General features: G+C 38.5%; 7 protein-coding genes and 1 pseudogene across 7 annotated transcripts; 7 read left to right on the forward strand and 1 right to left on the reverse strand.

Annotated features, from left to right (window-relative positions):
- Positions 1-33,634: 33,634 nt before the first annotated feature.
- On the forward strand, positions 33,635-34,258 carry LOC122663281 (jacalin-related lectin 3-like). Its single transcript, XM_043858964.1, has 2 exons — positions 33,635-33,832; positions 33,953-34,258. Exons 1-2 carry the CDS (start codon positions 33,635-33,637, stop codon positions 34,256-34,258), a joined length of 504 nt encoding a protein of 167 aa, XP_043714899.1.
- A 27,324-nt stretch (positions 34,259-61,582) lies between these two features.
- LOC122663282 (jacalin-related lectin 3-like) lies at positions 61,583-68,778 on the forward strand. The gene is made up of 5 exons (XM_043858965.1): positions 61,583-61,780; positions 61,983-62,126; positions 66,998-67,021; positions 68,148-68,387; positions 68,476-68,778. Exons 1-5 carry the CDS (start codon positions 61,583-61,585, stop codon positions 68,776-68,778), a joined length of 909 nt encoding a protein of 302 aa, XP_043714900.1.
- A 2,744-nt stretch (positions 68,779-71,522) lies between these two features.
- Positions 71,523-72,111, reverse strand: LOC122661632 (annotated as a pseudogene).
- A 5,843-nt stretch (positions 72,112-77,954) lies between these two features.
- LOC122663283 (protein FAR1-RELATED SEQUENCE 5-like) lies at positions 77,955-80,416 on the forward strand. Its single transcript, XM_043858966.1, has 4 exons — positions 77,955-78,437; positions 78,582-79,041; positions 79,156-79,352; positions 80,321-80,416. Exons 1-4 carry the CDS (start codon positions 77,955-77,957, stop codon positions 80,414-80,416), a joined length of 1,236 nt encoding a protein of 411 aa, XP_043714901.1.
- A 4,032-nt stretch (positions 80,417-84,448) lies between these two features.
- LOC122663285 (inactive protein RESTRICTED TEV MOVEMENT 1-like) lies at positions 84,449-104,175 on the forward strand. The gene is made up of 3 exons (XM_043858969.1): positions 84,449-84,539; positions 95,570-95,814; positions 103,876-104,175. Exons 2-3 carry the CDS (start codon positions 95,617-95,619, stop codon positions 104,173-104,175), a joined length of 498 nt encoding a protein of 165 aa, XP_043714904.1. The 5' UTR covers positions 84,449-84,539; positions 95,570-95,616.
- Positions 86,618-87,425, forward strand: LOC122663284 (inactive protein RESTRICTED TEV MOVEMENT 1-like). Its single transcript, XM_043858968.1, has 2 exons — positions 86,618-86,818; positions 87,120-87,425. Exons 1-2 carry the CDS (start codon positions 86,618-86,620, stop codon positions 87,423-87,425), a joined length of 507 nt encoding a protein of 168 aa, XP_043714903.1.
- A 10,788-nt stretch (positions 104,176-114,963) lies between the features above and the next one.
- Positions 114,964-116,260, forward strand: LOC122661792 (aquaporin PIP2-1-like). Its single transcript, XM_043857300.1, has 3 exons — positions 114,964-115,339; positions 115,442-115,737; positions 115,830-116,260. Exons 1-3 carry the CDS (start codon positions 115,033-115,035, stop codon positions 116,079-116,081), a joined length of 855 nt encoding a protein of 284 aa, XP_043713235.1. The 5' UTR covers positions 114,964-115,032; the 3' UTR covers positions 116,082-116,260.
- A 2,488-nt stretch (positions 116,261-118,748) lies between these two features.
- LOC122663286 (transcription termination factor MTERF15, mitochondrial-like) lies at positions 118,749-119,954 on the forward strand. Its single transcript, XM_043858970.1, has one exon. The coding sequence runs from the start codon at positions 118,749-118,751 to the stop codon at positions 119,952-119,954; it is 1,206 nt and encodes a 401-aa protein (XP_043714905.1).
- Positions 119,955-121,896: the final 1,942 nt, after the last annotated feature.

Here is a 121,896-nt window from a genome sequence, read left to right on the forward strand (position 1 = left end):
TTTCAATTGTTTCAATTTGATTAATTACTCTTTTTGATTCCAGGATTTAAGATATTGGTTATGGTTTAGTTGCAGGTTAAGATCGCTTTTCCCTCTTGAGTTTCTTGCCGGGATTATTTGATAAACTCTAGCTTTGTACAAACTATTGATGATGATGACGATGTGGGGAACCCAGATCTAGATCCTCTCCAATGAGGTGATTGCCCAATGAGTGCCCAATGAAGCATCCATTGTTTTGTTGCCATGCACACATTTCGATGCACACCCAATCAGCATGCCTAGCCATTGTATGCTCATTGGGTGCTCATTGGGTGAGATGTTCACTGGAGAGGATCCCGAGCGTGGTGAAATGTAGGCCCTTTTCTCTGCTCATAACTTGATTAGTTTGACCTTGCTTAGCCCTGAAATGACAAAAATGGGGGGCTGGCAGGGCAAATCAGCGCCAACATGCCCCACCCCAGCCTTGCTTAGCCTTGAAATGATAAGAATAGGGGCTGGCATGGTGTATCAGGGCCTACTCGTCCCGATCCACCCAATCAGGGTCAGTCAATGACGGTTGCGTTTGGTTGGGTTGAACCCAGCCTTAGAAAGCTTGGCCTGAGCTTGCAATATCCCGACCTGACCCAGGGTCTGTTTGGGCTTTCAGCTTTAGATTAGGAAAAGGGTCCTAGGATTGGGTTTCGGTTTGAAAAAAAACCACTGGCCCATTCCGCCCTAGTTGCAACCTTGGTTTTACCCCAATTAAAAATCGTGTATCATGCTGATTTGAGTTTCACTCTATTATGTTAATGGAATCAAGCTGGGATCCAGGGTTGAGGTAGTAGACCTTGAACAAGAAGCACCGATGGAAAACTTTGCAAAACTTTTTACTAACAATGGCATAAATTAACGAAACTCAGATGAACCCTTGGTTAAGGATTATTTTACTTTTGTATTAAAACATTATAATTAAATTTACAATACACTGCCTAAAGGGTAGTTAAGGAATTTAAATTTATTTAACGGGTTGACATTGTCACTTAATGGCATAAAACTAAGGTTAGGGACTAATTTGTCATATTGTTTCTAAACCAGAGGATGATTTGAGTTTTTTCAAAAACTAGGGGATGATCTGAGTTTCGTTTGAAAATTAAGGGATGACGTGTAATTTATCCTAACTAAAATTCAACATTATCTGACATGGCTTAACAATTAACTTAGTTCTCATTACCTAGGAGGAGTGCTGTCATCCTTTCAAATTACCTAGAAGGGATAACAAATTTGGAAGGTGATTTTTCGGCGGTGTCACCCTTCCAGATTACCTAGGATGAATGTTGTGCTTGAAGCTCAGTGGATTGAGACAAATTTTCATGGAGTTTCTATTGGAAGTACTAGCAAGTTAGCCTTTTGTACTACAATTTGCCCACATTTGGAAGGGAAGAAATTACAGCATCTAGAACTTGACATGCTCTAATCCGACTATTATCATAGATATTTGCAATGACGTTGAGAACCATTGTCGTGGTGTCTCACCTAAGGGGCCTATGTCTTCTAGGGACATGTTCTTCACCGATAATTGGGCTATCCATCCCACCTGGTCCATTCGGTAGCATAAGTTCTTCTCCTCTTCTTTGATGGCAGCTTTGTGGCCCTCGGGGTTTTTTTTTTTTTTTTTTGCTTGGGATCCATTAGTTCCCTTGGCTTGGTGGAGGTCTTCGTTTCTTCTCCTCAAGGATTTTCGCCTTTCTATGGAAGTGCAGTGTTCATTTTACATGGTCCTATACCTAAGCACAAGAGCCACGCACCACATACGACCAAGTAGCGTTCTTTTCCCCTTATAATATTTTGAAGGGATTAGTTTCAAACTTGAGATAAAAGCTAGAGAGACAATTTGGCCTCCCCCCCCCCCCCCCCCCCCCAAAAAAAAAAAAAAAAAAAATCACAGAGAATCTTCACTCTTGCAACCTACAACTCTACAAGTGGATTTTAATCTATAGAATATATATATATATTTTTTGGGAAAAAGTTCTCTATCCGGGAGTGTGGCCTACGCCAGCACTCCCATGAGTCTATCTCTCTCCTCCCATGTGAAAAGACACTTCTACCACCTTGTTTTGAGGAGAGAGATAGACTCATGGGAGTGCTAGCGTAGGCCACACTCCCGTACAGAAAATTGCTTCCCATATTTTTTTTAATGGAAAAATCTATAGATGTTTAGGTAGAGGTTGAGAAGAAGGAATTAAGGTGGAAAAGAAGGAATTAATGTAGTCAAAATGTTCTTGGAATAAGGACACTGCTAAGTGCTAACTGCATGCTAAGAGCTTTGGAAACTTAAGCTGCCCGTTTAGTTTTTCCATAGAAATAAATGAGTGAAATAAAACCTCATAGCTTAGGAAAATGTATCTGCTGACCCTTTAATTAATCTTTCCATACATCTACAAATAAATGAGTGAACCTCCTCTTCTATATATGCAATTTAGATTTACAAAGAATCTGGTAAGTAAAGTCTGTTTGGGTTTACTCTAAATTAAAGCTTCTCTTTCTCATTTTGTTATTTTGTTATTTGTTATTTAGTCTTGCAACTGTTTAACATTGATTCTCCATCTATCAGAAGAACATAATGGAAATGATCAAGTTGGGTCCTTACGGTGGGCAGGAACAGGGCACACCCTGTGATGAGAAAGGCCGAAACAATCTAGCTCAGATCTTCATATCCTCTGACAGTTCATGGATAAGGTCCATACAGACTTCATACATTATGGATGAGAGGTCTCAACTATCCAAAAAACATGGCCGAAATGGAGAAATATTCAGAACAGTTAGTCAACACACCCCAACACATAAATTTGTTTTTTTTATGCCCTTTTCTAACGATTCCAGAATAGATATTTATTGAAGATAACTTAAAGAACAATATTCTTTGTTTCTGTTTATGTTTTTTGCAGATTGACTTGGATTATCCCTCTCTGAGTTTATTAATGGTATTAGTGGTTATTGTAGAGAAATGAATTCTGTGATACTTTATTAATGAAGATAATGTCTTTATATACACACTAAGATGTTCTAGAACCTAGTGGAAACTAATATAAACATATATGTGTCACGTATCTAACGGATATCCACAACATCCCCCCCTCAAGCGTAACGGGGGAGAACCCACAGTAAGCTTGCCCCGAAGCCAAGTGAACCGGACTCGAGAAAGTCCTTTTGTAAGAACATCCGCATACTAATCCACAGTTGAAACATAGCGCACAACAAGGTGACCGGAGGCAACCATATCATGGACAAAATGATAGTCAATCTCAATGTGCATGAAACACAGGATTGGCAGAGAAAAAAGTAGCCCCGACATTGTCACACCACACGACAGGTTGTTGTGGAAGAAATAGTCCAAGTTCCTGAAGCAAGGAACGCAACCAAACTAACTCAGCGGCAGCAGAGGCCACAGCTCGATTTTCAGCCTTTGTACTCGAGTGAGAAACAGTCCGTTGCTTCTTGGACACCAATGAGACCAAAGTGGAGCCAAAGAAGATATTATAACCTGTGGTGGACTTCCTATCATCAGGACATCCTGCCCAATCTGCATCAATATAATCAATGCTTGAGTGCTGATGGAAACGCTTTGCCACTAACCGGGCTTTGTAATGCTCAAGTGAGCCATCAGACTTGCGTTTGATCCGGAAAACCCATTTACACCCTACAACATTTTGCTTGGGTGATGGAGGTACCAAAGACCACGTTCCATTTAAAAGAAGGCACCGAAACTGGTTATGCACTGAGATCTTTGACATTCGAAACCAACAAAAGAAACATTGGACCTTTTGGGGAAGAAGAAGGCGGCACGCTCGTCAGCATCCGTTTTGGAAACAAACAATGTTTTGGAGGATTCCATGGAAGTTCGGACTCATCCTATCTTTACTCAATTGGAGTTTATATGAAGCCTACCATTTATCTATCATTGGGAGATTATTGTGATCCGATTTCCTCTGAAGAAGATATATAATGATCTTTTTTCGCTAGAGCAATCTACATTGCACGGTTTCATGGAAGTTTTTCTATCTCATCCAATATTCTCTACTCAATTAAAAAAGCCTACCAGTCTCCTTAAGTATATGTATTAAAACTAATTTACCCTTTTATAAAATAGATATGCCATTTCTGAACTATTTTAAATCATCAGGGTTCAAGCTACAGCAACAAATTGCTCCATTAGTAGAGTAGAATATTCAAGATTGCTTAGATAATTTGAAATTTGAAGCTACGTTTGTTTGTTTGTTTGTTTCATCCTTCCAGATTTTTTTTTATTTTTAAAAACCTGTTTTATTTTTTTCTTTGCTTTATTTTAGCAATCAACTTGCTAAGTAAAATGCGTCATCGATGGAGCTTGCTCTGCGTTTTTTTGGAAGAAGAAGAGAAGAACAATGGAGCTTGCTCTGTGTTTTTTGGGAAGCAGAAGAGAAGAACGCTGGAGCCATTTGGGGATTTTCAAAAAGTTTTGAATTGTGCTGATTTCAACCGTTGGATATGAGTCAGGCCAGATGGCCCTCTAAGGAGGCATGGAAATACGATGGAGGTACAACCAAATGGAAATAGAGGATCCGGATCCTGGAAAGAAAATAGGTGAGGAGAGAAGGAAGCGAGAGACTGAGAGAGTTACAGGAAGCGAGAAAAAGAAGAAAAGAAAGAGGAGAGATATGTGTGTGTGAGAGAGAGAGACCGAGCACCCCCTACCTTGTGTGTAGGGCTGTAAATGGATAATCGAAAATTCGAATTCGATCTGCATCCGTATCTGTTTAGAGGCATCCGTATTTATTTACAGATATTCGGAAAAAAATCCGAATACTCCGATAGAAACCCATAATAAAGATTTAGACCCCAAACCATAGGATCTATGCTAGACCCCAAACAAAAGTCACATCAGCAGCCTATGTGGCTCCCAAACACTCATACACACAAGTAGGCCTGTAAATGGATTGGATTCGGATGAATCATGGTAAATCCTCAATAACCAATAAAAACATCTATTCTAATGGTGAATCCGCAAGAAAAAGGAATGACGAAAAGCATGCAAGCAAAACATGGATTAAACCAACGATGCATGGGACAATAGAATGAATAAAACCCATAGATTTAAAATGAGAATACGAAGGCAAACATGAACCCTAGACTATATGCATACATATTTTCAACAAAACATAAGACAATAAGATGTAGACACAATTTTTTTTATCCATATGACAAAATGTGCTTACCCTAGAATTTACTTAAAGCCTATTTCATTCTAGCTGATGAAACTACAAATTTCTATAGTGTTAGTTTCAAATGGTGTAGTAATAAAACCTTCTACAATAGGGTTTTGGGTTTAGCTAGATCTAGTTTCAACAGCAATTGTATTTCTCCATATCCCAGTGATGTACACATTTCTCTTTAATTAATATAAGATTTTATTTTCATCAAAAAAAAAGAAAGAAAAGATGTAGTGTCTGTATAATACATCATGTACCGTAGTCAAAGAAGAAGAAAAGTTGGTTTTGAACCTAAGTGATTATATTAGTATGTTTTACCCCAATTAAAAAGCATGCATCGTCCTGATTTGAGTTTCGACCTGCATTCCAAGATTTAACATGACCTAACAGTCAATTGTTCATTAATAGTTGGGGAATAGAACGCTACCCGATCGTGAACATGTTGGGGCACTTTAGAAAATCAACCTTTACATGGGAGCAAGGCGGTCATTTCCAAGAACCCCAAGGCAGCAGGACCGGGTAGTTATAGCTCAAAAAAAAAAAAAAATTTTTGAACCGGGTTTAGAAACCGGTTAAGTTCTATAAGAGTAGGGATGTAAATGGGTACCCGAAAATGTGAATTCGATTCGCATCTGCATTCGTTTAGGGGTATCCGTATACATCTAGAGGTATAAACGCTACCCGATTGTGAACATGTTGGGGCACCTTAGAAAATCAACCTTTACATGGGAGCAAGGCGGTCATTTCCAGGAACCCCAAGGCAGCAGGACCGGGTAGTTATAGCTCAAAAAAAAAAAAAAAAAATGAACCGGGTTTAGAAACAAGTTAAGCTCTTTAAGAGTAGGGATATAAACGGGTATCCAAAAATCTGAATTCGATTCGTAACTGTATTCGTTTAGGGGTATCTGTATACATCTAGAGGTATCTGAATTTTTATTCGAATAATCCTAAAAAAAAAATATCCGATCCGAATAGATATTCAACTAATGATATATAGGGTTTTTGAAGATTCAACAAGTTCTAAAGAATGAGGAAATGAGAATTATGAGATAAAAACATGGGTTGAGAGTGAATCATATTCGTTGGGGAGACGAAGGTCTGGGTTACACAAGTTAGAGATATAAACGGATGATCAAAAATTGAAATTCGATTTGCATCCATATTCGGACAGAGAATATCCGAATCCGATGCAAAAAATATTCAAATCCGATCACATCCAATGTGTATCCCATCTGTTTACATCCTTAATAAAAGGAAACAAATCCACTGTTGCTGAGGATGCAAAGCAGTCGGATTTGACTAGATCCAAATCCGAGTCCAACGAAGGAAAATAGTGTAGGTTTTTGATTCCCTCTCGCAATGAAGGCGTGGTGAGAAAATAATCCTCTCGGAGTCTGGGACTGCTGATGTGTCAAATCCAATGATGCCTCAGACTCTACAAAATGTTCTTGGAAGGAGAGCGTCTGACCTTGGGAAACTGAAGCCGCCCGTTTAATCTTTCCATACCAATAAATTACACAACAACTTTTGACAAGAAGCAAGCAAGTTTTTCTGTTTTTTTTTTTTTGGCAGTTGAGAAGAGATGAGATCGAATTTAAGATTTAGAAAGAAGGTAATATAGATTTGGCAATTCCAATGACTCCTCGACCCTACAAAATGTTGTTGGAAATTAATAGTCTCGATGAGTCATAGCCTAGGAAACTGATGAAGCTGCACTGTTTAATCTTTCCATACAAATAAATGAGTGTACGTACTTCCGCTATAAATTCCGTAACCCAGAAAATTTTCAATTCGATTCTGTACTATCCCCTTCCCCAACTCCCTTTTCCGCCCTACACACAAGCAAAACAGAATGTACAGTCTTACCCCTGCCGTATCTCCTTGCCCTAGTTGTGTTAAGGCAGTACTTCCCCCAGCGCTAGGGTAAGGCTGTCATTCTTTTGTTTGGCGCTTTATACAAACAAAAGAAAGTTTGGACCCTTTGGGCAAGAGAAAGGCACACGCTTATATATTCAGATGGATAATAAGGGGGATATAAGATGTGAACCAAGAGATTCAAAATAATCGGAAGGCAATTGATTATGGGTTAGTTTTGTAGTTTAACATCACTTATTCCTCTTTAGTTTCTTGCTGGGATTGGTGCGGATTCACTGGTTTTATGCAAAATATAAGTCATTGATCATTTGGGCATGCAAGAGGCAAGAGGCTCAGGATCAGCTTCCAAATGGGATTGAACGCTTAGGTCTAAATATGGTCTAGTGTTTTTTTATGTGTTAATGCATGTTTAGAATTCAACTACAGTCCATGGGTTCAAATCAATCAACATAATCTAGGTGTTGGAGGCCAGGTCTAACCCAAAACACCAAAGGCATTAGATGGAGACCAATAATTAACTTGAACACAAACCTAGGTAAGACTATAGCTCTATAACTCCCAACATCTCAACATTGTGGTCCAACCATAGATAAACTTTGTTAACTGCATCATAGGCAGCTGGCTGCAACATTCTAAGGTATAGGACAGAGTGCGCTAATGATCGATTTTATATATAAGGAGAGAGAGATAGGCACACCGGCCATATTGGGCAAGCTAGTGGATGGCACCAATAGGGACACTGGAAGAACATCATATAGGTGAGGAATGGGAGTCATGTCAAAGGAGAAAAGAGAGAGATAAACACAATAGACGCTAGCTTGAAGTTCACATCGTATATCCAGCCTTTTCCCTCACATGTATTAGCTCATTGGTTCCGAACTGATGTAGGAACCAACCTATCTAATTTTGGGGCCAATGGATGGCCAATATAACACCTGTTCATTAATTGGATTGGTTTCATAGTTGGGTTAGGCAGTCCAAGTGGAGAATGTATATATAATTCCCACACCCACTAGAAGTTGTTCCAATGTGTGATGCGATTGATACGAACTCCATTTCCTTCTGCTTTCTAGTTAGGTCTCCTCTAGCCAATTTAGGATAGGATAGGATGTTAAGGTTTGAAAAAAAAAAAAAAAAAAGGATGTTAAGGTGTTTAGATTTAATATCTACCACGTGGCAAATTAATTCGAATAATTGTTTTTTTTGGTAAAAATTCGAATAGTATTCTAATTACCTGTTAAAGTCGAACTCAAATCAGAGTTGGTCACCTGATAATATAATCTATTCACTGGTAATACTTATCAAATATTAATTATAACACCTCCTTGTTGGTAAAAGACTCCAATTTTAGTTCAAGCTCTTTGGAACGTTTTTTATTTTTAATTTTTTTCTTATAAAATCCCCTTTAAAAACCAACCTGATTCCCAGTATCCTTCGTGTATGAGACTCGACTCTGCAAGTGAGGCAGCTGCGAGCAACGGTCTATTTCTTCTGGAACCTACGTTCCCTTCGCCGGAAAAGGTCAGAATCTCTCTCTCTCTCTCTCGTTTGATCAATACAAGATTCTGGATTCCGGCCAGAATCAAAGATTATGACCGGATTAGCTTCCGCTGAACGGCATTAGCTTCTGTTACTGCCGAAGGAGTTGTTTTGATTTTTCCAGAATAACGATTTGTTTTATATGATTTAAATCCTCTCCAGTTCCCCATGGTGCAGTGCAGTTTGCAGTGGAGATGGTGACACTTGACAGGCACGACATCCAATTGTCCTAGCTCTGCAGTGTTGGATGTCGCCCATGCCATGTGTTGACATCTCCACCAGGAATTACACCGACCCTACACTTTTAGGGAATGAGAGAGGAATTTTCTGTTATATATAATGGGTAGTTTCTATTTTTAAGATTCTTTAATTGTTATTTAATTAAATTGTTACTAGGATTTTCCTTTATTTTATTTCTCGATGCTTTTAGTTATAATCGATTACTGTTTACATGAAGAACAAGGCTGAAAATAGCTCAGTTAAACTCTCTAATGGCTGAGAGATTCAGTTGAGGGGTGGGATACTTATGCCATGAGAGGGTGAGAGGATCAAAGGAGAGAGAGTGAGAGACTCAATTAATGCGGAAATTCTATTAGCTTGTAGTTGAAGTGCACATGGAAGTGAGGAATAAGTAGAAAGTGGCTGTTGTTGTCGGCTAGTACCTCTCCTTCCTTTCTTCCTTCCTTCCTTCTTGTTAGGAACAACTTTACTGTAACCTGATCTTTCCTTTGGAAAATGATCTTTGTTTTATGTTCTAATTGAGTCTTTAGGTGGTTTTATAAGTATTGATTGAAGTGCTGAAAAATTATAAATGCAAGAAAAATTGTAACTTTATCTTGGATTTGGCTCTTGTCCTGTAGTGGCGGGAGTTGGAGCGTCCAGCCCAGCAATACCCCCAAAAAAATAGGGGGTGGGGTGGTCATTTGATACGGTGGGTCCCAAGGTGGGTGGGACCCATCCTATGAAATGACCACCCTACCCCTATTTTTGCTATTGTTTTGCCGGGTTGGACGCTCCAGCTCCCGCTACTGTAGGACAGGAGCCTTTTCACTTTATCTTTGTAGTATGATGTAGTTGTTTTGAATTTTCCAATGCAGATATTTAGGTAATAATTCTTCTATTTGTGTGAGTAATTCGGTGTTTTTTTGTTTTTATTTATAAGATTATGTAATTCTTTGAAATGTTTGACTATGATTGTTGGGTTCTTAAATATAATTTATCCTCTCAGAAAAGAGGTCGACAACCTCCTAATAACCCTCGTGGCTTTATCTCTTCATCTTCTTTTGTTATGTAAGACAAAGTGCTACTATTGCTAATATTATTTCTCTATCGAGCCAAAAAAAACAGAAATGGAGATGATGGCCATGGTGGGACATCCTCATGGGGAAGAAAAGGGCAATCGATGGGATGAAAAAGGCCAAAGCAAGCTAACCCAGATCTTCATATCCTATGACACTACTTCATGTATAAGGTCCATACAAACTGCATACATTAATCTGAATGGGAAATTGCAACTATCCAATAAACATGGCGGAAATGGACATACTTTCACAACTGTGAGTAAACTCATCAAAACCCAAATCTTAATTTCCTGTTCGATCGATCTTCTGATTCCATATATAATAGATTCATTAATAGAAGTGAAAGGCCGCCCATCATTAATGATTCTAATTAATTTGTTGTTTTGGTTAATTTGCATTTGCAGGTTGAATTAGATTATCCCTCCGAGTTTCTTATTGGTATTAGTGGTTACTACAAATATTTATCCAAATTTCCCATTGGTTGTAATATATTGAGTTCTCTCACTTTTGAAACCAACCGAAGAAAGCTTGGACCGTTTGGGAAAGAGGAAGGCAAGCACTTCTGCATTGAGATGGGAACTAAGCGTTGCTGCTTTGGAGGATTTTATGGAAATTCAGATACTTCTTATCTCTACTCAATTGGAGTTTATGTGAAGCCTACCAATCCCCTTGATGATAAACATCTTATTATTCCTTCCATTGTTGTAAAAGGTAGGAAAGAGTCCCATGATCAGCCGTTGGATACAATAGATAGATTAGTTTCTCAACTCCTTCTGTCAAATCTCATATATTAATTCAAATCATTTATTTTTGTTTTGGTTTTCAGTAAGGAATTCAAATCATTTATTTACTCTTTTAAGTTTTATTGTTATTCTGTAATGCCTTCCTCGAGGCTTTGTCTGTAAAGTCAAAGTTTATCTAATTTTTTCTCGCTTTGTATTTTCTCTTTTCCCCACCACTTCTGTAGACACCATATTCTTTCTAAATAAATTTTCAGTAAACTGTCATGTTATGCCGAATGGTGAGACGAACTTGAAATGTGTTTGGTTTGCATTCTTGGAATGCATTTTGCATTAAGAACACATTCTCAAATATAAAAAGTGTTTTTTATTTTCCATTCCTGTTTTACACGGGTGTTTTGGTTAATTCCCCAACTCTAATGGTAAGCCAGCATCTAGCTTGAATTTGAACAATAGGAACTCATCAAATGAATGGGGTGAGCCGGTGAGGGACCAAATTGAGATCCCAATTAAACAACATGAATGGTCCTGATTTGAGTTTCAATCTATTGTGGTGACGGAATAGCACGGGGTTCCATTGTTGAGACCATAGATCCTGCTATAGAGAAACACTCATGGAGATCGATCTTGTTACTAGCAATGACAGAAATTAAGGATTTATACTTCTATTTGTTGAAGAATGTTTTTCTCCACTCTATGAGTAGGGTTCACCTACCCAAATGTATTTTCAATGTCCAAGTTGATACAATTAGCCAATTAGGGGGCCATAATTCTAAGAATCGGTATCGGACTAGCTGAATTAGTCGATCGTATTGCGTATTTTTATTATTTTTAAATCTATACCATGGATCTCTATTGGTATAGACAAACACCGATCCTAATCCAATAATGATTTTTTATCTTCTTTTTTTTTTTTTTATCTTATATGTCACATTTCACTACATTATTAGTTGTACCATCGATCCAGATCTGTATCGGTGAATATTGTTTTCATGCCCGATATCAATTCCCATAGGAGAAAGTTAATGTCAATTAGTTAACATGCCACGTGCCTATTTTTTTTTTTAATAAACGAACAAATTTTATAAGAAAAATGTTGTAAACAGCTCCAACTAACATTGGCGACTTTTAGCTCAAAACCCATTGCCACTAATATTATGGCAACCTCAAGATTGGGATAATAGCCGGGCAATTGTCTCCATTAGCAAATATCTACTGGAGAAGACACTGCACAAAGAAGTGAACCAATAGAATCCCACCACACATAACCAACACCACCCGATGTCGAATCCAACATCAAACTTGCATCACAATTACATTTGATGTAACCCACTTCTGGTGGCTGCCATTGTTGCTGGACTGCAGTATGAACAATGGAAGCATCACTTGCAATAGACTTTGTCGCCATAAATTCCTTGAAAGCCGAATGTGTTGCCAGGATCACTTCTTCAAGTTTCCACAATCGATGACCAAAAACACACTCATTGCAACTTCATGGCCAAAGTATCTCATGTTTAACCATTAGTACATTTGAGGTTTTTTTTTTTTTTTTTAACGAAGTAGTTTTCTGCATGGGAGTGTGGCTTAAGCCAGCACTCCCATTTGTCTGTCTCTCTCCTCTTCAAAACAAGGGGATAGAGGTGTCTTTTCAAACGAGGAGGAGAGAGATAGACTCATGGGAGTGCTGGTCTAGGCCACACTCCCGGACAAAGAACTTTCTCCCTTTTTTTTATAATCCCGACTTCACCTAGAGTAGTTTTTTCTTAATTTTGTTTCAAATTTAGATTTGAAATTTATTAATGGGTCTAGCAAACTAGTTCATGTGCGTTGTGCAATCACCATTTCCTGAGTTTAGTTGACTAGTCCCTTCCTTTGGATGTTCTTTTACTGGTAAATTACTGACCCCTCCTTTATACTCTGCCATAATTAAACATTCCTCTCTTTGATTTTGCCTAATTACACCAAGACCCCCATCCAGCTTACGGTTTTAGTATGCTGTTAGTTATTGGTGTGAAAGGACTATTTTACCCTTGTACTAAAACACTAGAATTAAATTTAGAATACTACCCTTTCCTTCATCTTCAACCTAAAATACCCCACCCCTTTTCCTGCAACTCCGCTGGTAGCACTGTCGCCGCCGCCGCCACCTCTGCTTTGCCCTAGCCTTGTGGTCTATTTGTATCATGCCAATGCTCTCTAGATCTCTCTTCGTCATCTTCTTCCTCGCAATCCAAACCTAGTCAACGACCCGATTGAGTTGGAGAAGACGATCTATGACCCTTCAAAACCTTGAAGTAGTGTTTCTCAAATTTGAAACACCTCAACCTGAGTGTTCCCACACTCGGCATCATCTCTGAAGGGAAATCAATACATTGCATGCTCTTCCATGTACATGCTAATTGAGAAAATCATCATTGAAGCATTCTCTATCAAATCCGTGATGCCTATGTATTTTTCTTCGTTTTCTCTTAACAGGGACGTTCCTCTTGTTTTTGTGAGCTCACAACACTTAGCGGCTCGCAATACGGAATTATAACAAGTGAGAGATATCCTAGTTTCAGTGAAACCCTGTGATCTAGGTGCAAAATTGTAATTTTAAGGGTAATTCGTGACAAAAAATGGAATCTTTCATGTTTCACGATGTTTACCTCTAATTTTGAGATTTTCATAGAAATAGAAAAATCTCAAAATGCTGTGAGCTAATGGACTACGTATCTGTTTGCCCACAAAAACATTCAGTAGCTACCTTAAACTCGTCCACACTCTCCCAATTTGCTCTGTTTCTACGCAGTCACACAGAAATATCCATAACTCCTCCATCTGGGATCATAAGGACGTGAAGCCAGGTGAGTTGGAACTATGACTCGACGAACTACAAATTTTATGCAGAGCACTTTTTTTGAATATTCCATTAAGTCTTCCAAAATTGGATCAGAACATGCTGCCACAGTGTGAACCTATGAAATAGACACTTTTATTGAATAGGGCCTTCACCTACTGTTTCCAACCACTGACAAAGCCTATGTAAGGCTAAAATACACTGCAAAATATCATCCACCATCTCCCGGATACCTTTGTAACCCTGCATAATTACCAAACTTCCCTTTCCACTACTGTTTGACTATTTGACTTCCTCAGAGCTACCAAATCACTATAAAATTACTACGTGCACTTGCTGCCAAATTGTTGCCAACAATGACAACACTTTCTTTAATGGCCCAACAATTTGGTTTTTGAAAATCGCACTCGGGTCAGTGTCACTTCTCATCATCGATGGGATCCTCCAGCTCCAACTTTCTTTCAAATTAATTGTGATGCCAGCTTATCTTCAATTTTGAGGACTATGGCCTTGGCTATGTTTGTTGTGATCATCAAGGAATGGCTCATTTTGCAATCTCGATTCCTAGCACCTTCAATACACCCATGCTGGGAGAGGCTATGGCAATTCGCTCCACTCTATTGGAAGCTTATTCTAAGGACTTCAATCGACTTCTAATTGAAACAAATAATAAGGATGTGGCTTCTTATCTACAACATGGCCTCAATGGTGCATTGCTTGTAGTCATGCCTCTTTAAGAAGACATTCTCCATAATTAGTCTTACTTTGAGTCCTGTAATTTTCTGTTTGTTCCAAGGGAGCTTCACAATATAGCTGACTCCCTCGTAAGGAAGACCTTGTCGATCGATAACGTGTAACACAATTTTACCTATATCTGATCCATGGATCCAAGAACACTATTTGGTTTCCATAAGCTGTACACGTTATTTTGCAATTAATATAAATAAAAAAAATAAAAAAAAAATAAAAAAAAGAAAGATGTCCACTACACCATAATAATGGGGTGCCGTATCTTGGTGGATGCATCTCCGAACTTTTATTGTATGCAGTTTCCTGACCAGTGCTGTGGGGGCAGAGTGTTTGGTCAGGTGCCCTGGGTAGGTCCCACCCCCTCTTGTGAGAGGCACTAGAGAACAGCACCAGTCAGAAACCATAGACGATAATGATTCATGCATCTCCTCTTGTTTCATCGGATCTAGACTCTGAATGTATTTCCTCTCCACTTCATGGGACCCAAACTAGACTGATGATGTGGGGCAAATTCAAAAATGTTTTCGACGCTACAAAATGTTTTTGGAAATAGCCTCTGGAGCTTAGGAAAATGAAACAGGCCCTTTAATTAATCTTCCCATACTTTTCCCATAAATTTAATGATGAAGTTGCGGTTCTCTCTCCTAAATTAAAATAATATATTGAAGGGACTACAAGTTGCAAACTTGAGATAAAAGCCACAGAGAGACTCTTCACTCTTGCAACCAACAAGTTGATCTTAATCAATAGATGTGGAGGTTGAGATTAAGAAGAAGAAGGAAACGTGGTCAAACTAGACTGCTGATGTACCCTTAAAATTTTACTTGGAAGAAGAAGCCTAAGAGCTTTGGAAACTGATGAACCTGCCCGTTTAATCTTTCCATGCAAATAAATGAATGAAATAAATGAGACAAAAGTTGTATCAACTATCAACAAAAAAATTGTTTTAATCTGCAGAGGAAGGGTTCCATATAAATAAACAAGTATACTTCCTCTTCTTTATTTATATGTAAACCATAGTTACTCAATCGGGTCAGACTTTTTTTGTTTTTGCTCTTTCTTTCTCTTTCTTTGTATAGACTCCAAATTAAAGCTTCTCTTTCTGATAATTTTCTTATTTAATCTTTGATTTGATTTGATTTGATTTGATTTGATTTGATTCTTTATCCAGCCCAAGAAGGGAATGGGAAAATATTGATCGGGATTGTAAGGATATGCCGTTTCTGAACTATTCTTGATATCAAATATCAGAGATTAATTAACTCATATCGTAGTTGTTCTTTCTATCAAAGTTCTTTACTCTTTCAGAATTAATTTTTGTTTTTTCAAATGGATCTACTTTTAAAATCTAATAATAATAATTTATGTTTAATAATAGTTACTTACTAACTATTGTCCTTACAAGCTCTTTACCCATTATTTCCCAACCCAATGTCCACCACTAGGCTCTCTTTGTTATCATTTATATTTTTGTTTATGATCAATTTATGAAAAAAAAATCATTGTTAGAAATAATTTTTAATCAAAAAATAAAAATTGTTTGGAACAAACTATACGATACAAGGAGGGAGTTCTCTCTATTGCATTGTGCGCAGATGCACCAGCATTATGTGTGTGTTCATTTCTACCTTTCATGATAGAGGGTACGTTTGTCATTTCCCTCCCCTCTTTCTCTCCATGCAGCTCTCTCACATAATTGTTTTACATAGTTATTTTTCCTTCCTTCTACCAAAAAAATAGTTATTTTTCCTTCCTCCACAATATGTTATAGAATGAGAAAGACGTTTGGTATAAGTGATGGGAGAAGAGATTCTCACTTCACCTACAAAAAATACTCTTATGGCTGAAACAATCCTATAAAATTCTAAAAAAATTCTTAAAAAACCTCCAAAATAAGAAGAAAAAAAAACATTTTGAAGTTGATTAGAGCAAATCCTATAATCAAAAGAACTTATCTCTCTCAATGGATACAATCCACCAAGGGTCAGCATGACAGACTTTTATCACCTGCGGTTCCCTTTCCCGGTACTGTTGTGCGGTTCATTTCATAGGGGGGTAGGGGGCCCTGAAATGACCATTCCACCCCCTGATCAAACACACTACCCGTATGGAATCTACCCCCCTTTTATTAGAGGCACTAAAGAACCGTACCTGGCAGGAGAACCAAACGTGATAAAAATTCTTGCATAACATGCGCACGATTAGAACTGATTTTTCTCAACGGATAGAATCCATCCACCACGGACCAGCATAACATACCCACTATGACAACCAATTCCCAAATCAAAGGAGGGGCTGATTTGCCTGGAGAGATTCCATCCACAAAACGGATCAGCAACACTTACCTTCAATTGAGAATGCCACCGTTGGAAAGAGAATAAGTGATGATAATCACATTTGCCTTGTTTCCTTGAGTTGAGGAACCTTCCCACTCAAACGATGTACACCGTCAATAAAATAAGGACTCCATTGACTGAATGAAAACAACTAAGAAAGCTTTGCCACACGGATGACTGAACTCAAATCTGGACCGGGTTCAGAGATGGGTTAGGCTTATTTAAGTGGAGAATTTAGAATTGCCACACTAATGACTGAACTCAAATTTGGATGTGGTCGATCTCTAGCCACTCTAGGTACTATAAAGTTTTGAATTTTTTGTTTTTTTTGAAAACTAATGTATGGCTAAAAATATAAAGAAAAAAAGATTAAGTTTTCCTCCATCCATAGAGGACGGTTCACCCGCCCATTCAAGGGTTCACAATCCCTTCCTAGGGTTTTTATATGTTCTAAAACGCCCTTTTGATACCCTTTTCTGCCCTCTTCCACCCCGCGGTGAATGGTCTCGACTCTGCAAAATGTTCTTGGAAGGAGCTTTATAGCTTAAGAAATTGAAGCTACCCGTTTAATCTTTCCACATACACAAATAAATGAGTGAAAAAACAAAAAAGACTCAACAACCCTAACAACAAAAAAGTTATTTTAATTTCTAGAGGTTTCTATTGAGAATTTAAAATGAGAAGAAGGAAATGTAGGAATTTGGCAAATCCAATAACTCCTCGACCCTAGAAAATATTCTTGGAGTTATGGGATTAAGGAGTCTCAACGTTTAACCCTAACAACAAACAAGTCTTTTAATTTTCTTTTTTGCTTGTATGACATTTTTTTGTTTTTTTTGATGAAACAAAGTGTAATCACACAAATCACACATCAATCCCAAAAGGTTAATCAACTTTTAGCACCGTGAAATGATAGATATACACAACACACACCACACTCACACACCCGATGTGAGACTAAACCCACATACCCCTTTTTTTTTAATGAAACAAATTTTCTTTTTACCTTGTATGACATAACCTCATAAATCTTTTCTTCTCAATCAGTGCATGGTCAAATAAAAGTGTGTAGTGTATTTAAGGTTAGATATTTTACTTTCCTTTTAAATGGCAGTGGATTGAGATGAGAAAAAATTGGTAAAAAAAAACCAACAGACGAGTTGATATCAGTATTTCCTATTATTTTTTTTTTTTCTTCTCATTTACCTTATGTGAGTAATTGACAAGAATTTTATGTTAGAAAAATAACGCCCAAAAATGGGATTTACAGAAGAAAACAAAATAAAAAGGAAAAAACAAACACACAACACAGGGATTTTACGTGGTTCGCCTCTAAGAAAGTAGGTTACATCCACGGTCAACGATAGAACTGATTTCCACTATTTCTTTGAAGCAAGTTACAAAACCCTCAAATCTCCCATCTACTCTCAACGAGATAAGAACACTTTGTAAAGAAACTTACAATCCGCAGTGACGTATGCACTTTTTAACCCATCCGAATGCGTTTCGAGATTGAAACAGTCCTCTGAAGATTTTCCACTGCACATTCTGGACTCTGAAGATTTCCTACTACACATTCTAGACTGAGATCAGGCTTCATTAGTAACATTTCTTTTTCTTTCTTTTTTCAAATAAATGTATCAAAAAAGAGACATCAACAAAACATTTTGTCTGCCAGATTAGGGTTTTTGTCAACTGCCCCCTGAAAATGCCCATTTGTCCAAATGCTCTCTTACAACTTTTCTAATTATAAACTCTACCTTATTTTAAATAAATTGTACCATTTTAGTTCTGTCCGTTAATTTGGGATGTTAGACGTTAGTTTTAGGGATTATAATGACCAAAATGCCCTTGGGATAAAAACCAACTAAAATTAAAAAGTAAAGTGACCAAATTGCCCTCATCTTTCCCAAATGGTTTATGGTTTGAAACTGAAAATTGAAAAAACCCTAGATCTATCCAAAAACCATCGTGTGCAATGAACCCTAAAATCAAATCTTCAAAATTGAAATTACAGTGAAGAAATTTGCAAATGGTTTAGGGTTTGAAAGGATCCTCACAGTGTAATCCGAAACTCGAAAATCGGTATTTTTTTTTCTTTTGGTTTTCGTTTTTTTGCCCCAAAGCTTTGTTTCACAATTGAGCGAGCTCTCTTCCATCCTATTCAATCTGCAGTTGAATGCCCTGAGGAATTTTCCTTTGTCTTCTCAAAAATTGAAATGGATGAGCGGTGGAGATTCAATAGGTTCAGGTTTCGCATGGTGGTGTTGGTGGTGATGTGTTTGTTGAATCATAACTAGTGTTTCTGCCTCTCTCTTAACACCGAGGGTATGTGAGCTTTGCTGCTCTGATGAAAATAGTTGCAGTCTTAGAGGTTTGCAATTGGAGGGTTGTGATTTATTGTGGATATTGATTGCATGCAGGGTTAGCATTGTTAAGAATTCGGGAGGGAGTGGTGACGGATCCTTTTGGTGCTCTATCGAATTGGAACGATGATGGACTCAATGATCCCTGTTCTTGGTTTGGAGTCGAGTGCTCCGATGGAAAAGTTGTGATTTCGTTAACGATTCTTGTCCTGAATCCAGGAAACTCTCTGTTTCACTATGTTTTCCCCAATTGTGATGCAAAATTTCAATTTTTTTGTGCTTGTGAATCGTTGTAGAATCACATGAATGAAAATTTCTTTAAATTTAATTTTAGGTGTTGGGTATTTGGAACATGAACTAGAATTTGGAAGCAATTTTCCTGTGTTTTTGGATGGATTGGTTCTGGATTGAGGTATCTGAGCTGCTATAGATTATTTGACGAGCATGAACAGAGACATTGAAAAGAAGTAATGGATTTACAAGAATCCAAATCTTGAATATTTCTCTTCCTGTTCATCTCGTCCGTTTTTTGTTGATTACTACTGGAACAGAATAGACTTTTCATGGTTTCTGCAGAATCTGTTTTGATTAGTTAATTAGTTCATGAAATCATTTTGATCCAGATTTAGATTAGGTTTCAATTGCTGGCTACAGAAAAAACCCATCTGGTATTTGATCTTTTTTGCTTTGCAAGAACTTCATTCAGTGCATCCTTCTCTCTTTTATGGATTAATTCCAACTTCATTCTCAAGGTCTGAAATGGATAAGGATCCCAGTTGTTCATCGACGAAACAAGCATGAGCAGATGGTTTTTTGGATAGATCTAGGGTTTTTTCAATTTTCAGTTTCAAATCCTAAACCATTTGGGGAAGATGAGGGCAATTTGGTCACTTTATTTTTTAATTTGGGTTGATTTTTGTCACAAAGGCATTTTGGTCATTACAGTCTCTAAAACTCTCCCAAATTAACCGACAGAACCAAAATGCTACAATTTATTTAAAATAAAAGAGAATTTACAATTAGAAAAGTTGTAAGGAGTCATTTGGAGAAATGGGCATTTTCAGGAGGGCATTTGACAAAAAACCGCCAGATTATCATTATTGTATCCCTAATCTTGAGAGACCGAGGATAATGTCATCGCTAAATCTTAAGGAACCGGGGAGATCTACGGCTCCAAGCTTGAGTTAAAAAGACTCAGTAGCTAACTTTAGACTTTTGTTTACTTTTCTTTTAAAGATTGAGCTCAGCTGCTTTCTTTCTGTCTACTTTTTATCAAAGTTTCTTTTTTTCTTTGTTTTTTCTACCTTTCCATCAAAGATGAGCAGTGGGTGAATGGATATGGAAAAAAATATAAAAAAGGTGAATGCTTCTCCGAGAAGGAAAACTTTCCCCTTCTCTAACATATAAAAGCCCCCAAGTGGCCTTCGTCTATGAGACTCGCAACTCTGCAAGTCAGGCGACGAGCGACGGTCGACCTCTCCTGGAGCCTACATTTCCTACAGAAGAAGGTCAGAATCTCTCTCTTCTCTCTCGTTGTTCAAATTTGGGTTGTGACCACTGACCATATGAATTCCTTTTCCTTTGCTTTCTTAGTCTCTAGTCCGTCTAGGATAAGATGTTACGTGGTTGGATCTAATATCTGTTATGTGCAGATTTGTTTGGATCCAAATCTTTTTTTTGGAATTGGGAGCTATATATATATATATATATATATATATATATATATATATATATATATATATATGGGGAGGGGGAGATTGAACCGAAGAGGGGGTAAGGTACCAGCCAGGAGACTCGAACTCGAGACCTCCTGGTGAGCATGGGCATGAAACGCACCACGGTTCACCAACTGAGCTAGGCAATTGTATACATGTGGGTGTTCTTTTAACTACTGTCCATTTGAACTTAATGAGAGTTGTGGCACTATATAGTTTTGAAGATTTATTAGTTTTTAAAAAATAAATGAAGGGCTAAAAATCATAATTGGAAAAAATCAGGTTTGACTCGCACGAATCATATGAGTCACGTCAAATTTTTGGAAAACCTGGTCCAGAGTCATGTAGACTCGACCAGGGTAGAAAAGTTCAGACTTGGTGATGACTCGTCTGAGTCACATAAGACTCGATCCTTTTACCGAAGTCATTATAGCAAGTTATTTTATAAGATTTGTAAAATGTGTCATTTAATCACACGTGCTTATATTATTGTACATTTTTACAATGGTATAAGTTTAAAATTGGATAGATCAATGATATGTTATTCCCTCATTTTTTTCTTTCTATTTTGTTCATATTTGTATGTATTTTTTATTTCTTATTAATTAGTACATATTTATTAATTGTACTACAAAAACAAAACGTGACTCAACTTGATTAGATTTTACCAGGCCGAGTCACCAGGTTTTCTAAAAGGTGAGTCGAGTTAGAAAACCTAGTTTTCCAACTATATGCTGAAAATACAAGGGAAATATGGTTTTTCAGAAGGGTGGGTCAAGTCAGAATGCCTAGTTTTCCAACTATGTTGAAAATACAAGAGAAATATGGTTTTCTGAAAGGTGAGTCGAGTAAGAAAACCTAGTTTTCCAACTTTATGCTGAAAATACAAGGAACTATGTTAATACGTAGGGTGGTGAAATTTGACATTCAATTGTATGATTTGCCCAATCATCCTTCCAAGTGACAAATTAGATGGTCAGACTTTGATGGGTAGACCACACTAACTACAAGAATTTTTTACTTGTAGTTGTAATATTTGAAGAAATAAGTTAATTACAACTGGAGATACAAGCCAGAGACTTAAAACAAACAAGTGGATCGAGTAGTAGTTTGAGCTGAGCTTAGGAAACTGAAGCTGCACGTTTAATCTTTCCAATAAAATAAATTAGTGAACTTCCTTTTCTACATGTAAATCACAGTCAGTACTGAAGTCTGAAAATGCCATAGAATAATAATAATCTGGTAATTGTTGTGGTTTTGCTCTTTTGCTTGCACCATAGATGCGCTCCAAAATCTTCTCTTTCTGATTTTGTTGTTTAATGTTTGTCTCAGAGGCCTACAGCTATCTGTTAATATTAGTTCTCTATGGATCCCAAAGAGGGAATGGAGATGATGATCAAGCTTGGTCCTCATGGGAGCTCGACACTTGAGAGGATGAGATTCCAACACAGTAACACATAAAAGCTATCCCGTTCTTCCCATTCCAGAGTAGATACAAGAAATTAGGTGAAAGGCCAATGATTCTTTGGTTTTTTTTTTTTTTCCCCTGTTAATTTTGCAGATTGACATAAATTATCCCTCTGAGTTTTTTACCGGGATTAGTGGTTACTACATCATAAACAAGCATGTCCACGAAATAAAGTCTTTTGACATTTGAAACGAACCGGAGAAAGTTTGGGCCGTTTGGGCAAGAGAAAGGGGAACACTGGGAACACTTCAGCATTCAGTTGGGGAGTAAGAGAATCTTTGGAGGATTTCATGGAAGTTCGTGCTCATATCGTCTCTACTCACTTGGAGATTACTTAAAGCTTATCGATCCTTCGGAGGATTTCGAATTACAAAATTCAACCTCTCCTACCGTTGTTAGTAAATATGAAAAATGATATTTGGTTCCTGAGCAGCAGAGGATCTTAATTAATTAGTATGAAATTATTGTATCTGCTTTCTTTCATGTAGTGTATATGCTATACGGTGGTTTTATTCACAAGATTAATGAAAATTTCATTATTCCACACAATCAAAGCCGATTTGGGTCATCTATAGAACGACAGGGTATGTAGCGCACCATCCGATGACTCGCAATGCTTGGGTTCACAGTCCAACACACAGGTGGGGTGTTAGATTGCATGTCCAAATACTGTGGGCCGTTGAATGTGAGACAATTACAAACTTAATTACAAGGGGAAGGATGGGAAATGTGGGCCCCACATATTAGTGTAAGTGTTCTCTCTCCTATATATTGATGAGTCGTCTCCGGTTATCTCCATTGATTGACTCCCCAAACAGCAAGAAGCTTAGAGTGGCCGGGTTAGATGGAAAACCCATTACCCGGCCATTAGATTCCATCCAATCAAATCCATCAGTCAGCAACTATTAATTCGGTAGTTAATCCATGCTGATACAATGACTGAATACTAGCCCATACAAAACAATACATGCACACCATCAACTTTGGTCTTAATTTGTACTAAGAACATGAGTTGTTTTTTTTTTTTTGATGAAATACTAAGAACATGAGTTGTGTGCAACAAAAGTTCTTGGAATGGGGGATCAACTACTTGTTAAAGTTGGACCCACCCTTGTATGGATTTGGGTCTATTTTATGGGCAGGATTTAGCAATTATGGCTATTTCAGCACATGGCGGTATCTCTATTAACTCAAAGTAGTTGTTTCCCTTCTGTTATTGAAGTCCATCTGATCATGAGGTAATTAAGGTTCTAATACAACCATATCAATTGCATAAGCTCCTACGTAACTAACCCCTAAGACCGGCCTCAATAATCGAACCTCCATAGTTACATTTTCAAATTAAAATGCCGCATGCCCATCCAGCTTGGGTGGTGCGGTATGTAAGGATCCTTGAATCAAACCATGTCTTCTTTATTTGGTCCAAGGCCATTGAATGTAACCTTTTGCTCCTGGAGAGCTTCTCTCCTAAGACTTCCTTGTTTCTCTCTCTCTCTCTCATTGTTTTTGCCTGTTTGGAATTATACCCGGCTGGTGTCAGGAACTTAGTAAGTTTGGGAACGGAAATTGAACGGGAACTGATACGTATGGCAATCAAACGGACTAGACGGTAATAATACTTTTCAAAAATCCGGCTTAATAAAATGCATACGGTAATAATACGATACTCGTTTAATACGGCATAGACGACAATAATATTTTAAAAAAAAGGGGCATATATTCATTATGTAACATGCATTCACCACCTAATAAACAAAATAATATCATGATTTTATGAACTAAAACAAACATAATAATATAATATCCTATATTACATCTCTAAGATTATCATTTAACATACCAAAATATCAGTAAAATAGTCTCTAAACCATAAAATATCAATAAAATAGTCTATTACATCTCATCAAACATAAAAAAAGTAAGACATAATCTATACTCTTCACACTTGATTTAGTGAAATATATTTCAACATTTTCATATATACAAACAAATAGAGCATATATTAGCCATTGGGTAAAGAAAAACTGCAATAAAGGGCCATTACCCAGTGCTGATCCCACAAGATTCGAACAGCAGAAGAAGAGTGTTTTGGTGTCAAACTGAAACCAAACTATATAGCAAAAGAACAGCAGCTTTACTAGCTTCTGTTACTTGGAACTAATGATCATTCGCTGTGCTTGCACCTTTGTAAGGTTCTCTCTCTAAGGTTTGAACAAAAAATTAAAAAGGAGATGAGGTCTTCAAGATTGAGAAGTATTTCAGTATTTTGCTTGTCTCTGGTCTCTACATCTCCTCCTTGCCTACATTGAATTTCTTCTTCACAATCTAAGAGAAGAGAACCGTGAGGTCCGTGAGGCCTTCAAGATTGAGAAGCGTCGCCATCGAGGCTTTGACGATTGTCGGTGGCTGTTGAACGGAGATGATGAGGATGGTTGGAGATTGGGGGAGGCAGCGGCTAGGGTTGGACGCAAATCGCAGAATGGAGAAAGGGAAAGTGAAATATTGTTTCTCTTTGGGTTTTTTTTTTTTTTTTTTTTAAACATTAGGGTTAAAAACTATAATATCGTATGATACTCGAACTATACGAGTATAATACTTGGTCGTTTAAAAAATGCGTTTTTTTGCAAAAATACAAAAAAGTGCGGAGACGAAAGTATTTTTCATCTAAATGTTTAGATACACGTATAATACACGTATTATACGTGTACTTACTAACTAAGGTCAGGAAACACCCGAATCATTGGAGCAATGCAAGAAACACCTTTATGCAACTCTTGCATTCGTCAGGAATGTGCACTAACACTCTCTCTTAGGCCTATCTGTTTGCATGAAAAAAATGAGTGGGATAGTTAAAAAGGTGGGTCCCATCTCTAATGGGATGAGGGAACAAAAAAAAAATAAAATGAAATGGAAGGGAAGGGAAGGGGATTTGGCTCCTCTCCTACGCGACAGAGTGTACAATGCACATCGTGCGGCTTGGAAAACCTCGATCCACATGCCAGCATGTCGGGATGTGCACTGGCGTGTGGATCGGAGCTCCCTAGCCACACGATGTGAGCTGCACACCACACAAGTGCGCTAGAGAGGCGTTGGGCTCCTCTGTAGCGCGACAGGGAGTGTAACGCACATCCAACGGCCCGCAGTGCTTGGGCACGCAACCCAACACTTCACCTGTGTGTTGGGCTGCATGCTCAAGCACTACTGGCCGTCGGATGGTGTGCTACAAACCTTGTTGCTTTACTGAGGACCCAAATCCGTTGGAGAGGAGCCGGATCCAAGGGAAGGATGGGAATTGTGAGCCCCACATATTAAAATAATCAATTTCTTTTTTTCCCTTCAAAGTTCTATCAGAATGGAACCTAGAATGGAACCTGAGAGGAGTTAAGTCCATCAAAATGATTGGACTTTGGAGAGGGGAAGGGTAGGATGGGAGACATGGGTTGCCACCTAGGCAGACAACCTCGCTTAGATTAAGGATTCTTGTCCCTTCAATTTGCCCACCCCTGATCCAAACAACAACTTTTGGAGTTATACAACAACAACAACAACAACAACAACAACCATAACTTTATCCCAACTAAATGGGGTCGGCTACATGGATCCAATAGATGCTAAGCCAATAAAGGATGCAAGAGAGATAAAAAGTAAAAAAGGAAAATAAGTAAAGGTAAGAGTCGAAGCAATAGTCAAAATAGCATCCTAGGAACATCCTCCTACAAAGGGTTGGCTATACGGATCCTTGTCCTCCAAACAACTCTATCCGCAGTCATACTAGGGTCGAGCCCTACCACATGCATATGCTTTCTTACCACTTCACCAATAGTCATCTTAGGCTTACCCCTACCCCTTTTAGCTCCATTAAGCTTAATCTAATCACTTTTCCTTACTGATGCATTCATGGGTCTCCGTTGGACATGACCATACCACCGCAGGCGGCTCTCCTGGAGCTTGTCTTGGATTGGTACAACTCCCAAACCAGTTCTAATACAATCGTTCCTTACTCTATCTCTTCTGGTCTTGCCGCACATCCACCTCAACATCCTCATCTTCGCTACACTCATCTTATTTATATTATTCTTCTTAACTATCCAATATTCCGCCCCATAAGTCATAGTTGGTCTTATTACTCTCTTGTAGAATTTTCCTTTAAGTTTAACTTTTAGAGTTATATGGAAAAATATAAAATTTTTCCACCCCTTTTTTTCCTAGCAAACAAATAGGGTTTTTAGGGTTTCAAGAACCCTAATTCAAAGCCTTAGAGAGCAAGAGGGCAGAGAGACGATGCAACCAAAAATCTTTTTAAGCCTGTGGATTCTCTCCCTTTCTTTTTTAACTTTATTCACCCACCTAAAGTGAGTCTCAAGTTGGTGTGTGATACAGTGTCTATGTGGTGGTTCCTTTCAATGGCAGTATCATTGTTAATCTATATAATGACAAGTGTCCTTGTCAATGCATATGTCCTTGATTGCTACAAAGTGGGAAAATGTAGGATCCCATTGGAATCTTGCCTAATCCAAGCACCTCATAATATTTATTAATCTCATTAATAATATTATGTGAATATATTTATTAATATCATAATAGGTAAGGTTTTACCATTACCTCTCTAAATAAAAATAATTCGCAATTTAACCCAATGCATTAGATATCAATTCCTCCATTAAAACAATATCACATAATAGACCAGGGCGTGTAATATAATTATTATCAAACACTAATCCATCAAACATGTCCATGGAGAGTTTTTGTGCCAATGATTGGACGAAAACTTATCATTAAAAATTTTAATAAAATAATATTAATTTTAGAAATAATTTGTAAACAATTTACAAAAAAGTCATTGGATCTCGATTATGTCCAATCATACACAAACATTCTCTATCTTCGATATTCCCCCGTAGGGCAGTGGATTATGTGTTGGACGATTCTTTTATTCACGATCAAACATCGTGAAACCAATGGATCCAGATCCTCTACTGCCGAGCTGCCCGGCAGGACCGTGCTGCCCAGACATGGTGAGACGCGCAATGATCGCCTTACTCCCACTCGGGCAAGTGGTCATTGCATGCCTCGCCATGTCTGGGCAGCACGGTCCTACCAGGCAGCTCAGTAGTAAAGGATCCAAATTGGAAACCAATACACAGATTTATAAACTGAAAGACGTCAATCATTGGTACGCCAAAGTACACAATACGTACAATCGAATACTATAAATGAAAATCTTGTTACTTATCAATTGGCAGTGACACATGAAAGATTTTCTTGTTATCCCGTACAATGCACACACCGTATGTGTATAATACTCGTTTCCGTGTGGCCCTGATCTCTGTTAGCAAAAATGCGTTTAAAACTCCATTTTAAACACGTTTCCGTTTTTTACCGTTTTAAACACGTTTTGCCGTATGTTTTCCAAACATATGATAAAAAATGGCAAACTGCAAGTATTCTCGTTTTAAACGCGTTTAAAACACGTTCTCCTTTTTTTGACATTTTTTAAGACCTTAGATTTAACTGACCATGTCTCTCTCTCTCGAACTCTGATCGGCTTGATTCTTTCACCGACGTAAAGATGACTCGAAGGGCTACATTTTTCATGATATCACCTTCAACTCAAGGTCAATGCATGGATACCGGAAATAGAAGCATGTATTTCAAATAAAAATTCCTTAATTTATATAAGAATAGTGACGTTTTTTTGGTTCCATTTTTTTAAAATATAAACGTTTAAAACCCGTATCGTCCGTTTTTTGTTTTTTATCGTTCTCTATTTTTTTGACCGTTTTATTTGACCGTCCATTTACAATTTTTTACCGTTTAAAATCCGAACTGTAAAACTCCATTTTATTAACTATGGCCCTGACCCATATTTATTGATTTAAAAATATAAGAGACAGTACATGTCAAAATGGCAGCTAATAGCCATTAATATTCTGGCACCCTCAGAATTGGGATAACAGACATGTAGTTTAAAATGGCAGCTAAAATGGCTGTTAGCCAGGTAATTGTCTCTTCTTAACATAAGCAAATTCTTTATAACAAGGAAATGCTAGATTCTAGACAAGGAGAGAGAGAGAGGTGTCAACGGTCGATTGTGGTCGGGCCTTCAACCTAATCAGTTACTTTATCGTATCATATAATTAATCGGGCCTCGTAGGTTAGGAATGGACACATTTATATTCAATTGGTCGGTTATTAGAGCGTAATAGTGGTCAAGTTAATTGGGCTAATCGGCCTATAATTGGTGTAAAAACGGGCTGATTGGACTATAAAAGGGCTATAAACAAGCCATAAACAATTTGATCAATCAATAAATTGGCTGTCAAGTGTCAGGGCTATAAACGATTGGCCCATACCGTTACTTGGTGTCTGTCGATCGATCCCAATCGAGTGTTCATCAAGCTATAACCAAATACACGATGCCCAAATGATAATCGTTTAGGCTTCGCATCGGGGAAAATTATCCTCTCCAATTCCTTAAAGTGTGGCAATGCAGCAGTGCTAGGTGAAGATGTCGACATCTGGCAGCTGCCGCATCCAACAGTCCATGTCAATGAGGCTGGACGGTTGAATGCGACAGCTTCCAGGTGTCGACATCTCCACCTAGTACTACCGCACTACCACACTTTAGGAATTGGAGAGGATAATAATCCTCGCATCAGAATAATTTTAACCGGTAAGTCAGGTTTTGGGCTTTAACTGGTTAGGCTGACCGGGCCAGCTTTTGACACACCTTGATAGAGATTTTACACTCCACACCACTAACGGAAATAAGGTGGAGAAAATTATATAGAGATAGAAAAAATAAAAATAAAAAATCCTTTGATTTTCTAACCGTATAGATTGCAAGACAATCCAAACTTTAGATATTGCTGAAAATTCTAATGATAGTTAATAAACCCTTAGGTTTAGATGAAAGCTTGCTATCAACAAAAACTATCAATGTTGGGGCAAAGAAGAGGCATACATGGCATGCTTGGAGGCTAGTTAGCAAGTTCATATTGTCTAAACGGTTGATCTTCCTCTTATTTTTGTTTTCTATTTATTTTTATTTTTTTTTTCTTATGAGTAATTGACATGAATTTCACTGCTTCAAAAATAAGGCCAAATATTCTCTGTGTCGGAGGCACAGGCTGCGCCCAGACACATGGGCTGACCGTCCCGCCCCCTGAATGGTAGAAATACTACCTCATGTGTTTGAGTGCAACTTGCGTTGTAGCACAGAGAACATCGACCCAAAAATATAAATACATTAAAAAGAGATGTTCAACAAACATTTTGGTAGCTAGATTGTCATTATGGTATCCCCAATTTTAGGGGAAATTTTTTTGTTCCTACCCAGGTTGTAGGAATGATCCTAATACTTGGGCTTGCAACTAGGGATGTAAATGGATCGGATTCGGCTCGGATAGTGCTATACCCACATCGGCATCCAATTAGCTTTCGGATGGATTCAGATAGTGCTAAACGGATACGGACACGGATATGGATCGGATATTTTATCCGTTTACATGTAAATATAGCTTTTCGGATAGCTATAGCCTATCGTATCCGCATCCGTTTAGCTTTCGGACGGATTCGGATAGTGCTAAACGGATACGGACACGGATGGATTTTGACTATTCATTTACACCCCTATTTGCAACCAAAGAAATGGAATAATTCACTTCCCCTTTGGGTTCACAGATACCCTCCTATGATTTAGTATTTTTCAAAATATCCGTTTAGATTTCATTTTTTTGGCTGTGAACCGAGTAACAAGAACATTCCTACAACCTAGGTAGGAACAAAATTTGCTCAATTTTAGGGAAATGGGGATCCGGTATCGGCCACCTTCAAAACTGATACGATATAGATACAAATCGACCCGTGTCGGACAAGTTAGCCCTGATTTTCTTAGAAAATTGAGGTTTTTTTTTTAATTATTTTACCCTTGGTCCGTATCGTTTCACTAATAAAGTATTGACATGGTATCGAGATTGGTGGCTAGTGATACCGATATGGATTGAGGCAATCCAGTATTGATTCCCCAAATCAATGTTGGGATAGGGGAGATCTACCGCTCAAACAACAAACTCAGTCTTATTCCAACTTAATGGGATCGACTACTTAGATCCAATCAAACAAAGTACATAAACTGAGGTATAGACAAAATATGAGAATGCAAAGATGGGAAAAGAGGGATAGGAAATGAGATATGAGGTGAAAAATGGAAAATGAGAAATGAACGATGATGGACAATAAAAAGAAAAGTGAAAGATAAGAGTAAGAGAAGAGAGGCATAGCCCAGCAAGTCTGGAAAATCTTAGCTAAATGTGGTCTGTTACATGGATCCTTGTCCTCCAATAGGCTCTATCCAAAGTCAAATATGGTACAAAACCTAGACTATGCATGTCCTTCTTCACTACTTCTTCTATGATCATTTTAGAACTACCTCTAACTCTTTTAACCCTTTCAATCGGGATCATATCACTCCTCTTTATTGGGACGTCCCTAGACCTCTGTTGAACATAAACAAACTTCCTTAAACGACTTTATCGGAACAACTTGTTCCCAAGTGAGCTTTATCATTGATCTTTTAGATCAAAAGACTCACAAATCACTTCAGCATTTTTTACTTTTGCTTTTAAAGATTCTTTTCTCTTTTCTTTTGTTTCTTTAGACTCGCGAGCTCACCAACTCCTCTTTACTTTTCTATCAAAATTTTTTTTTATTTCTTTTCCTCTTTTCTATCAAAGATGAGTGGCTGTGCGTGAATCCTTCTCCGAGAAGGAAAACTTTACCCTTCTGCTTTCCTTTTTATATTAAAAAAGCCTCCGTGTCCTTCGTCTCTGAGGCTAGACTCTGCAAGTGAGGCAGCAGCAAGCATCGACGGTCGACTTCTCCTGGAGGCTACGATCCTTTCGCTGGGAAAAGGTCAGAATCTCTCTCTATTCACTCTCTCTCTTGTTTGATCAAATACAAGAATAATACAAGATTCTGTATTCTGGCCTGAATCACAGTTTATGAACGTGAGCGGGAAAATGGTTTGTTATTATTTGTTGGACTAATTAATTGGTTTTAAATCTGCTATGTGGGAGATTAATTTGGGTTCAAATCTTGTATACATGTGGATGCCCTTTAATTACCTGTCAATTTGAACTTAATCAGGGTTTTTGGCCATGTAGTAAAGCTCTGAAGATATATTACTTTTTGAAAATTAAATGTAGGGTTGAAAATACAAGGGAAATATGTTAATTAATACATGTGATAGTGAAATTTGGCATTCAATTCAATGAATGATTTGCCAAATCATTCTTCAATGTGGCTCAGTAAGTGGTTCGTGCACTTATTACTACAAGAACTTTTACTACTTGAGATAAAAGCAGGGTTTTAAAACGGATCCGGCTCCTCTCCAGGGAGCTCCGCACCCAGGGAGTGTCCATGGGACATCCAAGGGTTGGGTTGTGCCAGACACTTCTCGGCGCATGCCTAGGGATGTGTGTGGCACAGCCCAACGGCTGGATGTTCCCTAGGCATGCTGGGCTCCTGGAGAGGAGCTCAATCCTTTTAAAACACGTAATCCGGGACGAAAGCAATTAGTGCCGGTTTTTATTTGATTCGGATCGGCACATCTGAGGAATATTCCAATGATTTTGGTATTTTTATCCAAAAATTTATAGAATCGCCCGGTCTGAATCAGGCGATTCTTGATCCAATTCGCCCAATTCTTGAAACTCTGGATAAAAGCCACTAAGATTTACTACAAACAAGTTATCTTTTTTTTTCTTTTTCTTTTTCAGATGCAACAATCAGTTTATCTTAATCCGTAGACTTATAGGTTGAGATTGAGTAGGGATATATAGTCAAACTAGACTACTGATGTGGCAAATCCAACTATGTCTATAAAATTTTCTTGGAAAAGAGCCTTGAGCTTAGGAATGCATTCTAGGTCGATAATGCATTCTAAGAAATCATACCAAACGCAACTTTAGCCTTCCACCCATAATCTTCAACATTTCAATCCTTTTATATGGATTCTGGGTACTTTTCCCGGTTTACTTCTTTTTGGGTACCAGAGAGTTAGGGTATCTCCTCAGTGCTTAAATCACATTTGAGATTTCGATCTCTGCACTTCTGTCCTTTCTTTGGTCATAGATTCCTATTGTTTCCATGAATTGAATAGAATAGCTTAGTTTTAGGAATTGTATTGATTTCTTTAATTTAGAGTGTTGTGCGTGATGAATCGCTTTTTCATAGAAGTTCATGGGGGAGGAGGGTGGTGAGGTGTTAGGGTTTGGGATTTAAGCACAAGGTTGCTTAAAGCAATACGTCCTGCATATCAAGTTTGGAATAAATAGGTTGCTACCCCCAGCTAGTATTTATAGGACAGACTAGGGTTTTAGGTTAGATGTGTTTTATCCAGTGGGACCCACCACAGCCTGATTCCTTATTCAAGTAAACTTATATTAGAACATATATTAGGGTTATAGAATATACCCAACATGAGGTTCTTGCTATGCAGCAAAATCCGAGACGCCCCATTGATATTGGTCAGTTGATTGGTTGAAATGGAGAGGTAAGATAGGCTCTGCAATGCAAGTATCTCGAGCATGATTTGCCCTTCAAGCTGGTTTGAGGCGAGTCAGATTGCAGTGAAGGATGTATAGGAGTACAGGCTTTTGGGCAAATTACTAGCGAAGTTGTTTCCGCTCAGGTCCATCATGTTTAATTGTACTAGTTTGGAGAAATCAATGGTGGTTAGCTCCCCTTCAAAATCGTTATCCCTTAGATTCAAGACCCGGAGATTGATGTTTGGCCGCTGAGGTTATGTCGTCTATAGGGGGAGAACGATGGTGTTGCAGGTCTTCAAGGGTTCAATGTTGTTTGCAAGTCTTGAATGATAGTTAAATGGGGTTTCAAACATATGTGATGGGTTATATGGAGGGTATAACAGGGTTAAAATGATCTTTTTCTTTTTTTCAAAGTTTTAAGTTAACACCATTACTCAAACTAGGTGTGGTTGTAATTTTTTCAAAACGTGGGGATTACGTGAGTTTCGGGCTAGTTCCAGGGGAGATAGTTGTAATTTATTAAACCTCAAAAAAAAATGAAGAAAAAAAATTACGAGGAAAAAATGCCACCAAGAGACAGTAAGTCCCGGAAAAACTAGGAGAAAAACAATAAGAACAAAACATCAACCTTATGATTGCTAGGAGAATGAAAACTGGATCGTCCCAAGACGACCAACAACGAGCTCACATTACGTTCTTTCTTTCAAGGGGCATCAGATTTTCCAATTGGCAAAGTGAAGAAAACATATAGTGACTCTTCCTCTTACACAAAGCAGAGACTTGAATGTCTTCCCAATGAAAGCTCCTTTGCTTTTTGTTTAAGCTCTAGTGCTTCCTCTAGATTTTCAATATTTCTCTTTCTTATTTTGTTATTTGTTATTTAGTCTTGCACCTGTTTAATATTGGTTCTCTATCGACCAGACGAACGTAATGGAGATGATCAAGGTGGGACCTTACGGTGGGCAGGAACAGGGCGCACCCTGGGATGAGAAAGGCGAAAGCAGACTAACCCAGATCTTCATAACCTATGACAGTTCATGGATAAGGTCCATACAGACTTCATACATTGTGGGTGAGACGTCTCAACTATCCAAAAAACATGGCGGAAATGGAGTAATATTCAGAACGGTTAGTCAACACAGCCCAACACATAATTAATTCTTTTCCCTTTCTAATGATTCCAGAATAGATGTATTGAAGATAACTGGAAAGAACAATATTCTTTGTTTCTGTTTCTGTTTTTTGCAGATTGACTTGGATTGTCCCTCTGAGTTTATTAAGGGTATTAGTGGTTATTACAGCAATTACAACGAAACTGGTTATGCATTGAAATCTTTGACATTCGAAACCAACAAAAGAAAGATTGGACCTTTTGGGGAAGAGAAAGGCACGCTCTTCAGCATTCAGAATGGAGACAAACAATGTTTTGGTGGATTTCATGGCAGTTCGGACTCTTCCTATCTCTACTCAATTGGAGTTTATTTGAAGCCTACCGTTTATCTACCATTGGAAGAATATTGTGATATGCTTTTATCTGAAGAAGATATATATTGATCTTTTTCGCTAGAGCAATCTACATTAATTGCATGATTTCATGGAAGTTTTTTGAGAAGCCTATCAGTCTGCTTTAAGGATATGTATTAAAACTTATTTACCCTCTGTAGTGTACACTAGCGCCTCCCTGTGTCTATCTTATACGTGTATGGATGATATTTTTAAATGTACTTGTATGCATATTATACCTGTATTCCAATAAGCATGTTAAGCCATTATCTGTGTGATTCGTTATTACATTGATGATCGAAGTTTCAATAGCTGCTTCTACAAGAAACAATACGCTGAAATATTAAACTATATAATTAAAAAGTGCATGTCCTGTGCACGAGGCTCCAACCACTGCAATGTCTGTGGAGGGTCATAATGTATGTAGCATTACCCCTATTTTCATAGAGGGGTCACCAATAACTTGACCTTGAATACAATATAAAATCCAACCCTTAAAGTGATCTTATTCCTTTCTTATCCTCTTTGAGTTTCTTGAGGTGATCAGTGGATGCATATGCTGTGTACAAAATGTTGGTGATGTAGTGAGCTTATTTGGGCATGCAAGAAGACAGAAGCTCTGCTTCCAAATGGGATTGAGCAATGTTTTGTAGGATTAAATAAATAATTTCATTCATGGAAGATCATCAAAAGCAGTAGGATTACATGCAAAAATGATTTCAAATGATATGAGCCTCTTCAGTCCTCTCTCCTTTCTTGTAACATGTGATGTAGTTCCTGTATGATTCATCACCTCTTCAATTGGTTGAAGAAGAAGTTGAAGGTGATTAACCGGACTGCAGTTCACTCTTATTCCGATGCATGCGAGCTCCCAAGTTATGCATTTGGGTTCAGCAACGATGGACTAACTTTACCATGGTATGAGGTTCAGAAGGGAGAGGGGGAAAGGTCCTTGAAAATAAAGATAAGGATTTCTTGCAAAAACTACTCAAAACAAAGCAAGAAACGTGGCGAAGAGAGAAACAGAATAAGAGTGAGAACATGCCTTAATTGTGAATCATTTTATTTTTGGTAAATCTTTATTAACACAATTGTTAACTTGCACAACCATTATTCAAGCAATATTCAAAATCTTATTTAATTAAATTGAGTATTTTTTGTTATCTAAATTGTAGCAAAGGATTATTATTAGTTGATTCTAATCCGACGATTTACAGGTTGGTTGCGTGGAATATACACTACCCATGCAACCAAGTAGAGTTCTTTTTCCTACTAAAAAATAGCATATTTTGTAATTTTAGTTACTTCCTATACTCATTTTAAGCTGCATGTCTGGTTCTCTCATGTACTTCCACGTGGTAAGTAGTGAAGGGCCTTTTGCTCAACTAAAGTAAAAGGTGGTCGGCCCTTCGTCAAGACTTAGGAATCCGCTTGACATCTCAGCGGCAGGATTGGATTCCCGCATCTGACTTCACTAGGCATAGTGACAAAGAAGAAAACCCAAACAGAAAAAATATACAAGAAAACAACGAAGAAGCCCTTAATGCATCTCAAGGACAAACCCTACGAGAGCAAAGGCCTTCGACAAGGGCATCCACGTCACTATCTTTTGATCTTCCCCCTTAAAATGGAGGGGTAGAATTTTTTGTTAAAGATGGAATTTAGGAAAGTAAGGGACAGGTAAATTTAGGGGATGAAGAGCCAACAATACTACACCTTTTCCCTTACATATCGGACGTTAGCTTGAGATCTAATATCGGGGCCAATGGGTGGCCAATATGACACGTGTTCTTTAATTGGACTGGGGTTCATAGTTGGGTTAGGCAGTTCAAGTGGTGAATTTATATTTCCCACTCCCACTCGAAGTTGTTCCAATGTGTGATGGGATAGATACGAACCGCCTATTTCCTTCTACTTTCTATATTAGGTCTCTAGCCAATTTAGGATAGGAAATTAAGGTGTTTAGATTTAAAATCTAACACGTGGCAAATTAGTTCCAATAGTATTCTAACTACCTATTAAAATCGAACTCAATTCAGAGTTGCTCACTTGGCAATATAATCTATTTAGTGGTAAAACTTATCAAATATTATACGAGTCCGGATCCTCTCCAATCATCTTCGCCTAATCCATAAAACTCGTGATAGAGTTTAAAACTTCAAATAGGTAATTATGATTAGGATGTTATGCCCAAAAAAAATAGGTAATTAAGATAGAAATCTTTAAATCATGTTCCAATCGTTTTATAACTTGTAAAACCGATGGGATATCATATCATATGGCATCGGCACTAATCGGTTGTGTCACGCCCCCATCCCAACAAGGGATAAAATACATTATAAGGGGTGACTAGGACGACGCTTGTCATCCTACTAAGCTGCCAGGATCACTGACACAGTGTCCCAACGCACAGTCATAACTAATATTAAAACAATATAATATCAGAGTGCGGAAAGAGAAATATTACATTCCAAATGATCACTAGTTTTGCGGAAGCGTATAAAATTAATAGTTACAAGATGATCAAAGCCTAGATGATAAATACTGTAGTTAATCCATTTTTCATTACCATCTAATAATGATCAACAAGGGTATAACAGTAAATGTTTATACATGGGCCTACGCCCTAAAATAAACAAAAGGGGAACAAGTCCCTAGAATTCTCACGGCCCGTAGGCACAATTGTTTCAAGGACACCCGTTGCCATGTTCCTCTAACACAGCTTCCGGCTCCTCCGTACCTGCATCATAATCTAAAAATTTGTGTACACGAGGGGGTTAGCTCTCCACTGAGCCAGTGAGGGGATGGGGATGCACAAACACACAATTCACATAGTCCAATGATGCATGCATATGTTAAGTAAATTTTCCACCTAACATCACAACTAAGTCAATGGCATATGCTACTGTGACAACTCGGGAGACACTGTGGGTCACTTAACTTATCGCCACAATGAAACCTCAATTGTCACCTGGGACCTACGCCGATCGAAGCCTCCAAGACCACTCAGTGGCAGACCCCTGATAACCAATACTACCATGACTGGCCTCTCCCACCTCCACAGAATCCGGTGTACTGATTACCCAACACCTAAACCCCTGTTGGTAAGGGTCGTAGCATAAGGGTGTAAAATCCTAGCCACAGCTACATGCAAGTCCTATCGTCCCGAGAGGTAATCCGGGCGCATCAACTTTTCATCTGGTTTAGTGCCCGGTTACCAGCACGGCACGGCGCATACAGTTCAACATGACATTCAACATAATTTCTTCATAAATATATATATTATCCGGGGGTTTCGGCACCGGCACCCACCGGCACCGAGACCCATCAAAGTAAAACATCTCCAATTAACATCATAACATTCATATATAAAAGTATGCAATATGCGCAAGCATGCTTAATAATTTATAATGATGACATAATATACAATGCAATAATAATATCAAGCCCAAACAACCAAACCCACTCACCACGTATACGCCAAGCACCACGATTATCAGTTGTCGCCTCGATCAAGCAATAAGCCACAAAAGTGAATATATTAACCTAGACAAAGAGTGGAATAAGGTTACACGAGCGAAAGGAACGGATCCCCAAAAGGTCTCCCATAAACACTTAAGTATAAGGTTTCAGAGACGAAGTGGTTGCAGGAGTGGTTTCATGCCCAAATTCTGCAACCACATGTAAATCCTAGGAAACCGGGGGTTCGGGACGAGTTTTAGTCAAGGTCGGATGCGAGATGTGGTTTCGAGAAAACTGAATCCGAGTGTAAATCCGAGCTTCAGGGGCTCAGGACAATTTTTGTCAAGGTCGGATGCGAGATGTGGTTTCGAAAAGCGAATCCGAGTGTAAATCCGACCTTCACGAATCCTTCTCGGAAGGTAATTTCGTGGTGGTTTCTTGCGGTGTCCGAAACCACATGTAAATCCTAGCTAACCAGGGGCTTAGGATAGTTTTAGTCAAGGTCGGTTCGGTGTGGTTTCGTAAATCGAATCCGAGTGTAAAATCACATACCTGCGAACCGAAAATTGAAGGGTTTCTCACTAGGGATTCATTTTCCAAGGGGTTTAAAGGTAGGGAGGCTTCAAGAAAGCTTCCTCCTAGGTCCATTAGGGTTCTAAGACCTCATTAGGTCCATGTAATCCCATGGATTTAAGAGAAAACAAAGAGAACCTAAATTAGGACATAATATGGTAGAAACCTTAAATTTCTTAAATGGAAAGAGATTACTTAGGCTTAGGGCTTGTAATGGAGTGAAATAACTCCACCATAATCTAGGTTTAGAGGTTCCATCGATTCCTTAGGTTCCAAGAGAACCCTAGGTCGAATTTCTCCCATTTCCCAAACCCCAAAACCCAAAATAGAAGAAAAGAGATGGGATTGAATGGCTTACCCACCCCAAGGTAGAAGGCTCCATGTTGAGGCTCCAAGAAGTGATCTTCAAACCTCCAACCAAGATTCTCCACCCTTCTTCCTCCTTTTCTCCTTCCTTCTTTCTTCTTTCTATCTTTCTTCTTTCTTCATTCTCCTTTCTCTCCTCTTTCTCTCTTCCACGATTTAGGCTAGATGGGAGAAGAAATGAAAATGAATCCTTCTCCCCCCCCCCCCCTTTGTCTTATTTATAGAAAATGGGCCTTGGGTCCTTTAAGTTAAATGGGTCAATAACTAAATGGGCCTGCCCATAGGTTTCAAATAGAAAAGAACCCACTTGGGGATGGGTCCATCCACCATGGGATTATAAGCCCATCACACGCTCCCTTAAATAAGGGGGACCCACAAATAGAATATTCCCAACTCAACTAAAATAGCCCGGGCGGTCCCAATCTTGACCCGCACTTCAAGGGCATCGAGGAAAAAGATAAATAAATAAGCCAAGGGCTAAAACTTACTTCTCCATTGCCATGGTGTGTCAATGGTAAGCCCGTATCATGGTCAATAATTTGTAACTGGGTTTGACCACCAGTGAGAACAGCTCACCAGCACGTGGCAGTGATAACCACACGTCACGGGGAAGAAATAATAATTAATTATGACCTGGGGTGCGGGTATAACATCCTCCCCACCTTACAAGAAATTTCGTCCCCGAAATTTGAGGCAGCTAGGGTCTCAAGTGAGAAGGGCTGTTGGATAACAACATCCCAGGTCACCCACATCTTGAACTAAGTCAAAGGTCGGGTCAAGATGAGGCAGTGCCTATGTGGCACAGCAAGTCAGGTTCCACAATTCTCTTTTCCTTACAGGGTCACATTACCACAGGGGTGTGGTTCACAATAACCCTAGAAAAACAGGGTTCCAACTACTAAGTTAAGTCTCAAGGAACAGAGTTCCCTAAATCTTCCAGATCAGGTGATACCATTCTAGCCTTCACTACTCTGGTCATTTTTGGGTTACAGGATTTAACCTGTCCATGTCCCAACATAGGGTTCACATTCTGAAGGCTTTCACATCTGGTTGTCTCATTACCTAACCCAACTTTAGAATGATTTGGAATATTGATGGAATCTCCTATTGTTCACTCCCAGTACGGAGGGAACGCATTTGGTGATCCATTACCCCATTCATATCTGTCGTTGGAGAAGGTCTTGTTACATCCTTCAGTTTTAGCTTTCACAACCTTTAAACCTACTACACAGTTATCCCACAGGGAAGAATCCACATCAGTCCTCTTTCGAGAACCAACAACCTTTACTAGCTTTTGTCAAAGTCAACTCTTCAAGCAGTCTCCATAATTTAACCTATTCGGTCATTAAATTCATTCTTCATTACCCTAAGGTTTGGTCAACCAAGGTCAGGGCACCAACTAGTTACACAGCAAGGTCGAGGTAAGGTCATACTTGTAGTACCAGAGAATCACTCTAGTCACACAAGTCCAAGTCTATATATATTTATCACACCAATATGTAGGCATAGATTCAATAATTACATTCAAATCCCTATGGACATATCTGTCATCTAGGTCAATCCACAAGAACAAGAAGTTCTCAGGTACGGTTCACTAAGTCCTTTTTTTTTTTTGGAAAGTCAAATCACGGTGTAGGACTTTCTCTATGAGTCTAAACAAGGTTTGGATGGACCAAGTAAAGTTCAAATAGAGTCGTCACTAGCTTGAGGTGTTATGAATGACTTCCAAATACACGTGACCTTCATGGCTTACTCAAATAAACCAGTCTATTACTTTCCTTTCCTACGCACCCCATTGAGGGTCTCTACCCGTATAGGTTTAGGTTTCTCTATCCATAAGGTTCGGGTCTTTAAATTCATAGGATCGAAGGTCTTTATCCTCAAAGGTAACTCTTCTTCCTTTATGTAAGAGAGGAGTCACAGCGGTTACCAATGCCTGCTACTTTTTATTAGCTGGCCCAGTCGGGTACAAGTCCTAACCTCTTTCAATTCAAGGTATTGACTAGACTTAGGTGGTTCCCACAAATGGGTCACACAACGGGGTGTCCGATCTAGGGTATAGGCACATAATCATCACATATAAGTGTAGTCAAAGGTCTCCAAAACAAGCTAAAAATCCTAAAAGAAATCGGGTGGACTCACGAGCGACGTCAGCACTCCGGGTGCATTCATGGCCCCTCCGCGAAAATAGGGAGAGTGGACTAACGGGCTGATGTGGAATGCGAATCCGTTCGTTTGTCCAATCTCAAAAGTCTCAATGGCCAAGAGGGAGTAAGTCAAACGGATTTACGGACGGATGCATGAGTGTGAATCCGTTCGTTGATCCGTACAGATTTATAATGATAATTTCAAGTTTTATGCGGAGCGGATTTACGATAAGTGGCTTCGCTCGTTCGGTCATTTGCAGAAATTTAACATAACAGAGCCGCGAGTTTTAAAACTCACTTTTGGCTCCAAATAAAGGAACATAACCGCAGAGAGAAAAAGCTCTACAGGGACTTCCGTTCAAGCTTCCCTCGGGTGATTTTCTTGTAATCTTAAGCCTCAAGGTTTAACTCTCACTTGTTCAAGATATGGCTTTTTTCCCATTTCTACTTTCTCTTTTCTTAGATTTGGGATGAATCATCTCAAGTTGTGATCATGTCTTGATTTTGCTTGTAATCCCATAGCCATGTACACCAAATCCATACCAAAATTGATTGGCCGAAACTAGGGTTTTTGGGTGTAATCAAGTCCTATTTGATCGATGGCACTAAGTTGTTGGATCCTTGTTTGATTATTGCACCTTTTATAAATTTCAAGTCTTTGCAAGTATTTTAGAGATTGTTGCTAGGTTTATCATATATAGTTGAATTTTACTTGGATTATGTTCAAGTTTTGGTTGTGGTAAAGTCCTCAATTCACAATATTTTGAAGAAACTCTTCAAGTTCAAATCTAATCCTTTTACATGCCATAAAATCTCATAGAAAATTATCACATTGTCTTATCTTCAAGCATATTCTCTTGTATACATGATCGTTGATAAAAATCCTTAGAATCTTTCCTCTCTTCCTCAAATAAATAATTCTTGTCTCTTGTTGAGGTATTTTCATCCAATAACTTGCTTGTTTCATATTCGTTGGGATGTAAAGTAGCCAAAAGTATATGTTGTTCACATTGATCTCATTATTCACGTCCATGCACTAGGGATTTCACACGGATTTTACATGTGCATTGATCTTATTCATTTCTCTTCACTCCAAACATCTTCCTCTGGTTATCATGTCTCATTTCCCTTATATGCTCTTGTCACAATACAATTTTCACATCTTGTAGACATTTCACTTCTATAATTTTATTTGTCAAGCATAAAGTTTAAGTTACCGGGGTAAGATATGCCACAAGAGGGGCGAGGGAAACATCAAATGGAGGTAATAAAAGCCTAACATAGGTTGGTTCATCAAGACAGGGCAAGAAAATCCTTTCTGGCTTGGGCGGTTTTAGGTGTGGTTTCAGTAAGTTGCAACCACAGGTAAATCCGAGCTTTCACAGAACCAATTTTGTTATTAGAAATTCATGGATTCTCAGTCGGTTTCACAAAATTGAATCCACGGATGAATCCGCATGGCCCAAAAATTAAAATTTTAAAACCCACGACTTAGAGGTTTATTTCCCTCCTTCAAAACACAACTCTAATACATTTGAAGAACCAAAAGCCGCGATCGTTCTTGCTCTCACTTCCCTCCTCGGTGGATTTTAGTGCTCCAAATTACTCCTCAACAACATCCAATCGCATTCAGGTAAGATCTTTCTCTCTCCCTTCGATTTCTCTCAAGGAGAAACCCCAAAACACAATTTAGGTTTTGGAAACTTGGGGGTTTTGCTTTCTTTTGCTCAGTAGACTGTTCACAATCTAATCTTAACCATTTTCTCACCATAAGCAACCTATACAAAGGCTTGCATACAATCTTGGCATCTAACTCAAGGATTTAGGTTGGATTTTGGAAAAACCAAAACCTACTCGAATTTTCCTCTTCTCTTTTGCCATGTATGAATCGGTCTTACTAGATAGGGCTTAGTTTACATCCTTTGAGTGGTTACAAGCCAACTTTACTTGTTTCTCAAGATTCAAACTTCCAATCACAAAATCTAAAAATTTTCTTTAAAGTTTATAGCATATTTCAAGATCAAATAAATCCATATTTTGCTTGAACTCACTGTTTTGCATAAAGCATTACTTTCTAGGCATATTATGACCATGAATCTTCATTATTTATCATGTCATTCACATAATGGTCATACCTTTTCTTTTTCCCTAACTTCTTAGATCACAATTGGATAAAATCAAAATTTTCTAGCCTAAGAATCCTGCTGAAATTTAATTTGCTTTGGAAGGAAAATCAAGGACTAGGTTTTGAACTTCACAACCTTACATTGATCATCTACTTAGGCCTTAGCATTCAAGGTACAAATTTGCTATCAATCTTGGCTTTTAGCTGCAGGTTAAAACAATCAATGGCTCCAAGAACACAGCGTGCATGTGTTGAACAAGTTGCACCAACTGTCCTAGATCCACTATGGTTTCAAAAGATAGAGGACCAAGAGCTTTACCAAGACTACTTTCGCTTCAAAAATATAGTGGAAGGGCGGGATGTAGTGTTGGATGATCTCAAAGCTTACATGGTGGGGCAGAGATTCGAGGCATTGGGGTGGACCAACATTCTCAACCTTCCTGAACCATACTACCTGAAACTCATTCGCCATTTCTATGCCAATCTGGATACCGAGAACCTGGGCACACAAAACTATCGGGTTGTTTCATGTGTCAAGGGGGTTCCTATAGCCTTCATTGCAAGACACGGTTGGCCGGCGTTATCAACGTGTCCATTGGAGGAGCAAGGACCTATTGTTCACTTAGAAGGAATCCCTATACCTTAATCAAGTGGGAGGTATTGACATTCCACGGCCATCGGCATGAACTGCGAGTGGTGGATGGCTTCGATGAGGTCACGAAGCAACTCTCCAATCGGACTTGGCGCCTAGAGGGTATCGAGAGAGGGGTAGGTGACATCGACACCTTTCTTGGTCGCGATGGTGGCGGTGGTGCAATGTCTAGCTCAGCTTTCTCTCAACAATTAAAGTTATCCCGGATCAGTTCTTATAGTTCTTGTCTTAGGATGAACAACTGGGAACTTTTAGAAATGGTAGACTTGTATATTTAATCTGAGATGAACAGAATCAAATGTTTTGAGTTGGAAGATGAGATCTTGCATTTCGAGTTGAGAAAGACACGATTATGCCAAGCGGAGAATCGGAACAATCATGGTGTTTAGATAAGTATCTTTTGATTGAGCAGGATAGAATCATATGTCTTTGTTGGAATAGATGAAATGGGAAGGATATGATTGCCTCCCAAGAAGATTTGGAATAATTGAATATTTGTAATTAATCTTATATGTATCTCTATGTATTTGCTTAATTCTCTCTTATTTAAATCATTGTTGATAATTGTGCTTGGTTATGATTGATTCATTATTGTTTATGAATTATAACATATAGTTACCCATTTATGACCTACTTAAGGCTTAACCAAGCAATTATATAGTTGTAGCTTTACAGCCTATGGTTCAAGTCCTAAGTTCCATGTTACCTATTATCTTCTAAGTTCTTGTTTCACCACAATCAGTCTTCTCCTATGTCTGCACACCATCATTTATGTTCTTGAAGATTTTTAGTTTAGAACCTAATTGTGGAGAGTAAATCAAGAGTCCGCGAGACTGTGGTCGGTGCAGAGCATCATTGCTCTGATACCACTCTGTCACGCCCCCATCCCAACAAGGGATAAAATACATTATAAGGGGTGACTAGGACGACGCTTGTCATCCTACTAAGCTGCCAGGATCACTGACACAGTGTCCCAACGCACAGTCATAACTAATATTAAAACAATATAACATCAGAGTGCGGAAAGGGAAATATTACATTCCAAATGATCACTAGTTTTTGCGAAGCGTATAAAATTAATAGTTACAAGATGATCAAAGCCTAGATGATAAATACTGTAGTTAATCCATTTTTCATTACCATCTAATAATGATCAACAAGGGTATAACAAAGAAATGTTTATACATGGGCCTACGCCCTAAAATAAACAAAAGGGGAACAAGTCCCTAGAATTCTCACGGCCCGTAGGCACAATTGTTTCAAGGACACCCGTTGCCATGTTCCTCTAACACAGACTTCCAGGCTCCTCCGCACTGCATCATAATCTAAAAATTTGTGTACACGAGGGGTTAGCTCTCCACTGAGCCAGTGAGGGGATGGGGATGCACAAACACACAATTCACATAGTCCAATGATGCATGCATATGTTAAGTAAATTTTCCACCTAACATCACAACTAAGTCAATGGCATATGCTCTTGTGACAACTCGGGAGACACGTGGGTCACTTAACTTATCGCCACAATGAAACCTCAATTGTCACCTGGGACCTACGCCGATCGAAGCCTCCAAGACCACTCAGTGGCAGACCCCTAATAACCAATACTACCATGACTGGCCTCTCCCACCTCCACAGAATCCGGTGTACTGATTACCCAACACCTAAACCCCTGTTGGTAAGGGTCGTAGCATAAGGGTGTAAAATCCTAGCCACAGCTACATGCAAGTCCTATCGTCCCGAGAGGTAATCCGGGCGCATCAACTTTTCATCCGGTTTAGTGCCCGGTTACCAGACTGACGCGCATACTGATTCAACATGACATTCAACATAATTTCTTCATAAATATATATATTATCCGGGGTTTCTGCACCGGCACCCACCGGCACCGAGACCCATCAAAGTAAAACATCTCCAATTAACATCATAACATTCATATATAAAAGTATGCAATATGCGCAAGCATGCTTAATAATTTATAATGATGACATAATATACAATGCAATAATAATATCAAGCCCAAACAACCAAACCCACTCACCACGTATACGCCAAGCACCACGATTATCAGTTGTCGCCTCGATCAAGCAATAAGCCACAAAAGTGAATATATTAACCTAGACAAAGAGTGGAATAAGGTTACACGAGCGAAAGGAACGGATCCCCAAAAGGTCTCCCATAAACACTTAAGTATAAGGTTTCAGAGACAAAGTGGTTGCAGGAGTGGTTTCATGCCCAAATTCTGCAACCACATGTAAATCCTAGGAAACCGGGGTTCGGGACGAGTTTTAGTCAAGGTCGGATGCAGATGTGGTTTCAGAAAAACTGAATCCAGTGTAAATCCGAGCTTCACGGGGGCTCAGGACAATTTTTGTCAAGGTCGGATGCGGATGTGGTTTCGTAAAAAGCGAATCCGAGTGTAAATCCGACCTTCACGAATCCTTCTCGGGAAGGTAATTTTGGGTGGTTTCTTGCAGATCTGAAACCACATGTAAATCCTAGCTAACTGATGAGCACATTTATGTGTGAAATTTTAGGGCATAAATTATACATTTTACCACATTGGACAGAGTTACTCGGTGCTTTCTTGTGCTTTTCAGGGTTTAGGTGAATTCTTGTGAAAATGAAGGAGATGATGCTAAGGAGATGTTTTTAAGCTTTTTAGAAGTGTAAATAGATGCATAGCCCATCGAGTCAGCTTCGCAATGGTTCAAACGACACTTAATTCCGAGTTGAAACGAAGAAGTTATGGCCGTTTCCGTAACGACGCGTGAAAATGGTCTGCAGGGGTTTATTTATAATTATTGACAGTCGGATGGGGACAAAGTGAAACGGAAGTTCGGATTTTAGGGGCCTTAATGAAATTATCAGAAGTTACTTTACTGTACCCGAAAGATTCCATTTGGAAGGCTCTAGACAGTCCAACTTCAACTTGAGATATCTTGGGCTCCCCAACTCCGAATTGGATGAAATTTGGGTCTATTTTGTGTGATTTTTCGCAAGGAACACAATGGTGAGACTTATATAAGCACCCCATGCTCCATGTTTTTTGAAGGACAGAATGGGTATTTTATTTATTCTTGAAGGAATCCTAGTCATCACCCTTACTCTCTCTCTCCTCCAACTTCTCAAGGGCACTTCTGAAATTCTACTTGGGATAGATTTATATTTTCTCATCTATGGAAGGTTGAAAAATCAAAGATGCTTTGATTTTATTGCTTGGAGAAGATATCTACAAAGAAAAGGAAGCACTTGTTAAAATTGGAAGTTTATTTTTCTAGAAATAGAAGCTCTATATAAACAATCTTCTCTTCTTCTTCTTTCTATTTTTTTCTTTTTTCTTAGGATTCAAGGCATTGTAAAAGAGGAAAGAGAAGAGAATATTCTCTTTTCTTAGGGAATATTTCTCCTACACTTCCATCTTCTCTCTTCTCCTCTCTTCCACCTATAAATACCCCCTACCTCTCTTGTAAAAATTTGCTCATTCACTTAGTGAAATTTCTTCTCTTCTTCTCCTTCTAATTTGTGATTTTTGGCTTTTCTAAGTTCTAGTTTGCTTTTATAATTTTTTAGTTAATGCTTATAATAGGTTTAGTTTATGCTTTAATTTCAATTTAAGTCTTCAATTGGATTGTAATTTCTTAATTCTAGTTTAGGTTTTAAGCCTTCTAGTCTAAGTTCTTAAGTTGATGACAAGACTTGAAGATTTAGAAGAGGAGGCCATGGTAAGTTTATGCAAGTATTCAAGCTTTTCATTTACATTCATGCAAGCACATCCAGGTTTTACTATCTAAACTCTCAATCTCATTCTCCATCTCCTCTATCTCTCTCTGTCTTCTTCTTCTTCCCCCCTCTATTTCTTTTATTTTAATTTTATATGGTTGTGGTTTATGGATGCATTTTTATTCCCTTATTTCTTTTTATGTGGTTAGTATGTGTGGCTGCATTTTTATTCCTTTCAATTCGCTTTAGTTTGATAGGTTAGATGCTCATGTGTTAGGACGCCGATTTAATCCCTTAATTTTGTTAGATGCTTATGAGTTAGGATGCATTGATTTTCGTTAGTTTAATTAGTTTAATTTAACACTTTAATTTGGTTCATTTTGCATTACTTTTAAGTTAGTTAAATAGAGTGGCATATATCTCCTCGTGTTCGACCCGTAGCTACGATTGACCCGTACGCTTGCGGTTTTATTTTAACTCAAACAAGTTTTTGGCGCCGTTGCCGGGGAGATTATTGTCCATTTTATTTATCTGATTTTTTAGTAGTTCGAAGTGTTTTAGTTTATTATTTTCTCTTCTTTTTTTTTTTTTCAAAAAAAAAAAAAAATCAGTTTTGAAAACCTCTTCTTGTTTCTCTTCTGTTTCAAATAGTGTGCGCCCAATCTAAAGTCCTTCATATGCTTCAACCCTCCATCTTTTGGTGTCCCTCATAGGATTAAGTTACCTATGACGCTACATCTTGACTTGGTTGGGTGGATTGACATGTGACTTATCTTTGGAGGTGACCACTCTTGATAACAGGAAAGCGACATAGTGAGAGTGTTGGAAACATAAACGTATAGTAGACCTCCATTCTACATCAGAATCCTTATTGGAGTCGCACGTAGGTGGCTATAGAAGACTATACGGGTTCCCTTCTTTGTCAACCTATATGGCATCCTTACGACTTTTGAACCATTGTTTCGATTTTTGAGGGATAGAGATGCACTATCTACCTTGGGGTCCCTCTTGTTTCTAGTTTTTTTTTTTTTTTTTTTTAAGTGTTTTATTTTTCTTTAATTTTTCTAAAGGAGACCTCATATCTATTTAGGTGGCTAAGGTGTGGACTCGTGATTCAAGTAATCGTCTTATTAGAAGACCACCTTCTCTACCACCTTTGACCATGGGTGACCAACAACCCAAGACTCTTAAGGATAGGTTTTACCCCACCAGGGCTGCACAACCCTCATGCATTAGTCTGCCTGTTGTTACAGGGAATAACTATGAACTCAAGACCAACTTCATCAGCATGCTACCCCATTTCCATGGGATGGCTAATGAGGATGCATATCTCTTCCTTAGGGAATTTGAGGAGGTCGTGTTCTAATTAAGGTCAATTTGTGATGATGCGATTAGGCTTAGGTTTATACCCTTTGCCCTGAAAGACCAGGCCAAGAAGTGGCTCTATGGACTGCCAACAAACTCCATTAATACATGGGATGAGTTCACCATTGTCTTTTTGAGAAAATTCTTCCCTCTTCACAAGACCAATAAGCTTAAAAGTGACATCCTCCGTTCAGGCGAAACCACATGAGTCCTTTTCTAAATTCATGGAAAGATTCAAGGACCTCCTCTTAGAATGCCCTCACCATGGTTTTGACTTGTGGCAGCTATGCCAAATTATTTATGAGGGTATTGATTATCAGACCAAGCAACTTGTAGAGTCTATGTGTCCAGCAGGCTTTACTTCTTTTTCTGAGGAGAATGATGCATGGACATTCTTAACCAACTTGGCTGATAAGACTAGGGAATGGGAATCTTCCCAAGAGGCTGAAAGGACCACTAAGGGGTATCTCATTGAGGGTATGCCAGCCAAGGAGGCCAAACTTGATAGCCTCATAAAACGGTTGGAGTCCATAGTTCTTAAAGAGTCTATACCAGTTAATCCGATCAACCAGGTCAACCATGTATCGGTATGCAGTTGGTGCCAAACCCCTGGACACCTTTCTGAGGAATGCCCCAACACCTTGGTGGGCAATTCCAACACTGAGAATGTAAGTGCTCTCTACCAAAATAACCCATATAGCAATACTTACAATCCAGGATGGAGAAATCACCCCAATTTCTCATGGAATCAAGGGAACCAAGCAGGCCCATCCAACTTTAACCATCAAGGCCAGGTTGGTGCCCAAAGGACCAACTATGCACCACAAAGCCAAGGTATGTCTCCTAACCCCTTTCCCCCTCGTCCTCATCCAGGACCTTCTATTAATTCTGCTAGGCCTCCTCTCCTTGCACCTTATCAGCAACCCCCAGGGTTTACCAATATAGGAGAGGCAACAAGACTGAATGAGATGGACAACAAGATAGCTCTTCTCATGACAAGCCACAATAACATGGAAAAACAACTCAACCAGCTTGTCACAATCCTACATGAGAGGGAAACAGGGAAGTTACCTAGCCAGCCTGAGCCAAATCCTAGGCATCAGGTTCATATTCAGCAAGGTACCCAAGCTCCTCCAACCAATGTTGCACAAGGCCAACAGCACCAAAGGCCCTCCAGACAGGTAAATGTTGTTTATGCTTTAAGGAGTGGCCGTGAGTATCAACAGGCTAGTGCACCTCGGTCTTTATCATCTCATACTCCTGTTGACTCTCCCCCTTACGAAGAGGCCATTGAAGTGCCCTCTTGTTTGGTTTCGATGAACCTAAAGATATACGAGATGATTTGGTTGAGGAAACCAAAGAGGATTACATTGAGGAAGTTAAAAAGACCAACCACTGAAAGAATTTATACCCCACTGCCCCTTTCCCAAATAGGTTGGTTAGCAAGAAGTCTCCATACGTGGAGAAGATATTGGATGTGTTCAAGCGAGGTTCGGTGAATATCCCCTTGTTGGATGCTATTGCCCGGATCGCTTATGCTAAAGTCCTCAAAGACTTATGCACCCAAAGCGGACCACCAATGTGCCCAAAAAGGCATTCTTGGCTGCTAACATTAGTTCTCTAATCTCACGACTGTAGTGACCAAGCATAAGGATCCGGGAAGCCCCACCATCTCTTGCACTATAGGCCATACTACTATTGATCATGCCTTATTGGACCTTGGTGCAAGTGTGAACCTCTTACCCTTTCATGTCTACCAACAACTGGGATTGGGAGAACTGAAACCGACCAAAATTACTCTTCAACTTGCAGATCGGTCGGTTAAAGTTCCTAAGGGAATGATTGAGGATGTCCTGTTGAAGGTTGGGGAATTTATTTTTCCTGTAGATTTTATTGTTTTAGATACCCAACCCACTGCCAACTTCAAGGACCAAATCCCAATCATATTGGGTAGACCATTCCTAGCTACCAGTAATGCTTTAATCAATTGCAGGAATGGTCTCATGAAATTATCTTTTGGCAATACTTCTGTTGACTTCAATGTGTTTAGGTTGGGCAAGCAGCCTAACATGGATGAAGAGGTGCATATGCTTCAAGGATTTCCCGATGATATTGATACGTTCTTTGAGATTGATTTTGATTCGGAATTTCAAGAATGTATGCAAGAATTGGAGGGTGTTGATGATACTCCCTTATCTGAGGTCTGGAGCATCCAACCACCTTTGGAGCCCCTTGGACCCCCATCCACTTCCATTCCCAAATCCTCTATTATTGAGCCCCCCACATTAGAGTTGAAGGCATTGCCCTCCAACCTCAAGTATGTCTTCTTAGGACATGATCATACTCTTCCTGTTATTATTGCTTCTGATTTGACTTCTATTCAGGAAGAAGAGTTGATTAAGCTTCTAAAGGATAATAAGGAAGCCATAGGTTGGACCATGTCTGACATCAAAGGTATTAGCCCCTCCATTGTTCAACATCATATACATCTGATGGAGAGTTCCACACCTTCTAGGGAACCCCAAAGGAGGGCTAATCCTGTGATGAAAGAGGCAATCAAGAAAGAGATCCTAAAATGCTTGGATCATGGCATCATTTATCCTATTTCTGATAGCCAATGGGTGAGTCCTGTGCAGGTTGTGCCTAAGAAAGGAGGAGTCACTGTAGTTGAGAATGCTAATAATGAGTTGATTCCAACCCGTATCCAAACAGGATGGAGAGTGTGCATTGACTATAGGAAATTGAATGCGGCAACTTGGAAGGACCACTTTCCCTTACCTTTTATTGATCAGATGTTAGAGAGACTAGCTGGCCATGAATATTATTGTTTTCTTGATGGTTATGCAGGCTATAACCAAATTCATATTGCTCTAGAGGACCAACACAAGACCACTTTCACATGCCCTTATGGAACCTTTGCTTACCGGCGTATGCCTTTTGGGCTTTGCAATGCCCCTGCTACATTCCAAAGGTGCATGATGAGTATCTTTTCTGATATGGTAGAGCACTTCCTAGAGGTGTTTATGGATGATTTTTCTATTCACGGCTCTACTTTTTCTAATTGCTTGCATCATCTCTCTTTGGTTCTTAAAAGATGCATAGAAAAGAACTTGGTCCTGAATTGGGAGAAGTGCCACTTCATGGTAAAGCAAGGTATAGTTCTTGGTCACATTGTGTCCAAAGAAGGGATCAAGGTTGATAGATCTAAGGTAGACCTTATAGCCAATTTACCACCACCCAAGAGTGTGAAGGACATTCGATCTTTTCTTGGCCATGCAGGTTTTTATAGAAGGTTCATCAAGGACTTTAGCCAGATAGCTAGACCTCTCACCTCTCTTTTGGCAAAGGACTACCCATTTGATTTCTCTTCTGAGTGTCATGATAGTTTTGAGCAATTGAAAAGAGCGTTGACTTCAGCCCCCATTATTCAAGCTCCAATTTGGACAGTTTCATTTGAACTTATGTGTGATGCCTCTGATTTTGCTATAGGGGCTGTTCTTGGGCAAAGAATCAATAAATTGCCCCATGTGATTTATTATGCAAGTAGGACTCTTAATGATGCACAACTTAATTATACCACCACCGAGAAAGAATTTTTATTGTTGTGTTTGCTTTAGAGAAGTTTAGGCCCTACTTGGTTGGATCACATGTGATTGTTTATACGACCATGCGGCTATCAAATATCTTGTGCGAGAAGAAAGATGCTAAGGCTCGCCTCATTAGGTGGGTCCTTTTGTTACAAGAATTTGATCTTGAAATTAGGGATAAGAAAGGGTGTGAAAATTTGGTTGCGAGACCATCTATCCCGCTGCCTAATTCTTTTTGTTGATTCTCCAGTCAACGAGAATTTTCCGATGAGTATCGATGGCGGTGTCTAGTGAACCTTGGTTTCTTGACATTGTTAATTATCTGTTACTGGTGTGACACACGCACATTGGTCCACCCAAGAATAAGAATCGTTTCTTTTCACAAGTTAAGTATTTTTTTGGGATGATCCTTATCTTTTTAAGACTGCCAGGATCAAGTAATCCAGGAGATGTGTCCCTGATCATGAGCAACAATCTGTCTTATCTTTTTGCCATGATCAGGCTTGTGGAGGCCATTTTGGGCCTAATAAGACTGCGGCCAAAGTTTTACAGTGTGGATTTTATTGGCCTAGTCTGTTTAAAGATGCTTTTACTTATTGCAGGGCATGTTCTTCATGCCAATCCTTAGGGCGTCTTACTAAGAGAAATATGATGCCCCTCAACCCAATTCTGGTGGTTGAGGTGTTTGATGTATGGGGTATTGATTTCATGGGGCCTTTCCCTAACTCTTTTGGTAACTTGTACATATTACTTGCTGTGGACTATGTGTCCAAATGGATTGAGGCAGTTGCTTGTAAGACCAATGACCACAAGGTGGTTGTGAAATTTCTGAAGGAGAACATCTTCTCCCGTTTTGGTACTCCCCGGGCTCTCATTAGTGATCGGGGCAAGCATTTTTGTAATCGGCCTTTTGAGGCCCTCATGAAAAAATATGGTGTCGTCCATAAGTTGGCCACACCCTACCATCCCCAGACCAGTGGCCAGGTTGAGGTTTCAAATAGGCAGATCAAGCAAATTCTTGAGAAAACCATCAACCCGAACCGCAAGGATTGGTCTAACCGATTGGTAGATGCATTGTGGGCCCATAGGACAGCCTTCAAGACCGATCTTGGTCAATCTCCGTGCCGTCGGTGTATGGAAAGGCATGTCACTTACTGTAGAGATTGAGCACAAGGCCTTTTGGGCTATCAAAAAGCTTAACTTTGACCTACACACTGCAGGTGCCCATAGGAAACTCCAACTATCTGAGTTGGAAGAGCTTAGGAATGAGGCATATGAGAATGCCCGAATTTACAAGGAAAAAACCAAGGCTTTCCATGATAGGCACATTTTGAGAAAATCTTTTGAGGTAGGCCAGAATGTTTTGTTGTACAATTCTCGTTTGCATATCTTTTCAGGTAAGCTGCGTTCTAGATGGGATGGGCCCTATATTGTTCAAAAAGTTTATCCTCATGGGGCTGTTGAAGTCCTCAATCCAAGTACAGGAGCTACTTTCAAGGTCAATGGCCAAAGATTGAAGCCGTACATAGAGATGCCTACTCCAGTTGACGAAGAGGTCATGAATCTCCATGAGCCTCTTTACCTTGACCCCGATATCTGGTATGTATCCCTCCCTTGTCCTTATTCTTTCTTTTACGCATGCATTGAGGACCTTTGCATGAATTAAGTGTGGGGGTGTGTTAGACTTTAATTGTGAATTTTATGAATTTGAATTTTGTGAATTTTGATTGTGGCGATAGTTTTTAGGTATGTGCATAAGTCTCTTCGATTTACAAGCGAGAGAAAGAGGGAATTAGGTATCCTAGCATGCGAAATAATAAAAATCCCTTTTCAAGGCGGTAATTGGTTTGTATCCGGTGAGAGGGATTGAATTGAAAAATATGAGCGTTATTTCATTTGATGGCTAGATTCCTCTATGTGTTTTATGGACCCTTTGATCTTTTGGCTAGTAGTTGAGACCAATTTGTTTGTGGCAAGACAAGGCATGAAAGTGGAAGTGAATGAAAAAAAGAAAAAGAAAAAAATAAGGAATAGAAAAGAAAGTGGAATTCCTTGGGACTAGACAGGGCACTGTGCCTCATGAAGCAGGGTGACTTGATCGAAATTCCTTGGAAGGAAACTCAAAAAAAAAAACTCTTGCATCAATGTCTCAATGTCTTATGGATATATGCAAAAGCGAAGCTACCAAGTATTTAGGTGTACGGTGTATGCTCCACCATGTCATTTGAGAACAGATAGTGGAGTAGAAATAGAGTTTGTGGTTGAGAAAGAAAAAAAAACTTTTGCCTTAATGCCTGAAAAAAAAAAAAAAAAGTATGGTCAACAATACTCAATGCCTAAGTCTTTGGTTCCATCGATGCTATGGGGGGTTTACTTGAAGATGAGTAGTGTTCAGAAAATATGAGGAGATCCCTTGAACTTGATGCATGCTTGTTACTTGAATTGATGTGGGGTGATAAAATTCAAGTGTGGGGGAACCTTTGGCTCCTTAATCTTTAGTTGAGTATTTCTTTGAGATTGTGTGCCCTATCTTACTTATGCCATGAGAAAAATTTACATCATTCTTTTTGATTTATTGAATTTTGGGTGTATATTCACTGCAAACACCCACGAGACTCAACTCGTCCACTAGGGGTAACCTAGGGGTTCAAAGGCTTGTTGTACATGCTAAGTGCAACCGTGATTCCTACGAAAGTGAGTTAGGATTTTCTGCATTCTAGGTTAGTTTTTGTTTTTGCTTTACTTGAGGACAAGTAACGTTCAAGTGTGGGGGAATCTGATGAGCACATTTATGTGTGAAATTTTAGGGCATAAATTATACATTTTACCACATTGGACAGAGTTACTCGGTGCTTTCTTGTGCTTTTCAGGGTTTAGGTGAATTCTTGTGAAAATGAAGGAGATGATGCTAAGGAGATGTTTTTAAGCTTTTTAGAAGTGTAAATAGATGCATAGCCCATCGAGTCAGCTTCGCAATGGTTCAAACGACACTTAATTCTGAGTTGAAACGAAGAAGTTATGGCCGTTTCCGTAACGACGCGTGAAAATGGTCTGCAGGGGTTTATTTATAATTATTGACAGTCGGATGGGGACAAAGTGAAACGGAAGTTCGGATTTTAGGGGCCTTAATGAAATTATCAGAAGTTATATTTCCTGTACCCGAAAGATTCCATTTGGAAGGCTCGGACAGTCCAACTTCAACTTGAGATATCTTGGGCTCCCAACTCCGAATTGGATGAAATTTGGGTCTATTTTGTGTGATTTTTCGCAAGGAACACAATGGTGAGACTTATATAAGCACCCCATGCTCCACGTTTTTTGAAGGACAGAATGGGTATTTTATTTATTCTTGAAGGAATCCTAGTCATCACCCTTACTCTCTCTCTCCTCCAACTTCTCAAGGGCACTTACGAAATTCTACTTGGGATAGATTTATATTTTCTCATCTATGGAAGGTTGAAAAATCAAAGATGCTTTGATTTTATTGCTTGGAGAAGATATCTACAAAGAAAAGGAAGACTTGTTAAAATTGGAAGTTTATTTTTAGAAATAGAAGCTCTATGTAAACAATCTTCTCTTCTTCTTCTTTCTATTTTTTTTTCTTTTTTCTTTTTTCTTAGGATTCAAGGCATTGTAAAAGAGGAAAGGGAAGAGAATATTCTCTTTTCTTAGGGAATATTTCTCCTACACTTCCATCTTCTCTCTTCTCCTCTCTTCCACCTATAAATACCCCCTACCTCTCTTGTAAAAATTTGCTCATTCACTTAGTGAAATTTCTTCTCTTCTTCTCCTTCTAATTTGTGATTTTTGGCTTTTCTAAGTTCTAGTTTGCTTTTATAATTTTTAGTTAATGCTTATAATAGGTTTAGTTTATGCTTTAATTTCAATTTAAGTCTTCAATTGGATTGTAATTTCTTAATTCTAGTTTAGGTTTTAAGCCTTCTAGTCTAAGTTCTTAAGTTGATGACAAGACTTGAAGATTTAGAAGAGGAGGCCATGGTAAGTTTATGCAAGTATTCAAGCTTTTCATTTACATTCATGCAAGCACATCCGGGTTTTACTATCTAAACTCTCAATCTCATTCTCCATCTCCTCTATCTCTCTCTATCTTCTTCTTCTTCCCCCTCTATTTCTTTTATTTTAATTTTATATGGTTGTGGTTTATGGATGCATTTTTATTCCCTTATTTCTTTTTATGTGGTTAGTATGTGTGGCTGCATTTTTATTCCTTTCAATTCGCTTTAGTTTGATAGGTTAGATGCTCATGTGTTAGGACGCTGATTTAATCCCTTAATTTTGTTAGATGCTTATGAGTTAGGATGCATTGATTTTCGTTAGTTTAATTAGTTTAATTTAACACTTTAATTTGGTTCATTTTGCATTACTTTTAAGTTAGTTAAATAGAGTGGCATATATCTCCTCGTGTTCGACCCGTAGCTACGATTGACCCGTACGCTTGCGGTTTTATTTTAACTCAAACACTAACCAGGGGCTTAGGATAGTTTTAGTCAAGGTCGGTTGCAGGTGTGGTTTCAGAAAACTGAATCCGAGTGTAAAACCACATACCTGCAGAACCGAAAATTGAAGGGTTTCTCACTAGGGATTCATTTTCCAAGGGGTTTAAAGGTAGGGAGGCTTCAAGAAAGCTTCCTCCTAGGTCCATTAGGGTTCTAAGACCTCATTAGGTCCATGTAATCCCATGGATTTAAGAGAAAACAAAGAGAACCTAAATTAGGACATAATATGGTAGAAACCTTAAATTTCTTAAATGGAAAGAGATTACTTAGGCTTAGGGCTTGTAATGGAGTGAAATAACTCCACCATAATCTAGGTTTAGAGGTTCCATCGATTCCTTAGGTTCCAAGAGAACCCTAGGTCGAATTTCTCCCATTTCCCAAACCCCAAAACCCAAAATAGAAGAAAAGAGATGGGATTGAATGGCTTACCCACCCCAAGGTAGAAGGCTCCATGTTGAGGCTCCAAGAAGTGATCTTCAAACCTCCAACCAAGATTCTCCACCCTTCTTCCTCCTTTTCTCCTTCCTTCTTTCTTCTTTCCTTCTTTCTTCTTTCTTCATTCTCCTTTCTCTCCTCTTTCTCTCTTCCACGATTTAGGCTAGATGGGAGAAGAAATGAAAATGAATCCTTCTCCCCCCCCCTTTGTCTTATTTATAGAAAATGGGCCTTGGGTCCTTTAAGTTAAATGGGTCAATAACTAAATGGGCATGCCCACAGGTTTCAAATAGAAAAGAACCCACTTGGGGATGGGTCCATCCACCATGGGATTATAAGCCCATCACACGCTCCCTTAAATAAGGGGGACCCACAAATAGAATATTCCCAACTCAACTAAAATAGCCCGGGCGGTCCCAATCTTGACCCGCACTTCAAGGGCATCGAGGAAAAAGATAAATAAATAAGTCAAGGGCTAAAACTTACTTCTCCATTGCCATGGTGTGTCAATGGTAAGCCCGTATCATGGTCAATAATTTGTAACTGGGTTTGACCACCAGTGAGAACAGCTCACCAGCACGTGGCAGTGATAACCACACGTCACGGGGAAGAAATAATAATTAATTATGACCTGGGGTGCGGGTATAACAGGTTGTATTGGATAAATTACCCCCTGATTTTCTTTTTAAAAGATTGATTATTTTACTATTTTACCCTTTGTTTGTACCATTTCACTAATACGGTATTGACACAATATTGGGATCCTAGTTTGAAGAATCGGTATTGGATCGGTCAATTTGCATCAATATCGGTTGAGACAATACCGATTTCTGCCCATCTCGGTGGACCAGTACAGACACGGTAAAAATTTATATTAAAAAATCTAATTTTTTTGAAGGAAGCAGGAGTAAACCTAACCGAACTGGATCGGTAGAGACCGATATCGATTATTAAAACTTGTGGTTTTAGTGCATGGTATTGGATCAGGTATCGGTCACTTGCAAAACCAATATGATACCAATACGGTATCGCAAGGATCAGCTGTAGTTGACAAAATTGGCCCTGATTTTCTTTTAAAAGAGGATATTTGACCGTACCCTTTGTTTGTACCATGTCATCAATACAATATTGGCACAATATCCATGGCGATACGGATACGTATCGAGGACGATGCGATAATACCTCAGACCATGTTAACCAGTCTCATCAAAACTTTCAAATTAAACTTTAACGATTTGTAGGTAAAGTTTGAAAACGGTTCGGACATGATTTAAATATTCCTATCTTAATTACCTATTTTTTTTGGATAATAATCTTACTCCTATTAGAACTGAATAACATTTTATGGATTCATAAAAAAGAGGGAGAGAGGAAAAAAGAAAAATAGGAGAAGGTCATTGGAGAGGATTCTTCTTCTTCTTCTTCTTCAATGTCGTTCATTGGTGAGGATCCGGACTCATAACCCTCATAGCTTATTATCTATAAAGCCAAACTATTTTATTTCTTGTCCGATCTTCTTCTTCTTTTGTTATGTAAATCAGCAGAGTGCTACAACTGTTAATATTAATTCTCTATCGACGTCCCAAAATGAAAAAAGGAAATGGATGAGATGATGGTGAAGGTGGGTCATTCTCTCGGAGGAGAGGAACGTGGCAATCGGTGGGATGAGAAAGACCGAAGCAATCTAACCCAGATCTTCATATCCTACGACAGTTCATGTATAAGGTCCATACAAACTGCATACATCAATCTTGATGGGAAATTGCAACTTTCTAATAAACATGGCGGAAACGTACATACTTTCACAACGGTGAGTCAACACATCAGAACACAAATCTTAATTTCTTGTTCGATCGATCTGTGCTACAGCGCAGGCTGCGGCCAGGCACATGGGGGTGGGCGCTATTAGAAACATATTGAAGATTGCATAAGATTAAGATGCTGATTCCTAATATAACTAAACTATTTGCCTAAAATGCTGTTCAGATAAGGATGAAAGATCCTTCTCTTATTCTAATATTAATATTCCTAATATATCTCTAATAGGCACTGACCACCCTGCCCTCTGAGTGGCAGACCCATGTGTCTGGGCGCAGCATAGAGAATATTCTCCAATAATAGATTCATCAGTAGAAGTGAAAGGCGGCCAATCATTAATAATTCTTAATTTGTTGTTTTGGTTAATTTGTATTTGCAGGTTGAGATAGATTATTCCTCCGAGTTTCTTACTGGTATTAGTGGTTATTACAAATATTTACCCAAATTTCCCATTGGTTTTAATATATTGAGTTCTCTCACTTTTGAAACCAACCGAAGAAAGCTTGGACCGTTTGGGAAAGAGGAAGGCAAGCACCTCTGCATTGAGATGGGAACTAAGCGATGCTGCTTTGGAGGATTTTATGGAACTTCAGATATTTCCTATCTGTACTCAATCGGAGTGAAGCCTACCAATCCCTTTGATGATAAACCTCTTATTATTCCTTCCATTATTGTAAAAGGTAGGGAAGAATCTCATGATCAGCCTTTGGATATAATAGAAAGATTAGTTTCTCAACTCGTACGGTCAAATCTCATATATTAATTCAAATCTTTTTTTTTTTTTTTTGAAAAGGAATTCAAATCATTTACATATTTTTATTATTTTTAAATCTGTACCGCAGATCTGTATTGGTACCGACAAACACCGATACTAATCCAATACTGGTTTAATCTTGTACATCACATTTCACTATATTATATCGATCCAGATCGGTATGGGTGAATACTGTTATCATGCCCGATACCAATTCTTATAGCCATATTCGTTTCGTGTCGGCCCCCTTGCCCATATTTATAGATTTAAAACAGGAGAAAGTTAATGTCAATTAGTTAAAATGCGTCGTTCAACTAAAATTGGGGACTTTTAGCTCAAAACCCATTGCCATTGATATTATGGCAACCTAAAGATTGGGATAATAGCCGGGCAATTGTCTCCATTAGCTTTCATGACATAAGTAAACTCATTATAACAATGAAACACTAGATTGGATCAAGAGAGGGTGTAAATTGGTCGATCCTGGTCAATTTCAGTCAGGGCTTCGACCTAATCGGTCTCCATCAATTTAAGGCCCCATATTGTTGTCGCATTGTTTAGTTAATCAAGTCTCATAGGCTAGGCTAAGACACATTTATAGTTGATTGGTTGGTCAGTTAGCAGTTTATAATCTGGTTCAAGTTAGTAGCTAGGGCTACACTTGGTCTTTAAACTGGCTGACTGAGCAAATTGGTTTGTAAATAGGCAATAAACAAGTTGATCAAGTTATAAATGGATGATCGGGTTATAATGGTCTGTCTCTATCTGTTACCAGTATTAGTCATTCGATTCCAATAAGGTGTTCATTAGGCTACAAACTAGCACATGAACACCCAAATAATAATATGTCTAGAATGCAGACTTATCAATATGAAAATTTTTAAAAATAAAAAATTCATTTGGTACTTCAATTTCTGAGAATAGATTCTCTATATTTCTTTGGGAAAGGGAAAGAATGGAAGTGACAGGGGTGGAGACGGATTGGGGCTGGTGATAATGGTGGTGGTGGTGGTGATGGTTAGAAAAGAAGAACGTTAGTGTTTTACTTTAACAAGAAATGTTTGCTTTGCCCATAAAATTAACCATGGCTGGTTTCATCAAAGAGTAAGAATGAAATCAATTTTAATTTCAAAATTGAAACAACTCCACATCTATTTCAAATTTTCTATTCTATTTTTTTTCTTCCTATTTTCCTGAAATAAGATTCATAAATCAAACTGAACAATTTTTTAAATAGAAATTACCTAATGAAATTGAAATAGAAATCACACTAAATGAACCCTTTTGATTTATTAATATCTTAGAATTCTAACTGTACATCGTTTCCTTTTTTTTCTTTTTTTCCAAACTGCGTAACTGACATGAATTTCCTTTTTTAAAAGATTATACAACCGCTGGGATTGGGGAGAGATCTACAGGTAAAAGACTTTAAATTTAATTCAAGCTCTTAATTTGGAACGGTTTTTATTTTTTATTTTTTCTTATAAAAACCCCCCAAAACCAACTTCATTCCCAGTGTCCTTCGTGTATGAGACTTGACTCTGCAAGTGAGGCAGCAGCGGTCGACTTCTTCTGGAACCTACGTTCGCTTCGGCAGAAAAAGGTCAGAATCTCTATATTTCTCTCTCTCTCTTCTCTCTCTCTCTCTCTCTCTCTGCTTGTGGTTAGGAACAACTGTACTGCAACCTTGTCTATTTCCTTTGGTAAGTTTTGTGGGTTTGTTCTTTTGCTTGCATGCATCACAAAGGGTTCCAAATTAAAATCTTCCCCTTCTGATTTTGGTGTTTGATGTTTTGCCTCTAAGGGGCCTGCAGCTCTTAATTTTAGTTCTCCAAAAAAAGAGAAGGGAAGGGAATGGAGATGATTGTGAAGGTGGGTCCATATGGGAAAAGACAAGGCAATTTATGGAATGACAAAGGCCAGAGCATGCTAACCAATATCTTCATATCCTATGACACTATAAGGATAAAATCCATACAAACTGCATACATGCTGGGTGGGAAATTGCAACTATCCGATAAACATGGTGGAGATGGAGTTATGTTCAAAACGGTGAGTGGCTTTCTGGGGATTTGTCTCCTTCTCTGTAGCATGATACGGAATGTAGTGCTTCGGGGTGTTGGATTGTGTGTTCAAGCACTGTGGGTCGTTTGATGTGTGTTACACTTCCTATCGCCGCTACAGAGGAGCCCAACACGCTTTCTGATTCTTCTCTTTCACGCTTACTCTGTTTTGTTTCTGGTTAATTTTGCAGGTTGAGATAGATTATCCCTCTGAGTTTCTTATTGGAATTACTGGTTACACCTCTGCTGATGGCTTGACTGATGATAGCGTGGACGTAATTAACTCTTTGACGTTTGAAACCAACAGGAGAAAGTTTGGGCCGTTTGGGCCAGAGGTTGGCAATCACTTCTGCATTCAGATGGGGACTAAGCGATTATTTGGAGGATTTTATGGAACTTCCGGCTCAAACTGTCTCAACTCGATTGGAGTTTATATGAAGCCTATCAGTCCTCAAGACTATGCCAAATTATATACACCCATCGCTCCTACCCCTATTACTACCCCTGTCGTCGTTGGTGTCGTTCCTACCTCTTTTAGGGCCGTTCCTACCCCTAATAATACTACTACCCCTGTCGTTAGTGCCGTTCCTACCACTAGTACTGCCCCTTTTGTTACTAACCCTCTGCTCAGTGCATATGGTAATGCTTTTAACCGAAAATAGTGAAACTATCACCTTAATTCCCTTCCTTCATCTCACTACTCCGGACACTCTATCCCCTCTCCAACCTTTACTTAATGTGATTTCCCGTCCTCTTCCACCTTGTCAGCTCAGGGAATACCCTTCTTAAGAAAGTTTTTTTTTTTTTTATTTGTAGTCATGCTGATAAACCTATTTAGAACTCTTTTCATATTTGATTATTATACTTTTCAAGTATAGTCTATAGAGAAAGCTGAGACCGTGTGCAAAGATGACCACCCCACCCCTTGTTGAATGCCTTTGTGTGTGTTTCATTGGCCGGCCCCCATGCTGATGTAGTGGTCACGCAATTGGGCAGTGATTCCCCTCCCTAATATGAGATCTCTGTTTGTTCATGCATGTGGCCCTTGCACCAACGCAGGGCCAATGAGAATGTATGCTAGGGCAGCAATATGGATGAGATTTTTTATTTTACGAGGTAGAAAATGATAATTTTGCATGATATTTTTTTTTTCATGGATGTGGGATGATAATTTCACGTATTCTTGTATCATGGCCCAAGGTTCACGAAACTGGGCAGCATTCTTTTTGTCATCCCAAAGTTTAATTATTTATACCTAAATTATTTTTAGGTACCCTGTGGTTAGCAAATGTTACATGCGAGGTATCTCATGTTTAACCAATATTACATTTGAGGTTTTTTATTTTTATTTTTATTTTTATAATTCCAACTTCACCTAGTAATTTTTTCTTAATTTGTTTCAAATTTGGATTCTCTTCATTGAAATTTATAAATGGGTCTAGCAAAAAGTTCATGTGTGTTGTGCAATCACCAGTATGGGTTGACCTCTCCCTTCCTCTAGTTGTTTATTTATTTATTGGGAATTGGGAGGGGGAAGGTACCAGTCAAGAGACTCGAACTCAAGACCTTTGGTTGTTTATATTATTTGTTGCTATTGTTGGAAGTGTGTTAATCAAATCCAAATATTTAAATTAAGGGAAAAAGTTCTCTGTCCTATGCCAGCACTCCCATGAGTCTATCTCTCTCCTCCCCATGTGAAAAGACACCTCTACCCCTTATTTTAAGGAGGAGAGAGATAGACACATGGGAGTGCTGGCGTACGCCACACTCCCGTACAGAAAACTGCTTCCCTTAAATTAAGTTATACAATTTATTTAATTATTTAATGTGATTTATTATTGACCTCAAGTAGTCCATAGGTCTTTTAGCTTAAATTTCTTCACAACTAGCTTTACCTGTGGTTAATGATGGTGTGTTTTAGCCCATCAACGGTTTGTGTCTCATTAGTTATATATTGGTGCATTGGATTCACAATGTTTGGTTGTATTCGATAAAGATGACCATCATAGAATCTTCTACCTTAAGTGGGTGAATATCGATGAGGGAGAATTCTGTAATAGATTGGACATAAATCCAGAATCGGGTTCCAGGGTTGAGGCCGTAGACTTGGCTCAAGAATTATGAATATTAAATTACTAGCAATGATTTGAATGGGTGGTACTGGTTTCAGGAAATCATGACAATGTGTTACTCCAACCAGCTTACCATCATTTTTGCTTACTAATTTGGCATGTGAGACGACTTCCAACAATGTTTTCAACTTTGGGTTTGATCTCCCAAGGGGCCTTCGGTGAATTCTCTGGGAAGACAGAATTGGTTAACAATTCTAAGGAAATAGGTTTTTTTCTGTTTAGTTTCTGATGTAAGGGCTTTGGGTATTTTTTTAGAGTGTTTAAGAGTCTTTATTATTCTTCTCTGGGTTGGGGTAAGGCGGCTATGTCTTGTACTTGTTTTTATTACCACTTTACTTAATAAAATCTCAGGGATCTCCCTGGATCCCAGATAATATTCGGGGTTTAAAGAAAAAAGTTTATTATTTGATTGTTTTTGCCTTGTTATGGTCTATCAATGTGGAGAGATTATACAATTAGCCTATTATGGCCTGACTCTAAAGTTGAAGAATGAAGGTGTTAATTGTGCCACTACTTGCTCAACCTGTGATTGGGGACATATCTCATATAACCATTTTTTTTTTTTGAAATGTTCTTTTCATTTTATTTATAGGAAGATCAATATTGTAGTTGACTCCTTAGCTAGGAAGACTTTGTTCCGAACAAGACAGTTTGGCTTGATTCAAGTCCATGCTTAACGGAATTTTGTGATCTGGCATCTATGAGTTTTGCTCGTTTTCATGAATAGTTTGTTTACCAAAAAAAAGTGTTAATTGTTGCATATTTGTTTTCACCTTAATCTTTCTTTTCTTCTTTTTTTTTCTAATTAAAAAATAGATTTTATTAAAGAAAAATGTTGCAAAGAGCTTGAGATAAATTTGAGAACTTTTAGCTCAAAACCCATAGCCATTGATATTATGACACCCAACATAGGAGTACACAAAGTTACTATTTAGCTCCCAATGAAATACCAAATGCCACCCAAGCAAATGCCCCCCGCACTGGTGCAAGGCTACATGACCAACAACGATCTCTTACGTACCCTAAAGATAAATACGGTTTTTTCATATTACAAACTAGGCTGGAAAAAACTATATTAGAATAACTTTCAATATTTTAAAAATCTACTCTTACCTTTACATTAAATACCAAATTAAGTAACTTTTGAAACTAAATAGCAAGAGACAATTAAAAAGAAGAACTACACTTCTACATACATTTGTAGAGATGTCATTAAAAAAGTTGGAGTTGTGGACAACCAATTTGATTGTCTTTCAGATTATACCTGAATCTTAAGAAAAGTGGGGATAATGGCAGGTCCATAATGGCATCTCTAATCTCAAGGAACTGAATAGGTCTATTGCTTAAAATTTTGAAATAGAACTTAGAACAATGCGTACCTAGTGCAACCGTAAGGTTGTTCCATTGTGACTAAGTTGTCATGAGTTCAAGTCTGAAAAGAGCCTCTCTGAGAAAGCAAGAGTAAGATTATCTACATTATAACCCTCCCTCGGGCTTGGTGACAGGAGCCTCGTACATTCCATTGAGTACACTTTTTTTTTGATAAATTACTTGACACACCCTAAAAATCTTCCTATAATGAACTCATCCCGTCTTATTTGAAATTACACATCTGTCTCCAAGATTTACTTTTTCTAACTTGTAATATAGTCGTTTAATAAAGAAAGACGGATGTTTATTTTCAGAGGGGGCGAGTTAAGTATAGGAAGATTCTCTTTTTCGTATATACTCTTTTTTCTTTTTCTTTAGACTCTCGAGCTCATCTGCTTTGTTTACTTTTGGAAAAATTTCACGGACATCCCCTAAAAGTATCTAATATCTTTGAAACTTATCATATTTAGTCAAAATGTCACAGACACCCCCTATTTTTATGAATTTGTTTCAATTTAATCCATTCCGTTAGTCTCTGCAGTTAAGTGTCTGTTAATACTTTTTAAATGACGAAATTACCCTTACCACAATGAAATCCCTATAATACCTTTAATGATGAATTAATGATGTTAGAAATTAATTTTTCAAAAAGACAATTTTGCCCTTGTTTTTATTCAATATTATTTTTTTTATTCCTTTTTTCTCCCTTTCTTCTTTACCTTCTCCTCCTTGTCATTCTCCTTCTGCTGTTTCTTCCACCGCCGCCACCACCACCACCACCACCACCACCACCACCACCGCCACCCCCTCCAGCCCTCCTTCTCTTGCTCCCCTGCAACCCCGCCACCACCCTCTCCAGTCTCCCCCACCCGACCATGCTCTAAGCTATCCAACTCCATAAAAACCCTAACTCTACAAATTAAGAATAAAACCCCAATACAACTCATTCTCTTCATCTTCTTCAATCTGACGGTGGGGCTTCTTCTTCTTTCCTCCAACTCTAACTTTCTCTCTCTGCTGCAACTCTCGGAGACGGCAAACGGCGACAACCCAGCCCTCCTCTCCTCTTTCAATCACTCGATGCCAGGGAGGCAGGATGAAAGCGTTGTTATTTGAACAAAACAAAAACTTTGTTGTCGTAACGCTCTCCTCCGTTTTTTTGGTTTTTTTTTTTCATTTTGGTGGTTTTATGGAGAGAGAGAGCTTTCTTCTTCTTCCTCAGTAGTTTTCAGTACTGAATCCTCATCCTGTGTCCAATTTCTTTTTATTTTACTTTGAATCCGTTTCAGAAAAGGAGAAATGAGGCGAACATTTTGAATAATTTTTGGTCAATTAAAATTGGAAAAGAGAACAATTTACAAATACATAAAACCTGGGAAACAATCACTATCTTTCTGAGTAGAGAAGATCCTTTTCCTTTATCAAGCTTTTAATTCAGTTTTTCAGTTTCAGTTACGATTTCAGTCTTTCAACTTCCGCTTTTCCCAGATTCCAGAGCTCACTTGACTTTTGGTCTTCGTGACCCACAAGAAAAGAATTCAAGAAACCTGTGGAAATCTCTCTTGATTATCTTTCTAGTTTTCATCTGACGGTGGGGCTTCGGCTTTGTTCTTGAAGATTTGATAGAAATAGTAATAGATGCCCTCCGAAGTCTTCAAAATTCTTATATTCTGTTTCCAACGATTTCCTGTGCGATTTTTCAGGTGCCTGCTTCTCTTCTGAATAAGGTAGGCTTTCGATATTCATCCAAAAAAAATCGGTAGGCTTTCGATCCCTTCCTTCCTTCTGGTCTGCGAAGGTTGTTGTTTTTCAGAATTTTTCAAAATTTCATTTATTGTTTCGATTTTGATTTTGTTTTTGATCTCCTGTCGAATTGACTTAAGGGTTTGAAACATATGAGAATAGAGGATACCGGTATCGCTAGGGTTTATGTCGGGAATTGATCAAAATTTGTTTTAGACTTCTGTGATCTTCAGTTCCTGCAATATCATCGAATTCATTGTGTTGAGACGCAGCGTGCCAAACAGAGAGGGTTTGAGACCACTGCACAATCCACCTAAACCTTCGGTTCTTATAACCTTGAGGATTTGCATTAGAGCGCCACCGCCATGAGAGGGAGGATGGGATTGGGAACCCTTAACCTCTCCGATGGGTTCTCCGGTAGCGAGTGGTGGATTTTGAACTCCGGCAGGCTCTCGTCCCTCTCGCAAGCAGGTTGCAGAAGAAGTAGGTAGAGAGGAGAGAGAATAGAGAGGAGCGTGAGAAGAAAAGTGAAATTTTTTTTTTAATGGAATGAGAGTTTTTTATTTAAATAACTAAGGGGTAAAATGGATATTTCATCTTTGGATACTAACTGTGCTTAAGGTGTCTATGACATTTTGACCAAATATGGTAAGTTTTTGAGATATTAGATACTTTTAGGAGGTGTCCGTGAAATTTTCCTTTTTCTTTTCTATCTCCAAGATTTACTTTTTCTTTTCAAACGAAGATGAGTGGCCGTGGGTGAATCCTTCTCCGAGAAGGAAAACTTTCCCCCTTCTTTTTCATATAATAAAACCCCCCAGTCTCCTTCCTTAGTCTCTGAAACTGGACTCTGCTAGTGTGGCAGCGGCGAGCGTCGACGGTCGACTTCTCTTGTAGCGTACTTTCCTTCCTCCGGTAAAAGGTCAGAATCTCTATTCTCTCTCTTCCTCTCTCTCTCTCTCTCTCGTTTGATCAAATACCAGATTCTTGATTCAAAGCCGAAACTTTCCCTTTCCCCTTCTTTTTTAACCAATGCAAATTACTCACCTAAAATTGTTCAAATTTGAAATGTGAATATGTGAATTCCTTCTCTTTTGCTTTGCATCACAGAGACTCCAAAATCTTCTCTATATGGATCCCAAAAATGGAATGGAGATGATGGTAAAGTTTGGTCCTCGTGGGTGGGGTGGATTGGGCACTCACTGGGATGACAAAGGCCAAAGCATGCTAACCCAGATCTTCATTTCCTATGACAGTAAAAGGGTATATTCCATACAGACTGCTTACATGCTGGATGGGAAATTGCAATTATCCAATAAACATGGCGGAGATGGAGATATGTTCAAAACGGTGAGTCAACACAGTAACACATAAAGCTTTCCTGTTCTTCTGATTCCAGAATATAATGATTCTTTGTTTCTGGTTAATTTTTTTCCAGGTTGAGATAGATTATCCTTCTGAGTTTCTTACTGGTATTAGTGGTTACAAAGATTCTCTCTTCAGTGATTATATGGTTAAGTCATTGACGTTTGAAACCAACCGGAGAAAGTTTGGGCCGTTTGGGCAAGAGGAAGGCACGCACTTCTGCATTGAGTTGGGAAGTAAGCGATTCTTTGGAGGATTTCATGGAACTTCGGACTCAAACTATCTCTTATCGATTGGAGTTTATGTGAAACCTATCAATCCGTCGGAGGAAGAGACTAAAATACAAAGTACAGTACCAATTAAAGCCCGTCGTTAAGGAGTAACAGTTTTGGGAACCATTTATTAACAGTTTTACGGTTTAAACAGTTCGATTTGATTTCATTAAATGGTGTCTATTTGATTTTGGCATATTTATGTACATCTAAGAGTATTAAACGATCTATTATTAACTGTTTGGTTTGGTTTAAATTTTTTAATTACATAAACTAAATCGTTATTAAATGATTTCACCATTTCGATATAAATGATTCGATTAAGTTTTGATAAACGATTTCAGTTTGATTTTGACATCTTTAATTAAAATACCAAAAAAAATAATTTTTGAGTAGAATGATTGTAAGAATGGAAAAGACTATGTACATGCGTTGATCTTAGTGTTCCTTTACTTGAGACATAATTATCAAGCCTCCTTGATTTTCAAAAAATTGTTCTCCATGCTTTCATCGTATCTATAATGATGAAATTGTTTGCGAATTTTTGCATTCATGCCTTCATCATAATCACTCATAGAGTCACAATTACAAGTTTGGACCAGCCATGGAGTGGAATCTGGCCACGTTGTCATACACTAATGATACGGTCAAGACTAGCCTAGGTACCAGCCACATTGTTAATTGACCTTGGGATATAAGAAAACAAAGAACTCTCGAAATTTTTTTTTAAGATGTTGTTGTCCTAGACAACAGGTAAAACATCCAAAGGAGGGCTAGATGAAGAGGTTAGGTGCATAATAAGTTCTTTACAATCTGATTTGATTAGTGGGTGATTGCAACAGTTTGATAGAGCATGTAGGAGACCAAAGCGGACTGCATAGCTTTTGCCTGAAGAATGTTAGATTCACAATCGAACCCGGCACCTTTGTAGTGCGGGGGTGTGTTACAAATCTTGTGGTGTGGCACCAAAGCTCGCCAGATGGACAAACTCTCACTTGGACGGCACAGATCAAATTGGAAATTCGGATTTCAAGATTAAGAAATCCTCCTGTCCCAAACATGTACCCTTGTATTACCTTTCCATACTTGTATTCTTGTACTAAACATGTACATAACCTCTCTTAACCTATAAATAGAGGTCGTCTCCCTTGCATTCATACACACAGATAATACTAATACAATATGATTCCAATTCTTCTATTAACGTGGAACTCCAACAAAAACCCCCTTTGTCTTTCGTTTTTGAGACTCGACTCTGTAAGTGAGGTAGCAACGGTTGACTTTTCCTGGAGCGTACTTTTCATTATATCTTCAAAAATGTTAGAATCTCTCTCTCTCTCTAGTGTTAACCAAATCTTGGCAGACCCGATTCAGGTTTGGCACCCACTGATGGGGCAGCCGATTGGACCATTTGGGTTGGCCACATAAGGAAGTGGCCTTCCTCTTTGGGTCTCTTCCCTCTATGTGTGTCTTATTTAGAGTGGAACACTGTGAGGAGGTGGAGACTGATTATGTATAAATATAATTAAGTCATCCCAAAACCTAATTACATTCTTGCACCACTGAGATCTCTCTCTCACTCTCAATCTTTTTTAACAAGTTACATTTGTTCTCTTTGGGATTCCATCTGTCCCCAAGGATTTGTAGTGTGGAGTTCTCCGTGGAGAAGCCTTTCAAGATATCTAGAGATTGAAGACAATCGTTCAAGTTCGTAAAGCGTATAACCAAATCCGTACAAGATCCGTATGCTGTGTTTCCATTTCCATTCAGGTAACACCCTAAGGGGTGGTGATTTATTTACATTGACATTGGAGTCATTAGAGTTTTGGTTCGCTTTCAGAATGGAAATAAAGAGATATGAATCTTCTTGGGGTTTCTTGAGATCCGCAACCAACGGTGGTGTATGTAGCCATGGCAACGCGCGTGCACCGCAATTGGCTGTTGCATAGAGGCTAACATGTGCATGCTTGGTGCTGCCGCCCCGTTGGCCCCTAGCGCTACTGTTGAGCAAATCCCCCTCCTGTGCCTGCACCTTGTTGGTCCACCTACCCACGGCCTACTATTGGTTCCTCTCGCGCGAGTACTTCTCATGTCTTATACCTATATGATCAACCCTTTGAAAAATAAAACTTTGCATTAATCTTGGAAAAATTACACTGTGACCCCTTAAGGTTTGTCTTAAATACAGAGCGACCCCCTGTGTTTTGAAAACATACAACCATACCCCCTGAGTGGATGGTGTTAAATAATTCAATGTAAAATGCCGACTTTGCCCTTTTCTATTATCATTAACAAAAAACTATTAAATAATACAATGTAAAATGCCAACTATGCCCTCTTCAAATCCTCTTTCCTCTTTAACCCTTTCTTCTTTCTTCTTCTTCTTGATTTTCTTCTTTTCTTCTTCTCCTCCTTCGTTGTCTTCGTTGCTTTCATCGCCGCCATTCCAACCAACCCAGTAGCTCCAGGCTTCTTCCAGGTATAGAGAACCCCGTAATCAATAACCCATCTCAATTTCTTCAACCTTCCCATCTCCTAAAACCCTAACCTATCACAACCGAAACCTTTCTTTTCATTTTCACCTCATCCACTCCATTAAACCCACGTAACCCACTCACCTGAAATTCCCTTCTTCTCACCTTTCTCCTAAAACCGATTCCCCTTTTCCATTTTGTTTCTGATTTCACCAACAACCAACCCAATTTCTTTCTTCTTCTCCACCAAGGCCGTGCCCCTGGAAATCAGGATGACGGGTTCTGTGGATATTGTTGCTGATCTCTGAAGAACTCTCTTTTGTATTTTTTCCAGCCAAATTGAACTGTTTTAAGGATTTTCATTTTAAGAAACATAGGAATTCAAGTTAAGGAAATCAACCTAATGAATATACCAAACAACATTTTCTCCCAAACATATCTTTCTACCTAACAGGGAAAGAACAAAACCCTCCAAAATTCTGATAAAATAACAATCCACAGAGCAAAACTTCACTAGAAAATGGGAAGAAATGGCTTCCTGCTCAAGGTCCAGCATCAGAATCCCTCAGTCGAAAAGACTAAAGCCCATGTCATCATCTGATTCCTCTTTCTCTTCCACCTTCTCTTCTTTCTATGGCTCATCTGCAGCAGGTGCTGCACCACCACCGCCGCTGCCAGCACTTGCAGCCACAGCAATGGCAGCACCGCCACCAGAAGGCACCAAAGCAAACTTTTCCCTTCCAGATGCAAGCAACTCTGTAATATCTTTACCCTTAACTTCAGCAGCTCAATTCTATCATCTTGAACATCAGCCCCAACTGATCCAAGAATGTTCTTCAATTCAACTGCAGAAGGGCGCGCTGGTGTTTCCGCTCAGAACAGTGAGCAAGTAGGCAGCGATAACCTTCATCTCTGCTCAGAAAACTGAGATAAGTTGTCACACACAGAGAGAGAGAGAGAGATGCAAATGTGGCACAAGTCTACAACTCCCCGATCTCTGAAGAACTCTGTTGTAGGTACCTTCGAGTAGCAGGAGAAGGGAAGGGGAAGAGGAAGGGGGTGTGAAGTTCGGGCTGCCCTAAGGGTAAAATGGTAAGCTCACACCCCATTAGGGGTATATTTGTCAATTTAAGGCATCAAAGACCAACACATCAGCAAACGGGAATGCTCTAACGGATGGGGGCTAAGTGTAACAAGTACCCTAAACTCAGGGGTGCTGGCTGTATATTTTCAAAACACAAAATGTCGTTCTGCATTTAAGATAAATCTCAGGGGGTCACAGTGTAATTTTTCTTTAAAAAAATGGGTTGCAAAAGCAAACCAGACGTGTGAGACTTGAGATGAAATTATGAAACTAACTGAGGTGAAGGCGGGTACTGGGTGGATTAAAATCCTCTACAATGCATAATCCGGCGAAGCACTGGCGGAGCGCCCTTTACTGATCAACACCTTGCAAAAAAAAATCTAACGGTTCTAATTGTTTTCTCAACTCTCACCCCATGTTACGACCCGGTTTGAGGAATACCCGCCCCAACTGAAAAGAAATGGGTACCAACACGTTGCCTAAAATCAGGATTTAAAATGGAAAAAAAAGATTTCCCTCCCTCTTTCCTCTCTCTCTCTCTCTCTCTCTAAGAGTCCCAGCATTCGGTTATTTCCTCTCTCGACACAAAAGTACAGAACGTCGCTCTTGAGAGAAGCTCGCTGAACCCCACTATCAATACAATTGGTGGGACTCTGTAGCAAGTTAATTTCTACTTCTTCTTTTTGCTGCAAATAAGAGTTTATTCTCTTAGTCCTTGACACATCTACAAAGGGTTAATGCTTCTACAAAGATTTTTCTCCCTCTTTCCTCTCTCTCTATCAAAAAATCCCAGGCATTCGGTTATTTCCTCTCTCTCTCGACTCATAACATCCAGTGATGTTTATTATATGTTTCCCAACCGAAAAAACAGAGTTTGGTGGATAGTGGACACTCCATAAGAATTAATTCAAAGAGTATCTACAAAGAGAAAGCTCCTCGATGTGTTCCATTATTTTTTCTCTCTGTTATAAGCTGATTTCATTCATTAATTCCGAAAAAATATAACAAAGTGCTATTACACGTAAATAGTTTATTTTTTTTTCTGGATATGAACCTGGCCATGTTGGTGTTCCCAGCTCCCCTTGATTGATTTCAAGAAACAGTCAGTAGACAGATAAGGCACCCCATTTTCTACCCCTGAAACGTTTTTTACTATTACAAATTCAAAAAGATAAGCCTCCATTGCAAATTCAAAAAGACAGAGTAAATTACCATCAGTGAAAGCCAAACACACATTGATGCCTTGGAACCCCATTACCTTTTTATGAAACTGATAGATTTACTAATAAGATGTTGAGAATTTAGGCTTTTGATTCTCTGCATCAGATCACAAATCATTTCTTATACAGAGAAGAGAAGAGAAGACTATAGAGAAAGAGAATAAACATACAGTAGCAACGATGAACAAGTAAGATTTTGAGGTTGAAACATGAAACTTCAAACTGGTGTAGGTGACTTACTAGGTGTAGGGACTAGAGGGGTTACTAGGGATGGTAGGTTAGGTTGTGTGGGGGAAGGAAGCAGAAGAGGGAATTTGAGTTTCTTGATTATTACATAAACACCCACTCTTGTTAGTGACGCCGCCGTTGCCGCCGTGAACTGAAGGGAACCGTTGATTCTTACATAACCACCCAATTTGGTTTGTTTTGTTGTATGAGTTGGGTTGTGTATTTTTTTTTTTTTAATCTATGGTTGAGTTTTATAGTATTATCCTTTTCTTTCCTTTGCTGAAATTCTGAATTCATTGAAATTTTTATCATTTAGCTTCTCTGTTATGTTGTCTTTACTTTCACCCCCTCCCCCTCCCCTTCCCCTTCCCCTTCTTAAAATACATTACTTTTGGTATATCTTTTATCTCATCCACCAAAACAATATCTAAATTGTTTTTTTCATGTGTGTTATTTGTGGAATTCAGATACTGTGGTTAGTTTGGATATAGAATCATGGAAAAAACGACAGTAAGTCCTGAGGTTGAGTTAGGTGAAGATGTTGAGTGTAAGCCTCAAATCGGTATGTTGTTTAATACAGAACAAGAGGCTTATGATTTTTACAACAAATATGGAAGAAGTATTGGTTTTAGTATAAGGAGAGATTTTGCAAATAAGAGCAGGAAAGACAAGACAACCATAACTTCATGGAGATTTGTATGTTACAAATCTGGTGTAAGGTACAAAGATAAGAGGGACATTGACACAAGTAAGCCACGAGCTGAGATAAGAACAATGTGCCCAGCACGGATGTCCATATATTTGTTAGAGAATGGGAAATACAAGTGTCGTGACTTTATAGAAGAACATAATCACATTCTTCATCGTCCAAATACTACTTATATGATGTTAAATCCGTGCCCAAAACCCGATTTGAAACCCGATCTGACCACCGATCTGGTTTGAACCTTTTGTGTAGAATTGGGAACGGAGTACACTCGTGAACTGTGAGTCATAATAATCAAGCCATCACACAAGATTGTCGACCGCGAAACAAGGGAAGTCCTCGAGGAAAGATCACCGTCGAGACAGGGGGAAAATCGCCCACAAAGCATATTCTTGAAATTCCCTTATGATGGGGATCCGTGGGGCCCGCACCTAAATCGCCCTTATCCACTTAGCGATGACTGGGAGTAAGTCACTATCCGACTAATTCATGCCTATGCATGACCATTAATAAGCATAAGAACTAGAATGGGCTTGGGGTTAGGAGCTTAGTCTCTTTCTATTTGTAACTAGAACTTAGGACATGGGCCCAAGTGGATCCAATGGCCCAATGACTTAAACTAGACCTTAGGCTTATACCTAACCAAACAAGCTCCTAAGAAAATGGACCTAAGGACTTGAGACTAACCAAACAAGACCTAATGCCTAGATGGGTTATTAAAGACCCAAAACTACTATTCACCTCACATTACAATCCTAAATCGTGGAGAGGAGAGGAGAAAAAGAAAGAAGAGGAGAAGAAGAAAAGAAGAAGAAGAAAGAAGAAGAAAGAAGAAGAAGAGAAAGAAGGAAGGAGAAGGGAGAAGTATGGTGGAGCACAAGCTATCATCATCAACCCTTGGTGAGTCTCTTTCTCTCTCTCTCCATCTCTCTTTCCCTAATTCTATTACCTAGGGTTTGAATCGGTTGAGCACACCTTGAGTGCTCCATCTACTCAATTAGAAGAGCCATTAATGGCAAATCCTTGATGCTTAACTATGAAGCACCTAACCCTACCTTAAACCCATTCCCCCTTCTCCATTTATGAACCCTAAGTTGGGGATTTACCTCCATTTATGGGTTTCACCAACCCTCATGGAAGACCATAGAGGTGTGATTTGTGGGTTGTTAAATAACATTGATTAAAGACCCTTTCAAAACCCCAATACCCAAACCCATGAGTTTCCTTTCTATATGTATTTTAATGGAGGAAAACCTAATCGATCATGGGGTTTACAAACCCATGTTGGGTGTGTGCTATGGCACCTTGGTTGGAGTTGTTCTCACGGCAAAAGAGACCCCAAAAAACCCCTAAGAATACCCCATTTTAGCCCAAGACTTTGGGGCTGCAAAACCATTCTCGAATGGCATGAATAGCAAGATTGGCACATGGACAGGCACATGCAAGTGCCTCCCTCGAGAAACTAGATCTGCGGTGGGAAGTCCGAGAGGGACAGCACATGGACGAGGCACATGCAAGTGCCGGTCCCGAGAAAGATCTGCGGTGGGAGGTCCGAGAGGGATAGGCACATGGACAGCACATGCAAGTGCCGGTCCCCGAGAAAGATCTCGGTGGGAGGTCCGAGAGGACAGGCACATGGACGAGCACATGCAAGTGCAGCCCGGAGAACCTAGATCCGCGTGGGAAAGCCGAGAGGGCAGGCACATGGACGGGCACATGATATAGCCTTCGTATGTGCGGTCCCCTATTTTAGCCTTGTTTAATAACTTATGGGGCCCAACTCTTCTAGTCCTAAGGCACTAATCTCTCCCCACGTTGTACACTCTCTTTAGGTTGCCGACTCGGCTCGGGGCATATTAGTACGTGGGACAGTGTACTTGGCATCGAACGCCGATTTGAAGAGCTCCGCATGACGATTGACTGAGAATCAAGGTGAGTGAGTTAAGCAAACGTCTTAATTTATGGAATGTTTGTGTGTCGTGTCTTGCGAATGTCATTTATGCATGTGTGTTATAATATATAATTATTAGTAAGATATAGGACGATATAAATGTTTAGATGTTGATAGGACTTTACATTCTTGTCTTGCGATATTATTTATTTTTACCACTATGATGCGAATGGTGTTGGATTTAGTTATGGGACTCGGTCTTGGTTGGTCTTGGACTTGAGGATTCCATAATATGGACTCACTCATGGCATGTAGATCTAGGGCTTCGAGCGGGATCCAAGTGCCGGTGGGTCTTGGGCTTGAGATTGCCGTACTTGAAATTGCATTAGAATTGTCCATTGCATTAGGTGGAAACGGGATGGTGACCGACCGAGCGCCTTGGTATTCACATCTCGTACTTGTATACGTGCGTATGGGCTAGAGGGGCGAGAGGATAGCGGCCGACCGTATTTCGGTATCTATGGACTCGACCTCCGGCCTATGCACATGCGCCTCACTCATACAATAGGTGAATCTTGGCTAGGATAAATGTTTACCCAGTACTATGACCCTCGACGAGGGGTTAGGTGTCGGTCAAATCGTGGGTTCCGACCGTTATTCGGTATACCCACCGGGAAGTTCGGGCTCCAACCGTATTTTGGGCGAACGGGACGGGATTTGACTCGGGGGTTTGCGTATATCTCTTGGTGGAGACCGTGCAAGAGGCTTCCGGTGCGACTCGGGTTTGTCATCGTCGGTATACCATCCGTTTATGGTACCGATGTCGGGATGCTACCTAAGGTGTTGCTATAGTACTATACCGACTTAGTTGTGTGTTAGGTGGATAACAATAAAACTATACATCATCATTCATTCATGTAGCATGATTGTAAATTGTATGTGATGTACGGTCTACCTTAGTGGTATGGGACACCTTGGTATCCGTCCATCATGTATGGTTTGCGATCAACCCCATTCATTATTATTATTGTGTATGCTTGTGTGGCTTAGCCACTCATTGGGCTCGATTGGAGCTCACTCCTCGAGGAAACATATTTTTAGTTGATGCGGTACATTCGAGCATGACGGCACGGAGTTCAAGACTCCGATGAAGGTCATGAAGAGTGGTGGACTTTGAGTATGAGGATCATGGACCGAGTGCTATCAGTGAGATGTGTTCCACGAGGAACAGTGATTCTTGGTGGTGGCCATCTTTTTGTTACACTTTGATGAACTATTTTCGATTCAAAGGTGTATTCTTTTATTCCTTTCTTGATAAGTGTATTTATTATACGGTGATAATACATAGATCCGATTAGAACCCATTGATATGAAGGGGTAAATTTGAATAGACAATATTTTATATGCTATCACCTAGCCTCGCTAACTCGATGTTATTAATATTAATCCTTTCCTTTTTCCTATTATTTGTCGTTGTGAATGAGTTAGTCTTGGGTACTGCATCAGTGATTCTGGTGGTTAGAGAGCGTATTGATACGCTCCAGTTGCATTCCCCGTGGTTTAGGGATGGGGGTGTGACATATGATGCGTTCACAGAGAAAAATTTCAAACATACATACATATGAAATTGATTTGGCTGACAATTCGGGGATTAAACCTAAGTCCATGTTTGAGTATATGGGTAGGCACGCAGGTGGGAGGGAGAACCTTGGCTACACTAGTCAAGATCATAAGAACTATCTCCGAACTAAAAGACAGCGTTCACTAGCCTATGGTGAGCCAGGGAGTTTGTTGATGTATTTTGAAAACCAAAGTAGTATCAATCATTCATTTACATACTCAATGCAATTGGACAATGATGAACAGATAACTAATATTTTTTGGGCTGATCCGAAGATGAGAATTGATTATGCACAATTTGGCGATGTTGTTAGTTTGGACAACACATTTTGCACAAACAAAGAGTATAGGCCATTTGGGATATTTACTGGGTTTAATCATCACAGAGGAGCCATTATATTTGGGGCTGCACTTTTATATGATGAGACAGTTGAATCTTTCAAGTGGTTATTTGAGGCATTTGCGGAAGCACATGGGCAGAAGAAGCCTATCACCATCTTCATGGATCAAGATGCTGCTATGGCTAAGGCATTAACTGAGGTGTGGCCTGAGACATGGCATGGGCTGTGTACTTGGCACATAATGCAAAATGGCATTAAGCATCTCGGTAACTTGATGAAGGATGGCTCGCACTTTCTTTGAGATTTGAAAAAGTGTATATTTCAATATGATGAGGAAATACAGTTTGAGGATGAATGGCAAAAATTGCTTAAGAATTATGGAGTGGAGAATAATTCATGGTTGCAGCGCATATATGGCTTAAAATATAAATGGGCAAAGTGCTATATGAAAAATATCTTCACATTAGGTATGCGGAGTACACAGCTTAGTGAGAGTTTGAACAGTGACATGAAGGATTATTTAAAATCCACTTTGGACATTGTGCAATTTTTTAAGCATTTTGAACGGGTTGTGGATGCTAAGCGAGCCAACGAGTTAAAAGCTGAGTTTGATTCAAGAAACAACCTTCCAAGAAGAGTGAACTTGGTGTCACCTGTCATAAAACAAGCTGCGGAAGTCTATACTCCGTTGACTTTTGAACTCTTTCAAGAGCAGATGGATTGGCTTAGTGCTTGCCTCATCAAAAACAAGAATGAAAGTAATCTCATGTCTGAATTTTTTGTTGGTCTTGTGGAATCAAAATGTGAGTACAAAGTATGTTGTAACCCATCTAAGCTTATGATTAATTGTAGTTGCAAGAAATATGAGACATTTGGGATTCTTTGTTGTCATTGTTTGAAAGTTTTGGATGTGCTAGATATCATGTGTATACCTCCAGCTTATATTTTGAAGAGATGGACACGGGGAGCAAGAAGCTTGGTAGTGATAGACAATGAGGGAAAACAGGTTGAAGAAGATAGTAACTTAGATAGTTCACAACGATATAGGCGTATAATGCTTGAACTTGTTAAAATGGCATCACAAGCTTCAAATTCAACTGAGGGTTATGCTTTGGTAATGTAGGTTACAAAAGAGTTACGTATACAGCTTGATTGTATCACAGCATCTAATGGCCCACAAGTGGTTGTCCCTAATGAGGTCCCTATGTTTGCAGTAGGGCTGAAGAAGAAAGAAAAATGTCCAAGTGGTAGACAGAAGAAGAGCAGGATAGAAAAACAAGGAAAAAAAAAGAAAAGAACTGAGACAACAAACACTCAAGTGTCACAAGAAATTCATTCAGCTCCTGCCAGAACCAGTGGTACATTTTCAATGTCGAATGTACCAGATTACCTTCAACAGATGGATGACAATATTAGCTTCACTTCACTGTTAACGGTAATTCGTTTAATGATTCACATTTTCCTATTTTTTTAATGTACTAGATTAACTTTCAATGATTCAGACATTGAATTTAATATTTTTTTTCCATTCTTGTATTTGTGTTGGGAGGAACCTCTATGTATGATCTTTCCTTAGCTGTATCATCTCAATCATCAACAAACCTCAACCTGCACAATTTTTAAGAACAAGACTAAACAGCTTATGGGTTCCTCTTAGATGTGGATAGATTATAGAGGATAATGGTGAAGTTGTAGTCTTGAGTTGGGTTGGGATTTTTTGTCTATGGTTGAATTGCATAGTATTTTCCTTTTCTTTCCTTTGCTGAAATTCTGAAAATACATTAATCCTGTCCATCTTACACCCCCTCCCCCCTCTTAAAATACATTACTTTTGGTATATCTTTTGTCTCATCCACCAAAACAATATCTAAATTATTTTTACCTGTGTGTTATTTGTGGAATTCAGATACCATGGTTAGTTTTTTCATATGTTTTATTTTCTTTGTATCTCAGTCTCTCTTTTTCAGAACACAGGTTAGAGTGGAATGCTCTTTCATCATAATGTAGAGGTATGTTTATTTATCTATATCTCGGTCTCTCTTTTTTGTTTGTATGTTCAGATCTAACATTTTTTTTTTACAGGTTGAGGCCTTAGCTCAAAATGGAAGAGCACCTGGGAATTACTTCCTAGGTTATGATGGTTCGAATCCATCAGGTTTCAAGGATTGTAGCTTGTGAAGTTGGGTTTTGTTCAATCTTTCTTTAATTATGTCCTCTTTTTTTTCCCTTACTTTAGGTGGGGGTGTATATGCTCTTAATTGTTGTTGTCTCTGTACTTGTTATGTCCTCAAATAGAGCTGATTGGAGGGAAAGGATTCATGTAGCTGGCCCCATTTAGTTGGGATATTGCTGAAATGTTGTTGTTGTCAGATTTTTTTGTGGTGGGACTTATTGAGTTGGAATTTGTTGTTTAGTTTGGAAGCATTTTATTTTTCACATTAGAGAAGCAGAACTACTGAGCTGTTGGACTGTTTATTATTATTGCTTTGCATTCTGCACTGATTTTGAGTGATAGTTAATCTCAACAGTTGTAGGAAATCTATGAGTAGAGAAGATTCGAAAATTATAAATTTAATCTGAGATAGAACATAGATGGCAGGTCAGCGCACAAGACAGAAGAAAAGGACATACCTTCTGCTACCCTTGGAATTTGATTGCATTTCTATATATGGGGTTGTGGAAAAAGTGAAGAGGCTAAGCAGTTGACAGTTTCAAAGTACTGGCATCAGAGAGTGTTTAAACACATTTGCATGCTACTTTACATTTTTGAGATAAGATTTGATTTAAAGGACACTTTGTGAAGGGTAGTATTTCAATTGTCTATTTGCTAAGTTAACTAATTTTTTTTTTTCTTTCTTATTTCTAACTTCCTAGTGGTTGGATGTTTCAAATATGTTTTTTTCCTTCTCCTCTGACTTGAAACAACTAAAATGTGGCATGTGAATAGGGTTTAAGCCCATGCCCATCTCTGCAAAATCAGGGATGTGTGTGTGTGTGTTTGTGTGTGTGAGAGAGAGAGAGAGAGAGAGAGAGAGTCATAAGTTTTCCAGATCTTTAACCACTGTCATCTATATAAAGAACACATGTCCGCTACCATTCCCATCTCTATGTGAATGAAGAATCCTCCCTCCCCAACAGTGTACTCCTTTTTTTCTCCCCCCCCCCTTAGGGCAGCTTGCCATGTCCTTCTCTTTTCCTCATATGAAGAAAGGCTTCTCCCTTCCAAGAATGCAGATCAGTTTCTTCTGTGTGATGGGTTTTGATTCTACTCCTGCCCCCTTTTCTTTAGTCTCATTCTCTTGTTCTTGAGAAGCAAAATATACGTTCATGTGTGGAGGTGTTTGTGGCTGTATTTACATTCAAGCAAGGCATTTGAAATTTAATGCTCCACTTTTTCTGAATATGTTTGCATGAATCTATGTTTGGGTATATATATTAAGGGTCTTCTATTCTATATTTTAATTCAAATTTGAACCTCAATGGCTGAATTTTCAGCCATGTTTTTCAATTGAGGTTCTGAACTCGATTTGGAACTTCTTCCAGTATTTTCTGCTGCCAAACTCCAAACCACAATGCTCAGATTAGCTAAAATCTGTGGTGTGTGCTCTGGTGTTATTTGTAGTGATGTAAATATCATTTGAATCTCCTTTAGTAGTAACCTTATTCATTTATTTTCATTTTCCAGTTTGGCTGCACTTTGTTGCTGTTGTGTGTTGAAAATGTGGAAACTTATATGTTGGGAACAATGTATGAATCCTGATGGATTCGAACCATCGTACCCTAGGTAATTCCCAGGTGCTCTACCAGTTTGAGCTAAGGATTCACCTAAAAAATAATACATGTTAAAACAATGCTGATGAAGTAATTTAAACACATTTGCAAGGCATAACATTTGCTACTGCCTAAGTTCCCAAATCAATGAATCTGAAAGGAGACTAGCTCCTTCAGCTTCTTGTGTAGAAAAGAAGACTAGTGATCCAAAGTTTCAGAGTGAGAGACCAAAGAGGATATTGCATAGCCAACCCTCTGTTCCCTAAAACTAGATTCATCTTCATTTGAAGAATCAAATGTGCTGATGTCCTTCCTCCTCAATTCCCACTGTTGCTGAAACTTCTGCTTGTGACCCATTGTGGGAAGGCAAATTCTCATCAATCTTACAGCTTTTCTTTCTTAAATTACTGAAAAATGAACCAAAACCCAGATGTCCTGAAATACAAGTACACGATACATTCAACCTCCAGGAGACTCTGACAGGAGATAATTAGATCGCTTGAAAGAGGGAAACCAGTGGATCAAGAAAGTAGAATATGAATAGTTCCTTGAACACATTGTGATAGGAAAGGTGAACTATAAATTGCAATGGATTTTCTTCTTCCTACAAACTATATGTGAACATAAGAATTAAGCTAAAATTCAATCAATTCACAACCAATTTGTGCAGCAAAAAAAATCAAATTGAAGAGTCAAAACATTTGGAAGGAATTTTAGCCAGACAAAAATCAAGTTTTGCAATAACTATTTACAACATACAAAACCCCTCCCTCCTCCAACGCCAATCCATCATCCCCAAAAAGGAAAAAAAAAAAAAAAAAACAAAGAACAAGAAGGGGAAAAAACTTACAGATTTCAATTTCTTAATCAGATAAAGAAGCTAATATATTAAGACTACCTCCTCATCAATATCAAAGACATAAAGGAGAAAAACTGATAAAACACAGTTTTCTACAAAGAAAGATTATCATAGAACACTAAAGAACTATACAAACAAAGAAACAAATACCATATAGGCTCATATTAATTCTTATGGAGTGTCCACATACTAAACTCTGTTTTTTCGGTTGGGAACATATAATAAACATCACTGGGCGTTATGAGTCGAGAGAGAGAGAGAGAGGAAATAACTGAATGCCTGGGATTTTTCGATAGAGAGAGAGAGGAAAGAGGGAGGGAAATCTTTGTAGAAGCATTCACCCTTTGTAGATGAGAATAAACTCTTATTTGCAGCAAAAAGAAGAAGTAGAAATTACCTTGTTGCAGAGTCCCACCAACTGTATTGACAGAGAGGTTCAGCGAGCTTCTCTCGAGAGCTACATTCTGTACTTCTGTGTCAAGAGGGGAAATAACCGAATGCTGGGACTCTTAGAGAGAGAGAGAGAGAGAGAGGAAAGAGGGAGGAAAATCTTTTTTTTCCATTTTAACTCCTGATTTTAGGCAACGTGTTGGTACCCATTTCTTTTCAGCTGGGGCGGGTATTCCTCAAACCGGGTCGTAATATGGGGTGAGAGTTGAGAAAACAATTAGAACCGTTAGATTTTTTTTTGTCAGGTGTCGATCAGTGAAGGGTGCTTCTCCGGATTATGCATTGTAGAGGATTTTAATCCATCCAGTGGATTGTCTTCAATTTTTTAAATGGTTGGGAGTCAAATATGCAATCATTATGCAATTAATTTGCTCATTATGTAATGAACAGTAACAACATAATGATGACCTTCAAAGGGTTTAAATATTAGGGTTTAGGGTTTAAGCACAAGGTTGTTTAAAGCAATACATCTGACATATCAAGTTGAGAATAAACAGGTTGCTGCTTCCAGGTAGTATTTATAGAAAAACCTAGAATTTTAGGTTAGATGAGCTTATACACCAGAGTCTTATTCTTTATTCAAGTAAACTTATATTAGAATATATAAAATAATTATAGAATATACCCAACAATAAAACCCTACGGTTATTTAAAAAAAAATAATCAAACTAAAAAGATTTGGGTGGCACCTTGATCTGAATCAGATTGTAGTTGTACTATTTCGGCCGCGCCATTGTGTACTCGGTGGCAATAGCCAATAGGCAGCGGGCCCGCAGCAATTGCAACTGATTAAAAAAAAGAACAGAATTTTTATGTTTTAGGAAAAAGATAAGTGAAGACAAAATCTCTCACCCCTATTCTCTTTTTTCCCTAATTTGGCCTGCACGCATGGAATAACCCATGCACATGACCATAACAGAATCACTTTAGCCTTTGTTTACTTTTGCTTTTAAAGATTCATTTCTCGTTCCTTCTCTTTCTTGCGAGCACACCAGCTTCTCTTTACTCTTCTGTCAAAATTATTTTTTTTTTCTTCTTTTCTATCAAAGATGAGTAGCTGTGGGTGAATCCTTTCTCCGAGAAGGAAAAATTTCCCCTATTTTTTTTATGTAAACCCCCCCCCCCCCCAAGTGTCCGTCTCTGAGAAAGGACTCTGCAAGTAAGGCTGCGACTAGGGACGGTCGACTTCTCCTGGAGCCCACGTTCCCTTCGCCGGAAAAGGTTAGTCTATTTCTTTCTCTCGTTTGATCAAACACCAGATTTTGGATTCCCGCCCAAAGATTATATGAACGAGAGCAGGAAAATGGCATATTATTATTTCTTGGACCAATGGATCTAATATCTCCTATGTGGGAGATTAGTTTAGGTCCAAATCTTGTATAAATGTGGATGTCCATTAATTACCTATAAATTTGAACTTAATCAGAGTTTTGGCCACGTGGTAAGGATCGAGCTCCTCTACGGCGCAAGGGTGAATCGAACATCTTCTGATGTGGCAACAATGTTTGCCATGTGGACGAGCTCCCATTTGGACAACTGAGTTATCGATCCGTGCAGTCCAAATTAGAGCTCGTTCACATGGCAAGCTTTGGTGTTGCGTCAGAAGATGTTCAGTGCACCCCTGGGCCGTAGGGGAGCCTGACCCATGTGGTAAAGCTTTGAAGATATATTACTTTTTTGAAATTTAAATAAGGGACTGAAAATACAAGGGAAATTTGTTAATACATGGGGTAGTGAAATTTGGCATTCAATTGTATGATTTGCCAAATCAGTCTTCCATGTGGTCCATTATGTGGGTAGTCTGTTTTGGATAGACTACACTAGCTATAAGAACTTTTACAACTTAAGATAGAAGAGAGTTTTAAAACATGATGGAAGCAATTAGTGTAGCTTTTGATTTGAATCAAATTGGATCGGAATTGGCTTGAATTAGTCTGAAAAAGCCCTAGAATTGGTAGATCAGAGGAACATTCTAACAATTTTGGTGTTTTTATCCTGGAATCAATCATATAGAATTGTCACAAATTGGGATCAGTGACTGCCGATTCTGATCTGAATCGAATAATTCTTGAATTCTGGAGAAAAGCCACTAAGACTTACAACAAACAAATTATCTTTTTTGATGAAAATGTAATCACACGTTTTTGGCAAGTTTTTAATTGGACTTAAGTGACCATATTTTCTCCTAAACTTTGATCGGCCTAATGTTTTCACCTAATCCGAAAAGATGACTCAAAGGGATACATTTATTATGATATCACTTTCAACTCAAGGTCAATGCACGTATATCGAAATTAAAACATGTATTTCAATAAAATTCCTCAATTATATGAGAATAGTGCCTTTTTTTTTAGTTCCCTATTTTTTTTTTTATGTTAAGCGATCTTCTAAACAGACGGGAGTGTGGGCCCACCCTAAATATCTCCCATTGTTCTATCTCTCCTCCTTAAAGCGTTCTTTTTTACCATTTTAAACTCGTTTTGCCATATGTTTTGCAAACATACGGAAAAAATGGTAAACGGCAAGCATTCCCGTTTTAAATGCATTTAAACACATTTAGAACATGTTCACGTGTTTTTGGCGTTTTTAATTGGACTTAAGTGACCATATTTCTCTCCCCCGAACTTTAATCGGCCTTGATACTTTCACCACCGAAAAGATGACTCAAAGGGATACATTTATCATGATATCACTCTCAACTCAAGGTCAATGCACGTATATCGAAATTAAAAACATGTATTTCAATAAAAATTCCTCAATTTATATGAGAATAGTGTTTTTTTAGTTCCCTATTTTTTTTTGGGAGCAGTTTCTATACGGAGTGTGCCTTTGTTAGTCCATGTGTCTATCTCTCTCCTCCTTAAAACAAAAGGCCAAATATGTCTTTTCACATGGGGAGGAAAGAGATAGACTCATGGGAGTGCTGCGTAAGACTCTATTTTTTTGCCGTTCCGGATATTGTTTTTCTCAACTGTAAATTGTGATTAGAGATAATGAATTACAGGTTAGTATTCTCTGTAGGGGAGCATGCCTCTACGTGCATGCGGGGCCAATGAGAGCGTGCATTAGCATCTTAGAGGATGGGATTTCTGCCTTTTTGAATTTGAAATCATATAGTGGAGTTTTTAAAATTAAGGTGTCGTTGGACATATTTTCTTAGAATGCATTACAGTTGTGGTTTTGCTCTTTTTCTTGCATCATAGAGGCTTGAAAATCTTCTCTTTCTGATTTTGTTGTTTAATGTTTGCATCAGAGGCTACATCTGTTACTATAACTTCTCTTTGGATCCCTAAAAAGGAATGGAGATGATGGTCAAGGTGTGTCCTTATGGGATAAGAAATCAGGGCGATCAATGGGATGAGAAAGGCCAAAGCATGCTAACCCAAATCTTCATATCCTATGACAGTAGCAGGATAAAATCCATACAGACTGCATACATTCTTGATGAGAAATTGCAACTATCTGATAAACATGGCGGAGATGGAGATACGTTCGAAACGGTGATCAAGTCAACACAGTAACACAAAGTTTTCCAGTTCTTCCATCTCTCTATATATGTAGGGATGTAAATGAAGAGCCGAAATCCGTTTAGCACTATCTGAATCCATCCAAAAGCTAAACGGATATGGATACGGATAGGCTATAGCTATCCGAAAAACTATATTTAGATGTAAATGGATAAAATATCTGATCCATATCCGTCTCCGTATCCGTTTAACACTATTCAAGCCGAATCCGATCCGTTTACATCCATATATATATATGAGAAGTGAATGACCAATGATTCTTTGTTTATTGCAGGTTGAGATAGATTACCCATCTGAGTTTCTTACTGGCATTAGTGGTTACACCAGTAAAATAGATTGGGGGGTGCAAGCTGTGATGTTTGAGACCAATAAGAGAAAGATTGGGCCGTTTGGGAAGGAGGAAGGCAATCACTTCTACATTCGGATGGGGACTAAGCAATTCTTTGGAGGATTTCATGGAAGTTCGGGCTCTGACTATCTCTACTCAATTGGAGTTTATGTGAAGCCTATCAATCCACTTTCAACCGTTGTTACTTCTCGGTCGAATCGAAGAGGATACAAATATGATTCTGATTATTGAAACGTTGGTATTATGTTATAAGGATACAAATTACAAATGGAGTTTGATGCTAAACGGAATATATATTATGCCGTAATCAAGTATTTCAAGAAGATATCCATCTTAAAATCTTGGAGTTCACCCAATCATGGTTTTAAGTATCAGTATCAAACTCGGCATATTGACCGGTCTGTAATGGAATTGGCTGAGCCCGATGCTGATACTTGAACGATACTGTTGCCAATGCACCTGATTGTGCATCGGACGGTACACCACATGTTGGAATTTTCCAAATAATAGATGTGGGATTTAGTCCCACATCGGCTATGGAGAAGTGTTTCATTTGGTTTATATATAATTGTGTGCTATTTTCACATGTTATGTTTGGAAAAGGGTTGTACGGTGCACTTGTGGGCGAGGACGGTGACCGTCCAAGCACGTGCGTGTGCCTGAGGCACAATGTGGCGTACTTTGCACGTGCGCATCGTCGCAGTATGTCGCCTTAATCTTTTTGGGATTGACGGTGTCTGATCAAAGGGTGCTTAGGTTCAATCCAACCGTTGGATCGGTGGCTGACCAAAGTGGGGGTGCAACCCTTGGTTCAACGTTGAGCCCAATGCTTGCAGCCCACACGTACAGCCATGAGAGCCCAGCCCAATAGACATGACCTATCATGGGTCAAGCCATATGAGCCAATGGGTGTGACCCATCCGAACAGGCTCTGTGGGCCTATAAATGGGCCATGAATTCTCTCAGTCCAATATCATTAAAAAATCTCGATAGCTTCACGATCGTGTTCTTGTCTCGCAACCGATAATGATCCACTGATTTATCTTGGGAGGCGGGTTTGCTTGCAACCCTTTGCAAGAATAGGAGGGTGCAAATACTGTCTTAAGGACAGAACGACCTCGTTCGACTCAGGCCATCTTTCTGTCTTCTTCCTTTTCATTCCAGTTTTCTTACACCACACTTGAGAGTGGATTAGTGTGGTGCATCGTCAGATGCACAATCAGGTGCACTGAACTTGAGAGGATAAAAATTCGGCCAGATATTTGGATTAGATTAACAATCAGTCGATCCAATATGATTCCACTCATGTATATGCTAACCACGTGGTGGTGGCAATCTAGAAATGAAAAAAAAAGAAAGAAAGGCAAATCTTCTAGGAGGGAGAGAGAGAGAGAGAGAGAGCAAGAGTTTGGAGAGGGAGGGGCCGAGGGGGGGTCGAACGGGTGATCAGAGAGAAATAGAGAAAGTACATATGTGAAGGTGTGGCAGACAAAGCCCTATACATGTCCACTTTGATTTCTAACATTTTGTCGGGTCCCAAAGTTCCAAACTGCGTATGTGTCACTTCTATCCAAGTAGCAAGTGGGTTTGGCCTAGAGATTCTCTAGCATTCCATTTTGACCCTGCTTTTGACACTGGAAACTTGGCCAATGTTCGCTCCAACCTCCAACCCATGAATACGGGGAGAGTTGAGGGTTGAAAACCCAATGTTGTAGGCAAGATTCTCCAAGAGAAAGGGAACAATAATGATTAATCGCACTTCCAACGTAGACTCTTCATTACCATCCGGAATTACAGAAAGATTAGAGTTGTAATCGATGGCTACTATGGAAGAGTGATGAGCATTAGGCCCAAAAACTTTCCTACCATTATTGTCCTTCCTTTACCTTAGGAAACATGACTTTTCACCTGCCTTTGCCAATTTCTAATGGTGAAACAAAAGTATAGGAGGATGGGATAATGGGTCTAAAACACTCGATACCAAAAGATCAAGAGTTGGAGTCGATGAATGACGGATGGACGGGTTGAGGCTCAAATGGGGATCAAAGCATCAAGAAATGAGCAAAGAGAGATGAAAAATCTTTTCCCAAGGCAAAACTGTGATTCCCAAGGTCAAGAATCCGTCTTAAAACAATGGCGAGGGGTCCTTCTAGGATTTGGATCCTCTACTGCCGAGCTACACGGCAGGACCGTGCTGCCCAGACACGGCACTGCGTGCAATGTCCGCCTTACCCCTGCCCAAACACCTTGCCTAAGTGGGGGTAAGGAGGTCTTTGCGCACAGCACCGTGTCTGGGCAGCTCAGCAATAGAGGATCTAGATCCATCCTTCTATTATTTATAGAAGGACCTGGACTATGGCGGCCCCGCCAAACCGTACATATTGACAGACTGTACTTTTGGGCCTTTTTTGCAATTTTGGATTTAGATCTTCTACGGCCTCGGCTATAGCAGCCATCTTCCGGCCCTGTAACATGAGCGTGACAGCTGTAAAGTGTGAGATCTAACGGTCTGGTTTTAAAACTTTTAACAACTTTGAGTTAACGGTTTAAGTATATGGCAAACCAAGATAGAGCGGTCTGGGTTTACCAAGTAGGACTGATCTACAATTAAAACAAAAGAAACGACTTTCTCTTCTTCCTCCCATCATCCCATTTTCAGATCTCAAAACCCTAGATTGCATTTTCCTGAGCTTTGTCTTCTTCCTCCTCGTTCGAACCCACCCCCATTGTTTTCCTCCTCTGGCTCCTTTGTGACGAAATCTAACTCTCTTCCTCCACGATTCGTCTACTTCTTTCTCAAAGCCACAACTGCTCTTTTCCCCCTTCTTCTCACCGAACCCAAAGCGAGGAGCTCTTCTTCCTCCTCGAAATCAAATCATCTTCCTAGGAAGTAGCTCTTCTTCCTCCTCCGAAAATTCTTGAGGTCGAAATTTGCCTCTCTTCCTCCCTTTGGAAACAACAGTGCATCTTTTAGATTGTTTTTTGGTGTGAGTCGAGTTTGATGTTCCCTTTCTGTCCTTTGTTCTTTGAGCATGAACTAGGAAGTACTATTTATGCGTATGGTTGGGGATGAAGGAATATGGTGTTAAGGAGTCTTGGACTAAACAGACTTATGGTTGGGAGTATAAACCCATAGAATTCGGAACAATGAAACCAATAAATAATTAGAATTCGGAACAATGAAACCAATAAATAAAAATTACTTTTAGGTACGTAAGAGCTACATAGTTTTTATAGCATGAGATGATGGTAACAGTGTCATTTGGTGGAATTGGCTAATGACCTGGGGATGTGACAAAATTTTGACAATTGATTACTTAGTATGTAGGTGTTGGAGGAATCTTCAAGTGTTTGTATGATGATATGTGGGAGACCGAGGAATCGGTAGAAGCATTGTCCGATGCAAGTTTACTATTGGTATTTGGATGAATCGCTTGGTGTGTTTTGAGCGGTGGTAGTGATGAAGCTGTTCCCTCGTATATGATCGGGTTCTTCAAGAGAGAGAAGATGAGAATATAGATGGTGCCATGGTGCTCTGAGGCTGGTGGGAAGGCTTTTACAATATCGCTAAGAAGGGGCAATTACTATCACTACCCTACACTTAGCCTATATTTATTAAAACTATCCTACCTTAAACTTCTTTTCTGAAACTACCCTGCTTTTAAACTTTTACTTCTCCTTCTACCCTCATGTTTGTAAATACCTAGATTGCCCTTCCTTTTAACCTAGTAACTTGCTAATTTATTTAACATACTATTCATCTTCTACTTTTTACTATTTTTGTCATTAAAATAGTAAAAAATGAAAGCACCCACCCGCTTATTCTCTCTCCCATTTTTTTTTTCTTCAATTTTTCTATTTAATTAATTTTTCATTCAACATTTAATCCTCATTGTTCTTCTTAATGCAGATCATGGTTCTAAGTATTGGTATCGTATCACCTATATTAGGCGTAAGCGTGGTTTACTAGTCACCGATACCATGTAGATACCGTATCGATAGCACGGTACGGACAAGGGTAAAATGGTAAAAAACTCATTTTTAGAGGAGATTCAGGGGTAATTTTGCCTAATACAGCTGATCCAGGCCAATAGCGTATCGGTTGTGTTGGTTATCGATACCGTTACCTCGACATCAGTGCACTAAAACCATGAAACAGATGGACTCTCTTCAAAACAGCCCACTTCTTCTCTCTTTTCCTCTTCTTATTCAATGTACTTTATACTATTTTTTAAGAGAGTCGATCTGTTCCATAGTTTTAGTGCACGGTATCGAAACAGTATCGATAACCCGCAATACCGATACGATATCGACACGATCGATTGGATTGGCCGATCAGTGCAAAATTACCCCTGAATCTCCTTTTAAAAATGAGTTCTTTGATCATTTCACCCTTGTCAAGAGACTTAGTACCATGCTACCGGTATTAGCATGGTATCGGGCATCTGATCTAACAACGTACATCGCCCGACAGGCAATACGACACCGATACTTAGAACCATGATCGCTGAAGAACAATGAGGATGAAATGTTGAATAAAAGATTGAAGAAAAAATAACAACAAAAAAAAAAAACTAAATGGAGTAAAAAATGGGAGAGAAGAAGCACAGTGGTGTTTCATTTTTAACTATTTTAAGGATAAAAATAGTAAAAATAGAAGATGAATGGTAGGTTAAATAGATTAGCAGGTTACTAAGTGAAAAGCAAGGGTAATTTGGGTATTTAAAAACATAAGGGTAGAAGGAGATGTAAAAGTTTAAAGGCAGGGTATTCAGAAAAAGTTTAAGATAGGTAGTTTTAGTAAATATAGGCTAAGTGTAGGGTAGTGATAGTAATTGTCCCTTGTAGGAATGAAAAAAGACTACCTGTATGTGGTTATCTAGCGGAACAACAAGATCTTCAAGAAGGTAGAACAAAACCCCACCAAAAATCCACTTAGTCTTTTTTGGATACTCTACAGCACGGCTGCCCATCCTCCTTGTGTTGCGCAGACATAGGGCCACACGCAAAACCGCCTTACCCCGCCCCGTATCTATGCAAGAGAGGCGGGATGGCAGCCACGCCATAGAGGATCTCGAGTCCTTTGGATCTTCTACTGCTGAGCTGCCTCGTCCTGCCATGTGCTGCTCAAACACAACAAGGATGGAAATGACAGCCTTACCCCTACTCGCCGCCTTCCGAGTGAGGATAAGGCGGTCATTTCCCCTGTGCTCAGGCAATACAACAGAGGGCAGCTCGGCGTAGAGGATCAAGATCATCAAATGAATGATCACTTTCTCTTTACTTTCTGATGGGAGCTAGCTTTGACCCAACTTCCAAGGATAGGGTGCTATCATTCTTTTTAAACGCAAATTTATTGTAGTGTACTAAATATCAGAAACCAAGCATAGAGGTACGTTATGAAGGAGTTGACGGAGTTGTATCATTGGCTGCCTCCATTCTGGATTATGGATCATATTAAGAAATGGTTGGTAGATTTAAAATTATCCCCCCTCCCCTCCCCTCAATTTCATCCCATGATGTAACTCATAGTATTGAGGATGATTCTTTAAATCCTTCTTCTCGTTTCTTACTTGTGTTCAATTTTCTTGTTTTAATCTGTGCAGAACACTGTATACCTGGATTGAGTTTGGCAGGATGGTCCTATATCTTTTTGCTACATGGTAAGTTCACCTTTTCTGCTGCAGGTTATATACATTCTACTAACTCTTTGGAATCAGACCTTTTTAGTATTCGGACAAGCCTTGACCATGTTGCTAGTATGCGGTTGAAGATTAAAGAAATGTGGTGTTCAAACAAACAGATCACTGATGTTCTTCCATCTCCAACCAAGTTCCTTTGGCCTTGGTTTCTCATAAAAGATTTGGCCTATATTTCTGATATGTCATAAGAAATATGTTTTGATACTCAAGGAGATACTTTGTTTAGCTTTAGCCATGAACCTGGCTAAGTATGCCCAATTTAAGAACATTGTATATTTCTCTAATGTTTGATATTATCTTTCATATTTTACCATAAAAAAAAAGTATCATTGGTTACCAAAAGTTAGAAGCTTGGACAGACTCTAATGGAACTAGCACAATGGCTCACTGCTCACCTCTCCGGACACTCTTATCTTTGGCCGAGGAAGCTATATCTAGTTCTCTTTGATGTTCCTAATAGTTTTAAGTATTTTGATACTTTTTGTATTATGAAAAAGCATAGGCATCTTATTAGATAGCCCAGACATTAGCTACAAAGGCTAGGAAACTCAAAACTCGGCTTGTAGTATGAACATTATTTGGAACTTCCTCTCCTATTAGTTGTAATTAGTTTTAATTAAACTAATAGGAGGGAGAGAGAGAGAGAGAGAGAGAGAGAGAGAGAGAGAGAGAGAGCTATTCTCCGCTAAGTTCTAATTACTTAACTTGTTGGATAGAGTTTCCCTTCAATCACAGTGAATGGAATCCTAATCCCATTCACCTCGGAGCGGGAGAAGGCAGGAAAGGGTATCAAGAGGGTGTTTTGGAAAGATGCTAAAACCTAGGAGAGATTTGTGAACACTAGGATGGTGGCTTCCATTCACCAGGTGGTAGAGGGAAACTTAGTCCCAAGAGGAGATGAACATAAAGGCCAGCTTCTTTCACCAGCCCTTGATAAACTGAACCAGAAACATATACTAAACCCTTAAAACATGAAACATATTTTGTCATTATAATTTTCAAATGTAATATTTAGGTTACTGTGGATCAATGGAAGCGCACGCACAAGGTGGGACAGGGCAGTACTGTCAACTATGTTTAGGCGTAGGAGACGCGCTGTCCTAGGGTGGGATTTTCGATTTTTGTTCTTTTCCCCGAAGTTAATACATTAGGCACAAGAACCATGCTGGCCATTTGTTTAGAGAGGAGTCCGAGGACCTAAGTGGGGTGAGAGAAGGGATAGGAATTGAGGTGGGAAAATGTTGATGTGGCATTTCAAAATCCCACTCCAATCATGTTTGGTTAATTTGGGGGTGATGAATTTACAAAAGCTCAGGAGACACCATTAATTGTTTTGTCTACTGAAGTGGCACTTCAAAATCCCACTCTTTTGCTATCGAAAGCAAGGTTTAAAATCCAGGTACCGGACTTGATGTCGATCATGTTCGATACCTTTTCAAATCGGTCAGGATCAACAAAAAAAAAATGCCCCCCAAAATCGTTTTTTTATGGCTCGGATCATGTATCGGCCAGAGTTGGGGTGTTGTGATCTTGGAATTGGATCGATCAATATTGGTTATATCGGTCAGTATTGGTTAAAATAATATAAAAAATAAAAAATAAAAACTTAAAAACTTTGAAAATATCCAAAAAAAACTTCAATAAGATCGGTCAAAGATCGAACAGTATTTTTTGATTTTGTAGTCGCTCCATCAGATCGATCATAGATTGGTTGCATCTCGAGATCGGCTTCGGGCGATACGAATCATGATCCAAAATTCCACCAAATTGGTGGAACTTTAATTCCTATTCATGAAAAAAGTAACTTTACCTCAATTTTTCTATCTGAACAATATCCTACCTACCAACATGTGAATCCCATCTTCCACCCTACCGTCCCTTCTAAACAACAGGGTCAACACAAAGTCGGAAAGGAGAATAAACAAGTTGATTTTAGATTGTTCAGTATGGGACTTTAATCTTAAGGGAGTAAGGACTATGGATAAAGGCATATCTAATCTCGAGGAACATCTACGGCTTAAAAAGCTCGAGTTAAAGTTTGTTTACTTTTCTATTTTGAAGGAGATAATTTTCCGGCTGGGGGTGAATACTTTCCCCCTCTTTTTTAATATAAAACCTCCAAAATGTCCGTTGGATCCAGTATCCAGCGAGGCAGTGGCGAGCGACGGTGGACTTCTCCTGGAACCTACTTTCCCTTCTCTGAAAAAAGGTTAGAATCTCTCTCTTTTCTTTCGTTTGATCAATATCAGATTCTAGATTCCGACCAGAATCAAAGCTTATGAAGGAGAGCGGGAAAATGATTTGTTATTATTTCTTGGACCAATTAATGGAAATGGCTTACCTCACTGAAACAAGAGCGGGAATCAACAAGGTTATATTAATGAAAAGAAGGATATATCATTAAATTACACTACTGATGTAGCAAATCCAATAATGCCTACAAAGTGTTTGGAAAAAACCTCAGAGGTTAGAAAACTGAAGTTTCACGTTTAATCTTTTCATACAAATTGTTGAGTGAACTTCCTTTTCTACATGTAAATCGCAGTCAGTACTGAAGTCTGAAAATTCCATAGAATCTAGGAATGTATGTGTTTTTGCTCGTTTGTTTTGCATCATAGTCTCCAAAATCTTCTTCTCGATCTATCTGATTTTGTTGTTTAATGTTTGCCTGAGAGGCCTGCAGTTGTTAATATTAGTTATCTAGGAATCCCAGAAAGGGAATGGAGATGATGGTCAAGGTGGGTCCTCATGGGACGAGACAGGGCAATCCCTGGGATGACAAAGGCCAAAGCATGCTAACCCAGATCTTCATTTCCTATGACAGTAAAAGGGTAAGATCCATACAGACTGCATACCTTGTTGGTGGGAAAGTGCAATTATCTGATAAACATGGCGGAGATGGAGATATGTTCACAACGGTGAGTCAAAAACAGTAACACACAAAGCTTTTCAGGTTCTTCTGATTCCAGAATATATATATACAACATTAGAGAAAGGCCAATGACTCATTTTTTCTACTTAATTTGCAGGTTGAGATAGATTATCCCCGTGAGTTTCTTATTGGTATTAGTGGTTACACCGGTTCTCTCTGGGGTGATTATATAGTGAGGTCTTTGACATTTGAAACCAACAGGAGAAAGTTTGGGCCGTTTGGGAAAGAGGAAGGGACACACTTCTGCATTCAAATGGGGGCTAAGCAGCGATTCTTTGGAGGATTTCATGGATATTCGGACTCAAACAATCTCTTCTCGATTGGAGTTTATGTGAAGCCTATCAATCCGTTGGAGGAAACCAAATTACATCCTTCAACCGTGAAGGTAAGAGTGTAAGAATAGAAAAGACTACATGGGTTGATCTTAGTATTCCTTTACATTGCTCCAACGGATGAATAATTGTTCTGATTGTTCAATTATTGTGCTATTCAAATAATTGTGATATTGTATTCACAATTATCTTAATAAGAGTGATATTCAATTATGATGATGAAACCAAATTACAATTATCTTAATAAGAGTGATATTCAAATAATTGTTCAATTATTGTGATATTCAATATAGAAAAAATTGTTTGAATATCACAAAAAATTATTGTTCAATTATTGTGATATTCAAACAATGTTTTTCAATTATTGTGATATTCAAATAATTGTTCTGCTTTCATCATCATATTCACAATCTTGTTCAAGAATTTTTGCATTGCTGCCTTCACCATAATCACCCAAGATCAATACTTAAGAGACCTCCCCCAATTAAAAAAAAAGTGGCTACAGGAATTAATCAATGGAATAGTTGAAAAAAAAGGGGGAATGGAAGGAAATTTCAGTATCCAAACCTTGAAAGGCTCATTGTCTATTTTGAAACTAATTCCTGGGTTGTATTTCAGCCAAATTGGGAAACCCCCTGAACCAAAACAGAAAACTTTGCATTAGAATTCAATACACGCGGTAAATCCCTGAGAAAATGTGGTATGGAGATGCATTTGGAAGCTGAAACTGCACCCCAAATTCAAACTGTTCATATGGAAAGTTCTTATGGGTAGGCTTTCTTACCAAATCTCATATCAAAACCTTTTTACAACATTGATGACCGATGTTGCCTATGTAACCTTGAAGCAGAAACCGAGTGACACTTTCTCTTATCTTGTAATTTCTCAAAATAAATATGGGCAGCAAGCTCCCTTGGCTTAGAACAGAGAACCTCTGTGCCTCCAGTGTTATGGATTTGGTCCAAGAATTTCTAAATTGGATACATTCCGAATCCTAAGTGTCGCTTGCATAACTGTGTATTTCCTGTGGTTATCAAGGAACAACAAGATCTTCAAGAAGTTAAAACAAAACCCTACCCATATCCTCGAGTTAATCTCCCGATGGGAATCTGAGATGAACCTTGTATCTAATAATACTCCACTTAGTCTTTTACCTAATCTACCACTCCAGGAACACAAACCACCACCGTTATCCTACTACCAAGACCTTCAAATGAATGATCACTTTCTCTTAATTTCTGATGGGAGCTTTGACCCAACTTCCAAGGATGAAGGATGGGGTGCTAGCTAACATGTTTTTATTAAAAGCCAATTTATTGCAGTGTATATGGATTTTGGTTATGCAGACTGAATACTAGAAACCGTGGATAGGGTGCTGAATTAAAGAGTCGACGATGGAGCAGTATCATTGGGGTGCCAAATGTTAGAAGCTTGGACAGACTCTAATGGAACTAGCACAATGGCTCACCTCTCCAGACACTCATCTTTTGCCATGGAAGCTATTTCTAGTTGTTCTTTGATATTCCTTAATAGTTTTAAGTGTTTTGATGATTTTTGTATTATGAAGAAGGATAGACATCTTATTAGTTTAGCCCATACATTAGTTTTATATAGTTTTTCCTTTCATTAAAAAAAAAGAGAGCTTTCTGGTGGTTCTCTGCTCTGTTCTAATTATATAATTTTTTCTAGTGATAGTCATATTTTTCATTACCCAGAGTTTCATTCAGCCCAAACATAGGGGCCAATCAGGAGATGAAAATAAAGGTCAGCTTCTTTACCAGCTTGATAAACCGAACCAGATCATACCTATCCTCGAAGGAATACTACACAAAACAAGGTTTGGAGAAAATTAATACTAAACCCTTCGAAGATGTGTTCTTTTCTATCAAAATAAAAATCAGATAAATAGAAAAACATGCAGAATTTCCATTGCAAAGGCTTGTGTCCATTCCAAAAGACAGGTTTGAATAACATCCAGTTGTATTTGTTTTATGGGAAAAGGTTGGGTTGCTAGTGGTATACCATATGTGTCTATCTCTCTCTCTTGCCCCTCTGAAGGGTAAGGGAGACATTTCAAAGGGGAGAAGAGAGAGATAGACACATAGGTTGCAGATGTTGAGCTCACGCACAGGTGTTGGGGGCTCACGGTGTTGTAGGTGTGAGTGCGGATGGGTCGAGCAGGTGCTGGGGTCACAGGCAGGTGTGAGGCTGGGGTGAACAACAGGTTTTGGGGTCGTGGGTTTCAGGCTGGAGCAGAGTGTGAGCATGGATAGGTTGAGGTGCACGATCACAGGTGCTGGGGTCACAGGTTTTGTATGATCGCGGGTGCAGGGGAAGATGGCTGGTGTTGAACAGGCTGGTTACCTAATCGGTGCCATCATTGGAGCGGCGAAAGGGTCTATTGGGGGAATCAAAGCTGCTGAGCATGGGGATACCCTGAAGTTAAGGATCAATAGGGTTTTATAGGGTTTTAAATTCTGGTGGCCAAATTGGAAGAAGGTATTACGATAGAAGAAGAAGACAATAATGTCATTCTACCCTACCAAGGGTATATTGGTCTTGAAATGTCTAAGAAACTCTTAGGCTGTGTTTGGTAACATTCTGTGGAACGTGTTTTTCTGTTCTGCGAGAACAGAAAAACGCAACAGTAGCGTTTGGCTTTATGGTTCATTTTTTTGTTCTTAAAGAATAAACCGGGCAACTTTTTATTCCCTAGAACGACTTGGACGAAACAAGTCAGAGGTGTTTTGTTGTTTTGCGGAACAACTTAAAGGGCACAATTAATCGAGAAAAAACTCAACTCATCGCTGCCAGTCGAATTGCTCTTCACCATGGAACGAACGAAAGAACACTCCTACAACTCCATCCGCGATTGAACGACTCTTGCAACTCCATCCGTGTAAGACAGTAAGCTCTCTCTCTCTCTCTTTAGAAACCTCAGATGCCCTGAGGTTCTCCCATGATTTGGGAATCCACAAGCATTTCCATCAGATCACATCTTTGTTTGATTGATTTTTCTCCACTCATGAGCTCCATTATTTCTTTACTAGTAGACTTCCAATTTGATAAAAGGTTAGTAGAAAGGAGCGAAACGAATGAACTTTATGCTGATTCAAATAAAGAAATCAGATTTGATGAAGGATCATACCCATCAAGCCCCTGCTACTAAATTGTCGTGCATAGAGGCCATACTTTGATCATGTTATGGGTTCTCTTGCTTTAAGTTCAAATCTATTTTCAGTTTCAGTTTGAGAAATCAGATGAAATATTTTCTCTATTTTCTTGTATATGTGTCACTAGTTACAATGAGAAAGATTGGGTAGAAATGAATTATATTTGAGTTGTTATGTTGCACATACATGGCTGTCTTCTTCCCTCTTTCCTATTCTTTAGATCACACTACTGTAGCCAATTTTTTGAAGTAATTATTTGATCCCTCTCCCTACTGATTTTGCAAACAAAAAATCCTACCCTGCTGATTTGATTATCTCACAATGCAGATATGTGCTCTATTCATCTCTCGGTTGCTCTCGACCTCTGCTCCTTTCTCCAAAACTCCAAACAAAAAGTATAGATAGTATATATGTTGTTTTTGTTGTCATAGAGTCCTTATGATGGGTAACAATGTGAGTTTGTTATTAGAAATAGATGTGGTCATCTCATGAGAAAACTTGAATATGAGAATTGCTAGTGTTTTCATAGAAAAACTTGAATATGAGCTTGATAAATGGTTAGACTTAAATGAACTGATGAGAAAGTTGATTCAGCTATGTAAACATGTCCTTGCAAATTGATGTCTCTGTCTAATCTTATGTCATTGAATGGGAATGTTGAAGATGGTTCTTCAGAGACTGACATACGATGAAGAATCTGATTTGTTTAGAAGAGCATTGGTTGTAAGAGGGTCTTGTGCTCTGTTTAAGAAATGATATCACTTTCTAATCTAGTCATTCAACATATAAAAGATTTTGGATATGCATTGAATGAATCCACACAGATGAGTAGTTTATAGGTTATGTTGGTTTATTGATTTTGTTAATACCTAAATTCCTATACCATATCCTCAGAACTATGGTGAATTGAAATGAAGTGATGAGACTGGTCAAAGCAATTCCCAATGCCTTGAATTTTGTGAATTAATCCAAAGAATGAGATTTCAGATCTAGATAATCGGCATTCCATTGTTTCTCAATTCCTACAGAAACAGAAATCATATGGAGAGAAAATGTATGTGGTCGATTGGCTCAAAGGAGAAATAACGATCAAGAGTAAATGAGAGTATAGTTGCTGAGAGGCGGAAGCCAGGGGAAGGATGCCTCCTACGATTGTTGCCTCTTCTGGATTCTCATATTCCATGGACTTTTTCCAATGACTCGGCCTTGAGATGATTCTGAATGCAAATAGGACGATAAGTAATTGGAATTTGGATGGAGTCACTATTAGGAATGGTGGGTCTTGCCTCCGGATTGCAAACTGTGTAGATCCAAAGAGATGAACAGGGGAGGAGGAGGGAAGAGGGCGGAGGTGGGGGCTGCTTGCAAGGCGGTGGACCGGGAGTGTGGGGCATACTGGCAGGGCGTCGACCGGAGTGGGGCCGGGGGTGGTGGAGCGGGCAGGTTGGTGCAGGGTTCGGGCAGCAGATGGAAGAGGGGGTGGGTGGGCGATATAGGGAGGGAGGAGATCCACGGGCGAAGGGGTGCAAAAGGAAAGTGGTGTCGAGATTGTAGAAGGTGTTAGGAGAGGGAGTTGCAGATCACGTTGGGTAGGGGCGGGAGTGAGAGATATGATGAAGGCGGGGAGAGGGAGAGCCGAAGACGGGAGGGAGGGAGAGAGAGAGTGAGTGATATTACAAAAAAGTATCACTTAAGAGAGAGAGAGATTTTGAAAGATTAAAAAGAAAAAACAAAAGTGGTTACAACAATCACTATTGAAGGATAAAAAAAGGAAAAAACAAAAGTGGTTACAACCATTGTCCGTGATATATCCGACATTTCACGGTCTAAAAGTTGGTTAATCTTTTGGGATTGGTGTGTGGTTTGGGTGATTACACTTTCATGAAGAAAAAAAAATCATGATTCGTGATCTCGGTATCGGTTGGATCGGATTGGTCGATATAGATCAGGATCGCCTAAACTCGGGCAAATACGATACTTTTGTCCCTGTTTTCTTATTAAAAAACTAACTTTTTTATATTTTTATCCCGTATGTATAATTAGATCGGATCGGTATCAGGATCGATCTCGATCGATATAGATCCGATCCGACCAAAATCAGCTGATCCAATCCGATACCTCAGACCATGGTTACAACATTCGAAGTAATATATTTATCGCTGAATTTTAGCAAAAACAAACAAACAGCTTTACCCAAAAAATAAAAAAAAAAACAAAGCGTTTGCATCCAAGTCATTCTTTGCTCTTTTTTTTTGTTGTTCATGTGCTAAAGTACCTTTTTCATCTAGTTTTGATTTCACATTTCATGGAATAGCTTGTGTTGTCCCCTCTTAGATCTTGCCCTTTTGAATTTTCAAAGACTTTGAAACTAACTGAGAATATACTTCACGGTTTTTAACTCTATATGGGGATAGTGTATTCTAGAACTTGAGGACTACACCTTCAGAACATCATGGATGTCAAGACTTGTGGCAAAGTCTCATGGCTATTTGTAAATTCCAAGCTCTACTTGATGGTGGTAGAGCACTTGGAACATGAGCATGTTCCAAGGAAATGGTGGTTTGAATCCATCAAGAGCCAAATTTCTTTAATTATAAATTTCTTGTAGATATTGTAAAAAATAATTTCAGTAATTTCTTCTCCCTTCTGCTTTTTGTAAAAATTAATTTTTATAATTTTGTTTTAAGGTTAGTTAAGGGGGTAATGGCTTTTACAAGTGTTATTTGATTTAGTAATGAAGGTAATGATATTATTGCATTACTAGTAAATGAGTAAGAACACGTTTTACCAAATACCATAGTTGTTTTGAAACTGAAATAGATTTGCCAAATGATTAATTACAGAGTTCTAGACAAAGAACACTATTCCAGGTCAAGAACAACAAACACATTTCTAATACACCCAATCTTGACAAATAACATTACCATAACGTTCGTAACTAACGGAAACAACTAACGGATTGAGTTTATTTATTAATTATTTTAAAAAGTGTATCTCAGGAGAGGTACGTGTAGAATTCCTGATTAACAAAAAAAAGAAGCAGATATAAAGTACTAAGTCTTGCCATTCCAATGGTGCGTCTAGGGTAATTCTCCTATATTTTTATCATCTGCGGTTCCCCTGTCTAGAATGGTTCTCTAGTGCCTCTAATAAAAGTCGGGTAGTGTATTTGATCAGGGGGTGGAATGATTATTTTAACCCTCCTATGAGAGGAACCGCACAATCGTACCGATCAACAAACCTCAAGGGATAAAGATCCAATTCTCCTGAAAAATAAGTCCAGAGGATTCAGAACTTTTTTTCTGATTTCTTTTCTATCAGAGTTTTTTTTTTTTATCTTTCTTTACCCCAAAAAAAAAAAAAAAAAGTTTTTTTTGCCTTTGTTTGTTCTTCTATTCCATCACAGGTGAGTGCATGGGTGAAACTTTTTTCTGTTTACTTCTCAATCAAAGTTTTCTTTTTCCTTTTTTGGTTTCTTCTTTTCCATCAAAGATGAGTGCGTGGGTGAATCCTTCTCCGAGAAGGAAAACTTTCCGCTTCTTTTTTAATTTAACGCCCCAAAGTGTCCTTCGACTCTGAGACTAGACTCTGCAAGTGTGGCAGCGGCGAGCATCGACGGTCGAGTTCTCCTGGAACCTCTTACGTTTCCTTCGCCGGAAAAAGGTCAGAATCTCTCTTCTTTCTATCGTTTTGATGAATACCAGATTCTGGATTCCGACCAGAATCAAAGGTAATGAAGGAGAACGAGAAATTGGTTTGTTATTATTTCTGGGACCAATTCTAAAGGGAAATGGCTTCCTAACAAGATTGGGAATCAACAAGGTTTTATTGCGATGCTAATGAGTGTGTGCAATCTCGTTAACTTCCCTGCCTGCTACTGAGGCATCAAAGATGCACCTCTCGAAGTAGGATTTCCCAAATGGGAAATGAAATCTGTAATAAGATTGAAACTCTACCTTTCCCAATCTTCTTACCCCCTACGATGGCTTGAGTTACTTGTTTTTGAATCGGACTCCACTCTAACTAGGTCATAACCTTCTTTTTAAACCATGGAATCACCTAAAGTTAGTTCAAATTTGGGATGTGACCATATGAATTTATTTTCTTTTGCTTTCAGCTCCAAAATCTTCTCTTTCTGATTTTTTTTCTTCTGTTCAATCTCTGCCTCAGAGGCCCTGCAGCTGTTAATAAAATAAGGGATTATCTATGATGGTCAAGGTGGGTCCTCATGGGTTCAGAGAGGGCAATCCCTGGGATGACGAAGGCCAAAGCATGCTAACCCAGATCTTCATATCATATGACGACAGTTCATGTATAAGATCCATACAGACTGCATACATTCTGGATAAGGAAGTGCAACTATCCGATAAACATGGAGGTAATGGAGATCTGTTCAAAACGGTGAGTCAACAACACAGTAACACATAAACCTTTCCTGTTCTTTCCATGATTCCAGAATATTATATACAAGAGAAGTGAAAAAGCCAATGATTCCTTTTTTTTTTTTTTTTTTTTTTTTTTTGGTTCTGATTAATTTTGCAGGTTAAGATAGATTATCCCTCTGAGTTTCTTATTGGTATTAGTGGTTACACCGGTGCTCTCTGGAGTGATTATATAGTGAGGTCTTTGACATTTGAAACCAACCGGAGAAAGCTTGGACCGTTTGGGAAAGAGGAAGGGACGCATTTCTGCATTCAAATGGGGGCTAAGCAGCCAGTTTTTGGAGGATTTCATGGAAGTTCGGACTCAAAGTATCTCTTCTCGATTGGAGTTTATGTGAAGCCTATGAATACGTTGGAGGGTACCAAATTACATACTTCATCCGTGAAGGTAAGATTGTAAGAATGGAAAACACTACATGGGTTGATCTTTTAGTATTCCTTTACCCTGATATTCAAATAATTGTTCTGCTTTTTCAGCATCATATCCACAATCTTGTTCAAGAATTTTTGCATTGCTGCCTTCATCATAATCTCCCAAGACCAATACTTGACAGACTTCCTTCCCTCCCTCCCTCCCTCCCAATAAAAAATGGCTACAGGAATTAATCAATGGAATAGTTGAAAAAAAAAAGGGGGAAAAAATGTTAGGAAATTTCAGAATCCAACCTTGAAAGGCTCATTGTCTGTTTTGAAACTCATTCCTGGGATGTATTTCAGCCAAATAGGGAAGCCTCTGAACCAAAACAGCACACATTGCATTAGCATTCAATATAGGCCACCCAAAAAAGAAGGGGGAAGGTAAAAAAATATATGTAACTAGATCCTCAAGACAATGTGGTGTAGAGGTGCATTTTGAAGCTGAAACTGCACCCAAATTCAAACTGTTCATATGGAAAGGTCTTATGGGTAGGCTTCTTACCAAATCTTGTATCAAACCTTTTCTCAACATTGATGGCCAATGTTGCCTAGAGTGGCCCTTTCTCTTATCCTGTAATTTCTCAAAACAAATATGGGCAGCAGGCTCCCTTGGGCTCAGAACAGAGAACCTCTTAATTATCCAAGATTTTCTAAATTGTATACATGCTGAATCCTAAGTAATAACAAACTCCAAGTTAATGTGGATTCGGTCTCGAGTCATCTCTTATCTTATCCCTCTCTTACTCATATCTTCTACTACGAGTATGTCTCTTGTAACAATTGTTGCCTAGGATATAGGAATTGAATAGCTTGGATCAAGGAGTTAACAAACTCCATCCACTTGTATAAATTCATGCCAATACGTTGATACGATTATCAGCTTGAAACACAAATCTTATTCCACATCACAGGGTGTTAGTGGAATCTCCAAGGAAGAATTCATGGATTTCAAGAAAGACATATTTGCGCAATTGGAGATGATCAAGAAGCAGAACGCTGAGACCCACACTCGCCTTATTACTACAAATGCTCAGGCGGATGAGGTACACAAGCAAACAAAGGAGCTGGTTAGGAAGATGGAGTTTCTGTAAGAGCAATATTCCCTAGACCCCGACCAGGAAGAAGAAGAAGAAGAAGATGATTGGATTTGATTTAAATCTCTTTATTTCCTTTCACACTTTAATTTGACTATGTAATTCTGATTATGAGATGTAAGATGTTTTAAATACTGTGAGCTCTTCGGTTTTACGGGCTTGTTTTAAACAATTTAGGACGTAGGAGGATGATGAATGTATTCTAATACTTACTTTTGTTATAAGTCAGTTGTGGTTAATTTATATTTATTTCGATTTTGAGGTATGTGTTGAAGAATTAATTTTCATATTCTTATCCTATAAAATTTACCTTTGTTTCTATTATTAATGTGTAGGGGCCAATCCAGGAGATGAAAAGGCCAGCTTCTTCACCAGCTTGATAAACCGAACCAGATCATACCTATCCTCTTAAGTAATACTACACAAAACAAGGTTTGGAGAAAATTAATACTAAACCCTTAGAAGATGTGTTCTTTTCTATCAAAATAAAAATCAGATAAATAGAAAAAAAAATGCAGAATTTTAATAAAATTATTCCCTAGTTGTTTTGTTTGTATTGTCTTCCTGTTCCCTTTCCCCCCTCCCCCCTTGTCCTAGTGTGGTGTGGTTAATTGGGCTTGGATTTAAGGAGCCTTTTGGGCCTATTTGTGACTTTTATTAAGTCATGGGTTTTTCTTAGGCCCAACATTAATTGTATTGTCAAAGACATTATCTTTGGACATGTCTTTTCATATGGGGTGTGTCCATATGTAGAGAAAGCCCAAATTCATAGTTATGGAATCTCCAAGGGAGATTGAATCTTAGTCATTTGTTTTGGGGACACACCCTCTTGTAAAGACCCTTGAAGATGTACATGCACATTTATAAAATGGGGTGGTGGTTGTCATTCTATTCAATCAATTCAAAGCTTGTTTTTGGAGACCTCTCTCTCTCATTAAATTTATCTTCTTTGTTTTCGGATTTGTTGAGCCCCTTCCTATCTTGGTAAAAATCAAGAGTGAATGCAACACTTCTTTGATTACCCTTGAAGTTGTTTTATCTTGGAGGTACAATTACAATGTCCTCATTTTGCATTAAGAGGGATTTTTATTACTTTAAGGAGAGAGTCATTTGAGGCACGACTCCACCTTATTTGAAGCTTATCATTGAAGATTGGATTGCTAAATTCAGTTCATTGGAGATTAATTCATTTACTTAAAGATAAGTTCATGTGCTTGAAGTTTGATTCATTCACATGATGCGGGGTGCATCCCCTTCATAAGTAGATATTTTTCGACATAAAACTAAGTCTTATATTCTCATTACTTCACTATTCAACCATATTAGATTACTACACATCCAATCCTCCATCTTTGACCTTCTAAATAATCATACCAATAAAAAAATGGAGAGGAAACCCAATGAATTAGTAAAACAATAAGTGAGGAAGCTCTAAGAAAGAAATGTAGAAAATGAAGCGGGGAAAAATAACCAGTTTTTAAGGGGTGAGGGAGCGAAAGAAACACGAGAAGGTGGGATGCATGTTCTTACCTCCGTCGTCAAAGTTTCCCTAAAAGAATGAACATGTAATGGCAAGATGAAAACCCTAACCCTGCAAACCTGCAATGGTAAGGGCAAACTCAAAGATGAGCCAACATTTAAAAATGGAAGGGGAAAATCAAAGATGATGATTGCGGGAGAGGGCTCAGAGAGAGAGAGAGAGAGTACCCTATGTAGAATCGGCAATGCAACAGATCGGAACTCCAGAGTTCGTAGGGCTATAGGAGAATGAGAATGGGCGGGAGAGATTGTTTGCAAGTGGATTTGGGTGAGATTGAATTTGGGGGGAGAGAAATTAGGGCTCTTGGGCTGGGGGAAGAAATGAAATTTGTTGTAGTTTTGTTTCTATGGTTAAATGGTCCTTTGTTACTGCGGTTTTAATTATTACCGCATTAATAAGTATCTCATACCACTACGCTTTTTAAATGTAGTTATGTTTCTGTAGTAGGGTTCTCTATTATTAATGTTTTTTAAAAATCACAACAATAAGTATCTCATATTACATGTGAAGAAATCACAATATAGGACATTTATAATTGCTGTTAAAAAAAAAAAACACAGTTAAAAATACGTAGTTAGAAAGGTATTTTGTTTGTATTGATTGTTACTAAACATGAAATATGATATTGATTCATAAGCAGTAAGGGATCTTAGTATAACACAATGGACAAAATTGTTGCACAACTAAATATATGCCATCAATCAATTGAGATTCCATTGTGAGCACATGAACCAGTCCAAAAATGAAATTCCCACAATCCTATTTTAATATGCGGAAGAGTTCTTTGTTCTTACATCAACAAGGGACCAATAGGAATGCACACAAAAAAAAATCAATTGAGAAAGAATTTCCATCTTTCATGGGTATGGTAGTCATTTTGCTCCATTTTGTGTTTGTGCATAAGAGCCACGCTCTTAAACAGAGTTCTTTTTTCCTTAATTTATGAGTTTATGAGAAGTAAATACTCACTCATAATTTAATTTATACAAAGGGTTAAAAGTAGTTGTGAAATTATCAGTTTCCTTTTGCATTGTGTACATGTTAAATGGTGCTTTTAGTCAGAAGAGTAATGAAAATTTCATTCTTAACGGAATTTGCCGTAGTCAAGTATTTCACGGATGGTTCCAAAATACGGTATATCTTATTATATTATATTATATTTTGTGTAATGGTTCGTAGTAAGGGTAAAGTTGTCCAAAATTTATTATTTTTTTTTAATAAAAATAAAAGCAAAATTGTCTGATACAGCCGTTCGAAACCCTGAGTTTAAGGCACAGCCATAGAAAAAGAATGGTTACCTACATTAGACGCCCCCCCAATCCCATCTCATAAACATGAATTTTTAGTGACCTGTTAAACTAAGGACCGAGTTTTCCCACACCCACATCCTTGACCAATGGGTGTCAACGTGATAGGATGTGTATCAATAATAGTGGGAAAGGTCTTCGACTTTTACCAATAGGAATAGTAATAATCATGGATGACTGAGTGAACCTACCCCACTAGTGAAGGAAAACTTTTTCCTTAACCTAATATAAAGTAGTTAAACCCAAAATTGATGCGTCAGGCTCCTCTCCAATGAGGAATCCGCCTAATACATGCCGGGATGTGTGCCAGTCAGCCCAACTATCGGATACCTCATTGGGCACTCCCTGATCGACGGACTCATTGGAGAGGAGTCGGATCCATAATTGACACAACGGCAATTAAAGAGAAGGGAAGTTATGAATTGTGATTGATTTTAGGGAAAGTTTCATATACTTCTCCTGAGGTTTGCTTCAATTATACTTTCACTCTTGAGGTTTGGAAAATTTCACATATCTCCTCTGCTTGTCAAACTAATTAACATAAACACCCAGTCTGTAAACGTTAAAATTGTTTTTTAATTGATCAAAATACCCTCATCTTCTCCAAATCATTTATGATTTGAAAAACAAAACCCCAAATAGTGAAATTCAGACTGCATTGTACCTGAAAATCCACACAAGCAAGAATCCTAAATTTCATATTTTAGCATATACGATTGGATGATTCATATCGATACCGGACATCGATACCGATACAAATCAATCGATATGGTATGGACATCTTTTTCTTTTTTTTTTGGAAAAAAATAATTTTTAAAGGGAGAATGTTCTCTGTGTCAGGGGCGCAGGCTGCACCCAGACACATGGAGGTGGGCGCAATGACCACCTTGCCCCCCTGAGTGACAGGCCCATGTGTCTAGGCGCATCCTGCGCTGCGGCACAGAAAACATGAGCCCATTTTTTAATCCCAAATTGACTAGATACGGTCTATCGGTGTTAGTATTGATATTACCGGTGACCGATACCGATGCAAATACCATGAACAGCATCCATGATCTGTACCTTACAAGTGCAGTTTTTATTTAATCATGTTTTAGCATAAACGATAAATGTGATTGCATAATGAAAGAACAAAAACACTGATGCTTTGGAGTTACTAATCTCTAAGCATGACTTCCACAACAGACAACATTAAGAATAATATACCATTTAATTAAAATATTCCTTTTCTAATGTGTATGATTGGTTCCTCTCTTATTGTCATATTCCCTAACTCTATATAAATACCGGCCAAATTAATGAACCCGAAAGATGATGATGATGATGTATACTGAACCGTCCATGATATAATAGCCGTATATTTATTCTCTTTGGCTAGCTCTCATCATTAATTATTTGGGAAAATATTCTCTATGGTGGTAGGTCATGCCCAGACACAATGGGGGGCAAAATGACCGCCCTATCTCCATGAAAGGTGAAATTCCACTCCCAAGATGTCAGCGTGTGTGTTCTCATTGGCTGCCGCACAGCTGCACTCCCCCGCAAAGAATGCTCTCCCTTATTACTTATAATTAATATACTACAACCTGTCCCAATCATAGTTTAAGAATATTCCACGTGTCCTTGAAACATTTATGTTTTTCTCACTCACATGATTGGCCCGTCATAATAGATCCAAACACAATTAGCAATTAAATTTATGTCATAGTTATACCATATGGGAATCTTACTCACAGTTTAAGACAAAGAGCTTCATCCATTAATGGTGAGTAATGTTAATTTCCTTCTTCAATTTTTATTTCGCTAAGGTTTGAGTTGGCCATTCTTTCTTTGATGGATATATAGGGTAGGACCAAGTTTTCCTTCACCCATGGTGCAACAAGATCATGAACTCAAAAAAATATTGGAATTTGGCAATAGGAGTGAGAGTAGATGATGAAATTCAATGTTTCTAAAATCCAATCATAATGTCAAATCACCCCAAATGAAGAGATTCTATCTTCACATAAGGTGACACAAAAACTTTTGCCTAAGGTGGTATTTTGTAATAAGCTACCTACCAAAATTTAATGACCCTAATATTTTCTACATTCTTTTTTTTTTTTTTTTGTAGTTATTCATGTAATAATAGGTGAGTTTTTTTGAAAATCACACAACAAATCTGAGCCATCCATTTATATATTTTTTTAGGGTTTTTGTCAAATGCCCCTCCTGAAAATGCCCATTTGTCCAAATGCTCTTTTACAACTTTTCTAATTGTAAATTCCCCCATACTTTTAAAACTTTATAGCACTTTGGTCCTTGTCATTAATTTGAAACGTTAAATGTTAATTTTAGGGTTTCTAATGACCAAAATGCCCTTCTAATAAAAAATCATCAGAATTTAAAAATAAAATGACCAAAATACCCTCATCTTCTCCAAATGGTTTAGGGTTTGAAACGAAAAATCAATTCCTAAACCATTTGGGGAAGATTAACCCTAAAATAAAAAAATCCCCAAATTTACCAACCTCTCTCCTGAAATTTGAGCAAGCCTTGATAATACTTCCGAAAGTAAACTCTGTTGGTCTTAGATCAATTGCACGTCGTGCCTCCACAAACAATTCAATTGCTTCTTCATAAGAACAGAAGGTCACAAGTCCGGAGATCATTGAATTATAGAGTACAGGATCTCCAATTGGGCTTGAATTGAAAAGAGAAATGGCAGAGTACAAGTCATCAAACTTTGAGTACATATCAATGAGAGAGGTTTTCACAAAACGGGTCTGATTCAAAATCAGAAACAATCACCAGTGCATGAATTTGCTTCCCTTCGTTAACACGTTGCAGCTTTGAACAAGCCAGAATCAAGCTTGAGAAAACAAACTCGTTTAAACTTAGATCCAATTTTCGCAAATGAGGTACAAGATTAGGGCATACTGAGGAGTATTCGATTGTGAATAGCCAGAAATTAAGCTAGAAAAGGAGACCAAATTCTTCTAAGGCATTTCATCGAAGACTTCTTGAGCAGAGAAGAAATCCGAAGACTTAGCATAGAAGTTTACTAGGTGATTGAAGAGTTGGGTTTCAGGTAACAAACCGAGTTTACTAGGAATTAGGATATTTTAAAACACAAAGGTATTACCAGATCGGATCGGATCAGCCAGTGTAGATGTGGACACCGATCGACCTTCAATTTTGGACGTTTGTTTTTCAGTTTTGAAGGTTGGGGATTTCTTGATTTTAGGGTTCATCTTCCCCCAAATGGTTTAGGGTTTGATTTTCAGTTTCAAACCCTAAACCATTTGGAGAAGATGAGGGTATTTTGATCATTTTATTTTTAAATTCTGGTGATTTTTTATCAGAAGGGCATTTTGGTCATTAGATACCTTGAAACTAACATTTAACGTTTCAAATTAATGGCAAGGACCAAAGTGCTACAAAGTTTTAAAAATAAAGGGGAATTTACAATTAGAAAAATTGTAAAGGGGCATTTGGACAAATAGGCATTTGACAAAAACCCATTTTTTTAAAATCTAAATTGTCTATTCGCATTCAAAATTGGGAAAGTGCACAGTAATATTTACTCATGCATAAACATACATGGGATTTGTGTGAGTACAAAAAGGATATTTGATTGAATTATACTTTGATATTCGACACATGGTTGATTTAGACAATATCTTCTCTATCCAACGGTCAGAATAGATATATCATTTGATCACACAATAGACTAGATGTTTTGTGACATTTGAAAAAATAACAGACCTTTGTGATAATAATAATTCACCTTTTTCTTTTAAAACTAATCTTAATACTTTGTGGAGAGAGAGAGAGAGATGGAAAAAGTCATAAGCATGGTTTAATAGAAATAAGGACAAAGGATGAGTACGAATCTTGGATAACATTGTTTGATTATGGTAGACATTTTAGTAATGTACTGACAAGTTGTGAGACAAACAACAACGTCAGGCCCAGGGTGGTTATGAACTTTTATTATTTCTAATGATAATGGAGACGTAATTAGATGCTTATAATTTTGTTATCAAGTCCCATAATATTGGACACATTTAAAAACTAAACCCTTTTTTTTAAAACTAACACAAGGTTAGGGATGTAAACGGATTGGATTCGGCTCGGATTTATTACTATTCGAATCCAAATTCGTTTACCGAATGACATATCTGTATCGGATCCGATATTCGACGGAATTTTAAAAAATAATACCATATTTGAATTCAAGAGTTTATCAAGGATATTATCTAATCCGATAAACTATCTGATTAGTAAACAAATCTGATCTATATCGGTTACAGATTTCCGACTTCAATTATCACAATATCCTTATAAAAGTGTTTATAATAAAAGTAATATTATAATATATCATATGTTTTTACAAAAAATATTAAACTTATCGCATTTTACAATAGGATGGTAGATTATTCAGATGGGACTATCCGAATCTGAATCCAAATCCGATTGTATTTTTTATGGATTCGGATATTTTTCGAAAACCTCAAAAATCCCTAAACGGATTCGAACACGGATCGGACATAGATTCCCTACTCATGGCTGAGGTGTCGTTCCGATTTATTAACAACTAAGGATGTCTTAATTAACTCTTTAAGCTAGTAGTTTGGAATCTTATGAGCCAAGGATAGCGACCAGACCTTGGCTAGCTCAGTGATAATGATTTTGGTTGAGGTCATATGTTGCTTGTTCTTGGCATTATCTGTTCTCCTTTCGAGTTAAATTAGTAAGATATAAAATATGGATCAAGGTTTAAGATATAAAATAGAGTGGGTGATTTCTAAAATTCATTCCATTCATGCTTAAAAGTGCACATCCATAGATGTATACATAAAGTGTACAAGATGAAGTACAAATCTGGATTTTGAGTCCTTTTTGCCGTATCTATTCATGAACTCATGAATAGGATCTGTAATTCTGTATCCGAATTTGAATTCCAGGATACCCATTAATTAATGCCTTGAAACTAAAAGTAATACATAGTTATTTAAATCTTATCAAAATATGAATAAATTAAAAATAAATTATTATCATGAAGGTTTATAATTTGTTCAAATGTCACACCGCATCAATTTTGTCACATGGACAGATGATATGTCTATTCCGATTGTTGGATAGAGAAGACATGGTCTAGATTAGCCACATGTCAAATTTTAGAATCTAATTCAATCAAATACTAGTTTTAGTATTCACATACATCCTATGTATATCTATGCATGTATACCATTACTCTAGACATTATTGTACACTCTCTCAATTCTTGAGCGAGAATAAAGGGTTTAGACTAAAGAATCAATAAAAATGGATGACTCAGGTTTTTATCTTTCGATTTTTGGAAACATCGCTTACCATTGTCATTATTGAAACTCCTTTAAAGTATGGATCATTTATTCTTCTCATAGCCTCTTTCTAACTTTATCTAAAACGGTATTCTTAACAAATGTTGGCTTCATCCTAAAGTTATCTTTCTTTTTGAATGGAGGTGGATCTTAATAGAGCTATGTGGCAAATCCCCTTGTAACATCACTGTTATGTTGGCATTTAATGTTGTGGTTCATCATTACATCATGTATGGTGGGAAAGAAATAAAATGAGATAATACTCCTCAATGTGTCCTATTGAGTAGATTTACGAAACCATTACCTTTGTGATCATGAACAAAAATCTGCCCGTCTGTACAGTAAATCCAGACACTTTAAGGAATAGGCATCTTATATCTTCTTAGGATCTTCCTCTTATTTCTCCCCCTGGCTTTTGATGTGTCATGTTTTGTTTTTGTTTCTTTCCCCTAAGTTTTGATGTTCCTCATTTTGTTTAGTTGTCCCCCCTCCCCTCCTTGGTTTTTGGTGTTTCCCCCTTTGGCTTAGTCGTTTTCGTCCCTCGTGTCTTTTGATGCATGTATCATATATGCATCCTTTTGATCATTGTTTTGTTCTTTTTATTAGGGATGCACCCCTTAATTAGCATATTTGATATAAATTTTTTTTCTCCTTTTAATATATTTTTTATTTACCCAAAAGTATATTATAAATAATAAATAATTGTCCATAAATCTGAACTAAAATGAAAGCAATTAAATCATTAATCAAATTCTTATCTAGTGTCCACTTGTCTAGACAAATAACCAAATCAATATAGAGTTGTAAAACTGTAGATTTCCAACTATTTCTTACAATATTCCTATTTATTCTTAAGACCAAAAAAATTTTAATTTGAAATCATGATGAACCCAATCCATCTAAAAGTGGATCAATGGATATTATTTTTGCCACAGAAAAAAATATGGTTATGATTGGAACATCCCTTAGAAGTGACCACTACTTTTTATACCCTACTTTTCTATGAACCCTTGGGCAAAAAAATCCTCTCCAACACACGAGAGATTGGAGCTATATTATCCTTCAGGCACGTGCCTGACAGCTCCAACCGCTCGATGCACACTCTACTCACTGGTGCAGTAGAGAAGATTCGGATTCGCACGGGTCTTTTAATCTCTAACACCACTACACCGTCGTTCATCAATTATTACCTGGTCGGTGCATTTCCATGGAAAATCGCTTTCTCTCTCATCACCAAGTTTTGTATCATAGTATACTGTTTGAGTGCTTTATGTTTGGTAGCCATCCAGGAAAAAAGATAAAAGCAGAATAGCCAACGAGCTAGGTGGGCCGGTGAAGAGTGATGAACTGAAAGCGAAATAATCAAATCAAATCAAAATCAGTGGGGTTAGGGGCGGCAAAATTAAACTGTATCTGTCTTGTCTTCGATTCCCAATATATAGACCACCACAACCCCTCTCCTTTTCACTCTCATCCAAGCACAAACACAAACACCACAGCCTTCTCCTTCTCTATCTCTTCTTTTTTTCATCCACAGCTTCTAGTGAAAGTATGGGAAAGGACGTTGAAGTAGCTCAGCAAGGAGAGTTCATGGTAAAGGACTACGAAGATCCACCTCCATCTCCTTTGATTGATGCTGAAGAACTGATCAAGTGGTCATTCTATAGAGCTCTCATTGCTGAGTTCATTGCAACTCTTCTGTTTCTTTACATCACTGTTTTGACAGTAATTGGATACAAAAGCGAAACAGACCCCAACAATAATGGTAGTGATTGTGGTGGTGTTGGGATTCTAGGCATCGCTTGGGCTTTCGGTGGCATGATCTTCGTCCTTGTTTATTGCACCGCTGGTATCTCTGGTGAGTAATTCTGTTCCTTTTACATTTAGAAATCATCCTTAAAAGTTATCCGTTATAATTTTTTTCGCGTGAAACCTCAACAATCTTTTTCGGTACACACAGGAGGGCATATCAACCCTGCAGTGACATTTGGGCTATTCTTAGCCCGAAAAGTGTCACTAATTCGAGCAGTGATGTACATGGTGGCACAGAGCTTGGGTGCCATATGTGGTGTAGGGTTAGTAAAGGCCTTCCAAAAGGCTTACTTTGTGAGGTATGGAGGTGGAGCAAACGAAATCGCCCCCGGCTATAGCAAGGGAACGGGTTTAGCCGCTGAAATCATCGGTACCTTTGTCCTTGTTTACACAGTCTTCTCTGCTACTGACCCCAAAAGAAATGCCAGAGACTCCCATGTTCCGGTAACTTAAAATACACAGAATCTCTCACATGGTTAGCTTGGTTTCAACTACCATTTTTTTTCTAATTGAGAAATTTTGCTATGGATTTGCAGGTATTGGCTCCGCTGCCAATTGGGTTTGCAGTTTTTATGGTGCACTTGGCCACAATCCCAATCACAGGCACAGGTATTAACCCAGCAAGAAGTCTTGGATCTGCTGTGATCTACAACAAAAATAAGGCTTGGGATGACCATTGGATCTTTTGGGTTGGACCTTTTATTGGTGCTGCCATTGCAGCTTTCTACCATCAATACATTTTAAGAGCAGCAGCAATTAAAGCTTTTGGGTCATCCAGGAGCAGTTAAATTCTCTTTTTAATTTAAGTCTGGTTTTGTTTCTTTTTGGACATGTTTGGGGGATATGGAGATGATGATGTTTCTTAAAAAAAATAATGGAGGAGTTCATAGGTTTGGCTGAAACTGTAGATATACTTAATGTTTGGGAATTGAAATAAGTTGGGAGGGGAAGGGAGTCTTACAATTTCTCTCCTTTTTTTGTCTTCTCAACTTGTGTTGTGTTGGTATCTTATATGTAAGCATCTATATTTTCTATGTAAGCATATGTATCTTAATTCTTGTTTTTTCCATTTTTTTTTTTAAAATTTTAATTTTTAGGGTAGGGATCAATATAATGTGGAATGGAATATCCCACGCCAAGCCAATGACAGCACAGGAGAGAATGGGTTCATATGTAAGGATACAAATGTCAGGGTAAAGGTGTCATTTAGAATAGAAACCGAAAATCGAAATCAAAACCGACTGTTTAAAATTAAAAATCAAATTGAAACAAATAGGTTTGGTTTTGGTTTTAGAATAACCTTTTTCAGTTTTCGGTTCTAGGGTTGACAATGTTGGTTCGAACCGAATCAAATCAATAAAGAACTGAATAAATTATATTCTTTTTAATATTTTAATCAATGTGAATGATAAATTCTATTTTTTTTTAATGTTTAGAAAAGATATAATTGATTGTGACTCCGACAAAGAAGGGTTTTTTTTTTTTTTGGTAAACATGTATAAAGTTTGTCTAAATACCTAAAATAGGATCCAATTTAATCGAACAGTGAATCAAATACGGAACCAAATAAAAATAGAACCATATCAATTCAATTCTGGTTTGAAAAAGAGGCTTCTATTCGGTTTCATTTTCCACATGTTGTATCTTGAAGCTAACCAAAACTCATCCAATTGACACTCTTATGTCAGGAAAGATAGAGCAAGTCATGAAGAAAGAGAATGTAGAGCGTGAGAAAGTGCATAATACCAGCATCTTGGCATCATTTTCCCTAATCTTAATTTTCTTTTCTTTTAATTGCTTGACCATCAAACATAACCTAAGGTTACATTCGGAAGCCAAGAAAAGAAGGGGAAAAAATTGAAATTGAGGGGAAAAATAAGACACATAAATCATCATTACCTCATCATAATTTGTCTTATTAAAATTCTCTTTTCTTTTCTTAGCTTTCAAACATAGTCTTAAATTTATTTTGGCCGTAGACTTTTAGCCAAAAGTTCTCTAATTTAGCCCAATTCGTGATCTTGGTTATTGAGCCCATCCCTGCCTTGCCCAGAGTTCGGTTTCTCGGCACTCCTGCCCATACATGTGAGAGATAATCACTTGTCCATTTTTTATCATTTACAAGAGGAAGACGGGTATTTATGAAAACAAATTGGATAGACGGTTACCTTAGGTGTACATTCACCTGCACGTTGAGCAAATGATCCATTCTCCCTAGCCCAAGTAAAATATAATTTTCCCAAGTAAGAGCTTTTTATCAAGAATGAATTTGATTCTGCATATATTGATGCTTGGTTCACTATATTTATAGAATGGGAGAGAGTTTTCAGCCTGGGAGCGTAACCTTGTCTTCTTCTTCCTCTTTTTTCGACTTTTTCTTCTTCTTCTTCTCCTCAGCCTAGCCTAGCCCCGGCATCTCCCTTCCGCTCTCCATGGTCAAGATCAATCAGAGTCAGCTCGACCCGATCCTAATGGCGGGCCAGGATTGAAATTTTCAAGCATTTCAAGGTCGGGCCTGGGCCCAATTAAAGGGACTCAGGGTTAGGCTTGGATTTTTAAAAAGTCTGACTCAACACAACCCTGTTTCAACCCTAAGAAAAAGAATGTAGACTACATTCAATGTTAGGGGTGAAGGTGACACTGATTAGGCTAAGTTGATAATTGATGGCTTTAAATCGATCTGAGTAAAGGCTCACCTTCATATATATCACATAGGATTGTCAAACCTAACTTGAACCGGTGAAATCGGACGGAACCACCTCGAAAAATTCCATATCATACTGATTTCTTATTGGTTTGGTTTCAAACCTAATCATGGACTGGGGGAAGGGAGAGATGCATGGACTGGACTAAGTTAGGTTGGCTTGGGAAGAAAATTATAAATTTTAAATAAATAAATACTATAATAAAATATATTATCACTTATTATCTTCATATGTAATATATTATATAATAAAATATATGTGATATTTAGAGTATAATATATATAATATATCAATACATAGTTTATAGTATAACTTAACACAAGGTCGGTTGGATCAGGCTGGGCTCAGCTTGAGATCTCACCTATGGCACCATCCAAACCAAAAATTTCCAGCCTGGACTCACCCTCAAGACCAGATACCTCAGCCGAGGCTCCGTTCGGGCTCAGAATGGGACAGGGCAGGTTCAGGCTTAATTACGGTCAATGGAGTCTGCTGCGGAGTCATCTTTTGGTTTATAAGCTCTGGCAACTCGCGACTCATAGTCATATGATCTGTTTTCATTACCAAACAGGCCTGCAGATTCTCTTAAGCACCAGTAGCCAAAGGCTTCGCGGATTCCAGCCCGTAGGTAGCTTTGGTCTCAGGTTGCAGAGCAGATGAAAGCAAAGGAAGGAAACAGAAGCCGCTCTCTCGGAACACCCCTCCGTAAGTTCGTTGCCAGAACTAATTGAGCTTTTAATACATTTCCGAATGTTTAGTTTCCTCTTCAAAAGAGTCCCAATCGGGAGAACCATAAGAGATTTAACAAAACAACTGGGTTTTCTGCAAAACCCTTTCTCTCTCAAATACATCTCCTCAAAAGCCTCAAGAAATGAGAACCCTTTCGTGGTCTCTTACCTTATCAGCTCATGTGGGCTATCACCCGCAGCTGCCATCTCTGCATCCAAGAAGGTTGATTTTGAATCCTCTGATAGGCCAGATTCGGTTCTTGCCCTCTTCAGAAACCATGGATTCACCGAAGCGCAGATTTCGAGTCTCATTAGAAAGTATCCGTTATTGCTCCTTGCCTGTCCTACAAAGCACCTTCTCCCTAAACTTGAGTTCTTCCATTCGTTTGGCGTTTCGAGCCCTAATATACCCAAAATCCTAACCAACGATCCAAGGGTTTTGTTCTTTAGCTTAGAAAACAAAATCATCCCTTCTTTTAATTTCTTAAAGAGTTTAGTTGGGACTGTGGAGAATGTTGTTTTTAGTCTAAAACGTCAAGCTCGTTTCATCAGTTGTGATATTCAGAATGTGGCTCGAAATATTGCAATCTTGAGAGAAAATGGAATGCCTGAGTTTAATATCGTGCGTTTACTAACTTACCATGCCCAGACGATGACATCTAAAAATGATCGGTTCAAACAGAAACTTGAGGATCTTCAGCAAATGGGTTTCGACCCTTCAAAATACTTGTTTATTGTTGCTCTCCATGGCTTAACATCAATGAACAAATCGACATGGAAGCAGAAATTGGATGCTTATCGAAGTTGGGGTTTTTCTGAGAATGAAATTATCATGGCATTTAGGAGGTACCCTTGGTTTATGACACTTTCTGAGAAGAAGATAATGAGCCATATGAATTTCTTTGTTAACAAAATGGGTTGGGAACTGGCAGTTATCATCACATATCCACAACTTCTTGGGCTTAGCTTGGAGAAGAGGATTCTTCCAAGGTGTTCAGTTTTACGAGTATTGATATTGAAAGGTCTAGTGAAGGAAGATCTTAAAATGGGACGTTTGTTGAAAATAAGTGAGAAGAATTTCTTGGAGAAGTTTGTGACCAAATATGAAAAAGAAGTTCCTCGTCTCTGTGATTTATACAAAGGAAATATTAGTCTGCTAGGACTAGGAGATGGAAGTGAGGATGAAAGTGGGTTGAAAGAACCTATTGTAAAATGCTCAAACTTTTGAAATTCGACGGATACATATAAATGTTTCTTTGTGTTATTCTCTTTACTTGTTAACTCTTTAGTCTTAATGGACCTCAAATCCATCAATTGGTGACAATGCAACTATTTTGTGGTTTCTGAGAGAAAATATTGATTTGTCTAAATTTGATTGGACCTGTTACTGCATTATAGTAGGATATCTTAAACTTGGTTAGCTTCAAGCCTCAAGGTCTATATGGAGACTGTGTACAAGCTACTGTGTGCAACTATTAAGGTCATTGATTCAATATAGATCTCTAGGAACTTGACTGTCCAGCTTCTATGCCCTGGGCAAACTGCTTTGAGCTCAGCCAGGAGGCACTTATCTGTTGCTTGGTCATTTCTCTGGTGGGTGTGGTTACTTGAGTGGGGCTGGTCCTTTACAGTTTTACTTCAATTATTCAAAACTTTAGCAGGTGAGTAGCAAGTAAATTTATGTTAAATTATTGGGGAATTAAATTTGTAAAATTTGTTTTAGGATGTCACTTCCTATGCAATTTTGTGTATTTATACATTCTCTTGTTTTAAGAAGGCTGCTCTGTGTCGATGATTTGATAAATTTTTATGCTGATTTGTATAACCAGTGAAAAAAGAGGAGGAGAAAGAAAACCTCCTGTTGGTATATTTGATTCTAAACTTGCAGTGCTGAATTTGCAGTGTTTTTAGTACCGAAACTTGATGTAGTTTCAGTTAAACATATGATTGTTATTGAATTGAACTTTAGAAACAAAATTATATCCTAAAAATATGAGAAGACCTAGACTGATTTTAATGAAGAATTTATCTGACATATCTACTGTTTGAAACCATAGCTTTAAGGTACATTGTTTTTGGGAGATTTAAGGACCTAACAAAAAGCTTGAGATAAAAGACAAGATCACAAATACTAAAAATATAGAGCATCATTAGAAATATGCATAATTCGAATTATGAATTTAGTGGTTCCTAAATTAACTATCTAACCCTTTATCCATACTATAAAACCTTCACTTCCTCACAATTATTGTTTTGCAGGTCCTGATTACGAAACTTTTATAGGAGATGTCCTATTCTTAGTAACAATGCAAATAAGAATGTTCAAACTTCTGCCTCCATAAAAACAAGCTGTGCCAATTTTGAGACAATAAACCATTTCTTTCATTAACATTAATAAGTAAAGCCCTCTTATATTAGTAATGGTATTCTTATTGAACAAGAGGCAAAAGCAAAAGGCTAGCAACATACATTCAACTGCCTAGAACTCCAATTTGTAAGGGCAAAGACCACTAACCTTCTAATAACATTACATGCAATTCTAATGAAAAAAGATATTAGGTCCAACAACTCATCAGCCCCTCGCATAAGAGAAACAACAAGTAGATCCCATGACAAACACCAACTAAATGGTGGCCCTTACTGCAATCTTATGGTTTTCAGATGATGGTGGTCTTTGCAATCAAGGAAGTGACTACATAGGGATCCATGTTTGATGTAGGCCTCCTGTCTTCAAAATAACCCCTACCATTTTTCTGTCATGCCTGACTCTGATGGAAGCCCACAGTTTGCAGCCCTCTGTCAAGCAACCACATGTTGAGTGAGTGTCAGCACACTCACCTATACAATTAAAAATTTTGGATTATTGATTGCAGACTCAATAGGTTAACAAGTCTCTACCCATAGGAATGTGTTGATATCTGCAGTCTCATGTGGTTCAGTGAGTTGGCGTTCATTGCCTTCTCCATATGCAGCAATGTGCTCCTTGTGCCTCAACCCAAGCTTTTCAATTGCCTTCTTGATTACCCCGTACCCTCCACCACTTCTCATGGATTTGGTGCTGGAACCCACACAACATACTTCTACAGATGCGTCAACACAAGAAAAATAGGAAAAAACTTTATGATAGTAGCGAGCCCTATATTTAGAATCATTTATTCAGGGAAACAGAA

The sequence above is a fragment of the Telopea speciosissima genome, chromosome 5 (genome assembly GCF_018873765.1).
Source record: "Telopea speciosissima isolate NSW1024214 ecotype Mountain lineage chromosome 5, Tspe_v1, whole genome shotgun sequence".
Lineage (NCBI taxonomy): Eukaryota > Viridiplantae > Streptophyta > Magnoliopsida > Proteales > Proteaceae > Telopea > Telopea speciosissima.

Excerpts from the sequence above, each read along its gene's own strand:
- LOC122663284 (XM_043858968.1), top strand. The coding sequence starts at position 86,618 with ATGGAGATGATGGTCAAGGTGTGTCCTTATGGGATAAGAAATCAGGGC. Across the intron at positions 86,819-87,119 it reads ATGGAGATACGTTCGAAACG|GTTGAGATAGATTACCCATC; the intron begins GTGATCAAGTCA and ends TGTTTATTGCAG.
- LOC122663286 (XM_043858970.1), top strand. The coding sequence starts at position 118,749 with ATGTTTAGTTTCCTCTTCAAAAGAGTCCCAATCGGGAGAACCATAAGA.
- LOC122663281 (XM_043858964.1), top strand. The coding sequence starts at position 33,635 with ATGGAGATGATCAAGGTGGGACCTTACGGTGGGCAGGAACAGGGCGCA. Across the intron at positions 33,833-33,952 it reads ATGGAGTAATATTCAGAACG|ATTGACTTGGATTGTCCCTC; the intron begins GTTAGTCAACAC and ends TGTTTTTTGCAG.
- LOC122663285 (XM_043858969.1), top strand. The coding sequence starts at position 95,617 with ATGGAGATGATGGTCAAGGTGGGTCCTCATGGGACGAGACAGGGCAAT. Across the intron at positions 95,815-103,875 it reads ATGGAGATATGTTCACAACG|GTTAAGATAGATTATCCCTC; the intron begins GTGAGTCAAAAA and ends TTAATTTTGCAG.
- LOC122663283 (XM_043858966.1), top strand. The coding sequence starts at position 77,955 with ATGGGTAGGCACGCAGGTGGGAGGGAGAACCTTGGCTACACTAGTCAA. Across the intron at positions 78,438-78,581 it reads TGGCTAAGGCATTAACTGAG|TTTGAGGATGAATGGCAAAA; the intron begins GTGTGGCCTGAG and ends GAGGAAATACAG. Across the intron at positions 79,042-79,155 it reads TGGTCTTGTGGAATCAAAAT|ATATCATGTGTATACCTCCA; the intron begins GTGAGTACAAAG and ends TGGATGTGCTAG.
- LOC122661792 (XM_043857300.1), top strand. The coding sequence starts at position 115,033 with ATGGGAAAGGACGTTGAAGTAGCTCAGCAAGGAGAGTTCATGGTAAAG. Across the intron at positions 115,340-115,441 it reads TTGCACCGCTGGTATCTCTG|GAGGGCATATCAACCCTGCA; the intron begins GTGAGTAATTCT and ends CGGTACACACAG. Across the intron at positions 115,738-115,829 it reads CCAGAGACTCCCATGTTCCG|GTATTGGCTCCGCTGCCAAT; the intron begins GTAACTTAAAAT and ends ATGGATTTGCAG.
- LOC122663282 (XM_043858965.1), top strand. The coding sequence starts at position 61,583 with ATGGAGATGATTGTGAAGGTGGGTCCATATGGGAAAAGACAAGGCAAT. Across the intron at positions 62,127-66,997 it reads TTGGGCCGTTTGGGCCAGAG|GTGCCTGCTTCTCTTCTGAA; the intron begins GTTGGCAATCAC and ends GCGATTTTTCAG. Across the intron at positions 68,388-68,475 it reads ATGGAGATATGTTCAAAACG|GTTGAGATAGATTATCCTTC; the intron begins GTGAGTCAACAC and ends ATTTTTTTCCAG.